This window comes from Gambusia affinis, linkage group LG06, assembly GCF_019740435.1.
Source record: "Gambusia affinis linkage group LG06, SWU_Gaff_1.0, whole genome shotgun sequence".
NCBI classification, from domain to species: Eukaryota; Metazoa; Chordata; class Actinopteri; order Cyprinodontiformes; family Poeciliidae; genus Gambusia; species Gambusia affinis.
The window spans coordinates 4,009,486-4,142,103 of record NC_057873.1 but is presented as its reverse complement, the minus strand read 5'-3'; the positions used below and the strand labels follow the sequence as shown (position 1 = coordinate 4,142,103).

At 39.0% G+C, this 132,618-nt stretch overlaps 3 protein-coding genes and 2 long non-coding RNA genes across 5 annotated transcripts; 2 read left to right on the top strand and 3 right to left on the bottom strand.

The window, feature by feature from the left end:
- Nucleotides 1-14,579: 14,579 nt before the first annotated feature.
- LOC122832899 (oocyte zinc finger protein XlCOF19-like) lies at nt 14,580-18,899 on the bottom strand. Its single transcript, XM_044120126.1, has 3 exons — nt 18,806-18,899; nt 16,965-17,054; nt 14,580-15,551 (listed from the first exon to the last, which is right to left on the bottom strand). The coding sequence occupies exons 2-3, from the start codon at nt 17,043-17,045 to the stop codon at nt 14,682-14,684; spliced, it is 951 nt and encodes a 316-aa protein (XP_043976061.1). The 5' UTR covers nt 17,046-17,054; nt 18,806-18,899; the 3' UTR covers nt 14,580-14,681.
- A 5,851-nt stretch (nt 18,900-24,750) lies between these two features.
- Nucleotides 24,751-87,980, top strand: caln1 (calneuron 1). Its single transcript, XM_044120128.1, has 6 exons — nt 24,751-25,345; nt 36,561-36,682; nt 52,153-52,296; nt 55,821-55,933; nt 77,714-77,870; nt 84,340-87,980. Exons 1-6 carry the CDS (start codon nt 25,158-25,160, stop codon nt 84,465-84,467), a joined length of 852 nt encoding a protein of 283 aa, XP_043976063.1. The 5' UTR covers nt 24,751-25,157; the 3' UTR covers nt 84,468-87,980.
- LOC122832922 lies at nt 70,367-72,588 on the top strand. Its single transcript, XR_006370891.1, has 3 exons — nt 70,367-70,649; nt 71,726-72,368; nt 72,476-72,588. It is a non-coding gene; the product is annotated as an uncharacterized LOC122832922 (long non-coding RNA).
- Nucleotides 81,176-84,443, bottom strand: LOC122832928. Its single transcript, XR_006370897.1, has 3 exons — nt 84,308-84,443; nt 82,895-83,016; nt 81,176-81,510 (listed from the first exon to the last, which is right to left on the bottom strand). It is a non-coding gene; the product is annotated as an uncharacterized LOC122832928 (long non-coding RNA).
- A 19,297-nt stretch (nt 87,981-107,277) lies between the features above and the next one.
- Nucleotides 107,278-131,984, bottom strand: LOC122832886 (scavenger receptor cysteine-rich type 1 protein M130-like). The gene is made up of 7 exons (XM_044120096.1): nt 131,925-131,984; nt 128,700-128,996; nt 109,580-109,888; nt 109,204-109,497; nt 108,531-108,899; nt 108,282-108,367; nt 107,278-108,205 (listed from the first exon to the last, which is right to left on the bottom strand). The coding sequence occupies exons 2-7, from the start codon at nt 128,941-128,943 to the stop codon at nt 108,110-108,112; spliced, it is 1,398 nt and encodes a 465-aa protein (XP_043976031.1). The 5' UTR covers nt 128,944-128,996; nt 131,925-131,984; the 3' UTR covers nt 107,278-108,109.
- Between the last annotated feature and the right edge of the window lie 634 nt (nt 131,985-132,618).

The following is a 132,618-nucleotide window of genomic DNA, read 5'->3' as shown; positions in this document are numbered from 1 at the left end:
TTTGCTGGAAATCTGCGGAGCTGTGGGGGAAATGACCTCGATCCGCTCATTTGCAAACCCTTTCTTCAAGCAAAGTGACTTCATTAACCAAATGACCGTGAAATGGAGACGTCGCCTCGCAGGCTGATGCTTTGTTTCTGCTCTCCCTCGCTGGAAACCTGACAGCTGACTGCTAAACCACAAAGCGATGCGATGAATCTTAAAAAATTCAGCCTCTGAAATGAGTGTTAAACTGCAGGCATTCTGCAGAGACATTAGATGAGATATGTGCTAATTACCTGCTGTGTGTCCTGGATCACTCTGCGTCTCCTCAGGCTCACGTCATGCGGTCTGTTTCACAGATTCCTGGCTCCGTTTCCACCCATTAAAAACAGTTTGAAGGTTCGGATTTCCAGTTTAATCCGTAATGATTTAAATGACCCCGTTTCATCAGTCTATGCATTTTTGTCGATATCAACCTGCGGACATCTTGCATTTGTTCCTCGACTAAAAAGAACTAAAAAAACCAAACCCTTTTTAAAAGCTTTTCTTAGAGTTTTATTCCTCTGCTCTGCAAGGGAACCTGTTTTTAAAAACAATCCACCTGACAAATCACTTCACTGTTTTTAATTAGCTTCTGTGTTTACAGTAAATGTTGCATTTTTAACTTGTGATTCCCATTAGCACTAAGCAGAAATAAAAATGCAGACTGTAATGTCCGCATCCCCTGCAGAGGGCGGGAATTACTGCGGGAGCGTCTGCATTAAAAAGCAGCTGCTGCTGTTTTTGTCCCGCATGCCCCGCCGTACTTACACAGGCTATTAAATCCACTTGCAATATTTCTTCTGCTTTTAAAGTCACGTTTAGCTTTTTGGTTATTGGCTAGAAATGAATTCAGGAAAGATTTAATTCATACGCAGTTATTAAGAATGTCTTAATGTAATTTCTGATACACTTTCCAATATCAATAATTATATCTGCTCGTTTGTTTTATGACTTTAAGATGTCTGGACCTTATAGAGTCACTTATTTTACACAATCATAGTGAAAAACTAAAAGTAAAGAAAAGTCTTCCTGTTTTGAGCCTTGTGTGTTCAGAAGTGTGATTGAAGATTTATTATTTAAGATGTGACCTTTAACCCTTGTCTCCTCTTTTAATAAAGCCAGGCATACAATCAGTCGGCTGCACAAAGTCCTTTTGGTTTAGTTTCCAGTGTAAATATCTACGTTTTGTCTTTTTTAGAGTACACTAACTTATGAGTAATTATCCAGATGAATATAGAAGTTTGTTTTAAGTCAATAAATCCTAAATGTTCCTGAAAAATTACGAGTTCCACTGGCAGATTATTTCTCTTATGACAAGACATTTTTTTCCTTCTTTTAGTGAAATAATCTGCAGTTCTTCATCAATATTAAGAAATTATGTACTGAAATCAAGCTCCTATGTCTTGCACAGAAGTTACTTGTTAGTTTCGTCTTGTTTCAGTTGTACTAAGATATTTGCCGTAGAAACTGAACCAAAAACACTTGGTAATATTTTGTGTTTTTGCAGTGACGAGTCTCTGTAACAGGACAGTCTCGTTACTCTCATGTTGAAAGTTTGGAAAATGTATTTAAAATTGGTTGTGAGATTTGAAATAAATTTATTTCTAACTAATATATTTCCAACATTATCAGGAAACTCCTCATTCAGAGTCTGATCACCTCAAATGTAGAAATGTTCTCTGGTTTCAAATCTTTGGCTGAAGCCGTGTTCATAATCCCAGTTTTCAGAGTGGCAGCAGAGTTCAGATTTATTCCCCAGATTCAAAACCCTGAGAAATTTAACTACTCTAAAACAGCGATGCGTTCAGGTCCAGGCGGACCAGGAGGAAGTTGTGAGACGGTGCATTCAGGCAGTTTAATCTTGTCATCTGCTTGATGTGCGATGGCGCAATGTGGAATCTCTTAATGAAGCCGATTGAAAATACAGTTTTGTTGAAAATATCATTATGATTTTGAAATTGATGGCTGAAAAAAAAAAAAAAAAAAAAAAAAATATATATATATATATATATATATATATATATATATATATATATATATATATATATATATATATATATATATATATATATATATATATATATACATATATATATATATGTATATATATATGTAGGGCAGTAGCTTAAATATATCAGTGGATGTCACCAAAATGTTAGATTGTTCTTTGAGTTGTGGAAATTGGTAAAGTGTGTCCGTTAAAGAACGCCGTACTTGGCGTCCGTTACGGTGCGCTGGCAGTACAACGGTCAGTATTTGCTGTGAATTCTGAAGGTAAGCAATACTGACCGCCAGCTCCTCAATGTAGCCAAATGTTACTTTTAATGTCCAAATAGTTAGTTTTGTATCGTTTTGTCTTTTTCTTCTTTTTATGTTGACACGGCAGTATTTGCTGTGAATTCTGAAGTATTTGCTGTGAATTCTGAAGGCGAAGCCGCTGCGCTGTCGGGTGGCCGAATAAACGATCTGAACCACGATCGCAACCCGTGTGTGCCCGATTCCTGCCTCAAGTTTCCTTCCGACAACAACAATTAAAGAAAAACACAACGCAGAGTCTAAGGAACAGCGAGGTCTCATCCCACACTTAAAGGGTTACATCTTTGGTGCCGTGACCCGGATCGTGGTGCTTCAAGATCACCTAGGCAACAACGCCAGCAGCCCGGTTACCCAACGGTTTCGTTCGGGCAGTTAGTTGAGTATACAATTTGAGTTAGTGTGTGAAGCTGAAGCTGCAACATATTATTTTAGTGTCATTTTTATTGCACTGTTAAGGTAAAAAAAAAAAAAAAAAAAAAAAAAAATTGTTTGTGAACTACATTTTGTTTGAAATATTTCTTATATTGTGACGATATCCTGTTTCTTTTTTTTGTCTAATTAGAATTTGTGTGAGTGCGTTAAGATAATCTAATTATTTATTTATCTTTGACTTATAAAAAAAAAAAAAAAAAAAGTTAATTACATGTTGTTTGAAATATTTATTATATTGTGATTATATTCTGATAATTTATATAAGTTTAACTGTAATTTTGGGAGTGATTCAAAATAACTGTGCCACAAAGTTATTTATGTATTTATTTATTCATTTATTTATTCACAATTAAACGCTAAAAAAGGAACATACACATACAAACATACATTTTGGCTGTCTACATTAATTTAAAAAAAAAAAAGAGAGATCTTTGAAAATAATGAATAACTACGCAGTTACCCCAATGAGGCAGATGCCCTCTATAGTAGCATCCAGCCACCTACTTACCCCTGAACCAGTACTGAGCCACAAATTCGACTCCCCAGGGGTGCCACACACCTACCTACCTGGAGGAGGAGCAACAGCTGATGCCAGCAACCAACCACCAGCAGTGAGGCCAGAGCCAACTAACCAACCCACAGGACTTAATGGCCAGCAGCTACAGTACCACACCCCAGCTCCCCAGCCCCATGATGGAGTGAACACACAGCCCACCCCTGCAACCCCAATTCTGTCACCTTATGTGGATCAATATACTTCTACCCCTTGGACTGGCATGCATATGACTGCAGCAATAAGCCCCTCCCTACCACCTCCGGTTATGACAGGGGGCCAGATTATGCAGCAGCCTGCTGCTCCAGCCCTCCATCCACACCCAGTAGACTTTTATCAGCCAGTGAGTCAGCATCCCACAGGTTATGCTGGATATCCCACTGTGCCTCAAGCTCCACTGTATTCATCGGCCAGTGGTCCATGGGGTGTACATCCAAACAGGCCCAACCCTCAAATTATGAATCACGCAGCTCACAACCATACAGATCCGTTCTACGGACACGGCCGGGCTGCGTACGGCGGATTTCTGCAGACCCACCAGGTGAGAAGTGTTCCTATATTCACCGGTAATGCTGATAGTAGGATGCTGGTGGAGGATTGGATTCGGGACATGCAATATCTCCTGGAAGCGATTGAGCTCCGCCACACCTGCGGTTTTCCACTGTGGTGCGTCATCTGAGTGGCGAGGCCAGGAAATTAGTCCTGAACCTACCTCTACATAACCAAACCCCTGAGATGGCTTTTGAAGAACTGAGGGCTGAGTACGGGGACACACAGAGCTCCCTAGATCCACTGGCTGACTTCTACGAGCGGAGCCAAAGACCAGGGGAGTCTGCCTGCTCATATGCCATATCGCTGGAAGCTACTCTGAGAGCGGTAGAGGACAGTCAAAGAGGTGGCAAGCCATTTCCAGACAGGGACTGCAAACTCACCCGGCAGTTTTTAAGGGGTCTTAATGATGAGGAGGTATAAGGATCGCCACTTAAGCCCAGGCTCTTAAGCTTCCGAGAGCTGCAGGCTGAGCTCAGAGACATGACCAAAGAAACTAAACAGTTCCAGTCATTCCACAAATCAAAGCGAGCTCACACCCAGATCCAGACTGCATCTGGCAGCAGCCCAACTGTGAATGTGGAAGAGACCACCCATGTATCAGAGTTGTCAGAGCTTACCGAACTGGTTAAAAAGTTAGCTCTTTGCCAAGCAGAGCAAATGACTAAATTGACCTACCTTGAATCAAGAGTTACTGCTCCATTTCCTGCCCCACCACCACAAGTCCAGGCACCCATAGGGCCTCCAATCCGAGCCCAAATCTCAACTGTGACATGCCACAGGTGTGGTAAACAAGGGCACATAGCTAGAGTCTGCAGAGCAGTGTTACCAGATCCCAGTAAAATGAATGGGAACAATCCCCACCCAGCTCAGCCTTTAAACGAGTAGAGCCTGTGGTCACCGGGGCAACCATGGGCGAGCAGGCAGACCCCCAGCCACAAGACATAAAGATGACTGATGGAGGAGAGAGCACTCCACTAGTGGGACCTAGAAATGAAGGTGAGGTGGAAATCAGTGGAATGAAGTGCAGAGCGCTCATTGACTCTGGCTCTCAGGTAACCAGTATTACCCACAGCTACTGGTCCAACCACCCAATCCTTCAAAAACAGAAGTTACAGCCCTCTCAGATACCTATAGAAGGTGCAGCTGGTCAGAGTGTAACCCACCATGGTGTTCTACGCATTAACTTGAAAGTGTTGGAAAAAGAGTTTAAAAATGTGCCAGCTTTTGTAGTTGAGGACTCAGAATATCGCCTGTCTGTCCCTCTGCTGATAGGAACTAATGTTCTCCGTGCTTCCAGAACTCATCTGCAAGCAACTTATGGCCAACAATTTCTCCAGCATGTCAGAGAGAGCCATCCAGAATGGTACACCTCCCTCTTGGAGGTTGGTGACACAGGACATTATAATGTGGAGGACAGAGTGGGTCCGGCTGTGTATACAGGTCACAAAATACACATCCCTGGGGGAAAAGAAATGGACTTAATGTGCAAGGTGACAGCCGGCCCACAGAGAAGGACTTATACAGCACTGATTGAGGGCCATCATTCCTTGAAGCTTCCTCAAGACCTTCTGGTTGCCAAGATCCTTACTAATGTGAAACGAGGACGCACCCCTGTCAGAGTGATGAACCTGTCTCAATATCCAGTCACCATTAAGCCACACACACAACTAGCCAATGTTTCCCTAGTGGATGGTGTTGTGGATTTCTCAGACAAAAAGCAGGGCCAAAGCTGTGGAAGCAGGTCCAAAGACACATGTCTGAATCTGACCCAAGTAATATCGAGTTGTTGTGTTGACCTGAGTAAAGCGGCAGTCGAGGATGAGAACCAGCGCGCCACTCTTAAAAAGCTGGTAGAGAGGAATGCTGATGTATTCTCCCAACATCCTCTAGATTATGGTCACACAAAGACAGTGCAACATGAAATTCCACTAGTGGACTCCAAACCATTCAGGCTCCCCTATCGCAAGATTCCCCCATCACAGTGGCAAGATGTCAGAAAGATGTTGATTGAGATGGAGGTGGCAGGGGTAATAAGGCCCAGTAAGAGTCCATATGCTTCACCTGTAGTGGTGGTGACAAAAAAAGATGGCTCACTACGGTTGTGTATCGATTACATAAACTAAACTCCTGCAGCACAAGAGATGCATTTCTGCCAAGAATAGAAGAGGCTCTGGAAGCATTGGGGCAGGCCAAGTTTTTCTCCACGCTTGACCTCACTTCAGGCTATTGGCAGGTGGAGGTGGCGGAGCAGGACAAGCACAAAACAGCATTCAGTACACCAATGGGTCTGTTTGAGGCCAACCGGATGCCTTTTGGGTTACAGAATGCTCCATCAACCTTCCAGAGGCTCATGACTTGCTGTTTTGGAGACCTGAACTTCACCCATCTTCTAATATATCTGGATGACCTTATCATCTTTTCTAAAACCTTTGATGAGCATCTAAACAGACTGCAGTTGGTGTTCGATCGGCTCCGGGAACACGGTCTAAAACTGAAACCCTCTAAATGCCAGTTGATGAGAAAAGAAGTGCAGTACCTAGGCCACCTGGTATCTGCTGAGGGAATCCGGACTGACCCAGAGAAGATTCATAGAGTCAAAGACTGGACCAGGCCAACAAACCGCAGAGAGGTTCTGCAATTTCTAGGGTTTGCTGGCTACTACAGGCGCTATGTCAGTGGTTACTCTGTCCTGGCAGCTCCCTTATACCGGCTCACTAGTGGTGACCCAAGAATGAAGAAAAAAAGGGGAAAAAAGGTCTGGCTTCTGACCCACCATTCTTATGGACAGAGGAATGTGAGGAGGCATTCCTGGCCCTAAAGCACAGACTTACAACTGCGCCAGTGTTGGGATACCCGAACTACAACCTACCGTTTGTGCTTCAGACAGATGCATCAGGGGAAGGACTAGGTGCTGTCCTGGTCCAGGTTCAAGATGGTATAGAGAGAGTCATAGCCTTCGCGAGCCGAGGGTTGAGTCCAGCAGAGGCAAGGTATCCCGCCCACAAGCTAGAGTTCCTGGCCTTGAAGTGGGCGGTAACAGACAAATTCTATGACCACCTCTATGGGCGCAAGTTCTCTGTCCAGACAGACAATAACCCCCTCAAGTACATCATGAGCTCTGCAAAGTTAGATGCCACGGGGCAACGGTGGGTCTCCCGTTTGGCTGCTTTTGACTTTGATATCCAGTACCGGAGAGGACAAAGCAATGTGAATGCTGATGCCCTCTCCCGTATGTCCAACCAAGAGGTCACAGAGACTCTGCACTCATGCCCTCTGCGGGTGTGCAGCAAAAAGCCTGAACAGGATGCAAGTCAGTCCATACAAGATCCAGACAACTCCTCAAAGCAGAACACAACGACCTCAGCCAACTTGGACTCAGAATCACCAGGGTCTAATGAGCCATACAGAGACATGGGTATGGAGTCACTTCCGCCATGACAAAGCAAGAGATCCGCGCAGGACAGAAGGAGGATCCTGTTATTGGCCCTGTCTGGCACTACAAAAGTCGGAATGTGAAACCCAGTCGGAGTGAGAGGGTCAGTAGTGGCCGACAGATCTGTCTTCTCCTAAAAGAGTGGAAGAGGCTAGTGATCAGAGACGGTATCATGTACCGTCGCAGCCGTGATCGTCAAAGAGGAGTGGTGGAACAGCTAGTGCTACCAGAGAAGCTGCGCGAGGAAGCTATGAAGGCTCTTCACAATGACTCTGGACACTTGGGTTTTGAGAGAACAGTTCAGATGTTAAAAGAGAGATTTCATTGGCCTCAGATGTTCCAAGAGATAAAGACCTGGTGTGAGCAGTGTGAGAGATGCTGCCTCAGGAAAACGCCAACATCAGGAGTCAAAGCTCCATTGGTCAGTATTCACAGTAATGCCCCCATGGAACTAGTATGCATTGACTTTTGACTTTAGAAAAGTCAAAGGGTGGAATGGAGAATGTCCTTGTGGTCACGGATCATTTCTCACGCTACGCACAGGCATATCCCACTAAAGATCAAAAGGCCAACACAGTGGCCAGGGTGCTGTGGAGAAACTTTTTCTGCCGTTTTGGACTTCCTGCTAAGTTGCACACTGACCAGGGGCAACTTTGAAAGTGCTGTAGTGAAGGAGCTGTGCAAATGTATGGGCATCACTAAAACCCACACAACCCCTACCACCCACAAGGCAATGGCATCACTGAGCGGTTCAACCGGACACTCATGAATATGCTCGACATTAGAGCCACATCTAAAACCTCGGTGGCACGAGTACTTAGATGCAATGACACACGCATATAATTGTTCACTCCATGACTCCACTGGGTATACACCATATTTTCTGATGTTCGGCAGACATCCTAGACTCCCAGTTGACCTCATCTTTGGGCTCCAGACTGCTAATGAACCAGGAGAATACAGTGCATATGTTCAGAGACTCCATGACTGTCTGTCACGGGCATACGCCCAAGCAAACCAGACTTCTCATCAGGCCAAAAGTCAACAGAAAAAGTATTATGACCAGAAGGCAAAGGGTCAGATTTTCAACCAAGGGGACAGAGTCTTAGTCAAAGTCTGCCATGTAGAGGGAAGGCAAAAACTAGGGGACAAGTGGGAGTCTCAACCTTACATTGTGATGAAAAAGCAACCCAACATACCTGTGTATGTGGTGCGACCAGAAAACAGCAATACTGAGAGGGTGGTCCACCAGAACCTTCTTACACAATGTATGTTCCTCCCAGTAGAGCAGGCAGAGGCGGGCACAGCAGAAGAGATAATGGAGAACGAGAGGCTATGACAAGACAAGCCTCTGAATGCAGGGGATGGGGCACTCAGAGCCCGAAAAGTTGGAGGAAATTGTGGAGGAAGTCGAAGGCGAGACAACAAATAAACAGGTTGAGCAGCCTGAAATGGATGGAGTGAATATACCAGACAGAAAATTTAAAGGGTGGACGGAACATGTAACAGATGGGAGTATCACTGCAGCCCCTGGACCCAGTGCTCTTAGAAGGAACATGCAGAGGAATCGACAACCCCCAAAGAGATTTTCCTGTGAGTCACAAGTAGTGGGAACTGAAGACCCTGAACAAAAGATAATAAGAGGACGGAAGCTGTGGGAGAAAGCTAAAGCCAGAAAAGCAGTAAAACACTTAGAAAATTCCACTTAATGGAGTACATGCTAGCCATTTCACTGACACATCACACAGTTTTATTTTTTTTATTTTTTTTTTATTCATTTATTTGTATGTTCATTGTTGTTTTGTGTCTAGCCTGATGACTGGGGCGCCATCAAAGAAACAACGGGTGAATGTAGGGCAGTAGCTTAAATATATCAGTGGATGTCACCAAAATGTTAGATTTGTTCTTTGAGTTATGGAAATTGGTAAAGTGTGTCCGTTAAAGAACGCCGTACTTGGCGTCTGTTACGGTGCGCTGGCAGTACAACGGTCAGTATTTGCTGTGAATTCTGAAGGTAAGCAATACTGACCGCCAGCTCCTCAATGTAGCCAAATGTTACTTTTAATGTCCAAATAGTTAGTTTTGTATCGTTTTGTCTTTTTCTTCTTTTTATGTTGACACGGCAGTATTTGCTATGAATTCTGAAGTATTTGCTGTGAATTCTGAAGGCGGTTGCCGCGCGCTGTCGGGTGGCCGAATAAACTATCTGAACCACGGTCGCAACCCGTGTGTGTCCGATTCCTGCCTCAAGTTTCCTTCCGACAACAACAATTAAAGAAAAACACAACGCAGAGTCTAAGGAACAGCGAGGTCTCATCCCACACTTAAAGGGTTACATATACATATATATATACATATACATATACATATATATATATACATATATATATATATATATATATATATATATATATATATATATGTTTTTTTGACTCCATCAGTCGAAATGACCCGGATCCAGATGCCCACTGCGTCTTGATCCCACTCAAAAAGTCCAGACGTGTTTGTTTGAATGCGACTGACGTCGGGTTGGCTGCAACAAAATACAAATTAATTAGTTAAAAATTATGCAATCTGATTTTCTGGGTGTTTTTTTTATTTAGGTTCTCTCACGAGGAAAATGACCAATCTGTCCTTTTCTTTTAAGTTGGAAAAAAGTTGTCGGCTTATTAAATGTTTATTTATCTAACTACATATGACACTATTTTTTTATTTTTCCCACCAGGGGGTCTTTTTGTGGGCTCTAGTGTCCCTTATATGACAGCAGGCTGACAGGAAAGGGGGGAAGACATGCAGCAAATGTCACTCTGCTCTGGGAATCGAACCCGCGACGGCCGCGTCGAGGACTCAAGGCCTCCAAACGTGGGTTGCGCTGTCCCCTACGCCACCACAGCACGCCCCATATGACACTATTAACAAAATAACAACAACATTCGAGTGTGAATTACTGAGCCAGTAACAATTATTTTATTTTGCTGTTGGAGACACAAAGTCAAAGAAAAAATCAGTGAATTTAAACGTCATTGGACAGAAACGCTGCTGCAGTTATGATAAATGTAATCAAAGATGTATAATGTGGAGAGTCACTAAATATGGAAATCCAGGAGTGACTGTTGTAAATAATAAATTCCTCTGCGAGCTTTTGGGAGAGTGTTTTTTTCTTTTTTTTCTCGCTGTCCAGAAATGTGTCACTCCGATCTTTTGCTCGCGGTCAAAACCCAACACATTAGCAGTCAGAGAACACAGATGCCTCACATTTGGTGGTTCAGAGGAAACTGAGCGTACTGTAAGAGGAGAGCGTGGCGGAGAAATGGACGTCCAAATATAGGTGCAACATCATGAGCATCATCAGAGGAAGAGGACATCATAATGGAGGAGTTACTGCGCAAAAATGGATCAGATAATAAATTTTTATAGAGGAAAAACTAATGATTCAGCTTCACGTTTAAGTCCTTTTGCTCCAATGATAGAGGCAGATAAATAGTTTTCCTGTAACGATAATTTGATTCTCCACCACTAGCACATTTAGCAGTGAGTGAATGAGCTTGATTGACAGCGCTAAGACCGTCATCCTGGTTCTGATTGGCTGTTTATGGTCAGAATGGTGCATTACTTTAGGCAGCATCAGTATCTCAGGGAGACGGTGGAGGAGATCTTATCACAGATTATCTGTTGCACAACAAACTGTCATGACATTGAATATCTATATATATTATTAAAGTTATATACTGCAGCTAGAACAAAATGTAACAATATGGCATTTTTGGAGAAAAAATAATAGTTCAGATTCACACCAACTAAAAAGTAGTAAATTTTGATTTAAGAAATTTTATGGTTTATTTGGAAAATGTATTTTACTTGCAACTAAATATCTAGTTAATAAAATAAGTATTTAGGTTCCTGACTAAACATTTAATTTGCAAGCCAATACTTTAGTTTACAAATTAAATATTTAGCTTGTGAGTTAAATATCTAACTTGGAACTGTTACATTTGTAAATATCTGAATAACATGGTGAAACACTCATATTTTTATTATCTCCCAGACAAGCTAAAGAAACATTTATTAATTTTTTTGATGTGTACCTTTACAAATTGCACCCCTCATGATTGTGCAATCTTTAATTTTAAATAAAACTGAAACATTTCCACAATTTATGAATCAACTGCGACATAAATCTGTCACGTTTCTGTGCGGACTCAGATGTTTTCCTGTGGATAATAACAGTGAAATGGGGAAAAAATGCAGCAAAAAACCCCCCAAAACGGACATATTTTGGACTTAAGTTGGGAAGCGACTCTTTGTGTCGCTGCCTCAGGCTGCTGACTCAGCAGGAGGAAGAAAACGAATGCCCTGAGTGCCTGAGGAGACGCTTTCTGCTCGTGTCAGAGGCTTCAGGCTCCTGGATTGAGAGCAGAACGGGGAGAACGTGTTACCTTCGCCCCCTCACAGTGAGAAGGTGATTAAGGTCAGGTTATTTATGTGTGAAGGTTTGCTGGTTTCCCTGTCATCCTCCCAGAATGGAAAGGTAATCTAGATTTTATTACTGGTGCAGAAATATGCAGACAGTTTCGTCTCAGAGTTGGTTTCAGGAAATGACTGTTACCAACAGCAGAATAAAGTTCCTGCTGAAAATCAAGGGGTGGATGATTCTTCTTGAACTATTTTTAAAAATTACTTAACTATAGACAAATGGCTGTTTGGGTTAATTTTGCTTAATTAATTGTTCTCTTTTATTTGTTTGTTGGTTACTGAAACCGGCTGCAAACATTTGTAATTGTTTATTTGTATATAAAACCACCAATTTTTCTGTCTTAAAGCTGCAGATTAACTTTTGTAGCCATTAAAGAAGTAGCTGCTTTTCGGTTAACTTCTTTGCAGAATTGCTAAGATTTTTTACTTATCGGCTGATTGTCAAAACCTGAGAGACCCCACAGAATAAATAAAATAACTGTTGATATAACAGGCTTTGTCGTACCAGTTTCCTTCCCCAACATTCAGATTTCAGACGGAAAACTCGGAAAACCTCCCAAGACCAAACGCAAGTTCAGTGTAAACAAACATGGCCGACTGGGAAGAAGCAACGGCCGTGGTTCGTAGGCTATGTTTATTTTAGATTCCCATATAAGTTTTTCATCACCTCGCTTTCTGATTTGCTACGCGTCACATTTAGCAGGCTGCATTTATGTTTGTTCTTGGAGGAAAAAGATTTGACATGGCCTCTCTTTCGTGCAGTTATACCGATGGAGTATGAAATGTCCTTTCTGAGTAAAACTGTTCCCACACTGGCCACAGCTGTATGGCCTCTCTCCAGTGTGGATGCGCTGATGGACTATGAACTGTGTTTTCTTAAGGAAATTATTCCCACACCTGTCACAGACATAAGTCTTCTTTCCAGTTTCGGTAACCAGATTAGGAAAAGTTGAAAGGCTCCCAATTTGCTGTCTGTCCACTTCAGAATGGGATGGTTCGTCACTTTTTCTCTCATCAGCTCTGCTCATACAGTCATCATTAATTTTGTTCCTGCTGATGCTGCTTTGATTCTGTGGAACCAAATCGGGAGAAACAGGGAAAGAAATATCGTATAATTTTACATCATGATTGTACAAGACAGAATGAAAGATTTGTCATAACATCTTGTAGATCAGTGCTCCCCACCCTTTTTATCACCGCGGACTGGTCAAGGCTTGGCAATTTTCCTGCGCCCCAGGAGATCAAAGGGGGTCACATGACACAATTACATTTATTTTGCCCCGATTTTCCCCTTATGACAATCTTAGAACGTTCTGAGCTCCAAGATTGACGCTTGCGATAATCGTAACAGTCATCCTGCATGGTATTCTGTGTTAAGCAGAACGTTGGGACGTCTCCGATCTAGAATCGGGCATATTAAACATGTTGGATTGTCTTGGGCCTTTTATCACAGCGTGCGGGGTTTTTCCCTGACTGGGAGTGAGAACGCCACCTGTTGAACGTGACAGGTAGCCAATCAGACAGTGCCGTGACGTAAGAACGGATCAAACCTGTTGTACTTTTATCGGCCGACAATTCTTAAATCATGCCGTGTAAACCAGACTTAAAACTAACAAGCTATACTCCTCTCTTGACCCTGACACTGTCTGACTCTGGTCGCTATGGTAACGTACGCATCCCTTCAAAATAAGATGCAGATGCAAAGAAACTTTCTAAAGACATCTGATCTGTTTCTTACTCGTTTTTCTGCTTGTGGGCTCAATGTTGGTGTGCAAAACGTAACTGAGAGAATCCGGTTAAAGGATTTTCAAAATGAAAAATTCCTTCAGACTCAGATAATATATAAAACGGAAATATTTTATTTTTTCTTCTGCAGCCCGGTACCAATTGGTCGGGGTTAGGGACGACTGTTGTAGAGGGAAAAACCAAAAACATATTTTATATTTTTATATTTGCAGCTAAAAGGACACGGCCAATCTGGTTTTGGTTTGGGGTAATTTAGTCCAGATTTAATAACTTTAAATATATTTCACTTGATCCAATGTTGTGCAGATTTACAGTCATAAAGTAGAATATCAGTATTAATAAAAAAAATATATGTATTTCAGCAATTCAGCTCAAAAGTAAAACTGATTATGTAGCTTAATTACACACAAACTGTTTTGAAGCTCTTATTTCTGTTTACAAAGATTTTTTATTTTTGTTGTTGTTTCTGTTTTGTTTATTTATTTTGAATATTTAAAATGTTGTCCAGTTCTAGTGTTAAATATTCATTAGAATTTCAACTTTATTGACTTTTGAGAATGTGCAGAATGGCCTCAAATCAGCAATATTGTTGTTTATTGCAGTAACTTGGACAACATATCGACCTCCAAAAGTTATTGTGGCTGATCTTAGTAGCTAGGCTACCATTTTAATAAACACCAGCTGATAAGGCAGGTTAAATATCTTGCCCAAGTGCACTACGACAGAGGTAGGCAGCAGGAATTGAACTGGTGACCCAACAATTGAAGGGAAAACTCTTACCACTATCGCCACCATTACCCATGTTTATGAGTATATGTACACCATTTCTACAACAACTGAAGCTAACATGGTTACTTGACTGTGCTATAAAATGGTACTATGTAATAGTGATTACTCTTTCCACCATGATAATAACAGTTTATGTTAGGAAATACCACAGCTAAAGTCCCCACAGCAACAGTAAATGACACTCTGTCAGGGCTTTAAAGTGTTACTCGCTAACTCATAAATTAGTGTGTTGTGTGATTTCTTGTAAAATAAAACACACAATTAAAGTGCTTTCACATAGTTTGTATTGAAATGCCTTAACTCAGGTCAGACATATCTTTTGTTGACCTCTCTGAGATCTTTGTATGTCAACCAAATGAAATCTTAGACCTGAGGTGAATATATTTCATGTTGGTGAGACTTCTTATGCTGTATAAGAGACCGCATGTGAATATAACACTTCCCACACTGATGACAGGTGAAAGACTTTTCCATGGTGTGGCTGTGCTGATGGTTCTTCAGATTCCCTTTCTGAGCGAATCTCTTCCCACACTGGTCACACTTATGTGGTTTTACTCCAGTGTGGATGCGCTGGTGAACTGTCAAGTTAACTTTTTTGGTAAAACTTTTCCCACACTTATCACAGCTGTATGACTTTAATTCAGTGTGGATGTGCTGATGGACCTTGAGATTGCTTTTCTGGGCGAATTTTTTCCCACACTGGTTACAGCTGTACGGCTTCTCTCCAGTGTGGGTGCGCTGATGGACTGTTAAGTTGACTTTTTTAGTGAAATGTTTCTCACATTGGTCACAGCTGTATGGTCTTTCCCCGGTGTGAGTGCGCTGATGGACTGTCAAATCCGCATTGTGGGTGAATGTCTTCTCACACTGGTCACAGCGGTAAGGTCTTTCTCCCGTATGAATAAGCTGATGGCCAGTCAGATGCCTTTTCTGAGTGAAGCTCTTCCCACACTGGTCACAGCTGTATGGCCTCTCTCCAGTGTGGATGCGCTGGTGAAATTTAAGCCTTCTAGATTTGCTGAAACTCTTCCCACACTGGTCACAGACATGAACCATTTTGCTAGTGTTGACCGGCTGAGTGGAAACACTCTCTGAATTCTCTCTGCAGTTGTCATGGCCGTTGTTTTCCTCAGAGTCGACTGGATCATTTGGCTTGCTTTCACTGAAGCAAGCCAAATCCTCACCCTCACCCTCATCCTCATAAAGTATATTCTGGAAGATGCAGGTCTCATCCTGTGAATGGAAAACAGATGAAGGTTGTTGAACTGAAATTACAAAAATTGAGGTAAGAGCTTGAAAAAGAAGAAGAAAAACGAATACTTTAAAATAAAAACCTGAAAGTGTGTGTAAATGTTTACCTATTAGCTGAAATAGGCTTACTATATTGATTTGCAGTGTCGCTCATATATGCTATGCAGATATAAGCTGCTTCAGAGCAAAGTTAGCACATAATTATGCATATTTCATGACAGTGGAGTTCCTATTTTATTGGTTGTTCATTTTGTTCTATGCAAAACAAGAAAAGAAGTCAAAATTCAAATAACTATATTCATAATTGTTCAGGTTTTGTTCGTCTTTAGGGACCTTGACGTATTTAAAACAGGGCTTGATGAGATTAGTTGTATATAAAAGATTCACCTGAAAAATAGGAAGAAAATATGAATAATTTCTCTGTTCACACTAACATATTCTGATGATAGGAAAACTGAGGGTTTGTAGATTAAAAGAAATTGCTGGAAAAAACTCTTAAGCTAAGAAATTTACTAAAAATAACATGTGCATGTCTGACTTTCAGAAGTTGAATATTTAACACTTTTGAAATTAACTTTTTCCTGGAACATTTCTGAGATTAATCTCAAAATTTAATAAAAACAATTCCAGTAAATTTTTAATCTCTGGAGGTCCGAAATTTCAATGTTTTTTTTTTCTAGAAAATTTCTGAGTTTATGGTGGAAATGTACTCCTTTTTAACCTAAATGGAGATTCTCAAACCACTAATTATTTTTGAGCTTTTGTTGTTTTTGTCCGCAAAAAAAAAAAAGAAAAGGTTTCTGAGTTTCCAAAGTTCAACATTTTCAACTTTTTGAACTCCAAAATCGTCATATTTTTCTCTAAAAAATTTCTGAGATTAATCAAAAAATTTCTGAGATTAATCAAAAAATTTCTGAGATCTTCCCGGAAAATCTTTGACTTTTGCAAAATATGAATAATAGAAAAACAGCAGAGATGAACAAAGTTTACACGTTCCTGTGGGAGGAATCTTGGAAACAATATGGGTTAAGTTTTATTTATTTAAACTAGCAAAATGTACTGATTCCTTTTGAGTTGACATATTTTGTCATTTTAAGAAATGTAACTAGTTTGTGTTTTATTTTTAAATTAATAAATAAATGTTATCTTCTGATTCAGCTAAATCCCCAACCAGCTGTGGTTGTGCCTTGTCATGCTTCATCTTGTCACCATAAAAATGTTGAGTTGGATTGTAATTCATAAATAAATCTGGTTTGAAATACTGACAGACATTAAATTAGCTTCACTTGCAATGAATAAATATATTTATTTTTTACCTCCACACCTCTAGGGGGCATGCCTCACATTTTGACAATCGCTACAATTCTACATAGTGACCATTTTGAAACAACACACCTCTGCTGAAGGCACTACTGGATTATTTATGTTGATGTAATCTTCCTCCAGGAAATCCAGAAGTTTCAGAAATTCCTCCATTTTGTGATCCTGTTGACGAAAATGAAGAGTAAAAATTGACAGCAGAAGTCACAATACGCTGCCAACAAACGGGCTTATGGCAGTTTTAAGAAGCTAGCATGTTTACTATTAGCAAAAAAATACAAAAGATTTGTTTTATAATATCAAAAAGTGCTAAAATACTCCTTAATCGCAGATGAAGCAAAGTTTTAGTCCCAGGAGAAACAGGCAGCAGTTTTGGAGGAATCACAACAGAAACTGTTAAAGAAAGAAATAGTACTAAGTTAGCTTAATTTGGAAAAAGCTTGGCTCTCTATTTCTTCCTATTTCCCGGGTTCTTCCAGCGAGGAGTGTGTGCCAATCAGGAGCAACATGCGTGATGACGTCACAGAGTTACAGCGTTTAATCTCACAACAAGCAACGTATGAGTTAACAAGAAAACTGCAGAGTTACAGAGACATACATTCATTACCTGAGACAAAAGAATTAAAACAAAGACAGAGACAGAGAAAGAAAAAGCAAAGACATGTCTTTGGAGAAGGCTGAATGCCAAAACGGCAAGAAATAACAGCGATCTAAATTATTATTATCGTGTTCAATCTTTTTATAGTGGAGGCGTTTCTCTCCTTGTTAATGTATTCATTAAGGCGTACCCCTGGTTCGACCAACCAGGAGCTCCCCTGGACACTCAGAGGAACTTAGACCTTCCCTTAATTTCACGCCAGAGATCAAAGGCCATTTGCTCTCTGGAAGAACAATGGAGCAAGCAGCTGGTCTTCTGGCTCTAAGGCCATTTGGGCAAATAAAAGCATACAACAAGACTTCACAGATACCTGTGAAATTCGGAGTGCCTCCCGGCCAAATCAAGTAATTTAGTTTAAGGAAAGATTATCTTCACAAACCTAATTCTGGTCTACTGCATTCAGCATTTTCCAAAGATTTAAGTCCTTGCTTTATCACATAAAATCCTGAACAGTTTTCTTATACTAAACAACACATTTTCATTGAAACAATTTCCATTTGGTTCAGATATTATCATAGACAGTACAATTTTCAAATACATTCAGCATTCACCCTTCTAAACTTAGATAATGCACTTTGGTTAAAAACTTGCTATTAATACTTAGAAAACTGTTAGTGATCTCAACATTCTATGTTGCATTTTAGTTTAAACCCTGCCAGATGTGGTTCTAAAAAACCTTTGATGTTCTGTGAACCATACAGGCTTCTGCCCTGCAATAGATGCTAATTTCGTGGCTTCCTGAGCCCTGATAACAATACTAAAAGATCTCCTTTGATCTGCATCTAGTTCCTGACCTTTGACATTTACCCTGCTGGGTAATTTAACTGTAAATTCTTCACACAATATCTGTTTAAAACAAATAAATTCATACAACATAGAATGTTCAAGATACCTTTTACACATGACATAAAATTAACTGTTTAAAGCATTAGAAATAATCATTTTTCTTAACAAAACATATTCACTAAAATTCCAGTTTAACTAAAGCAAATTGTCAATAAATCAGAATTAAAAACAAATTGATCATGCTTATCAATGTAAAAAAATAAATAAAACAAAAACAAACCAACAACAACAACAAAACAAACATTTACTGATAAAAGGAAAACTGAAGGAGTTTATGAAAACGTTTCTGGATTGTAAAATCTACCAGAAACGTCGAATAAAATGCAAAATGAAAATAAAACAGTTCAAAGGTTTTGTGGGGAACCAGGCCAGATCAGGGGTGTCCAAACTTTGTATCAAGTGATAAAGTTACCGTTTATCAGTGAGAGATGACCAGTCAGTCTCTGCACGTCTGCCTGTTTTGATATGACCCGTCTCCGTGGTTTCCACGGCAACAGAAGCCTAGTACAGCTTCTAGATTTCTAAAAGTCTTGAGAAATTTGAAACAAATCAGTTAAAGTTCTTAAATTTTTTTTTACTTCGACAATTTCTAAATAAGTGGACATGAACTGAATTCACTAAAATATTTTTTTTCAAATTTGAATCCAAAAGATAAAAGAATATATAGATATATAAACTCAGAAATGTTGTATGAGAAACAAAATTTTCTTAAAATATAGATGCATCTTATACATCTTTTAACTATTTAACTAACCATCATTAACTAACCGTTAACTAATCACTAACCATTCTTCATCCTCGTTACAGACGAAACAGATTCCAGAGTATTTGAAATCCATCGTCTGCAACGAGAAATATCATATTTTCTGTATCAAGACAGCTGCCAGTCAGTCTTAGATGTCACAACAAATTCACCCCAAGGTCAAACCATGCACTGGTTAGAAATAGAAATGAATAAATAAAAATCTGAGATGTGATTTCTGTGAGCTTCAGTTTGTTATTTAAACCGTCACAGAACAATAAAAACACAGTTTTTCTTAAAGGTTTACCAGAAAAAAGCCTTTTAGAGACAAAACTTGTAGCTTTTCAGTTTCACAAACTGAAAACCAACCAGGAAGTGATGGACTCGTCCTCTTTGATTGGCCTTCCAGGCCATGACTGTAAATTACTGGTTTTATTGCGTTTAAAGGCGCTTTTTATAGACAGACACTTTTTATTTATTCATGTTTTCTATATTTTCTGTTTCTTACTGTTGAAATTTATTGAGTCAGACAATGACTTTTTTTAAAATTGTAAATCCTGGTGTGCATTTAATTTTTACACATACATCTTTATTTCACTCATTATTAAATAAAATGTCTTTTCATGAAAAAATAATTTAAAAGAAAAACATAGAAGTTTTTCTATGTTTTTCATCGTCCCACTTTAGTGCATTTCCTTTTTTTTTTTTTTTTTGTTCAGGAAATGCCTGCCATTAACTTTATTATCTGCCAACATTGAGTAACAACCAGACGCAGGAAAACTCACCAGACTCTAAATCACTGGATGTCCTCTCAGATGAAAACGTCTCCCGTGTCCCTCGTCTCTTATTGAGACACCAAATGCATCCTGATTCCTTTTCCTCTGCTTTTATTCAGATATTTGCTTCTACGATCACATCAAGTCTTCCCTTTTATTCACTGAAGTAAACTGATGATAGGAAATATTCTAGGAAATATTAAAGTTCACCAAGTTCTCCTCTAAAAGTACCAGATAACTTTTTGTGTCACTTTATTTACTGGACTTTTGTCTGAACCAACACACTGATTTATGTTGTAATTCATCACAAAGCGGTTCTTCTTCTCTGCTCCGTCGTGGAGATAAGAGCCAGAGAAACATTTGCTTTGTGCAGAGAACTGATTCAGGGTCACCTGGTGGTTTTATGCTGCGTTCAAGTTTTACTCGGAATTCTGAAATTCTGACGTCCGGGTCTGAAAAGTCGACTGGGTTTTTATTCTAGTTTTGTCTTATTTCATTGTGACTTCCTGTTAGTTAGTTTTAATTATTTTTTAAAGTGGATTTGCTGGTTTTTATTAGTCTGTATTAGCTAAATATTGATTCATTTTAATTTTGTTTTTGTTAGCTATATTAGTAGTTTTAGTTATTTCATATTTTGGTTAATTTTTAGGTTCAGATTTGAAAAAGGTCAATGAATTGCATTGTGATTATGTATGCACTAATTGGATAATGAATACTCAGCAGAAAATTTTTTTATGTATTCAATTGATCAACCAAATTGTCTCTGGTGTTTTTTCCCGCCATTTTGTGGACTGGCATAGCGTAGCCACTAGGGGGCGCATGGAGCGCTGTAATTTACCGACAGCTGAAGTAAACTGCTTATGTGGGGGGAACAAAATCTATTTCACATCCGTTTGAAAGGCTAATGAATATATTTATAAACACGAAAACGATATTACATCTATAACTTTGGTGTGTTTTAGTTAGTTTTATAAATCCACCACATCGTTCCAGTTAGTTGCACTTTCCCCCCCATCAGTTACCGTTTTTATTTATTTCAGTTAACAAAAATGTTTTCTCAGTTTCAGATTCCGTTATTTCGTTGGTTTTAGTTAACTGGAATAATCTTCACCGGAACGCCGTCCGAGGCGGATTTCCCAGCGGAAAACTGGAGGGAACGTTTCAAAATGGCCGCTCCTCACAACAACAGTAGTAAGATGAAGTGTAAACATGTTTATTTTATGAGACACACATAAAATAAATAGTGCGTCTACAATCAATGTTACATCTGCAACTCTCAACTGAATCAATTAAAAGTTATGATAAATTAAAGTTACGTTTTGTAAACAATGTTTATGGCCGTTCCCATTTATTGTTGAAAATAAATACTTCGCACAAAAATATGCATAATTAATTTTAACTTTCTGAAAGGACAATACATTTTAAGTGCTACCATTTACTGTTTTATACTTAGAAAAATATGAAATAAAAAAAGTTTAGCCTTTTCAGTGATTTTGTAGGAGTAGCTATTTTGGAAGTAAAAATGTTTTTAGATTTATTTTGTAAGGTTTTATGAAAGTATATTAAATATATATAACATGTTCTAGACATTTTGATGATCACCCAACATATTTGGAAGACATTTTACTCATTTAGTTTTGGATTAATGTTATAGTTTGTCAAGTTGTATTTTGTGACTTGTGTGAATTTATATGTAAATTTATCCAAAATGAAGAAATTATTTACTTTATTCAAGCTGCTATTTCTTGCTGAAAACTTACTTGTGACTTAATTTTGTCTTATTTCTAGTGTACTTAAATATTTGCACTAAAAACAGGATCAACAGTAATATGTTGTGTTTTTGATAATCATCTCAATTCACCAACTTTTTCTCCTGTCTTTGCGTTATTGTTTTATTGGCCAAATTTCGAATCATTAAATATCCCGGACAAACACATTGAACATTGATTTTAACCAAGTTTTTTTGTTGTTTTTTTTAACCAAAAATCAACAGTTGGACGCGTCACCGCTGCTCCTCCGCTGAACTTAAGACGCTTTTGAACCTTGAACGCATCATGAGTCAAAGTTGGAGACGCACGCGGGACCAATCAGGACCTTTTCCTCCCCTCCTGTCCGGGTTTTCTCTCCGGGCTGAATGAGAGGATGAACGGGTGAACAGAGGGAGTGAGCGCAGCCAATCCGCTGCTTCCTGCCTGGTTGCGTGTTGGAGCCTCTTCAGCGCCGCCGCGCTCTCATCAATCTCCGCTCTGCACCTGTTTGCGTGGATCCGTCCCGCATGGACTGCCACTCAGAGGAAATGCTCAGTGACTCATTTTATGTTTTGTAATTTATTTATCTACTGGATTTCAAAACAAATTTTTTTGAAAGCTGATGAGAGTTTGGGCTGAAGGTCCAACTCGTATAAAAGCTTCCTGGACCCACAGACACACCAAGCAGCTTACGTGACATTTTCCTTTTTCTATCTTTAGCCTGGGAGGAAATGACCGCGGCGCGCTGTCATAATAAAGGAATAATCCAACATTTGCTCTGCCGTCAGGAGGATCGATCCGCGCCGCCGACTCGGAGCGCTTGAAGCCGATAAACTGGATTCTTCCGCGGACATTGATCCGAGGATTTGATTGTTAACCTTCAGACATTTAACACTCCCAACGGTAAGGAAGTTCAGGAAATTAGGCAATAAATCTACTACTGATGGGAAATAACTGGTGTGTGTGTGTGTGTGTGTGTGTGTGTGTGTGTGTGTGTGTGCGCGCGCGCGCGCGTGTGCTGCACAGAAGGCATTAGATCACACAGTTGTCCACCTGTTGTGTCAGTGATGGTTTTTTCTATATGGATCGAAATACTTATGCTATCTTATTTAAAATTTATTTTACAAGATTTTCTCATGGTGAAGTTTATCATTAAATTATTAGTTTTAATTAAATTATTCTCCTAATTTAATCTCACATCGCCCTTCTTTCACTTTAGTTTGAATGAATGAATGACTAAATGAACCGTGTGGTACATCTACAAGTGTATATAAACTCTCAAGCTTTGTTTGGTCCTTTTAATTATTTATTTTTATATATTATTTTTTTTGTGGAAGTAATCCAAATTATTCATGGATAATTTTCATAGATATTGTTTGTAGAGATTATGTTCAATATTGGAAATGAAATATGAATATGAAATTCCGTTTGTGACGCTGAGATACCTGGACACGTCCCTGTTGACTTGCTATTGGCCGGCATTTTTAAAGCAGCCAATCCGGAAGCGGTGTTTATGTTCCTTGATGCTGATTGGCTGAACCCTTAAGAAGCCCGTCCGTTTGATCAGAGAATCTTGTCACCAAACCTTAAAAGTCCGATTTAAATACATATTTGTCTCATGGCACGAGTTGATGCATGATGTTGGAGGTTGGAAATGGGGAAAAAATATTTATCACTTTAAAAACAACAAAACGTTAAGTAACACTTCAATTACAAATTAGAGGAGAGGTTCCCAAACTTTTTCATACCGCCGTTACCGAAACATGATTAGCTTCTGGCAGGGCAAACACACAACTTTTAAAAATATGTAAAGAAATATTAACTTATTCTCAGTTTTATTGACGATAATTATTAAGAGTCCATATGAGTTTTTGCAGCAGTTTTATCCACAGCGGTTGCTGGAGCTTCCTTTTCTCTTTTTCTTGTCAAAAACATTTCCGTTAACGCTAGCTTCAGGAGCAAAGCTAGCATAGCAATCAGAAATATGGACATGATAACATATCAATAAATTATTTTACGTATATGTTTGGAAGTAGACATATACTTCCAAACATACTTCCAAACATGGAAGTATGTTTGGAAGTATATGCCTACTTCCAAACATATACTTCCAAACAATCTGAATTGTTTTGTCACCAAACAATTCAGATTTGGTGACAAAAATATAATAATATATTTCTGATGAAAAAAACACCCCTCCAAAAAAAAAAAAAAAAAAAAGCAGCGTAGCACAATAATATATTTCATGTGTGCAAATAAAAGACAAAATGAGTTTAAATTTTTTTTTGAGAATAATAGAAAAATAACTTAAAAAATGAATTAAAAAATAGAATAAATTATGGTGGTGTACACAGAAAAAATGCACATATATTTACACCAAATATACCTTTGAAACTGTAAAGTTTTTTTCTCAGAAATGTCGGATTTTTTTCTAAAAATTATTTCACTTTTGAAAGTCAGGAAATTTCCAAAAATTGAAAAAAAGTGAATTTTGAAACTCAGAAATATCCAATATTTTACTGAAATTTTTTTTAGATGAATCTCAACATTTCTGAATTTTTTCTAACAATTTCTATTTTTACACAAGCTCATAAATCTTATGTAAAACTGCCCAGTTAACATTCTTCCTGTCCAATTATTTTAGATCAAATGCATTTTAGATTCAATCAAAAATTGTGAAATATCCTTTTACCTCGGCTCCTCCTTCTGATGAACAATAGAAAACTCATTCAGCTGACGTAGCTTTTCATTTTGGAATGAGCTGCTGCCCCTGGATGGATGACACCCCGGGGAGAGAGCCGCACTCATAAGCTGTATTTGAATAACATAAATCCTGAGCTGTAATCAGAATATTATAATCAGCTGTTGTGATGGAGAATGCAGCATGGATGTGATTACAGTGTGTGTGTGTGTGTGTGTGTGTGTGTGTGTGTGTGTGTGTGTGTGTGTGTGTGTGTGTGTGTGTGTGTCGGAGGGTCTGAGTGGAACAGCGGACCCCCTGCTGAGCGCCGCCGCCCCCCACACGGTGGCGCTCTGTGTGATTCTCTGCCTCCCTGCACTGACCTGCAGAGCGCACTGTAAGAGCGCCAAACCCCGACTGAACGCAAAACACTCTTCACTTCTCTCTCTCTCTTTTTTATAGTTTCATCTGCGTTTGTTTTGTCATTTTTTGGGATTTGTCTGAGTTTCTTTCTCATTTCCCTCAACAACTCCTCAGCCGCGGGCGGAGCTGCCACCGGGGTTCATTAATGAGCCCTCCGCTGTTTCCCCATGTGGAGGAATGTTTGCGAGTGGGAGAGCAGAAAGAGGTGGGGGCGGGGGGCTGGTGAGAGAGACACAGCAGAGGAGGAGTGGAGTGTGAGATTATCCGCCGTACCTGCTGCTTCTGCCGCCGCCGCTGCTCCGATATTAACAGCTTCTTTCCGGGATCTGATGCTGCCCGGAGCGCGGAGGCAGCGCCGCTGGAGGCAACCCTGCTTCTGAGCCTCAGGTGGACAGATGGAGACGGAGGAGGAGGTCAGCGAGCCCGGCGAGCCCCAGACAGGCGCGCCGCACTCCGAGGTGAACGGGGACCTGCCGGGGAACCCGTACCTGAGGGACGGGGCGCTGGACGGGGCGGGGAGTCCGGCCAGGGAGCCGGCGGCGCCGCAGTGTCCCCCAGAGTTCAGCCCCAGCCACCAGTGTGGGTAAGGATGCAAAACAAAGAGGGTGCTGCTGCGGGAAACAGCTGCTGCCTCCTTCATCCGGCTGGAGAGACACCTGGAGGGATTGTTTGATCGTTTGTTGGTTTTTTAATAAGGCAGTTTGTCAATAATCCTGGACTCATTTAGAGTAACGGGCTGCTGTCAGAGAAAACTCGTTTGATTTAATTAGAAGGAAAAACTTTGACAACAAATTTCTGGTGGATTGAAAGACTTGGTTTGCTGAGCTGCAGAGGTTTTTAATTTGGATAATTTTAGGCATCTTAAGGGAAACTTTACTGATAGCAAATCAATATGATGGAAAAGATTTACGTCACGTTGCCAGATTATTGTCAGTCTGCGTGTTTTGGGGTCTAAACCTGCTGCTTTTGCTCTTTGACTTGTACGGAAGAGGATTAGTGCCACTTCCTGTCATCTTCTTTGTCGTTTCTGCCAGTAGTAACATACAGTTGTTGATCATGTGACTTTCTGTGATGGCGCAGAAACTTTTTTTAGATAAAAAAAAAACGTAATCGCAATTCTCACAAAAAGTTTAAAGTCAGAATTATTAACGTTATGATTAAAACTGTCGACATTCCGATAACTTTGAAAAAACACAATGTTGCAATCGTGTTTTTGTTTTGTGTCATGTTAGCGCAGAAACATTTCTATCTAAAAATGTGATTTTTTTTTTTTTTTTTTATAATTTTTTTTTCAAATCGCAGGTTTCCGTTAAGCAATCTTATTTTCGTAAGTTGGATGAGAACGCAGCTCGTGTTTAAAACGCAGTGGATGCTCACTGAGTTTCCTTTGTGACCGGAGCAGGAATGAGTTCAGAGTGGTGCGGGCTGAAACCGTTTCTTTGGGCCTGTCCAGAGTTGGTTTCTGCGACCTGAGGCCCGGCGGCCGGTACACCGTGTCCCGGTGCCGTCCCCATCTGTGCCGGCCCGTCGCTGCTGGCTGCGGCGCTGCGGAGTCTGACGGAGGGAACTGCCATCTGGCCTCCCTGTCATGCAGAAAGCAGCTCTTCCATCAGGCTGCTCTCTCCTCGGTGTGCCTCCTTCTGCTCTGGTCTGTTCTGGAGACGACTGGAACTTAAATGACCGGATGAGACTTTGTGTGCATGAAAATGTCGTCTGTGGCGAAGGGAGCTTTTTACACTCTTGGCCGTTTGCCAAGTGGGCGAAGCATCAGAGCGATCGATAAATTGCGACTTGGATCGAGAGCTTGGTGTTGTTCTCACTTGGTTTTGTCCTGGAGACAGAGAGGATGTATGTAATTCAGTCTGTTACGTCATCAAAGCTGGGGCCAAAGCAAAGAAATGTGGTTGTTTCATTTTATTTTTAAAGAGAAATATCCTAAATAAATCCAGTCTGAAGGGGAAACTCATATTTGGTCACTTTTTTGAGAATATTTGAATAAAGCAATTATTCTCAGTCTGATGCTTTATTTTAAGTTCATGTGAAATTCCAAACAGGGATAGAAAAACAGTTTGAGCTTTTCTGCCCAGACTTTACTTCTCGTCAGATTCATGTAAAATCAAACCAGTTGGGTTCATTGCTGTTTTATTTAACACTTTGAATTTACAGAAATATTAAGAGTTGAGTAGTTACTACATACATTTACTCAACTACACTTAAGTGTTTTGAAAGGAAAAAGCAGTTTTAGGGAGTATTTTTACTACATTGTATGTTGAGTAACTTTATTAAGAAATATTTCTGCTTTTACTTGAGTAAAACTCTGGATTTTCTCTGGACACACCTGCAGTTTATGTTAAAGTTTCATAGGTTTTCTATTGAAAGAAACTGATTTGGAAAAAGTTTTTCTTAATTTTTTGCTACTTATATAAATTATTGTCATTTTTAGTCCTTAAAATACCAAAATTTCCACTTAACTTTACATTTTGGTCCATCCCATGATATAATTCTTAAATATTAAATGATTGATAAGCTGATCAGTTACTCAGTACTCGAGTAGACTTTTTACCAAATACTTTTTGCTTTTACTTGAGTAGAAATATGTTGAAGTTGTGCTGCTCATACCTGAATGTTGGAGCAACAAAATGGAAAAGTTGCACACATGCAAAGGTTTTAGCAACTTTCCACTTCCTGTCACGTCCCTTTAAGGAACCAGACTTTCTTGTACTCTTGAGTGTTTACAATCAATAGTTTTGGGTTGTTTATCTAAGAAGGACAGCAAATTGATTGTTTTTTCCCCCATAAATTCAGAAAACAGACAAGTGGGGGACAGAGGAAGGTGTTTAAAATCAATATGTGCCAGCAGAATGCTGAATTTGAAAACCAAAAACCTGAGAGAGGCATCATCCTTAAGGTGATCCTCTACTGAATGCTAAGCGTCCAGCTAACGGCTCTTTGCTAACAATCTTGTTTTTATGTGTTAGTAATTTAGAACACCATCAAAATGTTTCAATAATACTGAAATACATATAAAGGCTTGTTATACACAGAGTGATATGTGTTCGAGTGTTCAATCCTCTTAATTTTGATGATTATTGGTTAAGGAGAAATATACCTAAAACATCAGTTTGTCAAGAAGTTACAATGTTTCATAACTACATGTAATTATTAAAAAAAAAGTTAAATTATCACCTAATCATTTGGAAATCTGCTGACTCCTTCCACAAGCAACTGCAGGTCTTTGAGTCCTGTATCCAAGTATGTTAATGGAAAATTGTGTGGAAGGAAAAATGTGACAGATAAAAATGCTCCAGGAACAATGGATTCCTCATTTCATGTGAGAAACAAAAAACCAAACAAATCAAATGTAAAGTGCAATTTAGTGATCAAAAGATCTGATTTTAAATTGAAGTAAATTTATTGCATCTTATTTGAAAACATTTTTTTTTGCCTGTGGGTCAAATTTGGCTTTTTGTGAAATGGACAGTCCCCCAGATGTCCAGTTGCTTCCACATCAATGGTCTCTACAATTCTTTGTGATTCTGCGATCAGGTTAAATTCACACTACATCAAATCAGGTCCCAGCAGGTTTTGTTCTAATGCATAACTGTGAGTTTTTTTTTTGTGCAAACTTTCTGCAAAAACTATAAAAAAATAATTGAGTTTAAACAATACTAACTCCCACCTGCAGGTGGCAGTATTGCTTACTGTTACTCAATTGTGGCTTCAACTGGAACCATATTTTACTATAGTTAATTAGGTGATTAACCTAAAATTACCCTGGAATAATGTTATTATTACATTGTTCTGCCATCTTGACTTCCACATTAATTTCTTTTGTTGTTGTTTTTATTTAATTTTTGAAAATTGTTTTAGTGATGTAATAAGTAATGTTTGGAAAATAGTGGAAGCTAACGTAACTAGACTGGTCTAGTCCTTAAAGGAATCAGACTTTCTTTTAGTCTTAAGTTTTTGTTTTGTTTTTATCGATAGTTTTGGGTTGTTACCATAATAAATAAATGTAAACAGAAAGTATCACAAATATTTCAAAATTAGCGTAATAAAAACTGTGGTTTTGATTGGAAAAAAATCCCAAAAAAACAATCGTGGAACCCTGTAACAGGTCAGGTAAAAAAAATTTCAACATAGGAGATCATAAAAGCAACATCAAGTTTGTAGATTTGAGTTAAATGGTTCCAGTCACAGGCAGCAGAAGAATCGTGTCTTGTGAAGTCGGACCTTTGCCTGGAGATTCACGCCGACTCCTGACTGAACAGTTCCTCTGAATAACGGCCGGCGCTGACGCCTCCCTCCGATTAAATAAGGTACTGAGCTGCAGCCCATAAAACCAGGACAGGTTTCATCTGCCTGTTCAATCCCTTTATGATAATAAACCTGCCGCTTTAAGATTGATGACAAAATAAATAATTATTCTAAAAAGGTAACTGTCAGGAATCCTTTAAGCAGTCAGTTCTGCGTAACGCTGAGATAACGTCCTGGTTTAACGGCGTTATTATTATTCTGAAGGGCAAACTGCTTCCCTTCAACTGGGAAACTTTGATCCGTTCAATCAGCATAATGACAGGCTCTGTTCTTTACAAACCGCTTCATGTTTTCACCCCATTAGCTCATATTTCATCTCCTGAATTAATAAAGATTTTATAATGAGATGTTGGAGTAAATTATGGCTGTAAAATCCAACAGCCTGGTAAGGTGCCATATCCAGTTTGTGCTTCTGTCTACACTCTTTGGTTTTTGCTTTATTTGGATTCCTCATTTCATGTGAGAAACAAAAAACCAAACAAATCAAATCAAAGTATTGAGGATTTAGAGGCTTTATACAAGTCCTGCTGTAAACTTGAAATACATTTGTTAGAGCAGGGAAGAGATTTCTGTTGCATTTATAGTCAGACGTTGTTAAACAAATCTAGATTACAGAGAGGGAAAGTTTCATGGCCTGGTTCAGAGAAGTTTCACGTATTTTATTATTCTTTTATTATAACAATACGTTTTGGCCATGTTATAAGTGAAATACTCTGCCTATATTATCAATATTAAGGAATTATTGACTTAAAACAAGCTTCTACATCTCGCTGAAAAGTTATAAATTAGCTTAATCTGATTTCAAATAAACAAAGATATTTTCAGTAGAAAAAAATAAAATACTTTAAGATTTTATGCTTTTGTAACCCTTCAGTCAAGTTTTATTTGTGTAGCACCTTTCAGCAACAAGGTATTTCAAAGTGCCTTACATCATAAAAATACAAAGTCATAGAGCTCACAGTCAACAAACGAGGCATTACATTTTGTCCATTCTAATCATGTGGGTTTTCAGTTTGGATTTAAAGGCACTCGGTGTTTCACTCAGGGTTTGATCGTCTCAGCAGGTTGATTTCACCACAGAAACTCTCAGGTTCACCGGATTCGTTATAAGAAGAGATTGAAATCAAGATGGTGGTTAACATTCGCCCAACAGCTTCTGTAGCTTAAATAAAATACAATAAACAACCCCAAACAAACTACAAAGCAATAGCTCCCAATGAGTAGTTAGCAGCAGTTAGCTGCTAGCTAACAGCAGTTAGCAGTTGTAAATTTAAGCATAGCTAAAATGCTCAACTTTAAGAATGTTAAAAACGTATGTAAAACGCAACAGAACTACTCATGAAACACTGAATATTATTAAATTTGTCTAAAATATATTATGTGACAGGAAAAAAAGGGGGCGGAGCTGTCAGTTACTGGTTGCTATGATAACCGTCAAGAGCCACGCAACAAAACTTAATATAAATGTCTGGAGAATCAACTCAACTATACAAAATAAACTCAAGAATAAATAAATTAAATGTTGTCTAACTTCTCTTTTACAATATTGTTAATATAAAACATAAAACAGAAACATGTTTTCAGATCTACTTTTTCTTATTAGATTGGAAACAATGTGCTTTTATTTTGGAATGTAAAAATAGAAATAACATTGTGGTTCCTTAAGTATATACATATATAATGGCTACTGTTGATTTTTTTTTTTTTTTTTTTAATATGTAACATTTGCACATCTAAGAATGTTTTATTAGTTGTATAAGAACAATATAATCTTAACAAACATTGTAAAGATTGCTATATTTAAATATTTTGCTCATAAACTGGAAAAAAAATATTTTTGCAGCGTCTTAAAATGAATCTGGATGTGAAGAGCTGATGTGTGAGGCTGAGCAACATCTACACAGTGGAGTTATTTATTTTATCATCCGCCACAATCTTTTATTTTCTTCAAACCTGGAGTAAAAGCTGGAGACGGAGAAACGGTGGACCTGCTGAGTCAGCACCAACCTGTAAGCAAGCTGGCATGTGTGAATAAATATGATGTGATGAATGCATTAGTGACTCAAACAGCTGGTAAATCTTTCAGCCAAGGATGAAAAAAAGATGATTATTTAATCTTTTTGTTTACTTCCAGGCACAGAGCAGTTGCCGCCTCTGTTGCTAGGAAGGTCGACCAATTCTTGACTGGAACGATGTCAAGTGTTTCCCTTAGAAATTGGACTAAATATGAAGACTTTTCCCCACAGTTCAATTAAAAAATGGGAAAAAGATAAGTTTTGAATTAAAAACGTGAAAGAATTCACTGTTATTTTCAGACATATGGAACTGGCCACCCATTTGAAACATTTTCAGAGATGGACAGAGTACTGAAAAACTGCACTCAGGTAAAAGTATCACTACTACAACAATGTATTTTTACTCAACTAAAAGTAAAATGTATTTGGTAAAAAGTCTACTCTAGTATAACTGATCAAATTATCAGTCATTTATTTAAAAATTACATCATTAGGTGGAGGAAAATATAAAGTTAAGAGAAAATTTTGGTATTTTAAGGACCAAAATGACAAAAATTCACATAAATAACTAAAGAAAATGTTTCCAAATCAGTTTCTTTCAATGAAAAAGTGATGAAACTTTAACAAAAACTGCAGGTCTGTGTTTCTGCCTGGTAAATTTTTGGTAAAAACATGTTTGTTTTTCAATCAGTGGGTAGAAAATCCAGAAATTTAACTCAAGTAAGAGTAAAAATACTTCATAATTAAATTACTCAAGTAAAAGTAACAGTAAAAATATTCCTAAAAGTATATTTTTACAAAAATGTTACTGAGTAAATGTTAGTATTAGCCAAACCAAGCTGCTGCGTTACACTGAAACTGCTGCTTGTGTATAATTTCTCCATTTCTCTCATTTATTTTAATTTGTGAGACTTTCTAATAAATGCAAGTAAATAAATATAAATTACCTTCTCAAAATTCCAAGTAGTGCTTAAAAAATATCATTTTGAAGGGATAGTTACTCATAAGATGCTGGTGCTTGTTATTGAAATGATGTGGAAAATTCAAACCAATAAGCCGATCGCTGAAAACTTTAGAATATTTCGGGAAGAAATCAGGACGAATCCAACAGTTACCGTCTTACAACATCTTCTGGTTTTTATACGTTTCTTCCTCTGTGCTCAGTTTGGTGAACTTTAAGAGCAATTCCTCTGCAAGCTGCACGGAACCAGGGTTGAATATAAAACGCGATGGATTGCTTTGCTGTAAAGCAGAAAGACGTGAGCTGGGACACCAGCGAATTATTGATGAATCAGGAAATGAAAAAGCTTCACATTATGCACAAAATAAATCTGCGTGAAATAGGTGGCGGTGCAGACATCTGGATTTGCTCATTAAACTGACGAGTTGGAAAAATGAAAAAGAAGAGAGACTGGGAAAAACCCTCTGACTCAAAGACGATGGTTGGACTAATATTAAAACAAAATGTCCTTTTTTCCTGAAAACTATGAATTTGTGTTTGCTTCAGTTTGAACACATCATTAATTTATATTTTAAATAAAATTATTTACAGCTGTATCAGAGTTAAAAGAATTACAGAAATCAAACCACTAAGTTGAGTGTTTTTATCCAGCAAGAAACAAAAACTTTGTGCTTTTCATGTCTAATTTGGTGCAGAGGCATTTAATATGCTTTTTTAAAAATAATTAAAAAAACGTCTGAGCAGCCTGAAGATCCCGTACTTTGAATTAAAGACGGTTTAAAGTGTTGAAAACACATAAAACAGAAAAATAGCCCAAAACTCTGAGTCATAAACTTCAACTTCAGCAACTCCTGCTGGAAAATCTACAGTGAATATGATGAGAAAGCAACAGACGGACTGGACTTCCCAGAAAACTTGTTTAGACTGAATGTTTTCTGTCCTGTCTTGTGGTAATCCCCTGGCTCTGCCGCCCTGGGCAGAAAGTCATAATACCCCCAGAAGAATCTGCTGCAGCCAAATGTGTTGGAAGAGCCTTCAGAAGCGGCTCTTCATTTATTATTTAAATGGCCGTTCTGCTGACGGATTTGCATCCAGCCTTTAATGGTTTAATCTTTTTTATTACAGTTTACCAGCAAACTTTTTTTATTTCCCTCCCGGTTAATGCAAATGAGAAGCAGCGTTTCTAAGCAGGCCGGAGGGATCTGTCGCTGATAAACAGCTCAAGGCTTTTTAAACGCTGAAGTTTTCCGTTTTCTGTCCTCTTTAATGCTGTTCAGGGTCATGCAGGGCTGCCGCTAATCTGCTGCTGTCACAAAGCGAAAGGGGGAAACAACCTCCCAACACACACACACACTGTTTCTGATGGGTAGCTAAGGTAGCAAGAATGCATCTGAGCTGCACAGGGAGCCAAAGTACCTGGAGAAAACTGTTAAATCTTCTTCCAGGGAAGTCTTAAAGGAGCAGTATTCTGTATTTTCATGGCATGTGCGATCATGTTATGGCAAAATCAAGGAACTATGCTGTATATATCAAAGAAATTTTACCTTGTGATTTAATGCCTTCAAATTGGGTATCTGTCACTTTAAGAAGCTCCTGCTCTTCTGAACCTCTGCCTTCAGAAAGTCATCACAACATGGCTCCTCTATTAACCCTTTAACAATGTTTTTACCAGTGTTAAACGAAGAAGCAACTCCTTTAATGAGCTGCCAGATGTTTGCTAACTGCTGCTGGCTAGTCTGAAGGAGACAGAAGCTTGGAAACTGAGGAGGAGCTGCGTCTTGAAGGCGGAGCTATGTCCACCCAGGCGTTTTGCACGGCTGAATGGTTGCCATGGAGATTTTCTGAGGCATATTTGAGAGGTAGGTTTTTGATTATAACGGGATGTACATCTCAAAAAAGTCAGTTTTACGTAATACTGCACCTTTAAAAATCTCCATTTGATCATTAGATGCTCACAGAAAGACGTTCATCTCCTCGGTTATAAACGTTCAGCAGAATTTGATCGTTTGTCTCCTGAATCCAGCCAGAAGAAAAACAGAATCTCTCCAATCTCTCTGCCCTCCTTGCTCTTACTTTCCCCTCGGTGTCCTTCAGCTTCAATTTAGTGAATAATTAATTGCCAGTTCAGACTCATTTGCACATACAGAGCATGCATGCATGCGCTCACACACTCACACACACACTCTCACACACACACACTAAGCTTTTGCCTGAGTTTCCCTCACCAGAGGCTTCTCGTTTAGTGAAAGGGTTCTGCTTCATTTATGGCTCTCCTAGCGCCCTTTAGATGCTAATTTACTTTAGCTTCACCTTTGTCCTTACTGTGGCGTAATATGTGCAGCTTGGCTTGAAAAATAATTTTGTACACAAGGCAGCATGAGAGTGATTAAACCAGGGATGGGCAATCCTGGTCCTCGAGGGCCGGTGTCCTGCAACTCTTAGATGTCTCCCTGGTCCAACACACCTGAATCCAACAGCTGAATCACCTCCCAAGTGCAGTCAGGTTCTCCAGAGTCCTGCTAATGACCTCATTATTTGACTCAGGTGTGTTGAAGTAGAGATACATCTAAAAGTTGCAGGAGACCGGCCCTCGAGGACCAGGATTGCCCACCCCTGGATTAAACTGTAGTTTCACATGAGGGTCTGATAGTGGTATCCAAGGCTGACAACCGTTAAAGTTACTGCTAAAAGTGCTAAATGTGCAGAAACAACTTTTGGTGCCTTTAGAGCAGTGTTTCCCAACCCCGGTCCTCAAGGCACACTGTCCTACATGTTTTAGAGGTTTCCCTGCTTTAATGTGCCTGATTCAACTGATTGCAGTTCAACAAACGCCTGTTAATCAGTCATCAATTGAAATCAGCTGCACTGAAGCAAGGAAATACCTAAAACATGCAGGGCAGTGTGCCTTGAGGACCAGGGTTGGGAAACACTGGTTTAGAGCATCGGGAGCATCTGGTTTCCATTCAACGTCTCTGTGGACGCATGTCGAAGGCGCGTCATGGCTCTGCGATGGAAGCATTTCGAGTGTTCGACACTGGAGTTGGAAAATTTTAACTTTTTCCACTGGAAGCGCAGCGTCGACCAGTCAGAGAGACTCTACTATGTGACATAATGACCGGCAGTTGGTGTCCTGGGTTGAGAATAAAAAAAAAGCTGGCTGCTAAGCTAAAGCTAAAGAAAATGATATGTTAGAAAATGCAAATGAAAGCTAGGATTAAAGGATATGACACACTAGGTAAGTTCTTCTTTTGGGCGTAGCTGAGACAGAGGCTAACAAAGGACGTTACCAAGTGTTGCTTCTTGCCATTTTGTCCTGCTAGCTCCTGAATGAGAAATGGACCAGCTGTATTTTGGTGTTAATAAATGGAATTTATGAATTCAACTCGCCGACTCTTCTTCAACCTCATACATCAAGAACTCAGCATGGAGAAGGATAAATTCTCCACACCGGCCAGGAAATGCAGGCAGCGACGCGGGTCGTCAATCGATGAAAACAGCGCTGATAGAAACTCACAACACCTCTGAATTATCTGTTGAATTCAAACACACGTCTTAATGAGATGTTCTCTTGCTTCCAGTATATAAAAACAGGACAACATTTCATCAAACATTGTTCAAAGTAACCGGGAGAGGAAAGAAGGCGCGAGGTTCCAACGTGTCGTGCCTTTAACAAAATGTTCAGCAGCGAGTTTGATGCGATCAAAGCAGAATGTCAAGCCTCTGACTTCACAGTTCAAACGTGTCCAACTGGCAGCGTCGGACACATTTTTGATGCGAAACACTTCTGGTGTGAACGCAGCTCAAAGCAGCAAAGAGAAAGGGTGTGAGCAGCGGGTACTCAAGCATGATTGACAGCGCTTAGACCCTCCTTCTGGCTCTGTTTGGTTGTTTCTGACCTGGAGTGGCGTATTTCTGCAGATGGATGTGAGACCACAAGGAGTTTTGTTTTTGCAGATCATCTGTCTCATAACATACTGATGATGTAATTCTTAAATATTAAATGATTGACGTTTTGATCAGTTACTCAGTACTTGAGTAAACTTTTTTCCAAATACTTTTTTACTCTTGAGTAATTTCTTGGATGGCCTCTTTTTACTTTTAAATGAATAAAAGTATGTTGAAGTAGCGCTACTCGTTCTTCAGTTCAGTTACCTGTTCTTGTTTGGGTTCAGACTCACCTGGTGACGTCACAAACTAGAGCTAACCTCTTTTGGATCAGTGGGAAGAAGAAAGCCAAAAGAAATTAGCCTGTTAGAGAAACGACAAACCTGGAAGGAAGAAGTTGCTCTGGTCACGAAACCTTCTGGCCTAAATGCAAAATAAACTAAATAAAACCCAACTCTGGAAGAAAACCAGTGGAAGGTCACATTTGTAAGATTTCTGAGTAGCTATGAAACCTGGAAACATAAATGCTGTGTAAGTGATTAGCAGAGGAACTGGATGTGCAGCTTGTTGGTGTGTGCAGCCATCTTAATGCGTGTTTGTGTCTCTGTGTCGCCTGCCAGAGAAAAGATGCCGTTCCACCATGTGACGGCAGGTCTGCTCTACAAGGGGAACTACTTGAGCCGCTCGCTGTCCGACAGCGACAGCGACGTTCTGGCCAGCATCTCTGAGGAGGAGCTCCACGGTAAGGTTTTTCACACATCTGCCTCAGCTTTTAACACTTCCCCTCAAAATAATCATGTGTGTTTGGTGCCTTTGCATTTATTGTGAGAATATTTGTATTTTTGGGGCGATCTAGTTTTGCGAGCTTTAGTCACTGTTTTACCAATTTGAAACCAATTTATTGTCCCAAGGTAACTCAAGCACGTCCTTTCTGTGAAAAACACTTTGAGGAAAACGGCTGGACCTGAAACACATTCTGCATACTAATCACACTGAACAAACCTTTGCTCTGTTCTTTGTTGCACTTCATGCCAGCTTACGGTCGAACTCCAGCAAACCGCTGCCTGAGATGGAAAAGCAGCAGAAATGTTGAGTTAAAATGGAAAACCCTTTGGAAATAAACATGGCCAAACTTATTTAGGAAGAAGATGTAAGCTCCAGTGCATACAAGTTAATGCTCTGTTAAAGAAACTTTATGTTTTTAAAACTACTAAACTTGCAGCACTGCAAAAACACAAAAGTATTTTTGTCTAGTTTCCAGTGCAAATACCTTTGTGTTCTTGAAATAAGACAAATCAATCTTACAAGTAACATTTCAGCAAGATAAAGCAGCTTGTTTTAAATGTAAAATGTCTTATTATATTCTCCCGAAAGATCTAGTGCTTTTATATCAAAATGAAGGAATTTTTGACTGAAAACAAGCTCAGATATCTTGCTGAAAAATTCCTTCTAAGTTAGTTTTGTCTCATTTCAAGTAAACAAAGATATTTGCACTAGAAGTTAGATCAAAATAATAGGTAATATTTGTGTTTTTGCAGTGTTCACTTTAAAATTGTATTCATTTTTGGTCATTTTTAATCATTTTAGTCCAAGTTTATTTGTATAAAGCAGTTCAAAGTGCTTCACATCATAAAAAAACAAAAACAAAAAGTCATAAAAACAGCATAAAGTCGACAGTTTAGAAACCAAGCATTAAGTTTTGATGAGTGTCGTCATCAGAAATAATCAATACACCTCAAATGTATTGGTCAAATGTGTTGATCAGCGTTCCAGTGACTATTAATCAAAACAACTCTAAACTGGTGGGTTTTAACTTTGATTTAAAGGAACTCTGTGTTTCGGCTGTTTTTGAGTTTTCTGGAAGTTTGTTCCAGATTTCTGTTGCATAGAAGCTGAAAGTCACTTTGTGTTATTTCTAGTAAACAAAGATATTTGCAGTAGAAACTAGATAAAAAAAAATAATTGGTAAGGTTTTGCTGTGTAAAAAGCAGAAAAGTTGTTACTGACCCAGATTCTGTTTTTTAAAGGTCAAAAACAGAAAAATAAAACTCTGGTTTGTTTTAAGCTTTAAAATGGTGCAGCATGAACTCATCTGGTCTGTTTTTTTTACTCTCACAGAACGATCTGTCTTCCAGTATAATTTCTGCTGTGCTTCCTCTCGCTCTTTATGAACCTTTTGTTTTCCAGCCTGTCTGAGAGTAATCACTCGGCTCTGTACAACATAAAGCTGATCAATAACAGTCAGCAGCCGCAGCCTCACAGGCAAACTATTACAAAAATATTAATCCACTGATGCGGCATTAAGCTGCTGCCGCCTGGAAAATTGGCAGCGCGGCGCGCGGTAATGGCCAGGTACTCTGTCAGGGTCGAGCTTTAATATGCATGAAGGAACCAGCGAAGTATGAATTCCTCACTCCTTGTTTCAACGGGCCGGTGTTGTTTGGCAGGTAGGAAATTGTCGGGAGCGAAGACGATTCATACGGGTTCCGTTTGAAAACCCTCCGACTGGCTAACTGCTGCCTGTCAACAGAATAATTACTGTTAAAGGATTTACTGTGGGCTCCATGCTGGATTGATGGCATCACAAAACACCTGGAGCTGAGAGGTTATTAGTTTGTTTTTGGTAGCGGCTGAATGGAGAACCGAGTCTTTAGTCCCTCAAACAATTACTCAACTTTGTTTTAATAGAATGGAAAGGATCAAATTTAACAGATGCGTTCTGTTTGTTTATGCATGAAACGCCCAGCAGTGCGAATAGATTTAATTATGGGGAGAGTATCCAAAGGTTGTACTCAAGCAAAAAGATTTAAAAAGTATTTGATAAAAAGTCTACTCAAGTTCTGAGTAACTGATCAAATTATCTGTGGAACAAGCTGAAGAAAACAGAACAACAAAATCTTTTCCAACACGACAAAAAAAGAACCGAATACACGAGGTGACCGTCAAACAACTGCAGGTTTCCTGAGACAGAAACTCCAGGACCAAAAATGTTGAGGCCAGGGGCCCGTCAACACCGACGGTGAGGCCAGGGGCCCATCAACACCGCCGGTGAGGCCAGGGGCCCATCAACACCGCCGGTGAGGCCAGGGGCCCATCAACACCGCCGGTGAGGCCAGGGGCCCATCAACACTGCCGGTGAGGCCAGGGGCCCATCAACACTGACGGTGAGGCCAGGGGCCCATCAACACTGACGTTGAGGCCAGGGGCCCATCAACAATGCCGGTGAGGCCAGGGGCCCATCAACAATGCCGGTGAGGCCAGGGGCCCATCAACACTGACGTTGAGGCCAGGGGCCCATCAACAATGCCGGTGAGGCCAGGGGCCCATCAACACTGACGTTGAGGCCAGGGGCCCATCAACACTGCCGGTGAGGCCAGGGGCCCATCAACACTGCCGGTGAGGCCAGGGGCCCATCAACACTGACGTTGAGGCCAGGGGCCCATCAACACCGCCGGTGAGGCCAGGGGCCCATCAACACTGACGGTGAGGCCAGGGGCCCATCAACATGTTTGCTCTGAACTCAGATGATTTCCAGCCTCCATTGGGTCAGCGATCCGATTCTCTCACAGACTCTTCCGGTTTGCTGGACTCTCACTGGTTTTATTACCCGACTGGCTCCACTGTGTTCATGCTGACAGGAACGGAAAACATTCCTCCCAGAGTTCCTGTGAAACAAAAATAATTTAATTCCAGCCGCAGATATCAGCATTTCCACGCATGTCAGACTGATTAATCCTGATAATTCGTTCTATGAGAATCAGAATAAACTAGATCCATCTATAAAGAAATTCCAGCATCTGCAGATTTGTTTGTTTTTTTCAATATCTGCTAATTTTATAGTTTTTAAGCCGTTGCTTCCTCTCCATTAATTGCCCTGCAGCTGATTTGTTTCTTAGTTCATAATTACTTGTTTTAAAAGCAACATATTGACTCATTTTGTAATTATGATAATTCCTTAAAATGAACAGAATAATATTATTTCTTGAATGTCAAGTAAAATATTGTACATGTTTAATAACTCTAACCCATAGACCCATTTTCTTTTATGTACCATGGTGAACTGTTGTGATATGTCTTTTATTTCTTTAAATATTATTTATCTATGAACTAAAACTATCTTTTTAGATAAAAAAGGCTTTTATTTATATATTGGAAGAAGCTTGTTAACTTGCCATATTGCAGTATTTTTATCCAGCAGTTTTTTTGGCAGTAAGTTCATGTTTTTTGGTGTCTGGAAAATTAGTAGTTTCAAAAACTTCTGGACTGCGCCGTTACCTAGCAACCCAAGCTGAGCTCCAGAACATTTGGTCAGCTGGTTTTACCGCTACATGCACTGCACAATGGCTACTGTTGCTGTTAACTTAACGTACAGAAACAAACTTGCTGCATTCTTGAGTTTCCATCACAAAAGTATGCAAAACTCTGAAAATACATAATTTCACGGTTGTGCTGTTCCCATTAAAAAAGAAAAACAATTAAAATCACATGTAAATAAGTTTGTTGACATGATAAATGGAAACGCAGATGTTGCACTGCTTCTCACCTGAGCCGAAATGTTGGATGATAAAAAAAATGCAGGAAGATAAAATCCAGGCTTCCAAGCCAGAAAGATGAAAAGTAGAAGTTGGGAGTTTGAAGACATGTCTGACAGTCAGAGGCAGGCCGAGCAGATGAAACATGTGACTCATCTTACACACTCCCACCAACGTGGAATGTCAAAGCGCTGAATAATGGTCCACCCAGACGTCCAGACTGCATTAGAAAAGTTTAAATGCGTACTGATACCACTGACGAGAAGAGCAAACTGAGAGGCGGGTTCCTCTCTACAACTTAAATAAAAGAAATGTTCTTCAAAGTAAACATTTACTAAAGTTTAATTGGGAAACTTATAACTAACTTCTACATTTTTGCTGAAGCACCAGGAAACAAACTGACTTTAAACTCAAAGTTTACCATTTTAAAACACCAGAAAAGGTTTTGTTATTCTGCAGGGGGGGAAATGATTCATTTTATGACACTAAAAAAGAAAAAAAAAATATATAAGCATAACATAATTATTTTTACAGCTACTACACTGTATACATGCTGAACTTTTTTAAACAGTTTTTTTTAAGTCAGCATCAGTGATGTTTGGTGAGGTTCATAGCTGGTGAGGCATTGACTTAATCGGAATCATATTTACAAACATAGACCTCCTGCATGTTATTGTTCACATGAGGAAACTCCACGCATGCGGACAAAGCTGGAGGGCAAAAAGTCTGTTCCTTCACTTACCATCCATAGCCGCGCTGCCGCCGTAGAATAATTCCGTTAACTCAATCAAACTTGGACATATTAATTTCGTGCAGCAAAGGGGAAAACCGTTGAAGTACAACTCAAAACCACGTCTTTCTCGCTCTCTGTATCAGCGCAGCTGCACGCAGACTCGTTGCCGTAGCAACTGACAACGCCCCTAAAAAAACCCCACTGAAATATTTACCACACAAACAGCAGAACATTCAGTCTGCTGCATTATTGATTTTTTATGTTACAACATAATTGATAAACACCTACAAATGTTTGGTTATTTATTTGGATTTTGACATAAATTGACAGAAGTTTTTATTTTGGCCCTTATCCTCTTCCGTACTATTTTCATGTAAATGCAACTGTTAATTTAGTCAGTAGCAGCTTTTTCGATAAAGTAACAACAGGAATGAATGAAAAGTCGGGTTGAAGATGGGAATTTATGTCAAACTTGAATAAATCTCACGATTAAAATGTTGAGCAGCTGTTTGCCATCCAGCCGTGTTTGGAGTTATTTTGATTCCCCCCCCCCCCCCTCTGATTTCCTGTTTCAGTTCAAACAAACGTCACAGTTTGTGTGTTTACCGCTTACTGCTTACTGCAATAGTTAAAAAGCCGATTTACAGTGTTTGTTCAGGTCATTAAAAGCCTTGCGCCGGCTCCCTTTTGGCTGAAAGTGAAAGTGTAAAATCATTCATCTGGTTAATTTCCCATCTGAGAGCAGAAGCTGCTGCTCCCCTCGGGGAGAGCCTGCGGTCTTCTTACCGTCTGGATAATGACTTTAAAAGTTGACATCCATGTCAGTCATACAGAGGCAGGTTGCGCTGGTGTCAGCTATTATTTATAACAACCAATTACAGAGCAGCAAGAGACAGGGAAAGGAGAACTTTACGTACAAATCCTGGAAGGATAACCAGTCTGTAACCTGACTACGTTAGTGCTGCAGGATGAAGACGTAAATGTGCTTCCACAACGTTTTTAGTTCGTGATCGAAATGTAACGTTTTCCCCGGGAAAGTTGAAACTAATGTACTGTTTCTTCGTTAGCTCTCTGTATCTGCATCCCATTTTCTCACACGACGTAATGAAGCGTATTTCTAATCATTTTCTGTCTAAATTTGTAACGTCGTTAATGCTAAGCATTGCAGAATCCTTAAAAGTTTTGGCTTTTAGTCACGGAGTAAACCACAATGGAAAAGACGAAGCAGGAGAAGATCCGGTCGCCTTTGTCTTCTGGATCTGTTGTTACAGTTTAACTGAAATCTACTTCAGTTTTTAACGTATTTAAGAAACCTTTAGGATTTTTTTGAACCTTGGAATAGTAGTACCACACCTTCAACTTTTAAACATTTTGCAACCACAGACGTCATTTGGTTTTGAGAATTTGAGAAAGCAGTGTATGTCTAGTTTTGACAGCTAGAGTTTTTTTTTTTTTAAGTCTGCTCCTTTCACTCTCTCTTTTAGTTATGACTAATTACCTTCAGAAGTCACCTATTTAGTAAATCCATCCATCCATCCATTATCTGAACACCCTTCTTCCCTAATGGGGTCGGAAGAGTTGCTGGTGCCTATATCTAGCTGCGTCCCGAGCCAGAGGCGGGGTACACCCTGGACAGGTCGCCAGTCTGTCGCAGGGCACTATTTAGTAAATATAAACTTTTAATCTTATCATAACTCCAGGTTTTCAAAGAGAAGTTTAGAAAACAAACAGTCATGAAGACCAGAAAGCGTGTAAGACAGCATTCACTTGTGTTTAGTTCGCTTTAGTTCAGCTTTAGTTCAGCTTTAGTTCATTTACCTAAATAGTCCGGTTCGTTTGGGGAGGTGTGAATGCGATGCGGACCAAAACGGTGAACTCTGTCTCAGTTCGGTTGATGTGAACTCTGGTTCGGTTGGAATGTATATGTGAACGCCAAGCAGACCGGACAGTGCTCCAAAAACAAGAAATGGACAACAGCGCAGGGCATTCTGGGTAAATATATACAGAACAAAAGCGTTAGCTTAGCGCTAGTGGGAGAAATGGTTTGGTGTCTTTAATCAAAGGCAAAAGAGAAATTCTACAACTGCTAAAATCTGACGCTACTTTGTGTTTGTTGACATTTTGTGAAACAGGAAGTTGCACTCAGCGTCTCCTTCAGAGGTAATCATGTAGCGCCCCCACAGGTGAAAAGGGGAAACAGGTTTTTCAAATGGTTTGGGTGGTCTGAGTGTAGTGTGAACGAGAACTGCAGCCGCTAAAAGTGGAAGAAATGTTGCAACTTTGATCCCGGATCAAACCGAATCAGCCGGACTATGAAGTGTGAAAACAGAGCAATCTTGGAAGTAAACCTGCTGGAGTCACCAGAGCTAAAACTGGAGAAAACTAAAACTAAAACTCTGAATCGACACCCAGAATAGTTTAAATCGGGGTCGAAAACTTTTAGATCTAAATTAAACAACAGCTCATCAGCAGGACTCCAAGCTGAAGAGTTCATTCATGTATTTCATTTAGATGTGTTAATGCAACGTAAATACGTGTTACAAGGGCCTAGTCAAAGTACAGACCTTAAATAAATGGATAGTCTTACAGATAGATTTGAAACTGACGTCTACAGAAGCTCTCTGTCTATGAAGAACAGTCAGAAATCTAAAACTAGATTCAAACTCATTCCACACTTTTATTTTCAGTAAAAATAAAATACATTAAAGTTTGACGTTTGAGTTTTAACTGTATTATTTCTCCTGCCAGCCACTATTACTCATTTCTGACATTTTCTTTCTGCCCAGAAACCTTTGAGAAAGGCCAGTGTGGGCTCAACTCCGCCGGTTCTGTTGACAGACGTTAAACCTTCTGATTTGTTTTCTTATTTGTTTCATTCGCAGCAGGGTGCAACCCTTTTCAGCAAGGCTGCTGCATTAAACATGACATTTATAAAACATCAAGGGAAGCTTTCGTCTTCATGTTTTATGCAGATCAAATATCAGCTGCATGTTTGACCTCAGGATGGTGTGAAGGGATATTAACCTCATTTAAATTATTTTATTCAAATTTTTCCCAACGTGAAGTCACTTTCACAGAGTTATGGTTACAAAGAATATGCTAATCAAAGTCAAACTGTGGCGGAAAAGCAGCTGGTGGATTTATTTAATCAGAATCTGCTTCATTATGTACAAAAACTATAAATTTACTTCAGTTTTCTCCGTTTGCAGCAGCAGCAGACAGGGCAGACATGCGAGGTGGTATTTGTTTTTCAGATGGAAGTAGCATCACACTGGATTTTACTCTTAATGATTTTGTTTGTGTTTTAAGTGCCAGGACAGCCGTGTCAGTCTGGATCAATGTTGGGATCAATTTTTGTTTCTTTTTGTGTCTCTCTTGGGTTTCTAATTTGAGAGAATCACATTTCAAGGTTTCGTGTGGAGACCAAACAAATCTTTATGTCCTTGAATCATCTGGACTCATCAGACTGAGGCGCCTCATTTCACTGGCAGATTTATTTCAAGATTTCTTTTGTTGTTTTGTAAGCTGTGCATGGATTGATTGTTATTGCTGCAGCAGGGATTCGTTTCTACGGAATACTTAATGTGCCAAAAAATTGGAAAAATTTACTCTGACTAAATCTATTAAAGAAATAAAAAAATATATAACCTGATTCAGATCCAAATAAATAAATAAATAAATAAATAAATAAATAAATAAATAAATAAATAAATAAATAAATAAATAAATAAATAAATAAATAAATAAATAAATAAATAAATAAATAAATGTGTTTTTGTAAGTGATGTTTAGCCAATCAGAAAGCAGGGCATTCATGCTGAAGGTGCGTTTTGCCTTCAGGGCTAAATAATTTCTTAATACTGATGAAAAAGTGGCAGATTATTTAACTTATAACAAGACTTTTTCCAATACTGTAAGCTGATTTTTTTGGTGCCAGTGAAACTAAAACTTTTTCATCAATACTAAAAAAGGCTCAATTTCTTGCTAAAAAGTTTCTCATAAGTTAGTTTCGACTTATTTCTAGTGAGCTGCGATGTTTGTACTAGGAACTAGACGAAACGTACTTGGTAAGATTTTGTGTTTTTGCAGTGTAGCTAAGATTTATTTTCTTATTGTCATGTTCAAAGTTTCTCAGGCATTTTTCCTTCAATGTCCGTAAAGGGACATTGAAGGAAAAAGTAGCAAAATAAACTTTCAGAAGCTGCTTATCCATTACAAATACTCTTAAAAAATATTCTTCAAGTGTAAAAAAACCCCAAAATATTTTCGCAATTGTGGTCTTTCCATTAAATAAGAATTGTATTTAAATTCACATATGAATAAGTTTGTTCACAAGTCAATAAAACATCATCCTCCCACTACTTCCTGTTGTCTTCTTCGTGGTTTGCATCAGTGGCAACATCCGTTTGTTGATAATGTGACTGGTGTGATGTGAAAAGAGTGTTTCCATTGCAGTTTTTCAAAATAAACCAATTTTGATATGCCAAAAAAAAAAAAAAAAAAAAAAAAAAAATCATCTTAGCATTTTTTTCTAACCAAATTTACTTTAAAATGTCAAATTGCGCAATTTTATACTCAATGCTAGATACTCTAGAAAGTTTACTTTTTACATTTTTAGGGTAAAATTTTTAAACCTGGCTGTGGATTAGGCATGCATGACGAAAAGAAAGACACACAGTCATAAAAGTCTAAGAAAGATGTAAATCTTTCCATCCGATGGCCGTTTTATCAGCACCTCTGAGCAGAAGAGCCTCTGAACGGATCGACGGCCGACATCGATCAGCTGTTTGATAGAAAATGATGAGGCCTGATTTATCTGATGCACGTCTGACCGCAGTGAGGCGCGTCGCCCTTTAGTCTTTACTGGACCCCTGCTGGGAAGTCAAACCTGTCTGCACAGATCCGTGTTTCCTCCAGGTGTGTTTACAAGATTGCGATATAAGCGTTGCATCAGAAAGGTTAAACGTCACGTCATGGTGAGGAGATCCCAGCGCTCTCCAGAGAGACGTGATGTTAGGCATTTATACCCCATAATGTGTTTTATTTGGCACAACAAAGGAGGAAACTTGAAACAGGAAATTTAATCGTAAACTTTCAGATTTTTCTACCAGACATGTGGAAACATTTCTGTACCAAATGTCAGATTTCAGCTGGAGAGTCGCTGGAGGTTTCAGCTGCTGAGTGTTGATGGATAGCATTTGTTCATGAAGCAGACCGAGTTATTAGAATATCCAAGCCGAGCCGGTGCTGTTCTGTTCCAGCGCGTTCCAGAGAGGAAAGTGCTCAACAAAAGCCTGAGTCACGGCTAGATTTATGCACCAAACACTCATTTCAGCGCAGGGGGAAATTATCTGCATGCTCTGTATGTGGCTGTTGGTTAGTTTTTATGTGTTTGCATGCGGAGAAACGTTGGCTGTGAAGGAGAGCGATGTGTTGCTGCAGAATGCTGATGATGGTGGTTAGAGAGCCTCGTGAACAGCTGTCTGAAAAGGTAAAAACGATGCCATATTTGTGCAGCTCGTCACAGACTGCGGCCTCTAATTATCTCTATAAACGCAACCGAAACATTGTCTGTAACCTCATGACACGATTCATAATTCACGCTCCATTTAAGCTGCGCCGTTCCAACTCATTTACCAGCAGACGGGACCGGCATGATGATGATAATAAGCTGATTGATTGGATTATTTTCAGAACGGAGATTGTTTGGCTCAGGCAGACAGTAAATAAGAAGTTAATTATGAGAATATCTGAGACTTTTCTTATTTAAAAGAAACACAGGTTACAAATTATCCGCTGGATACTGTCATGTTTTCTTTAAAAGTTCAAAGGTTGAACATTTTTTTACTTTTCATTTCAAAGGATTTTCTTAGACTAATCAAAAATTTAGATTTTTTAAACTCAGAAAGTTTAGTGTTTTTTCTAGAAAAATTCTGATTTCTCAAAATTTCAGATTAATTTTTTTCTTGCAAATTTTGACATTTCAAACTTTTTTCCTAGACATTTTCTGAGATTAAGCCCAAAGCCTGAGTTTTTTGGACATATTTTTAGCTGATTTTTGTTTTTTCAAAGTCATAAATTTCCAAGTTGTTTTTCTAAAAAAAATTCTGATATTAATCTGAACATTTCTAAAGTTTTTTATTAAAAAAATAGACTTTTCAAGTTGATAAATTTCAGTGTTTTTTGCTGAACATTTCTAAGATTAATCTTAAAGTTCCTGAGTTTTGTCTAGCAGATGTTTAACTTTACAAACTTGTCGACTTTAAAGTGTTTTCCAGAAAATTTCTGATATCAATCAGAAACTTTGTGAGATTTTTTTCTAGCATAATTTTGGCTTTTAAAATTCATAAATTTCCAAGTCTTTCTAGAAAATTTAATTGTTCTGAATTTAAAGAACAATTCTAGAAACTTTTTGATTTTACAAACTCATTAACTTCTAAGTTTTTTTTTGGTAGAACATTTCTGGTATTAATATAAAAAATTCTGAGTTTCTTTTTTTCATCTCAAATATTTGACTTTTCAAACTGATGAATTTTCATGTTTTTTTTTTTTTCATTCATAAATTTCTGAACCAAATGAACCAAAATTTTTTTATGTTAATCTAAAATTTTTTCTTTCAAATTTTGACTTTTTGTACTCATAAGATTCCAAGTTTTTCTACAAAATTTCTGAGATAAAACTTTTTGAGGAAAGGTTTTTGTTTCGATGTTCAGTGGCCCCAATGGAGGGACTGTGAAATGTTTGTGACATAATTTCATTTTTTTGTGACTTTTTGCCACTCTTCTCTATTAAGTGCAGTTTTTGGACATTTTCACTGAAATGTGAGTTGCTGCAGCCTGTGAGAGATGAAAGGATGGCCAAGTTTTCCAGCATCATTCAGGATGACGGATGAAAGGAAACTTCCAATATTTTCTTGGTGACAGAATGAAATCTGTAAAAGTTGTTTCTGAGAAAACGTAGGAACCAAACACCATTTAATCAAAAACAGCAGTACATAGATTTGTTTTTAAGATGGAGTATTTGACTCTCCTGTCATGAAGTGGTGGTGAATGGTGGTGAGGGAAAACGCAGCAGGATCAGGATGAGAGGAGAAATGATGGTTTTAATGATGACAATGATGTACAAACAAATCCGAGACAGAGGCTCAGCACTGGCAGCAACAGGACACACGAAGGACCAACGACAGAATGACGCGACGAGGAACAAAGGACACAGGTGGAGTTAAATTCACAGAACGAGATATGTGATTACCTCAAGGGGAGACGGGACAACACAGAGACTCAGAGACACAGGAAACTCAAAATAAATACACAGATCAACACAGAAAAACCCAAATCCTCACATCTCCCACTTCAAAAGCAGCTGAAGGTAGTTTTAAAAACATTTCTGTTTCTGTCAGATATTCGGTTTTTAAACTAATGTGATTTTATATCTCTATGTTGAGACATATTACGTTCAGATTCAACGTCAATGATTTAAAAACTCAATTCAAAAGTTCAATGTTCAGAGGTTTAAGAACATTGACAAAAACTGATTTTAAGCTCTTGTGCCGTTTTTAGAAGCAGTAGGAAACCAAATGGAAGCACAAAAAATGTGAATTTTGCATAACATTTCCCCCTTGAAGTCAAATTTTTCTTTCTCATCTAGAGTTTCAGGGATTTCTGAGCCGCCATTTCAACCACAACTCCTGATTTTAAAGTCCGGTAAAAAACATTTTGATCCCTGTTGGTGTTTTTATCTAAACTTGTAGCGTCGATGAGAAAAGCCTTGAACGTTTCTGCTGCCTGTGAGGTTTGCAGGAAAGGCGTGAGGTAATCATCTATTCCAGTCTGCAATCTGATGTTATTCAGTGTTCAGCAGTGTGTTCGTGCACGGCACACAGTCACAGTGTTCTGCAGAGAAGTGACATTCCACCCCATTTAAAAAACACCAGATGCCTGTCAGCCTTTTCTTGCCATCCTCCCTCTCTGATCTGCAGGCTCACTTGTGAAATATGCATTTATTAAAGCGCAGTGAAGTCTGCTGACTCCTCTACTGATGACATTATTATGACTCGGTGAGCAGCGATTGAAGCAGCTGATTCAACTGTGTACCAGTGAGATGTTTCAGAGAATCGGCTCATCTTCACACCGAGGTTCCTTCCTCACAGTTCAGTTCCTTTAAATGCACGGCAACGTTTGTTTTCTCAATCAATCAATCAATCAAACTTTATTTGTATAGCACATTTCAGCAGCAAGGCATTTCAAAGTGCTTTACATCAAATCAAACACAAAAACACAATGCAACATAGAATCAACAATCAAAACACAACATCAAGTCAGATTCCGTCAATAAATTTGCAATTGATTACGTTTCGAATACAACTCTAAACAAGTGGGTTTTTAGTTGAGATTTAAAGGAAGTCAGTGTTTCAGCTGTTTTACAGTTTTCTGGAAGTTTGTTCCAGATTTTTGGTGCATAGATGCTAAATGCTGCTTCTCCTCGTTTGGTTCTGGTTCTGGGGACGCAGAGCAGAATCAGAACCAGAAGACCTGAGAGGTCTGGAAGGTTGATACAACAGCAGCAAATCTTTAATGTATTGTGGTGAAAAACCATTCAGTGATTTATAAACTAGCAACAGTATTTTAAAGTCTATTCTTTGAGCGACAGGGAGCCAGTGGAGAGACTTTAAAACTGGTGTTATGTGCTCTATCTTCCTGGTTTTAGTGAGAACACGAGCATCAGCATTCTGGATCAGCTGCCGCTGTTTGATTGATTTGTTGCACAGACCTGTGAAGACGCCGTTAGAATAATCAATACGACTGAAGATAAACGCATGGATGAGTTTCTCTAGATCTGGCTGAGACATTAGTCCTTTAATCCTGGAAATGTTCTTCAGGTGATAGAAGGCCGTCTTTGTGACTGTCTTTACATGGCTATGAATGTCCTGGTCAGAGTCCATTACTACTCCCAGGTTTCTGGCCTGATCGCTGGTTTTTAGTTGTAATAACTGAAGCTGTGCACTGACTCTAGATCGTTCCTCTTTAGGTCCAAAAATAATAACTTCAGTTTTGATTTTGTTCAGCTGGAGGAAGTTTTGGCACATCCACACATTTATCTGTTCTAAGCATCTGTTCAGTGATTGGATGGGTTCTGAGTCTCCTGGTGACGTCGTAATGTAGAGCTGTGTGTCATCTGCATAGTTATGGTAGCTAATATTATTTCCTGTTATAACCTGAGCTAGTGGGAGCATATAGATATTGAATAAGAGGGGTCCTAGGATTGTACCTTGGGGTACCCCACATGTGACCTTTGACCTCTTTGATGTGAAGTTTCCAATTGAAACAAAGAAAGACTGACTCAAGAAAACCATCTAGAAAACGTGCATGCGGGAAAACGGGGATTGAACTCGTTATCTTGAGAAAACAGGAAATTAACTCATCATCTCAAGAAAATGCTAAATTCTCGAGGAAACGTGAAGGTTACTTATCTTATAAAAAAGATGTTTATATGCGGAAAATGGGAAATTAATTCAAGAAATTAAGTTATCTCAAGAAAACTATCGGGAAAAAGAATATGTGGAAAACTGAAAATTTACTCATTGTCTCAAGAAAACAGTCAGGAAATCTCATCTCAAGAAAATGTTAAATTTACTCGCTGTTGCTAAAAGAACATCTGGGAAAAAATATATGTGGAAAACGGGACATTAACTCAAGAAACTCTGAAATAAATTTGTCGCTAAAAATAACCATCTAGGAAAAGTATATTTGGAAAACAGGAAATTATTTTATCTCGAGAAAACAATCACAAAATTAACTCGTTATCTTGAGAAACCTGGAAATGAACTCGTCACGAGAAAAATGTGAAAGTAACAACTGAAGGCAACATAATTACTATATGCCTGGGAAATATTTCAGCACCGGCCCTTTAAGGAATATCAGCTTATTGGACTCTAAGATGGCGGCAGCACGTTGGAGTCGCTCTGTTACCTTCATCCACATTTTCCTTTCTGAGTTTTTCATTCCTTTGTGGAGTAAAAATAGTTTCTTCTTGGGGGGGAGCAGCCGTTTCCTCTGGTTTTAGATTTGCACCTTTTAAGCTTTAATCATTTGTTGTGATGTGTAACCATAGCAACAAGGTGTTACTCAGTGGGGAGTGGCTGATTAACGCAGGGAAAGCTGAAATCTTTATTTAATTTGCCTCTGGGATCAATAAAAAAATTTTGTAATTTGACAACATTTAAGGTTTAGAAAATGTGGTTAATTTATCTGAGGTCACGTTTTTTTTGTGTGTTTCATGAAACATACAATAATTTTCATATTTGCACAGTTTGATACTATACAGGTGAGTAAATAACTCCAACATTATCAACACAGTTAGGTTCATTTCTTTACTATTCCTGGTGGAAATCATGTATATTTTACTCTCTAGATGCTTTTAGAGAAAGAAAATCCAGTTTTTTCTGAAGGTCGGATGTTTATCTCAGGCTGTAACAGACTGGATGCCCAGAGAAAAAACCCCTCCTCTATCTGTTCATTGTAGCGTTGGATGATTAGGTACCTGAAAGGTAAGAAAATGTTCTGTAAATGTGACTCAATGGGTGGAACAGGAAAAGCAGCTCAGCGAGGGCCAACTGTGAAATCCTGAGCAGAGGAGACGGCGGCTATGGAAGCAGGTGTAGATAATAAATCAATGGCTGGAATTGATTTTGTTAACTTGAGGCAGTGGTGCAAGACCAATTGCATAACAGCGCGCCGAGGAGGCTGGGTCAGACAGGATGGAGAGGGAGCAGAGAGGGAGCAAAGGGCGAGAGGAGAGGAGCAGAAGAGAAATCCCAAAATGCAGAGCACAAAATATGAAATTCATAAATAAATAAATTTAAAAAACACTTTTCCCCCCTGCAACCTTGAAGCAGGAAGATGAGGGTTGCTGTCTGATTGTGAGTGGATTTGTTGTTTGTCTTGGCAGAGATCCGGGAAGCGTTTAAGGTGCTGGATCGTGATGGGAACGGGTTCATTTCCAAGCAGGAGCTGGGAATGGCCATGCGGTCTCTGGGGTACATGCCCAGTGAGGTGGAGCTGGCCATCATCATGCAGAGACTCGACATGGACGGTGAGTCACGGCCGCACTCGGCTGCAGAAACGTGTTCCCTCTGCATCCAACGGAAAACAGCTCATTGTTGTACAAACAGTCACAAAAAAACACCAAATCCTACCAAGGACAGCTTTTAATGCAAATGTCTTAGTGCACTTGAAGTAAAATAACAGTAACTTAGAAGCAACTTTAGCTTGTTCTCATGTATGTAAAAATTTTAATGTTTTAAGTCGATAATTATTTAATATTGATGAAAAAAAATACTTGTTCCATTGACAGATTATTTCATTTGTTGTAAGTGAAATAATTTGCCAATGGAACTTACTAGAACTTGGTTGCTAGGTAACAGCCTGAGCTAGGCTGGGGTTGCTAGGTAACGGGACAGTGGAATATTCTACCAGAGGAACTACAACTTTGTAATCAATATTTCAGACTTATCTACTTCAAATAAGCTCCTATTTCTTGATGAAAAGTTATGTGCGACTTAGTTTTGTCTTAATTTCAAGTTCTCTAAGATATTTTAACTAAAAAGTAGATCAAAATTACTTGGCATGAATTGGTGTTTTCACACTCAAAGCATAATTTTTTTGTGAATATCTTAAAAACTTAAACATAAATGTAGAAATATATAATTTACTGGCTTTAATGTTGTGCCTGTTTTACTACTACAGAAATTTCTAATGTTACCACGTTTCAAAACAGTTTCCTATGTTTCCTATGTTTGGGTTTTGAAACAGTACCAGTTTCAAAACCCAAAGCATTTTTTGTTCAAATTTAAAAAATCTGAATCCAATTATTTTCTGCACAACCAGCTCACCTTTGACCTTGTAATCAAAACACATGAAGAAACTTTTCTGAAAATATTATTTGCATCAAGCAAAGTCTGAGAGAAACACCAGTTAGAATAAAAGTTCCTGACAGCTTATAGAGGATATTCAGAGCACTGCAAAAACACAAAATACAACAAAGTATTTTGATTAGTTTCTAGTGTAAATATCTCAGTACACTTGAAATAAAACAAACTAACTTACAAGTAACTTTTTAGCAACATATCAGGAGCTTGTTTTAAGTAAATAATTTCTTCGTATTGATGCCAATCTCCCATTGACAAGTTATTTTTTTCCCAACTTTTTCATCAATATTAAGGAAATATTAACTTAAAACAAACTCCTGTATGTTGCTGACAAATTACTTATGTTAGTTTTGTGTTATTTAAAGTGTACTAACATATTTGCAATAGAAATTAGACCAAAATTACTTGGTAAGATTTGGTGTTTTTACAGTGTGGTATAGACATTCTTTTTTATTCCTGACAACCTTTTTACCTTCTGAACCGTGTACCGGTACTTTCTTCCAGACATTATTGTACTGCATTATTTATCACTTCAATAAGGAGCTGCCGTACATTGTTTTAAATCCATGAAGCCAATTTTAAGCTGCAGCCCTGATTCATCACCAGAGTTTGGAAAAAGTTTTTAAATTTAAGTCTGGGCGTTTCCATGATAATTAGTAGGAAGAGAGACGGCATTAAAGAGAGGGATGGCATTAGCAGACGGCTGGGATTGGATTTTGGTGATTAGATTTTGGCCAGATGAGATGTAGTGAACATTTCATCATCACCAACCTGCTGATTTTCAGCCTTGCAGCAAACTTCAGCTAATCACAAAATCGACGGCTATCTGTTCTGCTAACTCACATTAGCTCTGAGAAACTATGTCTGCTTTTTGTTTCCTCTCATTTGATTTTCCTCCAGTTTAGCTCTCAGTTTCTGCTGTCTTTCAAGTGAACTTGAGTGTCTTTGCTCATGCGTGCACAAATTCACTTCTGTAATAATTCATTTGTTCAGTTTCCAGCTGCTGAGTTGTAAAAAATGTAAGGGAGAGAAGACATGAAAAGCAGGTGGCTTTGACTGTGACGGACACAGAAAGTGAATCAGTGACTTTGTGCCGAATGTTGAGCTGCCAAACTGTCCCTGCAAAATGAGATCCAGCATCCATGATGTGTTTGGTGGAAAAAAGGTTCACGTTTGCTCCACAGCATCAGGCTGCGCTGTAAAGAGAACACAGTCTACGTTTAGTAGCTTTCATGCAAGGTCATAACAAACATTACTGTTTAAGTTTCCAAAATTAGTACAAAACACACTCCATGTAATTTTATTACAATGTTAACTTGTGAATTTATATGTATTTCTACCATTTTCAAACACACTGACTGGTTAGCATTGGCAGCTTACAGATAAATGCACAAAGTTTACGCAGATTAGACCAAAACAAACAAACTCTGATACAAAAACTTGACAGAATATTAAAATTTTTCATGTTTTTAATTTGTAGCTTCAATATTTTTCCTTTTTAGTTAAAATTCTGTTGTTCTTAGTGAATATTAATGAATAGTTAGCTGAAGTGGCTGAATCTGCATGCAGTGTGGGTACTGGAGCATGCACACGGCTAAGCAGAGAGCTATTTTAGTCATTTCTGTATTATTCATATTAAACAAGCTCACACACTAATGCCGTACACTGATGGTGTGAGTAGTGCAATCATATCAGAAAGATTTAACCCATGTGGCAGATTCATATTCAGATCCAAATTTTATCTATAAATGCAATAAAGACAAAACCCAAAACATTAAGACCAGTTAAAAATGGTAGAAATTCACATTTTTGCACTGCTGGAACTTCAGAAGTTTCTAAGCAAAGCTTCAAAATCCCCCCAAAAAGCAAAAATACCAAATGAGCTGCTCATAAAATGATTCTGACTGCAAAAATACACAATCTTACCAAGTAATTTTGTTCTAGTTTTTACTGCAAATATCTTAATGTGCTTGATAAAAGAAAACTAACTTACTTTTCAGCAGGATAATGGAGCTTGTTTTAAATCAACAATTTCTTAATATTGAAGAAAAAGTTCTAGTTTCATTGGCAGATTATTTAACTTTTAGCAAGACATTTTCCTATTTTATAAGTGATAATCTTTCATTGGAACAAAAACTTTTTCATCAGCATAATGGAATCATTTACATAAAACAAGTTTCTAAATCTTGTTTAAAATTCACTTGTAAGTTTGTTTTGTTTTTTTCAAGTGAACTAAGATATTTGAACTAGACGCCAGACCAAAAATACTTAGTAAGATTTTGTGTTTTTGCAGTGTGCACTTTCAAATTGTACTTATTTTTGGTCATTTTTAATCAGTCAATCAGTCTGCATAGCATAGCAGTTCATAAAAACACAAAAATAAAAAGCAGCAAAAACAACATAAAGTCAACAGTTGAGAAACCAAATGTTATATGTTAATGTCAATTATGTTGGTCAGTGTTCCATGTATTATTAATCAGAAGCAATTCTAAACAGGTGTGTGATTTAAATGAACTCTGTGTTTCGGCTGTTTCGCGGTTTTCTGGAAGTTTGTTCCAGATTTTTGTTGCGTAGAAGCTGAATGCTGCTTCTCCTTTCAACCTTTCAATTCACAGGAAAAGAAAACAACATAATACTGAAAGAACAAAACTGGTTCATAAATAAACGAGCCCCACTGGTCCTCTTTCAGGTGACGGACAGGTTGATTTTGAGGAGTTCATGACGATTCTCGGCCCCAAGCTGCTGTCGTCTGAAACGAGAGAAGGCTTTCTGGGCAGCACGATAGACACCATCTTCTGGCAGGTAAACCTGGATCCTTTTCAGCTGCTGCTGTGGCTTTTATTGGAATTTAACCCAACTGTTCACCTGATGGCGAACAGCCGGATGCTGACACGTCAGATCTGAAACGTTAGAAAAAATGGAACTGAAGACGATGAACGTTAAGGCTGTCGGATGTAAATTCAGGATTAGAGGAGAAAAAATTTGTAAAACTGACTTTGATAAAATAGAATTAGTCCAATAAAAAAAGAAGTGTGTGTGTGTGTGTGTGTGTGTGTGTGTGTATGCGCGCATGCTTGTTTCCAATACCTTGTGGGATTCTCTTTCCTGACACATAATATATTGTGGGGACCACTGCTCCTTGTGGGGACTGAAGCCTCGTTTTGGGTCAAGGGTCAGATTTAGGATTAAGGTGTGAAATGAGTTTTGGTTAGGGTTAGGTATGTAAGGATTAGGGTTAGGATAAGGTTAAGGGTAAGGTTTAGGCTGTAGAAATGAATGGAAGTCAATGAAAAGTCCCCACAAAGATAGCTGCTCAAACGTGTGTGTGTGTGTGTGTGTGCGTGTGTGCGTGTGTGTGTGTTGGATGCTGACACACACACACTCGGAAAGGGCAGGATATCCGGCACCTGTAAAGCTTTTACCAAAATCTTCATCTTGACCAGCGTTACCTCCGGGTCACGACCTTGTGGTTTGCACTGTAAAACTACAGGCTGGGTGAACGTACTGCCAACAACATTGACTTATTAAAATACAGTGCTGGCTTCCACATTTTGTTTTCTGTAATTAAAGTTTGCCCTGGAGCGATGGGCCTCCTCTGGATTGTAAAGGAAGCGTAGAGAGGAGGGAATAAACGCCAACTCTTGATTTATGATGACTGCAAGTCGACGTAGCTCATAAATGATGTGGTGAAGATTCAGTTTGTTTGTTTTTTATAGTCTGTGATATTTTGGGAATGTGAATGTAAAGAGCTCGGTCATTGCTTTAGAAGGTCTTGTTTGAAGTGAAAGTTAAATGTTGAAAGATTTTTGTTTCTAGAGTTGCGTCGCTCACGGTGGCAGCATGTTGGATTCCTTGTTTTCTAGACTTTTGTTGTTATGATGAACAATTATTTCATCTGGTTTTCGATTCTGTGCAGCTGGAAGAATTAACTTTTTTTTACTTTCAGACAATTGCTATGAATCATTACTGTAGCAACATGTTATTATATAATAGGGAACAGCTGATTAGTATCTTAAAAGCTCAAATAGCACCTGAACTTTGACCCCCAAATCTCAGACAAAAAGGTGAAAATGTGACTTCTTGGATACATAGCAGAGAGAGAAGGAAGTTCATAGCGTTTTTCCCATCAGTCATAATGGACAAGGATCTACCTGCCCCTACTCTAACATTAATCGTAATGGGCAATTTTCCTTTAAGACCCAGTTTAAGCAGTAAACTCAGGTGAAACAGAAACAAATTCAAATTCAGTTCAGAAAAACTTTATTAATCCCAAAGGGAAATTAAATAAATCTGTAAACTGAAAATCTGCAACCCCCATTTCTTAATATTTTTTTTTCATTTCAAGTGAAACAAATCAGAGATTTGATTAAAAAAAATCATTTTAACAGCTGGAAAAATTAAGACATTGTTAAAAATAATGTTAAAATCCAGAACAATACCAAATAAAATGTTAGTAAATCACATGGTAATTCAAATTTTTGAACTAATTTCTCTATATTTCTTATGTCTTACTTGCTAAAAGGACTTGGATGTAAAATATGCTGGTGCTCACATAACAATACATACTACTGTGAAGAGACTAAATTATGATTTCAAACATGGCAAACTTGAGTAAAATAAATATTTCATTTAATCCAAGTGTTACAAACCCAGCAGGGTTGGCTGCACATTCCCAACTCAGAGATTTTGAGCCAAGGATGTCATTTAATTTTTCACATTTAACAGATTTAAGGTTTTGCATTTTTAGGTTAAGATTATTTTGAACTGCAGTGACCTCAGGCTTCATAAAGCAGAACTAAGGTTTCTGGAAGTAGCTTTAGTAGTCGATAAGTTTTTGGGAATGAAAACTTTTATAAAGAGGAACTCTGTGTAACCCTTTGGAGAATCACCCGTTATCAACGGTTTTCAGGATGCCACATCTGTCTTTTTCTGGTGTTTTGCTGAGATTTGTCTGGATAGAGGCCGAGGACTGGGATATTTAAAGTGTTGCATAAACAAGCAGAGTGTTTCTGAACCTCAGATCAAGACCCGCTTTCATTGGCTTTAACCTTGGAGGACAGAAACTCGCATCTTGTCCTGGCTGGGAGATTTTCTCATCCCAATGAAATCAGTCAAAGTGTCACATCCTCACCAGCTGGGGTGACGGGATAGTGAATCACTGGTGTCACACACACACACACACACACACACACACACGCGCACACACACACACACACACACAGACACACGCCCACCCACGCACAAACACACACACATGCGCACACCTTCCTACTCACTCGGATCAGCTCTGAAAGACTTGGGGATTGTATCTAATCATCCCCTTAGATAATTACGTCTCTGTAATTGAGAAGCTGTAAACGTTTCTCTGTTCTTTGTTTTGCTAATAGTCAGTTGGGTAATTAGCAAAGTGTTTACTGAATTTTGAGGAGTAAACAGATGGAGTCTCCTGACTATTTGTTTAGATTCACAATAAACAATGCATACAAAGCTGCTTGTTGTTTGGTTTCTTTAACCATTAAGAATATATAATCTTGTAGGTTTGACTGCCACTAATTGTGTCTGATTTGTTTTTTGTGTGTTTTGACACCTGACAGTTTGTTCGACTTGCATTTGTTAAATTTTCATCTGCTTTGGTTCTCTTTCACGCTGCATTGTGTCAAACAAAACAAGCTTTTGAAAAACCTATTCCCCTCCTCACCTGTGGGGGCGCTACTCAAGCAAACAACGCAAAAACCTCAGAGGAAGGAACGGAGCGCAACTTCCTCCTTCATGAAATGTAAATAAAAACAGAGTTTAACACAACTTACTGCTATAAGTTTAATTTTAACAAACACAAATTTAGGTTCAAAATTGCGTCTCAACTGTTTTACAGTGCAGTGGCATGCCTCCTCATTCTGCATGTCAGTAACATCATCAGCTTGATGCAAACTTTCAATGGATGAAATATTTCAAACTGAGTAGAAAAAAAAGCATCTCAAAATGTGAGTAAATAGTTACTGATGTTGTAATTATCACAATATTTGGTAATAATGATGAACTAAAGTGTCTTTCTGTCCCATTTTATAAAAGTGTTTATGATGGATGCAACTGTGGAGTTGGAAATGTAAAGTATATTTCACAAAGTAGAACAAACCGAACCAATCACTGCAGGAAGTGTTTTAGAGTGAATGGTTTCCTTTATGTTTGTTAAACTGTAGCTCTGCTGGTCATCTGATTTCCTGTAACTTCCTGACAGAACAGCTGGAAGTAGCTTATTTTAGAGCTTCGCTCTGTAATCATTCTGGGAGCTCAACTCCCACCATCTATATGAAAAAAAAAACAACAACATTGACTATTAAAGTCTCTCTATTTTATGAGATCCAGTTGGCCTTTCTCTTTGTCTCCCAACAGAATGTAGCTCAAATGTAAAACCTTTTACTTTTAGTCCTGCTCTTTAAGTCAAATAAATGTAGCCAGTATTATATTTTTAACCTCAATGTGAGTTTGTGAGGGATAAACGTACAGTAGTGAGTTGTGTTAACTTTCTATTAATTTTGTCAAACCTCCAGTTGTTGAATAAACTTGAGTTTTAAGGTAAGACTTAAAAAAACAGAATATAAAATAGACAGGAGTGGGAACCATTTCCCAGAATGCTTGGCGGTATGTTTATTGTGTGTTTTCTTGATGTAAATGTTCATTTTAATGCAAATGACAGTTTGCAAAGCTTGAGGATAATGTCCTCTTCCCACTAAATGTTTCTGAGCTGAATTCGTTGAAATGTTTAATAAAATTCATTATCAGATCGGATAATAAACCATCAAGATAAACCACCTTCAAATGTTTTACAGTGTAAAAATCCCTAGAATATTTTCTTCTAATCTCTTCACATTATAAATTTAAACATTCGTAAAAACATACCTGGCGTCAGACGTTAGCATCACTTATAGCATCCTGTAAGAGCGCCACATTGACAATGTGGTGTAAGACACAAACCCTGTTTTTCTTACTCTGACGAGTCGGCTGGATTTTGACGTTCCCATCTTTCTTAAAGTTATTTAGCAGAATTTAACTCTGTACTCTAATGTTGAACCTTCATTTTTTGTTTTTCTTCCGATGCCGAATGCTTTGTAGGACGTTATTGGAGATCATCAGGATGTTAAATGATCCACTTCAAAATTTATTTTATTCCATTAGTTGTGGAAATGACACAGAAGTCCTTCTGAACCAATGACTGCTGTCGAGGCAAAAAACAAAACACATTTTCTGGGAAGGAAATGAGTGAGATGGAAAAGCCAAATGGTAGTTTGTGTATTTATTGCTGAGGGTGAAGAATCAGCCTGGCTGCAAAAAGGCTAAAGAGGAAATAAAGAGATGAATTTGTTTTACAGAAGATGATCAAATCTCTGATTTAAACCAAAACAACCTCTTATTTGTTTAAATAAGATAAAACAATGGAGATGTTTGGACTTTTAGAATAATGCCTGTTTCTGTTTTGATACACTGCAAAAACAAACTCTTACCAAGTATTTTTAGTCTGGTCTGTAGTGCAAATGTCTTGGTGCACTTTAAATAAGACAAAACTAACTTACAAGTAACTTTTTAGCAAGAAATGAAGGCTTGTTTTAAGTAAATAATTCCTTAATATTGATGAAAGTTTCCTATAGCATGGAAAAAAACATCTTGTTATAAGTGAAATAATCTGCCGATGGAACTAGAACGTTTTCATATATATTCAGGAGTTAAAATAACGCTCTAAAATAAAATGTGACTTATAAGTTAGTTTTGTCTGATTTCAGGTGTACTAAGATATTTGCACTAAACTAGAACAAAAATACTTGCCCTGCGACAAACTGTCGACCTGTCCAGGGAGACCCGGCCTTTCGCCCGAAACCTTCGCTGGAGAGGCACCAGCAGCCGACCGCACTGGGGACAAAAATACTTGCTAAGATTTTGTGTTTCTGCAGTGTAATTCTTTATTGTCTATTTCCTCTTATCATAATACACTGCAAAAACACAAAATGTTGCCAAGTGTTTTTGGTATAGTTTCTAGTGCAAATATCCTGCTAACTTACATACAAGTAACTTTTAGCAAGAAATGGAGGCTATACATATATATATATATCTATATATATATATATATATATATATATATATATATATACATATATATATAATCTATAAAATAATCTGCAGATGGAACTAGAACTATTCCTAAATATTCACAAGCTATTTATTTAAAACAAGCTCCTGTTTCTTGCTGAAAAGTTACTTGTAAGTCATTTTTTATCTTGTTTCAAATGTACTAATGTAAGAAAATACTTGGTAGGATTTTGTGTTTTTGCAGTGTACCACAACAGAAACACGGTTGATACTAAAAGTCCAAACATCTGCACATAATAATAGTATTTTTTTTATCCTATTAAGATGAATATGATTACTGAGGACTTACTTTATATCTAATGTACTTTTTCTAAATATTATGTTGGAATAACATTCTTAATTTTGAAATCAGAAAAAAACAAAGTTACTCGTTTTTCTAACTTTGGTTAAATTGTTTTTAAGACAATTTTTTTTTTTCTTGAACATTGGGATTTAAAACAAAACCTTAATTAAACTGAATCTGTAAATATCTGGATAATACTCTTGTTTCAGTAAAATCCTCCATTTTTCCATTTCCTAGCAGTCACACCGTAGACACTCCCGTCGTAAATCGTTGCCATTAATCTTCTTTTTATCAGTCCTTTGTGCCGGGGGAACAGTTTGAATTCATATCGACTTTGGAACAACTCATCTGTGATGAATAATACATGCAGCGCAATGATTTTTATTTTCTACGGAGACAGGTGAAGGAATAACTCCATATGGAGCCGCAGCCTCCGGAGGAAAGACGTGACTCCTTCATCCTGGCTCCTTCTCGGACACACACAGTTTATAAAGGCAAACATGAGCTTTATCTGTGTTTCTGCTGCTGCTTTCACACTTCAGGTTGGGATTTTACTGGATTATTGTTTCAATCTGGTAAATAAGAATTTGATTTTTGAAGTTTCTCTATTTACAAGGTGAGTTTTTTTTATTTTATAGCACAATTTTAGCAACAGGGGAATTCAAAGTGATTTAAGAGATTAAAAGGAAAATAAAACAAACGAGCAAAAACATCACAACTCAAAATAAAGGAAAACTATGAAAACCAGATTACAGTTTATGAACTTCCTGTTCGTATTTAAGACTGGATTTAAAGGAAGTCAGTGTTTCAGCAGTTTTTTAGTTTTCTGGAAGTTTGTTCCAGATTCGTGGTGCATAGAAGCTGGATGCTGGATCTGCCTGTTTGGTTCTGGTTCTGGTTCTGCACAGTAGGATGGACCTGAAGGCTGGTACAATAACAGCAGATGTTTGATGTATTTTGCTTCTAAGCTGATTTATAAACTAAGAGAAATATTTTAAAGTTTATTCTCTGAGTATTAGGGCCACGCTAAGAAAATAAAACAAAGTAAAATTACGAGAATAAATTCATAATAACATGATTTTATAATATCATAGTCATATTATGAATTTTATTATGACTTTATAATGTTATAAAGTGATACATTTTCATAATATTAAAAATAATTTATATATATTATGTTATATATCTTAAGACTTTATTATATATTATGATAAAATCCTATTATGAGAATAAAGAATGAGTTTATTTTAACAAAATAAAGTCATTCTTTATGACTTTATTTATTCTCATATTATTATGGCTTTTTTTTTAAAAACATCCCAGGTCTGTAATTGTACATAAATATTAAAGTGCAGTCTTCTGTTTTATTAATTACTAATTTCATGCAATAAAATGAAAAAAAAAATATAGTGATACTAATTAAAGAGTCATACATTGCAATTTCCTAGACTTTTCTTTTTAGATTCAGTTCAGGTGAAACGATGAAAATTGCCGACCTTGTAAGTCATTCTTTGTGTTAAAATGTGAAAACTGAGCCGCATATATAAATATGTTTAGACCTGAATAAATCTGGTTTGTTTTTAGTTTTGTATTTTTTTACTACATCTCTTCCCTGTTTGCTGTTCTTCACAGATAGTTAAAAACAAACGCTGACCATCTGCTTCTAAATTAGTTATGAAATTTAAAGTTTGCTAAGAAGAGTTGAACTGAATCAGCTGCGCAATTGAAGCAGTTTCCCAAACTCCAGGGCAGAAGTGCTGAAAGTGAAACAGGAAGTCACCTATAGAGGTGCTGACTGGCAAGAGTTTCTGGCCCCTGCAGGAACTGAGAGGAGAGCCAGCGCCTCTCTGACTGGCTGCTGGCTGCTGGCTGTTGGAGGGATTCAGCGCAGCCAGGAGGACGAAGCACGCCTGGTTCTGCGCTAACCTGCCTGCTGAGGAGGCTGGGAGGGAGAAACAAACCGCCTTCTCTTCTGCAGACGAGACCCTGATTAGCAATGAAGGTGGCGCGGAGACGTGATGTCAGCAGCAACAAATCAATGTTAACACACGCGCTTGCGTCTTCCCCTTCCCTCCAGAATCAGCCTCCTCTAACTGTCCGAGCGCCTCTCTAACGCTGCGCTCTTCAGAATCCAACTCAGAGGTTTGGAGGTGAATTATGGAGAATTATCGAAGTGCAGATGACTCCATTTGTCTCAATCTTGCCAGGCTTTCTCAGCACGGCTGCGCCTGGGCGAGAAGGAGAGGAGCAGGATTTGGATCGCCTGCCAGATTCCTGCTCTCCTGGGGTGTCAGGTTCACATTAAATGTGGGGAACCTCCATTAACCAGGCATGAAAATGAAATGTTCTGGTTCAATTTGGAAGGAATAAAAACAGAGTCAACCAAGTTCTTACAACTACACCTCTGCACTTTTTATGTGCAGAGGTGGGCAGAGTAGCCAAAAACGGTACTCGAGTAAAACTACTTCAACATATTTTTACTCTAGTAAATTAAAAAGTAACAGTCCAAGAAAAAGTATTTGGTAAAAAGTCTACTCAAGTACAGAGTAACTGATCAAATTATCAATCATTTAATATTAAAAAATCATCAGACAGAGCAAAATATAAAGTTAAGTGGAAATTTTGGTATTTTAAGGACTTAAATGATTCATATGAAAAGCATAATCATGAAATAACAAAATGAGGCAAAAGAAAATGTTTCCAAATCAGTTTCTTTCAATAAAAACTGATGAAACTTTAACAGAAACTGCAGGTTTGTGTCTGTGTCTGGTTAACTTTTGGTTTGAACATTTTCATTCAGCTGGTAGAAAATCCAGAAGTTTTAATCAAGTAAGAGTAGAAATACTTCATAATAAGAGTACTCAAAGTACAACGTAATAAAAATACTCACAAAAGTACATTTTAAAAAATGACTCAACTAAGATTTGACTTGCAGCTTTATTTTCTAAATTCAAACCATAAAAACCAAAGTTAGTTGTTGCTCTGATTGGAAATGTTTTTCTTTTTAAAAAAGCAAGATTAGGATTTTGGAATTAGAAAACAGAACCTACATTAAACTTTAGCTTTAAATATCTGGATCACCAATACAACTCAACAATATGAGGAAAAACTTGCCAAAAGAAACCAACGATTTGAGTGTCTTCCCGCCCGATAGTCCGGTAGATTCGGTTCGATTTGGGACAAAAGTTGCAACGTTTGTTACATTTTCAGCTGCTGCAGTTTGATTAAACACTGGATCTGTCAAACAAACCAAAACCTTTAAAAACCAAAACGCCCCCACAGCTGTTCCCCTCCTCGCCTGTGGGGGCGTTGCACCAAGAACCAATAAAGGAAACAATATAAAAACATCTGAAGAAGTTATTTTTTTTAAATTAGTTTTTAGTTGGACAAATAAAAATAAAATAAAAAAATACTGTGGTATTTAAAACTTGACATTCCTGCCATTCCTGTCTCTGAAAACATGAAATGTAAAAATTTAGATCCGAAACAAAGCAGCTGGAAGAAAAGAAGGACCTTTGTTCAGTCCCTGCAGAGTTTGCTGCACCGTTTGGACGAACGCAGTGAGTCAGATTGACAACTGACTGTTCTTACCCTGAAAAAACATGAACTGCTTTCAGTATTCTTGTGAAAAAGCTGCATTACCGATCAGAAAGCATCGTAAGTGCAGCCTGAAACCTTCTGACATTTCTCTCTCTGCTGTCGTCTGCTGCTACAGGAGACCTCGGTGACGGTTTGCGTCTTCCTCCTCATCCAGACCCAATCTCCTTATGTTTCATACTGCTTTAATTGCATGTGAGTCAGCTCGACTGCCTTGGTGAGTCACATCATTACAGAGCTTTCTCAACCCTGCAAAGTGTCAGCAGCACATTACTGCATTTTCTGCACAGTCGCTTAAGCTTTCGGTGCGGACTCCCACGCGCTGGAGAGGCATTTGTGTCACCGAGGGGCCACAATTTTAATTACGAGTCTGCCAATCAAAACAAAACGACTACATCATAGAGTAAAATCACATTCAGAATATTCAGCGGCTCAGTGTGAGAAAGAAACAGAGCCGCTTCTCATTGTTAATCATTTCACAGTGTTTGTTGGTGTTCCTCCAGACAAAAGGAATTTAGATGCGTTAAATAATCATTGGAGGATTAGTTACATAAGTCTTATATATTTGTAAATTTTTTCAAGTCATTCTAAATTCAAACGTACAAGCTAAGCTAGTTTTTACCCACAAGTGTAAAAGTGTAAGCATGCCTGCCATAAATCAATACCAATATACAAAAGGTAAAATATTCAACATTCAATATATAGAATCCACGCTGAACTCGGGTCCAGAACCGCATGGCATTCTGGGAGATGTAGGCAGAGAAAAGACTTTAGCTGTTTATGGCTAGCTAAGCGAGGCTGGTGGAATCAATTCACTCGCTTACTCTTTGGTTGCTTAGAAACAACTTGCTGGGTAAGAAGCAGTTTCAAATTCCCCCACTCCCTCTCCCAACCTCGGTTACCTAGCAACAACCTGCTGAGTCATTTAAAGCTTTTCCACAATTACTGCTTAAAAATAAATAAATAAATAAATAAATAAATAAATAATAATAACAATAATAATAATAATAATAATAATAATAATAATAATAATAATGCAATGAAATGAAAAATGGTAATATTTAAGATATTTAAAACCAAAAATTATCAAAATTGATAATCAAGACCCAATTTCAAGGTGTTAAGGCATTTTTTTTATAACAACTGAATTTAACATATTTACTGTATTATGCTAGAAAATAGCACTATGTGCCTGGAAAATATATAATCTGTATATGTATATATTTATGGAATATTTATATATAACTTCTACATTCATTTTAGTGAGAAATTGCCATTTTTCAGGTTTTTTTTGTAATCATCATTAATAAACCTTTGAGGTCTGGACAGTATGACATGGAGATTTCTGGAGTTCATTGAAAAAACACAAAATACTACCAAGTATTTCAGGTCTGGTTTCCAGTGCAGATACAACTTGAAATGAGATAAACTAACACGTAACGTTTTAGCAAGAAATATGAGCTTATTTTAAGTAACTGCTTAACATTGATGACAAATGATTTTACTTATAACAAGACATTTTCCCCTTGTTTTAAGTTCATTTAACTACCAATGGGACAAGTGCTTTTTCATCAATATTAAGGAGTTATTTACTAAAAATAAGCCTGTTTATCTTGTTGACAATTCGATTATCTTATTTCAAGTGTATGAAGATATTTGCACTTTAAATTAGACCAAAATTGCTTGGTAAGTTTTTGTGTCTTTGCAGTGTTTTCTAGTTTCTCTGAGCCTCAGTTGGATGGGACATGATCGGCAGCTGTCTGGAAGGTTTTTCCCCTCTTGTGAATTTTCCTCCTCGCTGTAGATTGATGGACTTCAAATTGTTTGGAAATGGCCTTATAACCCATGGTAGATTGATGAGTTGCAACGTTTGCTTCTCTAAGGTCGTTGCTGATGCAACACAAGCAAATGCTTCCCATCAAAGCATCAGTAGATGAGATCACACTGATGGGAATCTGTCTTGTCCTCTAAAACCATGCAGCAGCTGAGACACTTGGGAGTAAAGAATACATTTTAGGATTTTATTTTGAAAGGCTTTCTTTCTGTTAAATTATTGACTAAATACATTTTATTTATTGTTTTTAATTTACTATTCAGGTTAATCAACCATCAGATTGGTGCAAAGTTCAGCTTTCCAGAGATTCACAAAGTCCTGGTCATTCATGGAGATTCTTTAGAAAAGTGGATGCTAACATTAGCGTTAGCATGTTTAGCATTGAGATGCTATTTTAGGCTTGAACAGCTAAAGGGAAGGCCTCCTGTGTGAGCTGGAAGCTTGGAAATTAGGAAACTGGAGCTCCAATGAGGAGCTGTGTCCTCGAAGGCGGGGCTAGGTCCACCCAGGCGTTTTCACAGCTGAGTGGTTGCCATGGAGATTAAAGGATTTCTCAAACATGCGTTCAAGAATCAAGGCAACACTCCAGGTATGTTATAACATGATGTAAAGCTAAAAAAAAAGTTGATTCTACCGAATATTGCCCTTTGAACATATTTAAATTAATTAATCTAAATTAACTGCAGAGCCCCAGCCCTCCTGTGAAGACTTTTTTTTACAGGGCTACTGTCACTTTAAGAATGAGAAACACTATTTTGCTCATGTAAGACTTTTGCGTTGATCTGTTTTGCTTTGGGTTAAAGTAAAACCCTGGTGAATGTTTCCTGTTTCATTTAGAAAATGTAAACTTTAAGGAAAACTTTCCATTTCTTCTGTTTTTTTTGTTTTGTTTGTTTGTTTTCTTTTGCTGTGAGCGTTTCTCTTGTCTGGATTCCTCCTGTTATCTTCCTCGTTGATCGTCAGTGATGATAAGGAATCACAGAGGATGTAGATCTGCCGGTGGCGCCCAGGGAGCTCTCAGTGTCCGCTCTGGTCCAGGTTAATCTGACCTTTCCTCCCTCATTAATCAAAGTGGCTGTAATAGAGTATTGATGAGCGGTTTAAGCAGATTCCACGTCTTTGCCTTTTTGACGCCGCTGTTTTTTTGATCCATTGCTCATAGTGGAGCCCAAAAGGAGCAAAAGTCTGGAGGAACTTTCAGTTAATATATTAATGTTTTCCGTTTGAGCAGAAAAGGAGCTGAGGTTTGACAGATATGTTCATCGATCCGTCTTTAGAGCCGATGAGATTCTCAGTGAAGGTTTATTTCATTGTAGTTTCTCCCGTCACTTCCAACGCCTCACTGGCTCATCCAAACCACGCCTGAGCGCTGATCCTGTTTCCTGTTAGTTGTTACTCCCCGGGTGCCTGTTAAGTTTTCTCTTTGCCTAAATTAATCTCCTGCCTTTTGACTGCAGCGGTAATGGAGACATAAATTTCTCCTGAGCGCTCTGGGCCTCTGAACCGAAAGGTTGCTTAAAAGCGCAGCTCCATGTCGATTCCTTCGCGTTCCCTTTTAACCAGGAGGAAAACGTGTGCAAGTGGAACCTTCTGCATTTAGAAAGCAGATTAATTCAAAACCGTTTTTATCATTTAATGTGTTGTTTTTGTTTTCTGTCCTTCATTGATAAAACTTTGAGCCAGTTTGTGATAACGGCCAGAAATAACTGTTACACTGTAAAATCTAACTAGTTAAATATTGCCTCAAAAGAAGTCAGCAAAGTAAGTGCAAGATTAGTGAGGAAGAAAGCATATTTTATTTTACGTAAGCAGAACAATTAATGAAAAAAATTCAGTTGAAATTTAACAACCCAATTTTCCTGAATGAGTCTTTCCTCTTTCTCTCATTTATTTCTTTTTAATTAAGGTTTTATTGGCTCTAGTGGCCCTCGCTCCCCCTTCACAGAAATATTAATTACATCAAATATTTGAAATGAATAATGTATAAAAATATTCTGTCTGATAAGATACACAGTAAAGATGAATTCACTCTCACTCTAGACCGTCTCTGTAGATTATCTCTTTAAACATCAGTCAGATTGGATCAATATTTGGGTTCAGGACAGAAATAAAAACTCAGGTAAAGTATTTGTACTTGGGAACATTAAGTACACAGTTATTTTCCAACATTAAAAGCACAATTATTAAGAACTGTCTTTTTCTAAATGAATCCAGCTCAAGTAAAGTTGGAAGAACTTCAAAATAAGGCCCTAAAAATGAGTCTTTATAGCAATTTGATGACAACGTGCTATTTAAAGTTAAATATCATGTCTGCTTTTACAGTGTAGACAGTCAGTCATCACTACATCACACAAACGCCCGACAGTTCAGGTGAATAAAAATATGTCTGGCAATATTTCAAACGGGATTATCGCTGTTTTTTTTTTTTTTTTTTTTAAATTCGATATCTTCTGTTTTGGGTTTTCACTGAATGAGCCATGAGAAGAATGAGACGCAGCAAACCTTCAGATTCACAGATGTTTTGATTTAGTTGATTTATTTAAAAAGACCTAAAAAAAAACAACTTAGATAACCAAATTTGTAGTTGCTCATCCTTTTTTATATTTCTAGTGGATTTAAATATATTTTAAAAGCTGAAAATATTAAACCCTGTTGCTTTAAATGCAGTGCATGCGCAGCGCTATCTGTTGGCCGAACCGCAACAGGCTGAACTCAACAGATGGACGGACGCAGGCTCTTGGCACCTCGTGTGTGTGTGCGTGTGTGTGTGTGTGCGTGTGTGCGGGTGTGTGTGTGTGAGAACCTCATTTATGACTGTGCAAATGTACAGAGCTTTCTCTTCAGGGTGACTTCCTTCGATTATCTGTCTCCCCCCTTCAGCCTAAAGATAGAAATGAATCATTTCATTCTGATAAAATCTAGTAGATTTTAACAGATTCTGAGAAATCTCACTGGAGACAAAATGTTGAAGTTAGTATTTAACATGACTATTAGTGGGTTGTGAAAGTGTTTGAATCCCTTAAATCGTATTCATTTTGTCATTTTGAAACAAAGCGTCAACATGTTTTATTAGTTTTAATGTCACACAGCAACACAATGTGGTTCATATCGATGAAGGGAAAATGTGATCCTAATAATTGGTGTGTGACACATTCATATTCAGTTCCACTCAATTAATTGTTTATAAAGAAACTTTTTCTAAAGAATAAATAAATAAAAAATGAAAATGAAAAAGTACTTGTTCTATTGGCAGATAAATTCAATAATCTGCCAAAGGAACTGGAACATTTTCATAAATATATAGGAATTATTTACTTAAATCTAGTGTCCATATCTTGCTAAAAAGTTGCTTTTGAGATAGTTTGTCTTATTTCCAGTGTACACTGAAAAAAGTGATTTTGGAGAGTGGTAAATATGATCTATACAAATCATATGAAATTTAATTTATTTTTTCAGTTAGCCAAGGAATTACAAAATAATGGGTAAATTCTACATATGCTACCCATTCGTTAACATTAAAAACCACTACATAGGAAAATACAGTAAAATATACCCCCGAATCTTAAGTCCGGTGCTCCAACGTTGCGCATGCGTCAAACCGCGTTTTTGAATGAGCGGGACAGGAAACTCTGCATCCTTTACCAACGAACCGTCGTGAGCTGAAGGTAAGCTATTTGTGAATAATACCGCGAAGGCAAATTGTAATATTTGAAATGATGAGATATTACACTTCACTTATATTTGATGTGCATCTGTGTAACATGCCATTACTTGAAATCAAAGTTTGAATCTGTCCCTGGCGCCACCATGGCTGTTAACTGTCTGGACAACTGCAGGTACGTTGCAATGAAATGTGTTCGCGGTGTGCTTTTTACAAGATTAGCCAGCATGCATGACTGTGTCTGACCGCTGGTTTTAAGGTTATAGTCAACGCCAGTTTTTTGTAATATATTGAATGGGCTGATGTTTAGGCAACACATAGACTGTAGAGGGGATAGTTCAGCTTTTGCCGAGTGTGGTTAAGGTATAATGGTCATTAAGTATCTGCAGGTCATCACGCTGCACCGAGACACAGGCAGTTGTTTACCCGTTAGCTTCGTTAGCTCCCTCAACATGGCTGCTAGAGTCGGTCTCCGCCATGTCTGTTTAAAACATAATGATTCGCTCTCCAGATTACCTGCATGCATGTGTACTTGTGTCTCTGTTGTTAAAGTTTAGCGTTTCTCGGAGTTTTATTTTTACAATCGGGACTCTAAAGACTCATGTAAATATGACGTGTCGCACGTCTTTTCCGGTCAGTCGTCATGGAAACAGGACGCTCATCCAGCGTGCTGGATGTGGACCAGAGTGGAAACAAACATGTTGTAAACTGAAAACAAAGTACCACTGTATCCCGCCTTTATGTGTGTAAACACCCACTGTTGCTGCACCAAAAATTTTTTAAGGAATTGTGTGTTCAAGTAAAACATTTTAGAATTGATTTTATATTATCTTGGGTATTGTTAAAACGTCAGTGCTTAATAAATGTGTTCAGAATCTTGTAATATTGTTTATGAGGCATATTACATCTATAAATATGACATCTATAATAATGACAATCAAAGATTACTTATTCAAATCTCTACTGAACTAAATCTCCTTTTATTTCTTTGGCAGAAGAATATTGAAGCAAACCTATTCAAATAATCTGATAAACTATTAACAACCTGTCTCAACTTATTTTCTTTCTCTGTCTCTACAGCTGAGGAAGCACACACCAAACAGCAATGGCAGTCCAGTTAAGAGTCATTTTACAAGAACACAGCATTAAGAAGTTGACACTTCCAACAGGAATTCCCAATACAGTAGATGATCTTGTTTCCATAATTACTAAAACTTTCCAATTGCATGGGGAATATGGACTACTATACCAAGACAAAGACTTTGACAATCAGTTTTTCAGTGTCACCTCAACTGCTGACTTGTATGACAAGGCCACTGTTAAAATGATCCTAAAAGAGCCTAACATCACCCTTGACCTACACCCAATATTTGAATCAGGACCATCATCTACATTGAGCTCTTTGAGTTCTGTGAGCACCCATCCTGCAAGTACTCCTGAAACAAACATCTGCCCTGAAGATCATGATGCATCCTCACAGGTGTCCGACTCCACATCGTCAGATTCCAGCGACATAATTATTCTGCCTGATTCATGTCGCCTTGCTGCATGGCCAGTGCCATTTCAAGTACCTGAGTTTTCCAGAGACATACAACTAATCCTTGCAGAGGCAAACAACTCATATCATGCCACTGGAAGACACTTCATGGATGCCAGCGTTAAATCAGCAATAATGCAAGAAATGTTTAAAGAAAGGTGGCCAGCATTATTCATTGAAGCTCAGGTGAGAATGTATTTATAATTTTTCCTTCCCATCAAGAAAAATGTATGTGATTACTATGAGATCTGGTCTGTCATTTAAAATTTTATTTTTGTCCTTTTATTTCCTAGATCAAGGAAGAGTTCAGACGTATCACGACAGTTTCTTTGGAGGAGACATTCATGCTAAAGCTTGATGAGTACACACCAGGTCTTATGCAGCTTATGTGTGCTAAAGGAGGGGCTGCTGGTTCCAAGATGCACCTCTGTTGGACACTTTAAATGACGATGTTATTTTACTTTTTTTCACAAATATGTCATTATTGATATACGTGAATTAAAAGTGAATTAATTTGTAAAGAATTGCTTTGTTGTGCACAAAGTTGAGCTCCTTACCAACTTAAACTACCCTTTGGTTTTAAGCAATTCGGTCTTAGTGTATGCAATTCTCTCCCACTCCACTAACTCTTTTGCTACATTGTATCTCCCTACAGACACAGAGCATTGAGGAAAAAAAGGGATGCAGTTGTCTGCTGCCTCATTAACTACCTTGGTGAAAAACAAGAAGATCTTTTCCATGACTGCCAGGTATGTCATTGATAACAGATGATTGATTAACTCAAGGGATCCTCTCCTCCTTTCCTCTTTCTCCTTTTCCTTTTATCTTCTGATCACTCCCTCTGCTCTCCTTTAGATAAGTTGAAATGTATTGAAACAGCATCTTCAATAAAATTAAAATGTGTATTTTTTTTTGTTTTCTTTTTAACATGTAGGAATGTGAGGACTACACAGACAAAACAATGAAGGTGATCGTGATGCACAACATCATGGCTGAGGAGGATCCATCAGATGTGTCGATTGAGGGAAACCAAGTGATGGAAGGATGTGGAAGGCGAACAAAGGCATGTGTACTGCTGATGGGACTGATATATGCCCTCAACCTTGACTATCCAAAGCAGCTCAAGAACACATTTGAAGCTTTTCAAAAACTCTTTTTGGAACTTGATGGGGAAAAACTACTGAAGAAGGTCCACAGCCTCAAAAACAAGCTCATGCAATAGACATACATTTCCCTCTTGTTCCAAGAGGAACTTTTGTCTGGACAGAGAGTTTTAATGGAGTATAGTTTTATATTTTTGTTCTCTTCCCTCCTCTGCTCCACACACAGACACAGAAATATATGTACAGATGGATACACAAGTATGTTGCAGCCTCTCTCAGCCCACTCCATTGTTCTCTGATTTCTCCACATTGACAGAAATGGAAAAGCAATAGAAACTGGCCAGTCTGGTCAATACCACTGACTGAATCCTGAAGAATTTTGAACTCACCCTCTTTCCCTCCCCATTTGTTTGTTTCTTTTATTCTCATCCTGTCTCTGAGAGTGAGAGCAAACACAGAAACTAAAGGATGTTGATTTTCTGATCTGTCTTTATCCAGATGTTTGATACTGTACACACAGAAACAATCTTGTAGAGTTTGTGTGGGTTTTATGGCTTTTAAAATAGAGTAAGGGGCCTCTGAAAGTGTTGTTTGCATTGACCAATTATCCAGAAAGAACATTTGAAGCCTTTAGCTTAGTGAGTTATAAAACGGGTTTATTCATTGAAATGTGTGAAGGTGTGTACTGCACTTTATTCATTTTTGGATAATTTAGTGTATTATTGCTGCATATAAACAAGGCAGTTCAGTTATTTGTTGTGTATAAATACACCTGCAGATTGCAGATTTGCTCAGTCACTGTTGTGTGAAGCTGAAGAAACACAAGTAAGAGTTTAGATACAAGAAAATCTTCATGTGATTGGACATCCCTTGCACCTCTGCTCTGATCACCTCACTTCTCCTTTTCTCTGATCTACTCCTTTATTATTGAGCAGTCTGTATGTCCTAAAACAAGAATATGTTTTATTGCCCAACATTACTGAAACAGCATTTGAAGTTGTTAGGTTATAACACAGGTTCATTATTTGAAATGTTGTGTGACACTGTTGTGCTGCAGTTTATTCTGTGTGTTTGTTTTTGATGACTTTATGTATTAAAAACATTGAGAAGGTGTATGATCTGGATGTCTTTTTTGGGGGTACATCTTACCTTCTCTGAATAAGTAATGGTTATTAACTGATTTTAATTAACTTTGATTTGTAATTATCAGGTATTACCTACTAGCAAACAAGAAAAAGTTTTACCTAATTTAACTGAGTAAGTAGCTGTTGAATATATACATAAATATGAGGTAAATTTTACCCAATTTCTTTAAGTATTTCATATATTTTTTGTTCAGTTAATTTATACTCAATATATGGAATTGAATCTACCCCAACAGAGTAGATGCAAATTGTTACCTCACATTTATTAGGTAAATTCTATAGGTTACTTTTTTCAGTGTACTAAGATATTTACACCAGAGACTAGACCAAAAATACTTGGTAAGATGTTGTGTTTTTGCAGTGTATAAAGTCAGATGTTGTGTTTTTGCAGTGTATAAAGTCAGATGTTGTGTTTTTGCAGTGTATAAAATCAGATGTGTTTTTGCAGTGTATAAAATTAGATGTTGTGTTTTTGCAGTGTATAAAGTCAGATATTGTGTTTTTGCAGTTGTTGTGTTTTTGCAGTGTATAAAGTCAGATGTTGTGTTTTTGCAGTGTATAAAGTCAGATGTTGTGTTTTTGCAGTGTATAAAGTCAGATGTTGTGTTTTTGCAGTTGTTGTGTTTTTGCAGTGTATAAAGTCAGTTGTGTTTTTGCAGTGTATAAAGTCAGATGTTGTGTTTTTGCAGTGTATAAAGTCTGATGTTGTGTTTTTGCAGTTGTTGTGTTTTTGCAGTGTATAAAGTCAGTTGTGTTTTTGCAGTGTATAAAGTCAGATGTTGTGTTTTTGCAGTGTATAAAGTCAGATGTTGTGTTTTTGCAGTGTATAAAGTCAGATGTTGTGTTTTTGCAGTGTATAAAGTCAGATGTTGTGTTTTTGCAGTGTATAAAGTCAGATGTTGTGTTTTTGCAGTGTATAAAGTCAGATGTTGTGTTTTTGCAGAGGTTATTTCTAGTTAAATGGACTCTGCGTGTTTGTTAGATGAGGTAAGTGATCCTCGCTGCTACAGAACAAGCAGAAGAAGAAAGAGAAAGAAACAAATATTCGCTTTCAGCAGCAGCAGGTCTTCACAGGTTGTGACATTTCCCACTTTTCCAACGCCTCCATCAGCATTGTGATGGCTCTGCAGCCTGAACTTCAGGGGAGAAGGCGGCACAAAGAGGAGCCAAAGGTTTCAGCGTGAATCTGAATGTCATGCAGCAGTGGGAGTCATTTCAGGTCGAGGTGTGTTATTCTTTTCGCTACTCTCTCCTGAAAGGTCAATCGGCGGTGAATATAGACTCAGAAAGTCTCAGGAGGCAGAAAATAAACAGATTTTTTAATGTGTCCCTGAAGTAATCATGCTTGTTCCTGTTCTCCTTGGCAGACTCTTAATGCTTGCCATCGGCGTCAGGCAGCAGAGAAGGTTTAGAAAACACAATCAGGGAGGAGCGGCTGCTGCTGCAGCACCGAGCAGCGGCAGCGGCAGCGGCTGCAGCTGCAGCTTCGCTTCAGCTACATCGGGAGAGGTTTCTCATTTCAGAATGCTTTTATTTGGAGGAAAACTGTAGCGCTCTGTTAGAGATCTGAGTCAGAAAAAACAATTAACACTGTGGCTGATAAAAACCTAAAGAAAAAAGCTTAAATCAGGGAGGTAAAGATGGAATTTCTTAGTTAGTCTCAGAGTTGGGCAGTAACTACTTTCATTTACCGTATTTTCTGACTATAAGCCTCTTCTTTTGCCCCCATGCTTTCAACCACGCCGCTTATAGCGCGGTGCGGCTTTTCTGTGGGTTTTTCTTCAACCACCAGGGGGCTCTTTAGCAGGGAGTGAATCATTCGAAGTCAAAATTGGAAATCAAAGAAGAAAGTGCTGATTTTCATTTAGAGCAAACACAAGCTAGCGGCAGGCACGACAGAGAAATGTTTTCAAACTCATACCTGCTCATCATGGAAACAACACGGAGAAGTTCTTATGATGCATCTTTTAAGTTGAAGGCCGTCGATTTGGCAGGACAGATTGATGGCTGCTGCACGGAAGCTCGGCGGGAACGAATCCACGATTCGGCGTTGGAGACGCAGAGCTGCGACCTGAATTGTTTTTATGGAAGAAATGTCTCATAAGAGTCAAACTTTTTTTAAGACATTGAATTTATAAAACTGAATTTTTACCCGGTGCGAATATAAACATGACTTAGTTAGTTTTGTCTTATTTTTAGTGTTCTCATATTTTTGCACTTGAAACTATAAAATACTTGGTAGAATTTTGTGTTTTTGCAGTGTAACAATACAAATCCAGACAAATTAGTCTCTTTAAAAGTTTTTCCACAATAAACAAAACCATAAAAGCTTTCTCATCTGAAACTCATTTTCTAACCTTTATATTAATAAACCCTCCAATCTCTCATTAATTAGTTTTCAGTGTTTCATTAACTTTGCATCTGATCATCAGATCAACACCCTTTTAAATTCTAGGTGTTTTTTTATTTCAAACAGAAAAAGTAAAAACAATAAAAAAGTTAAATAATAAATAATAATACCCACTGACGTGATTTTACATAATTTGTTTGAAAAGGAAGAAGGTAGAAGATACAGGATCTTTTTATATTCATCAACCAGATAGACTATTAAATTATTTAAATTATTCCCACATCATGAGATTTGAACCTGTGTGCACAAAGATTCAGCCAAAACATGGAATGACTAGTGCATTTGATATTTTTCTTTAGGCTTAATGCAATAAGCAATAAATCGATCAGTCAATTAATCGCATGATAATTTGTATGATTTATTGTTTCTCTCTTTCTACCAAAAACTGGAGGATAAAAGTCTTCAGTCTGGTTCTTTGGTCTGAATTAGCTCTTCTTTTTTAACTTAATTTTGTCTACAGAGACTTTATAATTTGTTGTTTTGTTTGTTCATTTTGGATGTTTAAAATGTCTTCCATTTCCGCAGTTTGAAGTTTATAAAATTTTGAGAATGTGTTCTTGTTATGTTACTTGAAAATGGTCTCAAAACATCATTGTTATTGTTTATCGCGATAACTTCTGGGATGATTTATCGTCCAGAAAAATGTGTTATCGTGACAGTCCTTTGTTTCACATGTGAGTTATGAACAGGAGAACGAATGTTTTGATCTGAGAAGGTTTGTAAAATGTTTCTCTGGTTGAGTTGCTGCTTCAGTTGATTGTTCTACCAGCTGCCCAGCAAAAAAACAAAACAATTTTTTTTTTAAATATGTAAGAGGATTTGTCCTTTATTTTTAACTTTCCTGCTCATCTCTCTCTCTCTCTTGTGTTGCAGTTTGACATGCAGCAGATCACCCTGGAGGAGCTGAAACACATCCTCTTCTACGCTTTCCGCGATCACCTGACCATGAAGGACATTGAGAACATCATCATCAACGAGGAAGAAAGCCTGAAGGAAAACTCCGGGAACTGTCAGACGGAGTTTGAGGGAGGTGAGTGAAAGTCCCTGGGCTAATTTCACACGCAAGCACTTTGGGCACATGGATGTGTCACAGACAGGCGCTGGGCGCTGCGTGGGCAGAGAGAGGGAGGAACTTATTCCGGCTGTCAGAAAGGATTTAAGCTTTTTCATCAACAACTCCAGCCAACAGAGTCCCAGCACACCTGCTGATTTATTGATCTGGGGCGTTTGTGAGGACGAGTGTCAGCTGGTCAGCTGTTCAACTGTGGCTCGCATGAAATATGCATGACTCCTCTCTGCACCAACAGCCATCCAAAATTTATGGATGTGAGCGCAGCAGAGGGTATTCTAGGACTCTCTCTCTCTCTTTTCTCTCCATTAAAACAGCGAGTGTCATTGTTTCTTCCAAGCTAATTATCATTCAGCTTTTTGAAATGCCAGCTTTCGATTCAGATCCAGTGACTCAGCCTCCACAGTCATTTCTGTTCAGGATCTTCATACATTAATAAAAAACCCAAAACAAAACAACTTATAAATATTAGCTGCAGAAGAAGAGATATTTCAGGAAATATGTTTTAATGTGCCACCTTTTAATTTCAAAGGGTGAACTGCAGCAGTTTATTTCCTTATGGTTCAAAAACGATGAAATGTTTCAAAATCAGTTTCTTTCAATGAAAAAACTTCAGAAACATTGACAGGAACTGCCGGTGTGTCTCTGTTTGGTGGATTTCTGGTTTGTTTTTCATTCAGTGGGGAGAAAATCCAGAAATTTTACTCAAATGAGAGTAGAAATACTTCCTAATAAAATTACTCAGTACAGTGTAGTAAAAATAAGTACTTTTCCCCCCAAAAAAGTTACTCCAGTAAATGTAATTGAGTAAATGTAAGTAGTTACTACCCGACTCGGACCAGCACTGGTTTTATTAAGAGAGGTCCAGATTTCACCAGCGCTGCAGGATGATAGCATGAAGCTTCATGATGACGGACGACCGCTGCAGACAGAACTGTCCATCGGGTCCATCAGAACCACCTGGCGCTCACAAACACCAAAATGTGCTCAGTCATGCAGAAATCAATGCATTCTGTCACAACGCGGTTCTTCCTCAACCCAATCCATCATGCTCCTCCAGCGCTTATTACATCAGCCGGCTGATATATGAAGAAGCATGAAAGGAAGTTTGATTTCCCCGTGGCTTCTCCTCGTTCAACAATCAATACGCCGTTGCTCTGAAAAACGCCGGCATAAAGAACTTAACTGGTCCACAGAAACCCACCAGCCACTGATTCATAGCCGAACAAATTGTTCTGATGGCATAAAGCAGAGGAAACATGCCGGGCAGCAGATGTCCAGTCAAAGTCTGCCACTTCCAATCGGCCCCGTTGCCTCTAGCTGTGTGTATTTAATGATTTATAGATTTAGTTTCTGTCTTATAGCGAAGGACATGCTAATACCAACACCGTACCTCTTCAACCAGCTAAACACCTGCACCTGTTTTAAGAAGGCCAGAAACCAGTAACAGGTCATTACTGGTGACCTATTAGTCTTCCTTGAAGATGGATCTATGGTCTTACAGCAGGTGTCAAACTCAAGGCCCGTGGGCCAAATCCGGCCCGCTGAAGCTTTTTATGTGGCCCTCTAGATGCTAGACTAAACACTAATGCTTGAATGTTATGTTATCAATCAAATTGTTGCAGTTTTCATTTGTTTACTGCCAATTCATATCAGTCAGTCCCTCCAGTTTCTTGAGAATTATAGTGGAAATTCACACAAAATCAACAAATTCCTGCACTTTTCTTTATCCTAATTATTTGGAGTTTTTTGTAGATTTTTCTCAAAAAATGTCAAAAACTTTCTTACTTGTACTAAACAGCTGCTTCAGTCTGACCTGGTGTCAGATTATAGTCCTTGTACAGCGAGTAATAAAATACTGCATTTACCGTCATAAATAAACTAAAATATTTTCAAATAAGTTCCTCAAACACCTTGATTTTTGTTACTATAGAATCACAAAAAGAATCACGGAATCCTGGAGGAACTGAAAAGATGTCCAGTAATAATTCTAAGGATTCATTAATATGATAGCAGTTTGTCAACAGGTTTTATCAATACATTTGGCCCTATAAGAGGATTCATGATTTTGATTTGGCCCAAAATGAAAATGAGTTTGACACCCCTGGTTTATACAAAACAAAATAATTCTTAGATAAGAAGATTTTAGCCGGCTCACTTCTGCTTATTCCCATCAAACAAGCAGAACTGAGCTGTTTTAGAGCCTCCTGTCACTTTAAATCCAAATAAGCTGCGGCTGGCCACGCCCCTCAACTCAAGTTTACACCCACATGTGAAAATGGCTGCAACTGACACGCAATTTTAGAACCAACACCTTTGAAAAGCAGAAGTAGAGCCTCCTGCACAACCAACAAGCATGCAGCAAGTGGTGTCTGGACAGTAAGTCCTCTACAAAACACTTGTCTTTTCCAGCAGCCATTGTGCAGCTGAGATGTGCTGGAACTCTGGTCGGGTTGCTAGGTGACGAAAAGAGTTCCATTGGGGTTGCTAGGTAACAGTGCAGTGCCCATCGAATGAGACTTAACAACTGAGAGATATTTGAAACAGCTCGTTTTCCAGACACCAAAAAACATTAACTCGTTGCCAAAAGCGTTTTTTTTTTTTATGCTTGGGTTGTTTTTGGAAGCAGCAGAAACAAAAACATGCAAAATGTGAATTTTGCGTAACACGTCCCGTTTAATTTTGGCTGCTTGTAGGAAGTCCGCCGGCCGACAGAAGGTCCAGGTAATTGGACTGAGAGCTAACGTCCAGAAGAGAAATCTCCCTCCGTCATTAATGTCCAGCAGCTCAACATCTGTTCATTCCAGGAGCAACATGTTGAGCTCAGTTTGCCTTCCTGCTAAAAGCAGCTAGATTACCAGTTCTGTTGTAGAGCGCAGTTTTTGTCTCTTCAATGAAACGTTTTATCAAGAGCTTGTCTTATGCAGTCAAAGGTAACATAAAGCAGTTTGCAGAGGTGAAAACAGAAGAACTGATGTAAAACTGCTGAAATCATAAGATACACCTCAGAAACCCTTTTGCATTTTGAAAGCTGGTGGTTTGCAGTGTTGAAAACATATTTATGCCACTTAAATGTTTTGTAATTTTTGACAAGTTACAAACGCAAACTTAAGTAACTTCACGTTGGTAAGAGCTCATGGAAAATGCAGAAAAATGGAGGAAAACCCAGAAATGCTACAAAAAAAGATTTTTATTGGAAAATTTACAAACACAGTTTATTATTGTCAGATTTTAAACAATAAATACAATGTAAGATGGGTGCAACGTATAACAATATGACATTTTGTAAAATTGTAGGAAAATGGTAAAAAAAAAAATAACTGGGAATTATAATGAGCGATTAAGCATTTTAAGGCTCAATCTCCACTAGCTTGGATATCTAGCAGAGCATTTTAAAATAGGTTGTTCTAAAGTTATTTTGTATAAATCTCAGATATTCGCCGGCAGTTGTAGTCCCTAAAAGTCTCAAATGGAAGCTGAAAAGTTTAGTAAAAGCTTGTTGAACCGACAAAGAAAACATGAATCCTTATTTTGCCTGGGCCATGCTCAGGATCTTCTTCGTTTGGGTTTTCATGTGGATGTTGCTCTTTATCGCCACCTGCTGGAGAAGCACAGGCATTACAAGTATTTTTCTGTTGCTCATGTTTCAAATCAAGAAGAAAAAAATCCCAGTCTTTTATAGCAACCTGTCACATTATTTCCTATGTCGTGTGAACGTGTTGAGTGATGTCACTCAGGCCAAACCAGCCGACTAAAGAACCTCAAATATCCGGTTCCTCTCTGGGTCAGACGTTGGTATCTTCAGCAGCCAGGAAGCATTTTGCTCTTGGTTTAAGATGTAAAAATAACCTGAGTTAGAGCTGAGCGACCGCGGGTCACTGGCCCAGCTCGCGTGATTACTGTTGGCTGGTGAAATCATTTCACTTCAGTCGTCTGAGAAGAAGAGCTGAACTACATGCTGGTGCCAGGGGAGGAGAGAAACGGAAAACATGGAGGAAAACAATGAATGGAGATTCAGAAAGACATTAGTGTGAATTCAACCAATAAATGTTGATTATTTACTCAGTGTGTTATTATTATTATCATTATTATTATTATTATTATTATTATTATTATTATTATTATTATTATTATTATTATTATTAGTAGTAGTAGTAGTAGTAGTAGTAGTAGTAATATGCTTTTTGTAATCACTTTTTAAAAATGTTTTAGTAGTAGTAAGTATGAGATTATTTATTATTATCAATAAAAACTGTAGCATTTGTAATGATAAATAATAATAATATTAATAATAATACATTTAAAATTGTAATAATATTTTAGCTGTACAAATAATTTATTGCTTGAATAATGTTTTAGCAATAATAAAATATTATTTTCTACTATATAGTCCAATCGTTTCCATTTTAAATGTATTATTAATAGTCGTAGTTCTATGCTTTTTTAATGTAACATTTTTAAAATGTATCAGTAGTTATATTAGTATCTGTACTAGTGATAGTAGTTGTACTAGTAATACTGAGTGCGGCATTTTTTATATATTTTTAATACAAACATTACCAATGGTATTATAATCATTGATATTATTACTATTTTGAATATTTTTATTTTTATTTCAACTTTAAGTCTATCATCACTATTATTATTAGTAGTAAGTCTGGGATTTTTTCTATATTAAATAATAACACAAACATTATGAATGGTATAATATAATAATAAATTATGTTATTTTTGCATTTTTATTGCTCTGTTGCAAACATTTCTATTTCATACAGTTGTAATATTTAACTTTTTTCCATTTATGATTGTGGACATCATAATATTTTAAAACTGAAGATGAAAGAATTAGTTTCTGCCGCTTTAAGTTTCCCGTTCTACTGCGCCGGTTCCGGCCTCTTCGGGTTTTTTATGAACGTTTGGATCTTTATGGCCGTATTTGGCTTCTGAGGAGAAGCCAGTCTGTTCCCAGGAACTGAGCCACTTACCTTACGGTCCGTCTCTGCTGGTCACCTTCCAGCATCCCGCCGTTCATTCAGATGAGACGTTAAATCTGCCCGGCAACAACGACAACAAGCTCACACTTCAGGCTGAGTTCTGTTGCTCCAAACTGCAGTGGAAAATTAGACGCGGAACCGACATGCAGTTCAAACCTAAAGGATTTTACTGTCAAAGTTTCTTAGTGTTTTCTCAGACTGGTCATAACTGGAACATCGATTAAATTTAGTCTTCATTCCAGTGTAATCCTATGACTATGATAAAATTTGAGTGCAATGTTTTTGGCTGTTTTAGGTTGTTGCCATAAATACACTGCAAAAATACTAAATCTTACCAAGTATTTTTGTCAGTGTTTCTAGAACAAATATCCTGGACAAAACTAATTTACAAAGTAACTTTTCAGCAAGACATTAGAGCTTGTTTTATGTCAATAATCCTTAATATTGATAAGAAAATACTAGTTCCACTAGATTATTTCACTTATAACATGGGAAAAATGTCTTGTTAAAAGTGAAATAATCTAAACTTTATCATCATTGTTAAGGCATTGTTTACTTAAAACAAGCTCCACTATCTTACTGACAAGTTACTTGAGAGTTTGGTTTGTCTTATTTCATGTGCACTAACATGTTTACTTTAGAAACTAGACCATTTGCGTTGTTGAAGAGGGAGGTCCAGCACATTTGGTCAGCTGGTTGTGCCACTGTACAATGGCTGCTAGAAAACGCAAGTGTTTTGTCGTTGACTTTCTATCCTGAAAGTGGTTAATCCATCCTTGTTGGTTGCGCAGGAGGCTCCACTTCTGCTTCTCCAAGATGTACAGTTGTAAAATTGAGCATCAGATTTTTACTAGAGTGTAAACGTTGAGTTGGGGGCGTGGCCAGCTCCTTTAAATTGCTGAAAAGTTACTTTTAAATTAGTTTTGCCTTATTTCAGGTATACTAAGATATTTGTACTTCAAACTAGACCAAAAATACTTGGTAAGATTTTCTGTTTTTGCAGTGCATGTAGACAGGAAAACCTTTTTACTGCATTTTGATTTAGAAAGTGTGTATACTCTGCGACAGACTGGCGACCTGTCCAGGGTGTACCCTGCCTCTCGCCCGGGACGCAGCTGGAGATGGGCACCAGCAACCCTCCCGACCCCATTTAGGGAAGAAGGGTGTAAAGAAAATGGATGGATGGATGGATGGAAGTGTGTGTACTTTCATGCATAGGAACACCGGATTGGGAATAAATTCTTACAGACTTGTTTTGTTCTTTGTTTGCCTACATTGTTACTGTCAAATAAACAAATAAATCAAATTAAATGTGAAGCAACCTGAGTTGCCGGTTGCCGTACGAATTTGATTGAATCCTTCTCTATGCAGACGATCACGTGTTTTTGTGGACTCTTATTTTACCGTCTCTTTTCTTCGTCTTCTTCTCGTTCCAGTCCACCCGTCGAAGAAGAACCGTCAGACGTGCGTGAGGAAGAGTCTCATCTGCGCTTTCGCCATGGCCTTCATCATCAGCGTCATGCTCATCGCAGCCAATCAGATGCTGAGAAACGGCATGGAGTAGCCGGGTGGAGCCAGACTGCATGTGCATGCCTGGTGGGCGAACCCGTGCCGCTGTAGACAGAACTACCAGGCGCAGCGATCCAAACCGTCAACCAGGAAAAAAAACACACTTTGTTTTTCATTTCAACGGCTCCAGTTGGCCCAAACAAACCCGCCATGAAGCCAGCATGAGGAGGCACCCGGGACTCCTCCCCCTTTACTCCGACCGGCACTTTAAGGGCTGACATCACATCCACTGTCGTCTCTGTTTCCCTGATGCAATAATTCAAACAGAACATTTAGAAACGAGTGCAGGAGTTGAGATCCGCTCCAGACGGGAGGCGGGCCCGGCGCCCAGCAGGAGGCTGATGAAGCACGAAGGGAGCAGCGCCACCGAAGCACACCAACATGGCCGCCTGGTTCCTGCTGGGCCGCCATACTTCAGCTCTCTGATTAACTGCTGACTCTGTGGGCCGGCGTTAGGAAACGGTGAGAGATGTTTCTGAATGAGAGGGGATCATTTCCCCCTGCTGGATGCCGGTCCGCTGAAAACTGACCAGAACCCGACCGCTAACGCTTCAGAGAACTGAAACCATCCCTTCACCTGAATTAGATGCAAAATGTTTGTATCTAAACACGTAAATCATCGATTCAACCGAGACAAATCCATTTTGTTTCGACTTGTTTTCTTCAGAATCAGTAGCAAATAAACAGAATCAGAGATTTGAATTGTTATAAAGCTGGATTTAGTTACATCTTAACACAACTAATTAATCTGGAGGTCTTTGATTTCATCCTTCATCTAATTTAAAAATGTCACTCTTCTTAAATTAGTTATTTATTTCACCTTTCTATTTATAGTCTGTTTTGGCTTTTGAGTTTTCATCCTTTTTTCACTTCAAAAACACAAAATCTTACCAAAGTATTTTTGATTTAGTTTCTACTACAAACATCTTAGTTCACTTAAAATAAGACAAACTAACTTACAAGCAGCTTTTTAGTCAGAAATGAAGGTTTATTTTAAGCAAGTAATTCCTCAATATTGATGAAAATTTACTAGTTTCATTGGCTCAAGTTTTTCTAATCTGTGATTTCACTTGAACGTCGACTCCTGGGAAAATTAGCGGTTGTCGTAAATATTTTCCACTTGTGAATAATTTTTCTCTATATAGAGTTATGACTTTAATTTTTTCTTGTTCACTCCAGAGCAGCAAAACGTCTCCTTTCCTCTGCTTTTGGTGTAAAGCTTGTGAAACAACAGGGGTTTTTCTCATAACTGTTTAGATTCAATTCAAACTGTTTTTACCTGCAGATACTTCATATCGGACTATTCAATCTGTATTTTCTGTTTTTGCAGCATAAAAATATTTCAAAGATGTTTTAGGGGCGTCGTAGAAAAAAAGAGGGAGGAATTTCCACACAAAAAAAACTTTTGAGAATTTTTTTTTTTTCTGAGTTTGAAAAGTTAAAAATCTTCTAGAAAAAAAACTTTGAAATTTTTTATTTTAATCTCAGAAAATTTATAGAGAAAACATGAAAATTTCCAAGTTTTAAAAGTCAAACGTTTTCTAGAAAAATTACAGAAATTTTGAGATTAGTCTGAGAAATTCTCTGGACAGAACTTAGAAATTTCAGAGTTTGAAAAGTCAAAAATGTGCTTGAAAAAAAGTTGAAATCAGGCCCAGAAATTATCTAGAAAAATATAAAGTTTCTGAGTTTCAAAAGTTGAACGTTAGACTTTTCAAGTGTCAAATTTTTGAAACTTTTTTATTTATCTGTATAATTTTTCTAGTTTCTCTAGGAAATGTTTGACTTTTCAAACTCAGAGAATTAATTTCTGATTTTTTTCAAGCAAATTTCCAACTTGTCAAACTAAAAAAAAAAAAATTTGTGATTTCTAGAAGATTTCTGATAAAAAATATCATTTTTTTCTTCCAAAATGTTGACTTTTCAAACTCATGAACTTTCAAGTTTTCTTCTGCAAACATTTCTGACACTAATATAAAGATTAGATTAGTGCCTAAACTGATTTTTTTCCTACCGTTTTTTCCTAGAAAATTTCTGATTTGTCAACCTAAGAAAATTCTTTGTTTTCTAGAATAATTCTGAGAATAATCTAAAAATATATGAGTTTATTCTTGCAAAGTTTCAACATTTCAAACTCAGAAATCTAGTTTTTCCTGAACATTCTTTGAGTTTTTTGCCCTTTCTTCTACCTAAAATGGTAAAACACGTGTGAACTCGCCGTAGCTTCCGGTGACTCGCTGGTCACTGATTCGGGTCTGAACTCCTGCATTGCTTCTCATTTACACTCTTAAAGGGCCAGCAGCCCCTCACTAACTGCATGTGATCGAGTCTGTGTCTTGTGTAAATATTGCAACCTCTGTGTGTCCCGTGTGTGTTTCGATGTTTCTGTCTGTGCGTGTGTGTGTGTGTGTGTGTGTGCGTGTGTGTGAGACTGTCGGTGTTCTCTGCTCTCCGGGGGTTCAGAGTCCTGAAACATCCGGGTCACTGACGTCCTTCCGGTTCCCTCTGAACCCTCCATCCAAAGCCATAAACTCTGCGGAGATGAACCGGACATCTAAATGTCGTCTGTTCCTGTTTTCACATGGAAACACGAGATGTAACAGGCCTTTTTAGACAGAAATTTGATCTAATTTGTTTATTTTTTCACTTGTTATCCACTCCGATGGAAGGAGAAGTTGGTTTGTCAGTTTGTGTTATAGTGCCATCTAGCGGCGACGTCTCTCCACAGTGACTTCTGTATTTTTCACGTTTCAAGCAGATCTGTCTGGAAAACTGATGCTAGATGTTAAAATGTCTTGTAAAATGTACAGGCTGACCGCATCTCTACCAGCAGCGCTGGAAGAGAAGCTCTTATTTAAACTTGATATTTATTGGGATACATTTCTTGCCTGTGGCAGAAAAATAGATTTTGAACCTGTAAAAGGTTTAATTTATCTACTTTTGGGACTCATTGAGCTCCAATGTAGTCTCAAAAACCTCCCAACGTGTTTTATAAATATTTTATTTGGTTTTTATTTCATTTGGTTTGAAGAATTAAATCTGCAGAATGGTTGCATGTCTCCATCACTGAGTTACTCTGCAGCAGCATGATGGATAATTCCCTTCTTAATTCTCACATGTAATTTTGTAAATATTTACCTGGACAGAATATCTCGACAAGCACATACTGTACTTAATGCACGTGCAATATTTACCTAGGCTAGACTTTCAGTCGTACTATTTATCAGGGGCATAATAATTATAATCTAGTAAATATGGAAATCTGGATAAACGCAAAACAAATAATTGTTGCAATAAAAACTTTTTTTTAAAGTGTGGTTTTTTTCGTCTTATTGTTATAGCAGGTTTTTAATACAGACATTGTGAAACCTGATTCATTGTTTAGTTATAAAACTATAAAGAAATGAAAGTTTTGAAGGATGACTTCTTGGAAAAATATTTTACATTTTAAAAAAATTTAATTGTAATCACAGTAATTTCTCAGGGTTTTCCTGTAGCATTTTGACTCCACTAAGTTAAATTAAACAAATAAAATGTATATATGCATATATATTCCTTCAGTGTTTCATTCAGATTTGCAGTTTTCTCTCTGTCCTCGTGGGGGCGACATTGCAGTATGTAAACTGTTTACTGACGAGAAGAAAAGGAAGAAAAGACTGAAAAAGTTTTTTGTACGAATAACAGAAATTAATACGTCAATTGAACAAGAAAGGGTTTTTTTTCAAACCAGGTAAATTAATTAAATTATATAAATGAAAGTATAATTCTTGTGTTCAAAAAGGTTTTATGTTTTAATTTGTATTTAGTTGAAGGAAAAAATGGTTTAAATTAGATTTAGATTAGAGCAATGAAATTAATTTTTATTCATGTGTCACCAATAACTACAAATAAAAAAATATATATATTAAAATGTTAATATTAAAAATGGGAATTTTAAAAATTACACTGTAAAAATGGCACTCTAGATAAAAATTTTCGAATTAATGAGTTACACTTTTAATTTTTTTTAACACTTTCCATGTAATAAATCAATAATTTTCCATCCATGAATTTCAAGATTTTTTTTGTTGGTTTCTGCAGCATCTTTAAAGTATAACTACAAAGGATTGTTGTCAAGTAAACTTTAAATCTTCAACTGGAAAAAGTTTTTTATTTCAAAGAGCTGAGATATTTTAGACCCATTTAACTCAAAACATATTTTATTTAGAATATTAAACACTACCAGCCCCTTTATGTTGCTGCAGCAAAATGCATTTATATCATAAAACAATGAATGAAGAGACATGAAAATCAAAAATATTAGCTGAATTTCTGAGGTTCTGACCCAAAATTCAAGCCCGGTTGGGTCAAAGTTACCTGTTTGACAGTCGGGTCGGCTTTTTGGTGCATTTTTAATAAGCCAGCAGGTTTTCTGGCATTACTAATTGCTCTGTTGGATTAATTAAATCTTTTACCTTCATAATTTTAGTTATAATCTATTAGTCTATTACTCTAATCTATTAGTCTAGCAAATTTTTAGTTTAGCACTAAAGCAAAGTTAAACAAAAAGAAAAGGCATCTTTCTCATTTTAGTGGAAATATTTCCAGTCAACCTGGAAAACTTTATGACAGTCAGCTGACTTGCAGCATTAGGTGGGGGAGGGGCATTGACTCTCTGCACACTGTAAAATGTAAAAGTAAAGTGTACTCAAAAAGAAAAGTGACCTGAACTCATTCCAGCTTACTCTGTTGACTATACTAACTTAAACTTAGCAAAGACAACTTTCTACTGAGGCAAGTAATCAAACTCATCAGCAGCAAGTAACCCGAACTTGGAGTTATGAGTGAGCAAAACGCATCTGCATAACCAGCAAAAAACTCGGCATCATTCGGCAGCTCTCGTTGAACGCACATGCGCATTGGACACTGACGAGTGACGACGTGTTTGAAAGAAACGCCAAACTGTCAACAATACGGCGGTTGCTGCAGCTACGTTTGGTCACGGTAAGTCCCACTGTTTTTTAGCAAACTTATATTCGTTATCTCGGCCGTATAATTCATCCGTAAGTCCAGGTTTTGAGGTTAACTTTATGTGTAATGATTTAGCGATGCCTGGGACTAACGTTAGTCGAAAATATCATGTTTATTTAGTGGCAACAAGATGGAGCGGCAGAGCAAAAAAGCTGTCCGGGGCGCAAAACAAAAAAAGGAAAAGGGATAAGGATAAAGATGTTGGCGGGTTAAAAAGCCGCTGTACTGTTATAGAAGGCTTATGATGAGTAGACTGCCATAGGTGGGACAGCTGTAAACTGTAGGAGAAGCAGCCGTGATGAAGAAGTGTAGGGTCACCAGATTTGGGTTTCTGAAAAGGAGGACACTTCTTTTTTTTGTTGGCGGGGGGGGTAGAATCGGCGGACACACATGCGCCAACGGGGGTGGGGGTAGAACTAGCGGTAGCACAAAATCGGTAGCACATGTGTGTACATGGCCGATTTCTTTGCCATACAAAGAAACCTGGAATGGAGTAGTGGAGCAGGTGGCAATGTAATCACAATGCACTGTAAGCTATGTAATGTGTTTTGAGGCAGTTGACCAAAATCCTAACGATTTTAAATTCCCCGGACATTTTTTAGGTCTGAAAAGTAGGACATGTCCGGGAAAAGAGGATGTCTGGTCACCCTAAAGAAGTGTTATGTTGATATGTAATTGTGGTGTTGCTTCTATTGTTGTTAGGACTGCAGAGACCCAGATGTGTCTCACACCCCCATTGGGATCCTGACCATCATTCCTGAGGACAGGCAGGCCTCCACTGACTCACTGCACCTCCAGTCTTCAAGTACTGCCATCATTTTGGAAGGAAGTCTTGTCATGAATGATCTTGGGAATCTTCCACATGCCATGTGCTTGCTCTTTGGACTTATTTATTCTCTGAATTTGGAGTACCCTCAACAACTGAAGTACACCTTTGACTTCATCCAAAGGGTGCTTCTCTCACTTGGACATAAATCCCTAAAACCAAAAATACAATCACTCAAAAATCTTCTGATGCAATGAGTGAATGTGATGTGACATTATGGATCAACGTTGATACCTTTACCCTTATTGGAAAAGTGATTTTTATTTCTTGTTTGATTCTTTTTTTGTTGGAGAGAGCATCATTGCATTTGCAGACTACTAAATGGTTTTATGTTAATGAGGAGAAACATTACTTCACTTCACTACTTCACTATTTACTTTATCAATGTTATGATAAATGTTGGGCTCTAGTATTGAGAATTGAGTTTTGTTTCACACCAGTCAACAAAGACATTTAAGCAGGGATTCTCAAAGTTTTAAAGACTGAGGGCCATTTGAAGGATTCAATATTAGATTGAAGGCTACCCTAGAAAAAAGTCATGTCATTTTTTTCCCTAAAGTCTATGGAAAACTTTGTTTCCAGGTTAGTGTGTATGTAACCACACTTGAGAACCTTGTATTTAAGGTAAACTTGTTTAATTATTAAACATTTTTTTTCCATTCAAACTGTTGTCTGTTGGCTCTTCGTTCCAATAACTTAACACTTTTGGTTCATCTTACTTGAACATATCAAGGCAATTGGTTTCCTGATATTTTGCAAGTAATGTGAACTCTTAAACGTGTAAGCATAACTTATTTTTATGAGTACTGCTTAATTGACATAACTCACAATTTGAAGTAGTTATAATTGACATTTTATAGTCAACTTTACTAATGATTTTGAGTTAACGGCACTCAAGTTTACTGCCATAGCATGAGTTGTCTGAATGAATATTTTACAGTTAACCCAATTAATGATTTTGAGTTAACGGTACTCAGGTTTACTGCCTTTATCTGAGTGGTCTAAACATAGTTATTTTTAGCTACTTTACTTGAAGATTTTGAGGCAATCGGTTTCCTAACTTTTTTTAAGTAAAGTGAACTTATTACTTTTTACAGTGCAGAAGAAAAACAACAACATAAAGCAAAAATGTTTGCTTTTGAAGCTGATTTTTAAAATTACATCATACGTAAACAGAAAATAAACCAAAAAACTTCATGTCATGATTTAAATTCTCTTCAATCCTATTGAACTTTTTACAAAGCTGCAGATATAAAATACAAACATTCCTCTAAACCAGTTAACTTCTTCAGTTGTTTTTTTTCCCAGTTTTTTTCTCAGAGCTTTTGCGGCGTTAGTGGCTCGTATTTTTGTGACAGTAGGCAGACAGGAAAGAGGGCGAGGAGAGGGGAGAAGACATGCGGCAAAGGTCGTTGGGACAGGGAGTCGAACCTGCTTGCATCTGCTTAACCAATGAGTATGCTTCTTCTTCGATACTCATTTCGCTCTTTGTCTTTGAGTTGCCTGTCCCCAAAGCTTCTTTTAACATTCTTGAGTAGGAATGGGTTCAGGCTGCTTGGCTACTGGCTTCACTGTCTGAATTTGGTCAGTAATCTGCAGTAAAAGCTTTCCCTCACCTGTACGCCATACAGTTACTGCAAGGGTTGTGACTGACGGCCTTATCAGTCACCACTAACTCTACTTCCCTAGAGTTTTCACACTAAGTGAGCTATTCAGAACCAAACTTCTGTTTTTACACACTTAGAACATAGGGCCCTTCTTCTTTTATTTGGAACCACCCCATGTTGGGCGCCACAGATGTTATTGTGCAATAGCCAGCCCGCCCTAAACCTCACAACTCCCAAAGACTGACCAGCTCACCAGCTCTCCATCTAACGGGTCCGGAGAATTTCCAAACCGTAGAGTCTTACTCTGAAACATGTCTAGGAAAGATAATCTGTCCAAGCTATTGATGAGAGACATTCATCTAGCCTTTATCTGCCTACAATCCAAGAGCTATGACCTTTTTCAGTTAAGAAGCAATCAGTAGCTCTTGCAACTGCATAACTTCAATAACCGCTCTTGTCAATGGTAGCTCTCTCTCTATTAATAATGTGCACTTGTTACCGACTCAGTAATTTTTAGTGGCTCAACATAAGCCCAGGATCATTATTTTACCAACACTAAAGGCATTTCTGAAGCCACCACATTTCTAGAATCATGTTCATGGGTTTTACACTATTTAGAAGAACCATAAAATAATAGATGACTGAATTAATTTCTCTGTCCACACATCTTAATAGATTTTTAATGCAACTTTATTAAGCAAGCTTTTAGCAGGAATAAGTGACAAATAAATTATCAATGCTTACAAATTAAGAATGAACATTAAAATTAATAAGACTTTCCTAAATTATTTCCCTAACTGTGTCACTAATTTACTGAGCGAGGCTTTGGAGAGCAGTTCAACTCTTACCCAGATGATGGATGATCTTGGCAACAGAAAACTTCAACGTCCTTGGTCAGTCTTTGTCTTTTGCAAAAATCTTCTTCTGTTCAGAAGCCAAGCAGATCTGGTTGCTGTCTGTCTAACACTCAGATCTACATCACATAGACCTTTGTCCATTCTCCAAGTCCGTTGCAGCATTTAAATCTTTGGGTTGAGCCCAGAGCAGCAGTCGAATCAGGAACCAAGGTTAAGGGTTGATGGCTCTTGTCCCTTTTAGCAGTGCAAAGTCTTCTCTTCCCCATGGCTCCAGAGTGCGTTCCTCTTTTTGGCTTGACTTCAGCACCTCGGACTAAGAAAAACTTCTTCCTCTTTTCATGGGTTTTATACTCTCTCATCCCATGGTTGTGTATGGGGTGATTGCCTACGTGACTTGTCAAACGTTCGATGGTTCTGTGGAAAGCACCAACCCTTCTCACAGCAGACAACTGTCGATATGGATTATTAATGACTATTATTTCATAAAGGGTTTTGAATATTTTTATTGATTTATTTAAATACTTTTGTTGATTTACTTTTGTTTTTATATATCCAATGCATTAAAAGGTCACAGTTTGCAGTTTTTCTATGTCACAAGCTGGCTGCTTGTTGACTCTGCTTCAACAGGAAATTTCTTACCACAATTGAGCTCACTGAAGAGACCAACAGTTATACTGGGGGCTCTGACCTATGCAGGTGCTTATACTTGTAAGTTTAAGCAGATGGCAACAGGTTTTTCCACTCAACTGCCTTTTACAATAAACTGTTGGCTTTGCTGTAACATAGGTACACCAGAGGTCAGGTGAGATATGTTCACTAAGGCAGAGACGTTTGTGGTAAAGGTGGCGGCACCTCAAGACTGCAGGTGTCCCAACGGTGACCTATGTGTCAGTAACTGCCTGTACCTTTTGTTTTTTACTTTCTTGTATGTTCAAATGGACTCAACCACAGACTGTGTGGTCAAAGCTGTATAAAGGAAGCCCTGAGCAACAGAGGACTCAGAGAGAGACTCCTTTAGTGCGTGTGTGTGCGTTAATTTGTGACGCTTATCTTGTGCTGATGTGATTTCTCTCTCCAATTGCAATTGTGAATAATAAACTTGTGTTTTTTCTTTAATAGCTGCCACTTAATTACAGTTGCTTTGACACATGGCGACGAGGATGGGATCCATCTGTTGACAGCTTTGAACAGTGGATAGTGGGAAAGCGGACGGACCACCCACGCCACTGTGGTTTTCCTCACATCTCAACACAGGCCTGTCTAAGAGAGAGGGCTTCCTGTTTCCCACTGAGCAGAGCAGCCAGCGACTGGATCAACTTTTTAAGAATCCACAGAGCAACGGAGGCATCAGAGCAAAAACTAAGAGGTAAATAGGATTTTTCTACTCGGGTATTAAAAATGTAGATTGAAAGACATCTGACCTATTAAGATGTAGATTGAAAGATATCTAGCCTAAAATAAAAATTTAGAGGCAGATTGAAAGACATCTGGCCTGAAGATAGCACTTGGCGTAGTAGCTGGTGCGCAGTCTAACTCTTGGCGAACGAATAGACTGTTTAATTAGCAATTTTTGAGTAAATACCTAGGCTTAGAGTGTTTTACAAGATAAAATGGGAGGAATTTTTGGTAAAGATCAGAATCCAGAGGAGACTTACATCCCACATGGGCCAGATGTTGACTTCATGGCCAGAGTGTATACTGCTACAAGCTGCATTCACCTTCCAGTACGGCATGCACAGTTTGGGTTCCCAAAACATGGATCATTTGATCCGGTAGAGATCAAAAAATTAGAAGAAAGACTTTTAGAACAAAAACTAAAATTATTTAAAATGAATAAAATGACAGGCTGCACAGTGGCGCAGTTGGTAGAGCTGTTGCCTTGCAGCAAGAAGGTCCTGGGTTCGATTCCCGGCCGGGGATCTTTCTGCATGGAGTTTGCATGTTCTCCCTGTGCATGCGTGGGTTCTCTCCGGGTTCTCCGGCTTCCTCCCACAGTCCAAAAACATGACTGTCAGGTTAATTGGTCTCTCTAAATTCTCCCTAGGTGTGTGTGAGTGTGTGTGTGTGTGTGCGCATGGTTGCTTGTCTTGTATGTCTTTGTGTTGCCCTGCGACAGACTGGTGACCTGTCCAGGGTGTACCCCGCCTCTCGCCCGGGACGCAGCTGGAGATAGGCACCAGCAACCCTCCCGACCCCATTTAGGGAAGAAGGGTGTAAAGAAAATGGATGGATGGATGGATGGATGAATAAAATGACACACCCTCAAAGAGAAGCTGTGGAACAACATCAAAATGCATTTACTCTATGGAAAAGAGAGTCAGAAAAAAGACAACAACAACAGACGTCTAAGCTGCAGATGGTACAAAAATTAGAAATAAAACAAGAAAAAGAACAATCTGCTGAAAATGTTGAGTCCAACTATTTCTTTTTACTCTGTTTCTCGTGCTATGACTGCTCATGTATCTTCGGCACCACAACTGGTCACAATGCCCTCTGCCCCAGCTCCATACCCCTCTCTCTCTTCCCCGTTCTACCGGCGAGCCCACCACCCTACCAGCCTGCGGATGCGTCAAAAGCTCTGAAACTCCAACCACGACTCTCAGATGCTGTCTGGGCCGACCCAATCCTAGACACGTCAACCAGCTCCAGTTGCAGATCTGCCACTGCCTGCAGCCGCAGCCACTCAGCCTGAATCAGCTGCTGCAGGACCAGTATCCCGGACACTGGACAAACAGCTGGTGGTGGCTTCTGTTCATGCTCTCTGCCTGTTTCTGTTTCTTTTTCTTCCCCCTTGTTCACCCCTCAAACTTCAACCACATGTTCAGGTCAGCCTTTTAAACCCTACGCACCTCAATGGGATGACTGGAAACCACAGGACTCCCCTTCGCACGCTCAGAATGAAATGCAAGGCAATTTCCCTATGGTTGAGACCCCGAATCCTTCAGAAGAAAGAGATCTGTTCTACAGACCCTCACTGAAATAGTGAGGGCTCATCTTCCCCCCATCGAAAAATTAGAAAAAGCTGTGGTTGACGCTTTGGATGAAATTATTCACACAGTAAGACCCACAATCTTTGAAATAAGACAATGCATGTTGCGAATTTATGGTGTCTCTACTGTCAGAAAATTAGGGAATGTGTTCCAACATGACTACCACATGGTTAAGCCTGATGACTGGACTGGAACTGATACCGCTGGTGGAGCAACAGAGAATACCCCTTATTTTGATGCGCTGAAAAAAATCAAAGATGCCCTTTCAGAACAGTTCCCACTCAAACCTACTTACAGATCGATCACTGCCTGCGTTCAAAGTTCAACTGAGAACGTGAATGGCTACTTCAATCGCTTGATAGAGGTGAAGAGTGTGAATTCTGGCCTTTCCCCAGAAGAAGGATGGCTGACTGAAGCAGGACAGCAAGACACCCCTTCAGTGTGGGAAAATTTGTTCTGCGAGAAATTCCTGAATGGACTCAATCCCGACATGAAAGCAGGTGTGTCCCAATCTTGCATAGGTCTTATATTCCAGCCCCGAGCAGTGAAGCTCCTTCAACATGCAACACACCATGAGAACATTCAGAATGAAAAAAATAAAGTTACGAAAGCAAAGAAAGACAAGCAACAAGAGGAATCTGAGCTCATTCTGAATCAAAAGATCAAAACACCCCTGCAGCAAAACCAGCAGGCCCAGTCGGAACCAAAAGATGTGTGTTATCATTGTGGATAAACTGGACATTGTTCCAAAGAGTGCCCTGTCAAAAAGAACCAACAACAGCGAGGACTCCAGAGGGCACCAAAGAGTTGACCATGGCAGGTTCCAGAACTCCTCCCATGGTTCCAGAGGAGGCCGTCCTCATCATAACCAAGGACAACCAAGGAGAGGTTTCAACGACCATAGAGGAGGGTATTCAACCTGACTAGGCGTGGTGCCGGAGGATCATCAGCGACCTCAGCAGTCATTTCAGCCAACCGCAAGTACTGACACAGACACACACAACTGGATGAAAAACATGTTTATTTTGTGTACATGACAAATGCATACAGAAATATGCCTATGTTGACTGTTAAAATAGAATGTGCAAATATTAATTTTTTGGTAGACTCTGGAGCTACACAGTCATTGATTGGAGAAAAAGATTTGCCCAATGCTCCACTGTCTGGGAAGTTTTTACATTCCAAAGGTGCCTCAGGTCAAACTGTTAAAGAATTGTTGATATTTTCACTATCTGTTGTGCACCCATTTACCTCTGAGTGTAACATAGTTAATGTTGTATAGAATTCCACTTGTCATTACTTCCAAGTTTGGGTTCATGTGTAACAGGTGAAACAGCACCCCCTTCTGGTGGTTAGCAGTGTTATGTATAGTGAATACAGACATCTCATTGCCAGTTGATGAGAAATGGGCGTGAGGTAGGATCACTGAGTTTAACGCTCTGGTAAAATGTTATGTTAGCTTGATGCTAACATGTATTGCTATCCCTCGTATGGTGCTGTACCTGCTGTGATGAACCTGATTCCTGATCAGTCCTTATCTTGTTCCGCACAGGTACATATTGTTTTATTTCTTTGTATTTCTGTCTAATATTAATGTATTAAGTACGGCTGTTGGCCAGTTGGTGAAAAATGGGTGTGGGGTTCTGAACCCGCTGTGATGAACCTGATTCCTAATCAGTCCTTATCTTGTTCTGTACATAAACAGCATTTCATTTCATCCTGTCTCCTGGCCCTTATAAACACAACGCAGAACTGATTTGAAATACCCGATCACGATTATTGAGGTTACATGAGCAGTTAACTCATCCTTTTTTGCTGTCTACTTGCTGTCCTGTGAATTTGTTGGTTAAAGATTTGATTTTGAAACTAGGCCTACTGATTAAATGTACTCCCACTGGTTTAGCTGTTTGTCAACAACCAGAGGAACTAGCATTCCCTTTGCTTTCAGAACTGGTGTATGTGTTTTCTTGGCATGTGCAAGGTGTGGGTCTGGGTGATGTCCTGGCATGGGCTAGAGATAGGGTTCCCCCTACTGCTACAGTAATGACACAGCAGACACTGCATTGGGTCACGTATGTCACCACGGATCCAGCTGACCCCATTGGTGATCAGTTTCTGTGCTCTCCGGTTTAGTGGTTAGATCTGACTCATCTGTGCTGGAGTGGACAGACCTGTTTTTTACTGGTCTCTCTGAAGGTCACTCAGGAGCCGTACTTTCAGGTTCCAGACTCATACCCTCACATCTCTCTCACAAAGGCCCCTGCTGATAAATGGCAGTCTCAGGTCCTAGAGGCGGCTCTTAGTGTTCACAAAGCACGTGACTGGGTTAGAAACAGAGAGAATGTGTTCTACTCCCCATCCACAGGATTTTTCAGGGAGACTTTCCCCTTTCGTGAAGTCCCTGGAGAACCCACAAAGGATGTGATTGATCAAACCTCCTGACAGAATGTTTTAACTTACTCACAGCTAATCACACATCCTGAGCTTGACGAATTGCCATAAATATCATGCTCATAAATATGATGTAGGACTAATTAAAGGTCAGCAGCCTACTCATATTACTCCTAGAGATAATTACAGACCACACGAACACCAATATACTCTTAAACCTGAAGCAGTTGATAGTATCAGACCAGTTTTTCAGTCTCTGCTTGAGGCAGGTGTTATCATTCCATGCAATGACTCTCCTGTTTGCACCCCAATTTTTCCTGTAAAGAAAATTAGAGACAAAGGTCAACCAGATGAATGGAGATTTGTCCAAGATCTGAGAAAAGTGAATGAAGCTGTTATTCCCAGAGCTCCTATTGTTCCAAATCCATATACCATTCTTTCTCAGATTCCATCTGGTTCCACCTATTTCACTGTTATTGATCTTGCTAATGCATTTTTCAGTGTTTCAGTTCATAAAGATAGTCAGTTTTGGTTTGCATTTGCATTTGATGGTAAAACTTGTACTTTTACAAGATTGTGTCGAGGGTATTGTGAATCTCCTACCATTTTCCATCAAGCCTTAAATGAAAGTCTACAGGCTTTACGGTTACACCCACAGTGTTGCTACAGTACGTTGATGATTTATTTCTAGCAGCTCCTAATGCAGATTTGTGCAAAGCAGAGTCACGGAAATTACTAAATTTTCTGGATGAGAAAGGTCATAAGGTTAGCAAACCTAAAATGCAGTTTGTGCTCCCATGTGTGACATTTTTGGGACATGTAATTTCCCGGGAAGGCAGAAAAATATCTCAGAAATGGGTTGAAGCTATTGTTTCCCTTCCACTCCCTCTGACTAAAACAACTAATGTCCTTCTTAGGTCTGTGTGGCTACTGTAGACATTTCATACCTAGCTACTCAGAACTGTCTTCGTGCTGTGGCCGCGGCAGAAAGAGCTGTCCTGGCATCTCGGTACATCGTGGGTTATTCTGATCTGACTTTACTCGTTCCCCACGCTGTCACATTGATTCTCAACGAACAGAGAACAGCTCACCTGTCCTCTGCTCGCTGATTAAGGTACCATTCTGTACTTCTGGAAATGCCAAACATAACTATTAAATGGTGCATCATTTTAAATCCAGCAACGTTGCTTCCTACGTCTGATGACGGTGAGGAGCATGACTGTGTGGCTGATCTGAAAATTGTGTGCTTGCCCCGACCTGATTTGTCCCAGGAACCCATTCTTAATCCTGATTGAACGCTCTTTGTGGATGGTAGTTCCTCCAGAGATACAAACCATGGTGCTATTCTGAGCGGTTATGCTGCTGTTACATCAACTGAGGTGGTTGAAGCTAAAACTGCTCCATCCTGTTCAGCACAGGCCTGTGAACTCATTGCTCTAACACGTGCATGCATTCTCTCCAAAAATAAGTCTGTTAATCTGTACACCGATTTCCGCTACACATACGGCATGATGTTCGACTTTGGGTCCTTATGGAAACATAGGAATTTCATTTAATCCGATGGAAAACCTATGCTGTTAGGATTCATGTTGGTGTGAGTGCTCCTCAGATAGACAATCTTCGTGGGAGAGTTCTGGCAGGCTGGCGCACTTGCAGCGGATTCCCGCAATTGGCTGCAGGATTATTAAGAAGGGGTGGAGCAGCTATTCATTGCTCGATGGTCCCACTTGTTGGTCAGAGTCAACACCAAGATCTTGTCATTGTCATATCTATGAGTGATCAAGTTAAACTTGTTTTTGCTACCTCTCAGATTTTGAAAAGCTGTCTGGATCAAGCCAGGAACCACGCCCATCCCAGCTCGCATCAGTGACTGCTCTCTGTCACCCTGACTCTACCGCCTGCCGCTCGTGTCCCTGCCACTCTCTCAGAGCCTCTTTGCCTCCTGGATCCTTTTCCCTTCCTCAGCAACCCTCCAACAGATGAACTGTAAGCCATTCTCTCCATTCCCGTCATGATTCCCTCGACCCGGTTCTCACTAACCTCTCCCCTCTCCACGCAGAACCTGAGCCGCGCAGCCGCTTCCAATTCCAGAGGGTCAATCTAGATAACATTACATTCAATATTTATTGTGACTACATCATTGAATCAAGACTTTCCGGCTTAATGTTTGAACCTGCTTGTGTGTGTAAAATGTCTGCATACCACAAGACATTTGTATTGGTCCCAATGGTAATCCGTGTTGTTATTGCGCCACATCCCCCCCCTCCTTCTCTCTCTACTTCCTCACTCTCTACTTCCTCTTCTGAGAGGGGAGATGTGGTACCAGCTCTCCATCTAACGGGTTAATCGAGTTTCCTAAATCTGCTGAGATTTACCCTGTCCAGAACTGAAGTAAACTCTGTTTAAGCTGGCATCGAGAAACGATTCGCCTGGTTTCTAACGACCTCCATCCAGGTGTCCCACCCTTCTTCCCCCTGTGAATTAGCCAGACTGAGCAGCCTGCAGCCAACTAGTTTCACAGAGCACACCTGTTAACGGTCGCTCGTTCTCTTTTATTACAATTTGCTCTTGTTACTGAACCAGGTAGGTTTTAGTGACTCGGGCGAGTCCCAAGGATGATGTTTTAAATTTGGGCTATCAGGAACCAATAAACATTTTCCACCTCTTCCTCTCCAGAATCGAACATCATAGCTATTTTACAACCATCAAAGAACTTTAAGGTGACTCATTAATTGAATGTCCACAACATCTTTTAGATTTTCTTTATGCTAAATATTTTATTAGTAAGGCAATTTTGCAAGGGTCAGTACAGCTTAATTCAGTAGCAGAAATAATCAAATAAGAAAAATCAATCATCTAGTCTATCTTTCCCTAATGCTGACACTGAGAACTAAAAAGGGAACCTTTGAGAGAGACGGACGGAGTTTGGCTTTTCGAACCCCAGACCTGGCCTGATGATGAAGGAGGTGTTGCAGCAGTAGGAGGATGTTGGTCGACGAAGGCAGGGATCTCTGTAGGTCTGATGAGCTTTCTTCTCCTCATGGATGGTGAGGTCACACAGGACTTGGGTGCTGGCAGAAAGGAAGGCATCAGTTCTTCTTCTTTGTCTTGCCTTTGTCTTTGCCTTTGCCTTTACCTTGGTCTTCATCTTCGTCTTTGGGGTCTGAACCCAGCTGATGAGAGAAGTGCAATTTGAAGCCACATGTTGCGGGGCAGACGGGTTGGTCCCCATGATCAGGACAGTCTTCGGCTCTGTGGCCCCGGCTCTTCTTCAGCTGCAGAGTTCTTTGTCCATCTCGATCTTGACTCGAAGCTGCCTGGAGGATCCAACCAAAGTTTCCTCTTTTGCACCCACCTTTTATAGGGTTCATCCACCCTTTTGGTTCATTTGCATTGACTAGCACTGTTGCTGTGCTTATTTCATTGGCTACCTGCTTGGACAGATGATCTCATCTCCATCACTGTCTTAGAGACATTGTGTCCTGATGTCTGTGCTAATATCTCAGGTTGCTTAACAACCTGTTTCCAAATAAGGCGTTGACCATCTCTGCTCTCCTGTTAGTTCCCCTTTTTCCCTTAACCTTTCACCTACTATCTACCTCCAACACATCAGTGATCTTTAATTGCAGTTACACCTTTTACACCATTTCAAGTTCAGAGTAAAAATCACATTTATAACATTTCAAGTTCAGAGTAAAAATCACATTTATAACTTCTTTTACTTCTCTGATTTATCATTCTTTTATAATGTTATGATAACCATAATTTATCAGTTACTCTTAGTATAATCTTAATGTGAGTTATTACAAATGTTTTCTGTAAAGAAACCAAGAATAATCCATGATTCTTATTATTTGATATCAAAGTTACAGTTACTTGTTTTACTTGTAAGAGTACCCACTAATGCAAGTGTAAGTGTAAGTATTATTACAAGCAAACCAATATTAATATAAGTATTTTACTTTGAATCTTATCCAATTACTCACAATGTTTAGATTTCTTTCTTTAAAACTTTTATGCTTTGAGATAGGGAATAGTCTGAACTATTTTTATAAATCTGCAGGCTGGAAACTTACTTCCTCTTTTTCCAGGAAACCTGCTCTTCCTGTTTCATGACTCTCTCTCTGTCTTGACTATGATTTCTTATGATTAAATAGAAAAAAGTAGAATTAAAGCAAAGTTTGCAGGAGACAAAAACAACACACACAACCAAATTGATTTTATTGACATTTAAGTCTAATGTTGGGTCTAGATTTTACTTGTGTAATTAATTTTAAAGATAACTTTTATTTATTGTTACTGTTAAACTAAAATCTCCAGCATGGGGAAGTGGGATGATCTCGGATTTTCTTGACAGTGTCTACCTGTTCATTTTTGTCATCCATTTTCTGTTATGACACATTCTATAGATCATGTGTCAAAGGGAGGAATGCTGAGAGAAATAGACAGAAATTGGTACACCCATAATTTTTCAAAATATGCGGCTGAATACTGTAATAACTGTCTCATATGTGCACAAAATAATGTAGCAAAAGGCCAAAGATTTCCAGGAAAAGGAGCACACCAACCCATTAAAGCCACTGAAGCCTCATTTCAACATCTGATGATTGACTACATTGAATTAACACCGGCAGAAGGAAAGAAATGTTGTTTAGTCATGGTTGACATGTTCTCTAAATGGGTTGAAGCATTCCCTGCCAAACATGTTGATGCATCCACAGTGGCAAAGTGTCTCCTAAGGGAGGTGTTACCACGATGAGGTATTCCCAGGAAAATATCTAGTGACAATGGTCCACAGTTTACAGCAAAAATCTCAGAACAAATTTCACAATATTACAACTGGACTTGACGAAACACTACAGTAACCATCCGCAGAGTGGTGGCACTGTTGAGCGCGAGAACGGATCACTCAAGAACAAACTGATAAAAAAATGTGAAGAAACAAAGTTAAACTGGGTACAAGCATTACCATTAGCCTTGCTTTTGATGCGCATGCAATGCTGTCAGAAACATAATCTCAGTCCTTCTGAAATTCTTTTTGCAGGAACACCTAACTTGGAAATGGGACCACCCGTGACCCCTTCTGCTGATACAGTGTCATGTGATGAAAACATGCTTAACTACTGCCTTTCTCTAACAGATCAGATGAGAAAACTCTGGTCGCAAGCCCAAGATGGCCTACCTGCCCCAGCTACAAAAATGTTGCATGACATACAGATTTTGTGTTTGTAAAAAATTCCAGATGGAAAAACTGGCATTCCCCCCGGTGGACAGGACCGTTCCATGTGTTGCTGGCGACCCACACCATGGTGAAGGTTGCTGAACGGACCACGTGGATTCATGCCAGCCACTGCAAGAAGTTCCTGGGCACCCCACCCACACCTGACCAGACCAGGACAGAGGGTTCTACCTACACTGTAAAATGTAAAAGTAAAGTGTACTCAAAAAGAAAAGTGACCTGAACTCATTCCAGCTTACTCTGTTGACTATACTAACTTAAACTTAGCAAAGACAACTTTCTACTGAGGCAAGTAATCAAACTCATCAGCAGCAAGTAACCCGAACTTGGAGTTATGAGTGAGCAAAACGCATCTGCATAACCAGCAAAAAACTCGGCATCAGTCAGCAGCTCTCGTTGAACGCACATGCGCATTGGACACTGACGAGTGACGACGTGTTTGAAAGACACGCCAAACTGTCAACAATACGGCGGTTGCTGCAGCTAAGTTTTGTCACGGTAAGTCCCACTGTTTTTTTAGCAAACTTATATTCGTTATCTCGGCCATATAATTCATCCGTAAGTCCAGGTTTTGAGGTTAACTTTATGTGTTATGATTTAGCGATGCCTGGGACTAACGTTAGTCGAAAATATCATGTTTATTTAGTGGCAACAAGATGGAGCGGCAGAGCAAAAAAGCTGTCCGGGGCGCAAAACAAAAAAAGGAAAAGGGATAAGGATAAAGATGTTGGCGGGTTAAAAAAGCCGCTGTACTGTTATAGAAGGCTTATGAGGAGTAGACTGCCATAGGTGGGACAGCTGTAAACTGTAGGAGAAGCAGCCGTGATGAAGAAGTGTAGGGTCACCAGATTTGGGTTTCTGAAAAGGAGGACACTTCTTTTTTTGTTGGCGGGGGGGTAGAATCGGCGGACACACATGCGCCAACGGGGGGGTGGGGGGGTAGAACCAGCGGTAGCACAAGAAATCGGTAGCACATGTGTGTACATGTGCTGCCGATTTCTTTGCCATACAAAGAAACCTGGAATGGAGTAGTGGAACGGAGTGGCAATGTAATCACAATGCACTGTAAGCTATGTAATGTGTTTTGAGGCAGTTGACCAAAATCCCGGACGATTTTTAAATTCCCCCCGGACATTTTTTTAGGTCTGAAAAGTAGGACATGTCCGGGAAAAAGAGGACGTCTGGTCACCCTAAAGAAGTGTTATGTTGATATGTAATTGTGGTGTTGCTTCTATTGTTGTTAGGACTGCGAAGACCCAGAGGTGTCTCACACCCCATTGGGATCCTGACCATCATTCCTGAGGACAGGCAGGCCTCCACTGACTCACTGCACCTCCAGTCTTCAAGTACTGCCATCATTTTGGAAGGAAGTCTTGTCATGAATGATCAAAAGGCAAAAAGGCAAAAGGCCAAAGATTTCCAGGAAAAGGAGCACACCAACCCATTAAAGCCACTGAAGCCTCATTTCAACATCTGATGATTGACTACATTGAATTAACACCGGCAGAAGGAAAGAAATGTTGTTTAGTCATGGTAGACATGTTCTCTAAATGGGTTGAAGCATTCCCTGCCAAACATGCTGATGCATCCACAGTGGCAAAGTGTCTCCTAAGGGAGGTGTTACCACGATGAGGTATTCCCAGGAAAATATCTAGTGACGATGGTCCACATTTTACAGCAAAAATCTCAGAACAAATTTCAGAAGTATTACAACTGGACTTTACGAAACACTGCAGTAACCATCCGCAGAGTGGTGGCACTGTTGAGCGCGAGAACGGATTGCTCAAGAACAAACTGATAAAAAAATGTGAGGAAACAAAGTTAAACTGGGTACAAGCATTACCATTAGCTTAGCTTTTTATGCGCATGCAATGCTGTCAGAAACATAATCTCATTCCTTCTGAAATAATTTTTGCAGGAACACCTAACTTGGAAATGGGACCACCCGTGACCCCTTCTGCTGATACAGTGTCATGTGATGAAAACATGCTTAACTACTGCCTTTCTCTAACAGATCAGATGAGAAAGCTCCGGTCGCAAGCCCAAGACAGCCTACCTGCCCCGGCTACAAAAATGTTGCATGACACACAACCTGGAGATTTTGTGTTTGTAAAAAATATCAGAAGGAAAAACTAGCGTTCCCCCCGGTGGACAGGACAGTTCCAGGTGTTGCTGGCCACCCACACCGCGGTGAAGGTTGCTGAACGGACCACGTGGATTCACGCCAGCCGCCAGCCACTGCAAGAAGTTCCTGGGCAACCCACCCACACCTGACCAGACCAGGACAGAGGGATCCACCAGTGTTGACCTGAAATAATAGGCAACACCACCGATCAGTCCACTCAGTAGATAAGGATCTAGCTGAGGCAGCATGACTGACTTGGACTTCACACCAGACATCATCGTGAGGCCCCTGACGCCCGACCCAGGGGCAGATGACAGCGACCCTGAGGACGAGGAAGAAGATGTTCAAAGACATTGGTTTCCTGAAAGAATAGACACTGTTGTCCAAAGGCTCAGTGGGTTTAACCCCAGACCTGGACAACAACCTGTTCCTCCATCATGGCCTGACCGCCCACTCACTGAACTAGTAGATAACACACTGCTGTGTCTAATCTTCACCTGTGCTATTATTCTTCTGATCCTGTAAGCTGCCCTCATTAGAATCAAACTAAGAGAAACCGGAACTGTCAGCCTCATCCCAACTGTCAACCCAGTCTTCACTAAGATAGGATCACCTCTAACGACCGACCCACCTGTACCTGCTAAGAGTAAGAACACCACAGCCACACCCTCTCATGACACGTCTCAGGCACAACCCAACATCTCAGTTAAACTTAGAAAACCAAGGTCAGTACAAAAGGTTTCCCTGAAATCAATCCCTGAGGAGATGACAGCTCTCTGTGGTGCCTTAACCTAAAATAACTCAAATGGCTACACCATAGGTCCTAAACAACCTAACTGCACGGTTCCTAGAATTAAAGATCCAAGCTTTTGTATTTTGATATGTTCTGCTCTCAATGACTTGTATGGATCTTCCCATCCAGAACTAGGGTCCGTACTGAAAAAAGTCAGATGGAATGAAATAATTCACAAAAATAGAGCTGATGACCACCCTGTTGGTGTTAATGCCATACCAATAAATCCTCCAGGTTCCCCAGATGAACTGATAACCCCCTGTTTCCCTAACGTAGCTGAAGAAGGGCCCAAACAAAGATACATGGTTATTTCTTATTCTGAAAGCACTCAGATTACGGTTAGACTTACCACCTGTGAAGTTCTAGACTGCGGAAACCATAAAAATTCTGAATTTCACAGAGGACAAGCAGCCTATCTCTGTCCGTATAATAAGTGTGCTACATGGAGATGGGTGTTTGGATACTCTGACAAGACATATAAATATATTGTCAGAGTATGCAGACACGTCTGGCTTACTCACAGTAGTCAACGCCTTTACGTCTTACTTCTCCTTTTCTGCTGCCTGCAGACTGACCATCTGGCTTACTTCCCCAATCTAGTTATGAAGAAATCATCTTAGTTTCTTTGTGGAACTTTCCTGCCTCCTCGCTCAGCTTTGACATCTGCTCTAGTTACAACACAGTCTGAGAAAAACATTCCACTTCACTTCACAATGTATCATTACTTCAGTTACACTTCGATAGATTATAATAAATCATTCAAAATAATCAACTTTCTGTTTTAATTCAAACATAATGTCTTATAATAATCATCTGAGGTTAATTCTGTTCACCATTCATTCATTATGTTTTTCATTTCTTAATCTGCTCTTTATTACATCAACTCTTTGTATAATCATCAGTAAATCAAAGTACAAAAATACTTATTTTATAATCAATAAATGAAAACATAAAAATATTTTTTTATAATCAATCAGTAATTAAAATACAAGAATATATATGTTTTTAATCAACAGTAAATCAAAATGCAAGATTATTTATGCCTCTCAGGCCTTTATGATCCATTTTCTGCATATACCTGGAAAGATCTCACCACTCTGTACCAGTTTTCACAATATTGGTCAAGAGTGTCTGTATGTTTTCTTTTTGTTTGTTGCTGCATGTTTGTTGCTACATGTACTTGGTCTGCGAGTCACCAGAACCTCATTATTCACACAGAGTTTGTATCTCCTTTACAAAGCCATGATCTCGAAGCCATGGGTCCACTATGCATTGTACATGCACTTCACTACTAAGATGGATCGCATCTGGTTCAGACTTGTGGGAACTGGATGTATTGGATGGGTTATTATGGCAGTGATGACAAACACCACCTACAGGCAGGACATTGTATTACAAGCCAGGATGAACTGTATTGCATTTGTCACACAATTCATAACCCCAACTAAGACAAGGACACAAGCTGAGTTCAGGGCCTGAATGGAAGTGGCTACCTGACCTTTGACCCCAAATATCCTATAATATGCTATCCTTGCAAGGTTGATGAAGATCGGATTTTGATGAAGTGGGTTTTCTGTTATTTGTTGTTTGTTGGATGTTTTGTGTTCCCTTCTTATATAAGTTTTACTTAAGTAGTTTTAGTCCAGATACAAATTTCTGAATGTTGAACTTCTTTCGTGCTGCAGGAGCACAGAGACATTTTATCATAGATGGATAGACGGATAGAATTCCAGGAGTCTGAAACATCTCTCTGCTCCTTCCTGTGGATGTGAAATGAAGATCCTTTTCTCCTGGTTCCTTCAGACTGCAGTCTCCTCTTCTAAGCTGCCTTCAGCTCTGGATCCTTCATCATGGAGGAGGTTGTTTTCTGGTCCAGACATCTGGTTTCTCCTGGCCTGGAAACAGAGGATGGTTCAGCTTCAATGCAAGAACTTTCCCAACTGAACACATCATGCATGATACATGCAGTACCTTAAAGTAGAGGACCAGGACTGATCCCAGCAAACCCAGTAGGACAAAAACCAGACTGATGATCAAAGCAGGTAGAGAGACTGAAACTGAATGAAACAGATTCAGGATCAGCTTTCATCAGATGAGTCCAGTTAGAAATTAATCATATAGACCCTTGTTTTCATGCTGCCTGTAGATCTGATCATGAACATTAATATCATCAATCCTCCTCTCTGACCTCATGAATGAGGCAGACAGCTGCTGGTTCACCTGAAGCAGAACTTTTCCTGATGGACTCCATGACTTTGCCTGAGACAGTGAGGTTGAGAGGCTGGCTCATAGAGGAGAAGTTATAGAAGAAAACGTAGACGTGGTAAACGCAGCGGTAGGTTCCTTGGTGGGCGTGGCCAGCAGCAGAGAACAGGAAGAGGGCGGAGTGATTAACAGCTGGCAGGGTGTGGTTCTGAGTGTAGTTAGAGGTGCTGAAGATGAGCTGGAAGGAGCCGCCTTCATACTGAGGTCTGATGGAGCACATGATGCTGAAACTTGAGCCAATGAGGAGCTCAGACCCCTGCTTTCTGCCTGTGGAAACCCCGTCAGTGGAGGAAGAGAGGAAGATGAGCGGCTCAACCAGCAGACCTGGGAACGCAGAGGAAACACAGAGACAACTGGATCTAATCTGAGGTGAAAAACAAGATGGCATGCATGAGAAAGAGACAGGAGCTCATCACAGACTGGTTGCTATGGTTACTAGCATGTTTATACATGATTACTAGCACCTTTATGATAGATTTATAGTTTGTCAGTAATATTTAAACCAGTTTTAGTTTCTCTCCCCTCAAGGTTTCAGGTTCTTAGTTAAAGGTGACGGTTTCTCTGCAGACATCTGGAACCTGATGGAAGAAACATTTTAAAAGAAATAAATATGAGAGTTCAGAGTTACCTGAGCAGATGAACTCATGGCTCTGATCACTGTTTCCATCTTCAGGTAAACAGTTCTTTAATGCAGATCCTGAAAGCAAACAGTTATAAATGATCCTCCAAACTGGTCTGTATGAAGCTTCCTTGGAATTTCTTGCTGAAACAGCAGAACCACAGTCCAGTTCAGCACAAACTACAGCAACTGAGTTCATGTTCCAGTAATGAGACGAAACATGCACTGGTCTCCACTCTTCTTGATGTAACATCTCCAGTCTCCCAGCACATCGGCTGGCCTCTCCCACCAACCTGATGGGCGCTTGATGTGAGCAGAGACAGAGAGTTCATTAATGAAGGAAGTGAAGCAGTGAACAGCAGCAGGTCTGCAGATCCTCCTCTACCTGAACAGGTGAGTCCAACAGCTTGACCAGGTGAGCAGCTGTTTCTACCTGAACTCTTCCTGCTGCTGCAGTTCAGCAGAGCAGACTCACTGCCTTCACACAGGAACTCTCTGCTCCCCACTGGAGCCTCTGCTTCTCCATAGAGCGCCCCCTGGAGGACTGAAGGAGACCCGCAGTCAATCTCCCTGCAGACCACCTTTGCATCCTGCAGGTCAAAGTCTTTTTCACACACTGAGGACCACGACTGGTTGGTCTTCACCTCCAGTCTGCCTGAGCACCGGTTGGTCCCTTGAACCAGCCTGACTGAGTCTGTGGATGCAGAAAGAAAAAAGGTTTAAAATATTTCAGAACTTTATTTTTCTAGATTCACATGGAAACATCTGTGAGTTTGATAAAAATAAAGGCCAAGAAAACCAAACTAGAAAATCTCAGAGCATCAAAGGTGAAGTGAAACCGACTGAACCTGGAATTTTTTTTACATAATTTATTTTTGAGGTTTTGAGAAGATTACAAAAGCACAATTTCAGTCTGTGATCAGATTCAAAATTTATTTTAGTTACATTTCAATTTACAAAAACAAAACAAAAAGATGAAACATGGGGGTATTATTTTGGAGAGACATTACTTTTATGTGTATAACTCAGTAAATTATATAGTAAATAGACACTTCCTGAAGGATTTCTGTTGATGACACTAAATGAAAAAGGCTCAACTCCGTTGCTCTCCACTGACTCCTCCCTTCCTCATTTCCTTAGTGTAATGTCCAGCGCACACGACACAATCTTAGTGCTGTCGGTTGATTGTCGGCCCATTTTCAAAATCTGAGATCACACATTATTCGACAGAAATCCTAGGTATAACGGGTCGATCGGGTTCGGTCGTGCCGTGTGATGTCCAACAGTGGGCACAACATAATGGCTAGAAGTCCAGTGAACTCATTTTAAAACCAGGCATTAATCAATGCTTTACTACAATCTACCTGCAATTCATGTGGCTCTAGTGTCAGCGAAACGTCCTGACTGAATGAAAATCATTATAACCTATTTATGTGACGTACCGGGTTCATCAACGTGGCGATTTCGCTCCAACTCCTCCCCTCGTCATTTCTATTTTCTTTGCACGAAATGTTTTATAAACATTAATGTTGTTTCCACATATCATCTCCAATGTCCGCTGGACTTCGGGTTGCTCGTGTCAGCTGTTTGGGATTCCCCTCGGTAATTTCCCCTCAGAAACAGGAGGAGAATCTGTGCTTTCTGATTGGCTACCTGTCACATTCAACAGGCTGTGTTAACGCTTCCAGTCGGGGAAAACCCCTGATTTAGATCAGAGCGCCACAACGATCTACCGTAACACACCACACTCTACAGGATGATCACAAGCGACGATCTTAGTACGATCAAAGTTCTAAGATTGTCTTAAGGGGAAAATGTAGGTGTGAACTAACGTGTAGTGTGAACTATTGCATCAGGTAGTCGATGTGCCCATCTTCTCTATTTAAATCTAATGATTACTGAAGGGCAATATGGTAAACAGACTTTATAATCTGCACTGTTTTGGTTGAATGCAGTATTTATTTACACTTTGGCTTTATGTTATTTCGTTTTTATTCAAGTACATTTTTGTTAATGGAGACTGAGAATCAATTTTATTTTTATTTTTGTCATGATTTGCGGTGTATGAGGTGGTGAGGTAGACGCTAGAGACCCAGGTACGGTTAAATGATGGTTTAATGGTATTGCATGCATTATTATGTAATTTCCATTAAATCAGTGTAAAAAGGTCTTCAAACAATATTATCGTCTATCGTAATAGTTTTTTGAGACAATTAATCGTTCAGGAAAATTTTCTATAGTGACAGCCCTAGACTGATAGATTTCATTAACCCACTCTATCCATTCTTCTATAGTGGGAGGTTCAGGGAGGAGCCAGCGTCTGGTAACAGTTTGTTTACAGGCTGTGATTAATATTTGAAACAGATAGTTTACCTTGTCAGGTAGGCATTCTGTGTCACCTCGTATAAAAATAGTACATTTAAAAGGTATTTTTATTTTCAATATTTTTGAGTATTTCTATCCAATAATGTCTTATAATTGTACGCTCCCAAAATATATTCCAGTGGTTGAGTTCTGTGTTTCCACATTGCCTCCAGTACTCAGGCTCCCCCCTGGTATGAGAGATTTTCTGTTTCGGTGTTATAAAAAACTCTATGTAAGCATTTCCAGTTAAATTCTCTCCATGAGTATGAATTGGTACATCTCCAAACTGCTATGCAGTAACAAGGCCTTTTTTCTTCTGGGATTTTCATTTTACTTTCCTTTTCCCATTTTGTTTTCACATATAAAGTTGAATGTGTTTTTGTTAGAATATGTTCTCATCTTAACTTGTCTTTGAGTTATTTTGTGTTATATGTTCATGCATTCTAATTTACGTTGAAAGGTACAGTTGTAAGTTCTGCATCCTGTCACTTTCTGTTTATGTGCATGTTGTACTGCTGTTGACCACTGGGGGCAGTGAGAGCAAGTTCGTGTGTGTAGGCTGCATTGTTCTAATAAACAAAGAAGTGAAGACGTTGATAACTGGAACGCTGACAATAAAGTGAACACAGCTATCTAACAAAACAAGTGTGGTTCATTGTCAAACATGAGTACTGAACAAGAAAACCCAACAGGTTATGGGCCCAGGCACCGCACGGGAGGACGATGGGACAGACTAGTTTTCAACGGAGACGAAAACAACTACGAACTTTGGGAGGTAAAGTTCCTCGCTTACTTAAGAACGCTAGGCCTAAAAGACACCATCCTATCTACCGCGGACCCAGACGAAGAGAAAAATGCGGAATGCTTCGCGGAACTAATCCAGGTCCTCCATGATAAGAGGCTGTCGTTGGTGATGAGAGATGCCGCCGACGATGGGAAGAAAGCTCTGCAGATACTACGCGGACATTACGCCAGCCAGGGTAAGCCCAGGATCATCGTCCTTTATACAGAGCTCACGTCCCTACTAAAGGAACCCGGCGAAACAGTGACAGATTATGTTTTCCGTGCTGAAAAAGCGATAACGTCTCTGAGAAATGCAAAAGAGGTTATTAGTGACGAACTAATAATAGCAATGATTCTGAAGGGACTCCCAGAATCATACAAACCTTTTGCTATTCACACAACACAGAGCAGTGAAGATTTGACGTTTGTTAAGGAAAAATTATTATTTTTAGTGCTTAATACAGCTAATATTACGGCAGGTGTAAAAGGTATATTGAACATGCTTATTTTGAACAAATTTCTTAATTTTGAACAGGTTTATATTAAGGATTTAAAACTAAACTATTCGATGGGTAAGTATTTAGAAGACAGGAACCAAAAGCAGATAAAAGGGGATCTCTCATGAGGCTCCTGTGGGGCACAGGAGGCCATAAAATCAGTATCTCCGGGAAGAGAAAGTCTGTTTGGTCCACAGAACATCAAAGAGTCAAACAGAACCAACATTTGGCATGATCTAAACTAAATGCATCACAAAAACTTGAAATTATTAACATTTAATTTCTAAGACATTTTTCTAAGTATTAATAGCATGTTTTTGACCAAACTGTATTATCTAAGTTTAGGACTATTAATCTAGTGAATGATGAATGTATCTGAAAATTGTACTATCTGTGACAAGTATCAGAATGAAATGGAAATTGTTTGAATGTTATGTTTTGCAGGTTAGAAAAAGGAATTGTACTTTAATTTGTTCTGTTGATTTTATGTGACAAAGCAGGGATTTAAAACTTTTGAGAATGCTGAGTGCAGATGGAAAAACTGGATTTAAATTTAGCTCTGAGATAAGGGGAGGCACTCTGAGTTCACAGGTATTTGTGAACTTTTATTTTATGGTTTTATTGACCCAAATGGCCCGAGAGCACGGAAGACCAGGACACAGCTGCCCCTGCTCCTTTGTCCTCTCGGAGACCAAATGGCCTTTGGTCTTTTGCGTAAATTAGGGAGGCTCCAAGTTTTTATGAGTCTCCAAGGTAGCTTCTGGTTGGTCAACCAGAGGTACGCCCTAATTGAATACATTAAAAAGTAAAGAAACGCCTTCACTATAAAAGTTAGTGCACGATAATAATAATTCAGATTGCTGCTCCTATTTTCATCAGCTTTCTCCAAAGACATGTCTTTGCCTTCTTTTCTTTGTCTTTCCTCTTTTTCTATCTTTTTCTCTCAGGTGAAGAATGTATGTCTCTGTAACTCTGTGGTTTTCTTGTTTATGCCTACGCTGTTTTGAGTGTGGAATTAAACATTGTAATTCTGTGACGTCATCACGCGCTGTTGTTTTCCTTGTCGCCACGCGCTGCTCGCTGGAAGGACCCGGGGCCAGGAGAAAGAGTGAGCCAAGCTTGTTCCGAAAACTAGCTTAATAATTACTTTTTCCTAACACGTTCACTCAGTTTAAGAGCAGACTTCGAAGCTATGAAGAGACAGAAAAGTTTGAAAGCAAACCGAAGTCAGATAATGTAATGAAAGTGGACATGACAACAATAAACTGCTACAACTGTGGACAGCGCGGGCACATGGCAAGAGACTGCCGCCAAAAGACCGCGCCAAAATGGTGCAGCTACCACAGAAGTACAACCCACAGTGACGAGACATGCAGAAGAAGATCGAAAAGGAAAGATGATGCCAAGCAGACTTCAGACATGCAGGACAACCATGAGGAGGACCAGACCATGGTATTCAAAGTCAGCCGGAATCTTCTGTCTGACAACATCAGACTTAATGGAATAATGGTGGACTGTGGAGCCACATCACACATTATCACTGATGAAGAGCTGTTCACAAGAATTGACAAGACTTTTGACCCAAGTAGACATTACATGGAACTGGCAGATGGAAAGAAGATGAACAATGTTGCACTGAAGCGTGGTGATGCACAGATTGAACTGTTGAACTCAAAGGGGAGGTATGTTAAAGTTACTCTGAAAAATGCTTTATTCATCCCATCCTACCCACAGAGCATATTTTCTGTGATATCAGCTACAGCCAATGGAGCCAATGTAACATTCACAGATGGGCAGAATGAACTGCTGAGTAAAGATGGTACTGTGTTCCCTATTGAGGCACACGAGAAATTGTATTACCTCAGGATGAAAAGCAATAATGAAGGATGCATTGAGGAAAACTTAAATGACATGATGAGCAGAGATAAAGTGAAGCTAGCTTGTGATCTGAAAACATGGCATGAAATATTAGGACATTGTAACATGGCTGATGTTATGAAATTACAAAATGTGGTGGAGGGAATGAAAGTCACTGACAACAGTAAAATGGAGTGTAACATCTGTACAGAAGGGAAATTTATCAACAGCAGAAACAAAGAGTCAGATGTTAAAACGAGCAAGCCACTAGAGTTGGTTCATACTGACCTATCAGGACCTATTGACCCTACAGGCTTAGAAGGACACAGATATGCGATTTTCTTTACTGATGACTTCTCAGGATCTATTGCAGTCTATTTTCTGAAAAACAAAAGTGACGTGACTATGGCAACAAAGCAGTTTCTGGCAGACTGTGCACCCTATGGTAATATTAAGTGTCTTAGGTCAGACTATGGTACCGAGTACACATGTAATAATTTTCAAACACTACTCAGAGATAAAGGCATTAGACATAAAACGTCCTCACCATACTTCCCACACCAAAATGGAAAAGCAGAGAGACAGTGGAGAATGCTCTTTGAAATGGGAAGGTGTATGTTATCAGAAAAGGGCTTACCTAAAGAACTGTGGCCATATGCTGTTCAGTGTGCTGCCCACATTCGCAACAGATGTTATAATAACAGAACCAAAAACACCCCATATTTCTTGATGACAGGAAGAAAGCCCAATCTTTCAAACATGTGGGTATTTGGATCAGAGTGTTACTCATACAACAACCACCACAAGAAATTAGACTCAATAGGGGAAAAGGGACTGTTTTTAGGGTACAGCAAGAACAGCCCAGCTTATTTGGTGTACCACCCACAGGCGAGAAAAGTTTCCAGACACAGGCTAGTAAGGTTCATCAAAGAAAGTGGTGTTGACCAACAGACACAGACAGATATTTGGGATGAAGGGATCCAGGATCATAGATACCCGATGCAGGCAGACAGACATGATGTAACACCCTTAACCCAGGATGTTACCCAAAATGTCACCCCAAGTGACAAAGAGGAACTTACTCTTCAAGGAACTCAAAATGCAGAATTTTCAGATGATCTCACTGGGAGTGAAATTGATGGTGATCAAACTCAAACGAAGCAAAGAGATCGTTATCCAAAAAGAGAGAAAAGACCCCCAAAATACCTTGAAGATTACCAATTAGATCCTAAGACTAAAGATGCAACACAAATAACTGTTGATCATTGTTACAGGGCTGTGCTTGGTATCCCTCAAACATTCAGTGAGGCTCAGAAGTCACCACAGGCAGACAGATGGAGACAGGCAATGAGGGACGAAATTGACTCTCTTAAAGAAAACAAAACATTTGAACTGAGCGTTCTACCAGAGGGTAGGAACACAGTTGGAGGGAAGTGGGTATATACACTCAAAGAAAAGTGTATATACCCTTTTCTATATACCTAGCTTTGAAAATAGATTTTCAAAGCTAGGTATGTAGCAAAAGGTGTCAAGAAAATCCGAGATCATCCCACTTCCCCATGCTGGAGATTTTAGTTTAACAGTAACAATAAATAAAGTTATCTTTAAAATTAATTATTCAAGTAAAATCTAGACCCAACATTAGACTTAAATGTCAATAAAATCAATTTGGTTGTGTGTGTTGTTTCTGTCTCCTGCAAACTTTGCTTTAATTCTACTTTTTTCTATTTAATCATAAGAAATCATAGTCAAGACAGAGAGAGTCATGAAACAGGAAAAGCAGTTTCCTGGAAAAAGAGGAAGTAAGTTTCCAGCCTGCAGATTTATAAAAATAGTTCAGACTATTACTTAGCATGAAAGTTTTAAAGAAAGAAATCTAAATATTGTGAGTAATTGGATAAGATTCAAAGTAAAATACTTATATTAATATTGGTTTACTTGTAATAATACTTACACTTACACTTACATTAGTGGGAACTCTTACAAGTAAAACAAGTAACTGTAACTTTGATATCAAATAATAAGAATCATGAATTATTCTTGGTTTCTTTACAGAAAACATTTGTAATAACTCACATTAAGATTATACTAAGAGTAACTGATAAATTATGGTTATCATAACATTATAAAAGAATGATAAATCAGAGAAGTAAAAGAAGTTATAAATGTGATTTTTACTCTGAACTTGAAATGTTATAAATGTGATTTTTACTCTGAACTTGAAATGGTGTCAAAGGTGTAACTGCAATTAAAGATCACTGACATGTTAGGAGGTAGATTGTAGGTGAAAGGTTAAGGGAGAAAGAGGAACTAACAGGAGAGCAGAGATGGTCAACGCCTTATTTGGAAACAGGTTGTTGAGCAAAAGTGGGGTGTGGGTGCGACTTTAGCAACTCTCGGTGCGAAGATGTGAGTTTGGAGGATGCAGTTGCTCCTTTTCTCGGAAAAGGAGTCGTGTCCTACGTGCCTGGGTCAAAGTGACCCAGGTCACAAGTGTCACAGGTGCATTATTTCGCAACCTTCAGCAGTAACCAGGGCGAAGGCCTGAGCTAAGAGTTGGGGCCTGGTTGCGCAGTCATGAGGATGTGCTTACAGATGTTCTTTTTCTATAAAAATGCCTAGGAGACTGCTACAGCTTTGTGTGTTGATTAATAGTGATTGCTTAATGTGTAATCTCTGTATTTTAGTATGTTTTCTGTAACGATGAACCAAAATCAAATAATCTAATGTAATGAATTGATGTTTTATATAAAACAAACTTTATTGATTAAAGTTAATTATATGGATAAAAGTATAGAATCAAAGAAAGAGAAGGAAGGCTGAGGTGGGTGCAAACTGCAAATGTCAGAACATGAGAGTGGGTTTAGTTGTGCAACTGCCAGGTCACAAGTATGCCTGCCACTTGAGAAAGTTTCCAATAGTCGCAGGTGTCAAAAGCACGTTATCTCGCAACAGGGTCAATATGACCCAAGTCACGAATGTCACCAGAGTGGTGTGCAATCTCCCACAACGGTTGGGGCCTGAGTGTAGAGGCGGGCAAACACAAGCAGCACCCCTGCTCTCTCTCTCTCTATCTGGGGTACATGCCCACAAGTGCAGAAACGTATAAAAATGTGAGACCGAGGTGATACGATGTTCTTCGTCCTCGGCGCTGAGACTCGACACAAGAGCGGCAAGAAGACCAGCAGAGGACTACACCCTGGAACCAAGAAAAGCGCCTCACAAGGAGGACAACGGAGCTCCTCACGCCGGACCAAAGGACAAGTTCCACTGACCCAATCTCTTGGTTCCTCATTGGACTTCCACACTCTGCACTCAACTCCACGATCTCAAAATACATCGCAACGGACTTGGGGAACTGAACAAAAGTCACAGGATTGATAGCGAGCTGTTCGGCTGGATGGCAGACAGTTCATTTTGTTTCGGTTCCGAAGAGGATTTTATGATTCCAAGACAAAGATTCTGACCAAGGACTACAAGGATTTCTGTTGCCCTGATCCAATCCCACCGATGAGTATGAGATTTTGCCGCACCCCAAAGCCTTATCTGATAGAAAGATGACAGTGTAGGGAAGTTTTTAGAGAAAGGTTGAATTAATCAAAATTTTATTAATGTCTTTTGTATGGTAATCCTAGAGCAAATTCTGTATACCTGTCTTTTCCCCTGCTAAAGCTTGCTTAATAAATACATACATTCTAAAATTCTGATTAGATTGTGGACATTGAAATTAATTGAGTCAATTGATTCAAAGTTCTTCTGTTTATAGTAAAATTAGTATACATGATTCTAGTAAAGTGGTGGCTTCGGACTTTCCTTTGGTGAGTGTAAATAATGACCCTGGGGCTTAAATCTTAGCCACTAAAAATTATCTAGCCGTTACCAAGTGCACGTTACGACAGGAAGAGAACTACCGTTAACAGAAGTGGTTATTGGAATTATGCAGCTGTGAAGGCTACTCGGTTGATTGTTCCTTAACTGGAAAGGGTCATAACTTCTGGATAGGAGGTAGTTAGGGCTAGGCAATCTCTTCCGCCACCAGTTTAAATAGATTATCTCTTATAGATCTTGTTCAGGGTAAGACCCGGGTCTTAGAGATTTTCCGGACCTGTTAGACAGAGAACTGGTTCAGTAGTCAGCCCGAGGAGTTGTGAGGAGAGGGCGGGGCTGGCTATTGCGCAGTAACAAACATGGCGTCCCTGGGTGGGCCCAAGTCCAACGGAGTAGGAGGGCCTCAGGTACTAAGTCAGTAAAAACAGATGTGTGATTCTGAATAGCTCACTTAGTGGCTAGCTCTTAGGGAGAAGAGCTAGTGGTGACTGATAAGGCCGTCAGTCACAACCCTTGCAGTAACTGTATAGCATACAGGTGAGGGAAAGCTTCTGCTGAGGATAAAGGACCAGATCCAGACAGTGAAGCCAGTAGCCAACCCGGCCTAGACCCATCCCTGCTCGATAACGTTAAGAGAGGCTTTGGGGATAGGCAACTCGAAGACAAAGAACAAGAATGGATAATAAAGAAGATTGATACGGCCACGAAGAAGAGGAACAAAGTGGAGGAGGGGAGCAGTCGGAGCTCTCCAAGTCCCAACTACAGAGAACTCCAATGAAGTTGCTGCTGCTCAGTGATGGATTCGGCACCTGGACAGAGCCAAAGCAGCGCATGTTCTTCAATCATCACTACTTCTACAAGAAGGAGAAGAAGGAGCGGGAACCAGCATCAGCCCCAGCTGCGAGAGAGGAGGATTCTGACGTCGCTGAGGCTCCATCCCGTTTCCCGAGCAGGACAGGGACCCCCGGCGGAGAGCTGGGATCGGCGGACATGGACCTCATCGACTTGACTGCGGATGAGGACGAACGACCATCTCGACCGGATCCGTCATCGGCCCAAGGAAGTCCTCGACCGACACGTCTGGAGGAAGCGGGTGCAGCACTCCAGCAGATGCTTGAGGAGGGAGAGCTGGAAAAGGCTGCGATCGACTGGTCGTTGCGGAGAGCCCAGCGGTCCGAGTTTCGCCCGACGCTTCACAGCACGGAGAGGAAACCATCAGCGCCGACACGACATCAGGATGAGAGCAGCTCAGACGACGCGGGGGACAACACGGATGAGGAGCATCAAAGAGCGCACACGCATGAGGGAGCTCATTGGCGTGGGAATGAAGAAGTGGGACAGAACTCCCAAAGGTCGGGAGGTCCCAGAAGAGTGGACTGTTATGTCCACCAGCGGAAGATTGTCTTTGTCGATGCGAGAAGTGGGACAGTACTCCCAAAGGTTGGGAGGTCCCAGAAGAATGCGTGGGCGAGGTTGTGCGCAGTGTGCATGAGGCCCTAGGACATGCAGGCGTGCGATCTACCCGTGGGGAGCTGGAGGAGCAAGAGCTTTGGATCCCAGTGAAAAAAGGTCCAACGCGTGCTGAGGGACTGCGGTGTGTGGTCAATACAACGCGAGGGCAGCGGTTGGAGGATTGACCATCAAGAGCACAGTCCCCTGGGGCTCAGTCTGCATGGATGTTGCGGGCCCCATGGGGAAAACAGGAAAAAGAGGTGAGAAATACCTCTTGGTTCTGATGGACTCAGTAACAGTGACAGCTGCTAGAAGAGCAGGTCTTCCCCTGCAGAGGAACTCCGTTCACGTCACAGAAAGCAGGAGGCGAAGACACTTCTCCTTTTGCCCAGAGAAGGAAAAGGGAAGTTGCAGCTCAAAGTGTCATTGGAAACAGGGCAGAGAGTCAAGATCGGCCTACAGCCACGGTGATGAAGCTGAGGTTCAACGCCCAAGATTTTGTAAAGTAAGTACTGAACTGCAACACAGTACTACAGATGAAGAAAGGGATCCAAGGAGTCGAGCAGCTCACTCCAGTTCCTAACTAAAGAGAAACAGAAGCCGGTGAAATGGCCAGTGAATCATGTAATACTCCACCCTATCTCGGACTGGCCACCGTGGGGGGGGTGGTTGTAATTAGAAGAACAACTTCAAGGCTTTGGACTGGGAGGGCCGTGAAGAAATTGGACTATGCTAAAGAAGAACTCCTGTCACAAACTGATGGATTAAACTGGAAAAGGGGCTGAAGTCGTGAGGAAGAAGTGGCGTCATAGAAAATCACTAAGATCAACCCTGTAACAAAGCATTGAAGTCAGACCCAACACCTGGAAGGATCTGGCAACTGTTTCATCCTGATAGCCAGAGCACCTGTCCTGGATATTCAGCACTGTAAGTTTAGCAGTTTTGTTTTTTTTTTTTTTTTTAATTGGACAATTCCTGATGCCTCCGACAACTCCAGTACCCCTTAAAGACCACAGCTACGGAAAAGGATCACGATTACGAGGAAAGCGTCATGCTGCTTATTTTTTTGCTTTGCTCTGCTGAATGTTCGAGATTTTTTTTTTTTTGAGGCCTTCTTCCTTCCCACATCCTGAAGAAACGACAGTTCATCCAGCGAAGGTTCCTGTGGAAGAATCAGAGCGATCAAAGTTCTCTTCGACATTCATCACCTAATGGGGGAAATTAAAACTCCAAGGAGGGGGTGTCAAGAGAGGTGGAGTTTTGATGACTACACTGAGCCCTTTGTGACAACTGAGGATGAAGAATCTGCAACTTCACATCCCAGAAGAACCTCTTCTCTTTCCAGACGATGACGACGCAGAACTGCAGGAGGGTGATGGATTCCCAGCATGGGAAAGGTCTGACCTCGTGGAGGGGGTGTCAAGAAAATCCGAGATCATCCCACTTCCCCATGCTGGAGATTTTAGTTTAACAGTAAAAATAAATAAAGTTATCTTTAAAATTAATTACTCAAGTAAAATCTAGACCCAACATTAGACTTAAATGTCAATAAAATCAATTTGGTTGTGTGTGTTGTTTCTGTCTCCTGCAAACTTTGCTTTAATTCTACTATTTTCTATTTAATCATAAGAAATCATAGTCAAGACAGAGAGAGTCATGAAACAGGAAAAGCAGTTTCCTGGAAAAAGAGGAAGTAAGTTTCCAGCCTGCAGATTTATAAAAATAGTTCAGACTATTACTTAGCATGAAAGTTTTAAAGAAAGAAATCTAAATATTGTGAGTAATTGGATAAGATTCAAAGTAAAATACTTATATTAATATTGGTTTACTTGTAATAATACTTACACTTACATTAGTGGGAACTCTTACAAGTAAAACAAGTAACTGTAACTTTGATATCAAATAATAAGAATCATGAATTATTCTTGGTTTCTTTACAGAAAACATTTGTAATAACTCACATTAAGATTATACTAAGAGTAACTGATAAATTATGGTTATCATAACATTATAAAAGAATGATAAATCAGAGAAGTAAAAGAAGTTATAAATGTGATTTTTACTCTGAACTTGAAATGTTATAAATGTGATTTTTACTCTGAACTTGAAATGGTGTCAAAGGTGTAACTGCAATTAAAGATCACTGACATGTTAGGAGGTAGATCGTAGGTGAAAGGTTAAGGGAGAAAGAGGAACTAACAGGAGAGCAGAGATGGTCAACACCTTATTTGGAAACAGGTTGTTGAGCAAAAGTGGGGTGTGGGTGCGACTTTAGCAACTCTCGGTGCGAAGATGTGAGTTTGGAGGATGCAGTTGCTCCTTTTCTCGGAAAAGGAGTCGTGTCCTACGTGCCTGGGTCAAAGTGACCCAGGTCACAAGTGTCTGAGGTGCATTATTTGCAACCTTCAGCAGTAACCAGGGCGAAGGCCTGAGCTAAGAGTTGGGGCCTGGTTGCGCAGTCATGAGGATGTGCTTACAGATGTTCTTTTTCTATAAAAATGCCTAGGAGACTGCTACAGCTTTGTGTGTTGATTAATAGTGATTGCTTAATGTGTAATCTCTGTATTTTAGTATGTTTTCTGTAACGATGAACCAAAATCAAATAATCTAATGTAATGAATTGATGTTTTATATAAAACAAACTTTATTGATTAAAGTTAATTATATGGATAAAAGTATAGAATCAAAGAAAGAGAAGGAAGGCTGAGGTGGGTGCAAACTGCAAATGTCAGAACATGAGAGTGGGTTTAGTTGTGCAACTGCCAGGTCACAAGTATGCCTGCCACTTGAGAAAGTTTCCAATAGTCGCAGGTGTCAAAAGCACGTTATCTCGCAACAGGGTCAATATGACCCAAGTCACGAATGTCACCAGAGTGGTGTGCAATCTCCCACAATGGTTGGGGCCTGAGTGTAGAGGCGAACAAGCAAGCAGCACCCTGCTCTCTCTCTCTCTATCTGGGGTACATGCCCACAAGTGCAGAAACGTATAAAAATGTGAGACCGAGGTGATACGATGTTCTTAAATGCTTGGTATCTGAGACTCTACACAAGTGTGGTAAGAAGACCAGCAGAGGACTACACCCTGGAACCAAGAAAAGCGCCTCACAAGGAGGACAACGGAGCTCCTCACGCCGGACCAAAGGACAAGTTCCACTGACCCAATCTCTTGGTTCCTCATTGGACTTCCACACTCTGCACTCAACTCCACGATCTCAAAATACATCGCAACGGACTTGGGGAACTGAACAAAAGTCACAGGATTGATCGCGAGCTGTTCGGCTGGATGGCAGACAGTTCATTTTGTTTCGGTTCCGAAGAGGATTTTATGATTCGAAGACAAAGATTCTGACCAAGGACTACAAGGATTTCTGTTGCCCTGATCCAATTCCACCGATGAGTATGAGATTCTGCCGCACCCCAAAGCCTTATTTGATAGAAAGATGACAGTGTAGGGAGGTTTTTAGAGAAAGGTTGAATTAATCTAAATTTTATTAATTTCTGTTGTATGGTAATCCTAGAGCAAATTCTGTATACCTGTCTTTTTCCCTGCTAAAGCTTGCTTAATAAATTCATATATTTTAAAAATTCTGATTAGATTGTGGACATTGAAATTAATTGAGTCAATTGATTCAAAGTTCTTCTGTTTATAGTAAAATTAGTATACATGATTCTAGTAAAGTGGTGGCTTCGGACTTTCCTTTGGTGAGTGTAAATAATGACCCTGGGGCTTAAATCTTAGCCACTAAAAATTATCTAGCCGTTACCAAGTGCACGTTACGACAGGAAGAGAACTACCGTTAACAGAAGTGGTTATTGGAATTATGCAGCTGTGAAGGCTACTCGGTTGATTGTTCCTTAACTGGAAAGGGTCATAACTTCTGGATAGGAGGTAGTTAGGGCTAGACGAATCTCTTCCGCCACCAGTTTAAACAGATTATCTCCTATAGACTTTGTTCAGGGTAAGACCCGGGTCTTAGAGATTTTCCGGACCTGTTAGACAGAGAACTGGTTCAGTAGTCAGCCCGAGGAGTTGTGAGGAGAGGGCGGGGCTGGCTATTGCGCAGTAACAAACAAAGGCTACAGCCAAACAGAAGGTATAGACTACCATGAAACCTTTGCTCCAACAGCTAACATAACATCAGTGCGAGCATTAATGCAGATAGCAGTTCAGAACAACCTTAAAGTACATCAGATGGATGTCAAAACAGCTTATTTGCATGCCCCAATTGACGAGGAAATTTACTTGGAACAGCCTGAGGGGTTTGAACAACAAACAAAAACAGGACAGAAATGTGTGCATAAATTAAAGAAATCTCTGTATGGATTAAAACAATCTGGAAGAAATTGGTACAAACTCCTGAATAATCATCTTGAACAAAACAACTTTGAAAGGAACCTAGTTGATCATTGTGTGTATAGAAAACAAACAGAAAATGACACGGTTATTGTGCTCATTTGGGTGGATGACTTGATCATTGCTGCTAACAGCATTGATGTTTTGGACAGTTTCAAAGAAACAATGAAATCAAAGTTCAACATGAAGGACTTAGGCAAAATATCGCATTTTTTAGGCATACATTTTGAACAAAAAGATGAAATAAAAATGAGCCAAAAGAAGTACATCCTAAAAATGTTGGAAAAATATGGAATGTTGGACTGCAAACCAAGATCCACCCCATGCGAACTAAAACTTGATCACAAAGAAAATCGTGAGTGCGATGAAACAAAAATAATGAATCCTACAGACTATCGTGAAATAGTAGGTAGTCTGATTTATGCCATGACCTGCACCAGACCAGACATCAGTTGGATAGTGAGCAAACTTTCCCAGACTTTAGCTAAACCTATGACAGAGGATTTAGTGAATGCTAAACATGTTTTGAGGTATCTGAAAGGTACTTGTGACTATGAACTAAGTTTCAAGAAAAACAATGAAGACTTGAACCTCATAGCCTACAGTGACTCTGACTGGGCATCCTCAGTAGAGGACAGACGCAGCACCACAGGTTATTGTTTTAGTTTAACGTCACAAGGTCCAGCCATTTCCTGGAAATCCAAGAAACAACCAACTGTGGCTCTTTCCACCTGTGAGGCTGAATACATTGGGTTAACAGCTGCTACACAAGAAAGTCTACATTTAAGTCAACTCTTAAATGGTATTGATAGCAAAAAGTACAGCTGTACAACGCTTCATGGTGATAACCAAGGGGCCATTGCATTGTGTAAGAACCCTGTGAACAGACAGAGATCCAAACACATTGATGTGAAGTATCATTTTATACGTGATGCATTGAGAGAAGGGAAAATAAATGTGGTGTACTGCCCATCTGAAAATATGGTTGCTGATATCTTAACCAAACCTGCACCAAAAGCAAAATTCCTGAAATTTAAAGGATGGTTTTTTGGACATTAAGTATTTGAAGGTAAAGAAGATGAGAACAAGGGAGGGTGTTAGAATATGTTCTCATCTTAACTTGTCTTTGAGTTATTTTGTGTTATATGTTCATGCATTCTAATTTATGTTGAAAGGTACAGTTGTAAGTTCTGCATCCTGTCACTTTCTGTTTATGTGCATGTTGTACTGCTGTTGTCCACTGGGGGCAGTGAGAGCAAGTTCGTGTGTGTAGGCTGCATTGTTCTAATAAACAAAGAAGTGAAGACGTTGATAACTGGAACACTGGCAATAAAGTGAACACAGCTATCTAACAAAACAAGTGTGGTTCATTGTCAAACATGAGTACTGAACAAGAAAACCCAACAGTTTTTTTACTCATAAGTCCCTTACATAACCGTGATATAATACCTTTCTTGGATTTGGCCTAATATGCTGCTAGTATTTCTTTAAGCTCTGGTTCCTGTTCATCTATATGTCTGATAATTTCCCGATTATGATAATGGCGTACTTGTAGGTATTTATAAAAATTCTGTCTTCCCACGTTATAACCAATTTTAAGTGTTTGAAAGTCTTTTATTTGTCATTTATCCATTATTGAGAAATGTGCTGTTATGCCTTTAGATGTCCAGCTACAGCATCCTGTATCTGTTTGATTTGGTTTAAAATCAGGATCATAAGCACACCATCTTATAATTGTTAGTGTGTCATGTAGTTTATATTCCTGTTCAACATCTGTCCAGATCTTTAATTGGGATCTTATCCAAGGATTTTCATTTTTGAGTTTAATCTGATCTAAATCTTTATTCCCATAAATTACCTATAAGGGGATGTTTGGAGATAGAGCCAATTCAATATCCTTCCATTGGGCGTTGTAGTTTTTATTAAAAAGGTTCATCAGTGGCCTGATTTGTGCAGAATAGAAGTAGTTCTTTAAATGTGGTACATTCATGCCCCCTTTTTCTTTTGAAAGTTGTAGTGTTTTAAATCTAATTATCTGCTTTTTTCCAGAGTCATATAAATCTGGAAAGCATTGTGTCCCACTCTATGAAATGCTTTTTATAATTTCTCCCTGTAGGACTTGAAACAAGAAAATGAATCTTGATAGTAGGTTCATTTTGACTGATTCAATTCTTTGGGTTAAACTCGTGAAGGGTGTGACAGTGCATCGTTGTATATCCAGTCTAATTTTGGTCAGAAGATCTTCATAATTACACTTAACTATAGTGGTTGTATCTTTGGGGATCAGAACCCCAAGGTATTTCAATACAGTTTGGTACCATTTAAGTTTTAGTTCAGTGCACAAAGAATTTGGTGGATTCTAAGTAAATGTGAATATCTGCATTTTTTCACATTCAATTTCTATCCTGCAAATTCACCAAAGCTGCTCAAGCTCTGAAATAATGTAGGCAGTGATGTGTTTCGTTCGCTTATGTAAAGCAACACATCATCCACATATAGGACGCCACCTTGAAGCCACCAGAAATGTTTATACTCTTGATATTGTCAGTTTGCCTTATTAGTTGGGCAAATGATTCAATGTAAAGGGCAAATAGTATCACTGATCACTGCAGCTGGTGTTTGGTATTTGGAACGTGGTTCAGAATATGCAATGTGTGACCGATATAATCATGGGTTTGTCTCTGTGGGATAAAACCAGTCTGATCGGTATGAATAAGTTCTGGGAGTATCTCCTGTTTTCTCCTTGAGAGAATTGATGTGAATAATTTATAATCAATATTAAGAACAGAGATAGGTCTGTAGGAACTGCAGCTCAGATGGTCCTTTCCTTCTTTTGTAATAACAGATACTGTAGCTTGTTTCCATGTTGGTGGCATTTCACCCTCTTTCAGAGCCATGTTAAAACTTAGAAGGAGGAATGGTGATAACTCCGACTTCAATTGCTTTTGGAAGGAAATCCGTCCGGACCAGGAGATTTGTTTGTTTTAAGCTTTGTAATGGTGCAAGAGAGATCCCGCTCTGTGATATTCGATATTAATCTTTGATTTTGATCATACAACAGAACAGGCAGGTTAAGTTGTTCAAGGAATTGTTTAATTTGGTGCGATCTTATATGCTTGGTTGTGTGTATAATTGTTTATAGTAAGTTTGGAAAACTTGTTGGATTTCATTTTATTTATAAACACCTCTCAGAATTTGGGTCCCTAATTTTATATATTGTATTTTCTGCTTGTTGATTTTTAAAATTTTCTCCCAAAGAGTTTTGTTAATTTGGCTCTCGATTCATAAAATCTTTGTTTAGTATAAAAAAATCTTTTTTCTTATTTCTTGTAAATTCATTGTATTAAGTTTATTTCTTAATACTTTAAGCTTTATATGATGTTCTGGTTTTAGTTCTTATGTTTTGTCTCAACCTTTTTAATTTTGTTGTTTAATTCTGATAGTTTTAATTAGTTTGCTCTCTTTCTTTGGACACAGAAAGATATAATTTTTACCTCTAATAACTGCTTTTAGTGCATCCCAAACTATTTCTGGACTAACCTCTCCATTATTGTTTTCTTTTAGAAATGTTTTCATGTCAGATTTGATTAGTTTTGTAAATTGGAAGTCATTCAGTAATATAGTATACTCGTATTTAATCTCCATTGTGTACTTTTAGGGTCCTCGTCTAATTTTAAAGTTAATAATAGGGTTTATGATCAGAGAGGTCAATGTTGCCTCTCTCTCAGTTACTAATCTTATGACAATCTCTTTTAAAAGTAAAATAATCTGTTCTAGAGTATACAGACATGGATTAAGTATTCTACTCCAAACTCCTCTATAAATAAGTATACCAGTTTATTGTCCCATTAAATTAGTAATTTATAAAATGAAAAGTCACTGCCAGGTGGAAGGTTTATATTACATAATGTTATACTGACTCCATCTGTTCTACCGGTTATCAATGAATATCTCCCTTCTTTGTTGTTGGTTTCAGAAAGAAAATCAAATGGAAATCTGTGTGACATTAATGTAGCTACGCCCTGTCTGTGATCAGATTTATACGACGAATAATGTAATTTATAGAAACTCGTCAATTTTAATTTTCCATATTCCCCAGATATTTTGAAAATGTCTGATTTCCTTGAACTCCTCCTGGGATTTTGATGCATCGACTTCAAAGCAGCAGAGATTAAAAGTTATTAAAATGATGAGTTTTTGTTCATCTATGTGGGCTAAATTGAGAACTTTATCTGGATATTTAAATTACTTTAGTTTCTCTCTCCTCAAGGTTTCAGGTTCTTAGTTAAAGGTGACGGTTTCTCTGCAGACATCTGGAACCTGATGGAAGAAACATTTTAAAAGAAATAAATATGAGAGTTCAGAGTTACCTGAGCAGATGAGCTCATGGCTCTGATCACTGTTCATATCATGAGGTACACAGTTCTTTAATCCAGATCCTGACTGCCAACAGCCAGAGCTGATCCACCAAACTGGTCTCTCTGAAGTTTCCTTTGAATTTCTTGCTGAAACAGCAGAACCACAGTCCAGTTCAGCACAAACTGCAGCAGCTGATTTCATGTCCAAGTAAAGATACCAAACATCCATTGGTCTCCACTCTTTTTCATGTAACATCTCCAGTCTCCCAGCACATCGGCTGGCCTCTCCCACCAACCTGATGTCTTGATCTGAGCAGAGACAGAGAGTTCATTAATGAAGGAAGTGAAGCAGTGAACAGCAGCAGGTCTGCAGATCCTCCTCTACCTGAACAGGTGAGTCCAACAGCTTGACCAGGTGAGCAGCTGTTTCTACCTGAACTCTTCCTGCTGCTGCAGTTCAGCAGAGCAGACTCACTGCCTTCACACAGGAACTCTCTGCTCCCCACTGGAGCCTCTGCTTCTCCATAGAGCGCCCCCTGGAGGACTGAAGGAGGCCCACAGCCAATCTCCCTGCAGACCACCTTTGCATCCTGCAGGTCAAAGTCTTTTTCACACACTGAGGACCACGACTGGTTGGTCTTCACCTCCAGTCTGCCTGAGCACCGGTTGGTCCCTTGAACCAGCCTGACTGAGTCTGTGGATGCAGAAAGAAAAACGTTTAAAATATTTCAGAACTTTATTTTTCTAGATACACATGAAATATCTCTGAGTTTGATAAAATAAAGGCCAAAACCAAACTAGAAAATCTCAGAGCATCAAAGGTGAAGTGAAACCGACTGTATCTGGAATTTTATCATTCATTTTATTTCTGTGAATAGATCATATTTGCTGGAGATTTTAGTTTAACAGTAAAAATAAATAAAGTTATCTTTAAAATGAATCAGTTAGGTAAAATCTAGAGTAGACTTAAATGTCAATAAAATCAATTTGGTGGTGTGTGTTGTTTTTGTCTCCTGCAAACTTTGCTTTAATTTTACCTTTTTTCTATCTGATCATAAAACAGTCACAGAGGAATCATAAACAAAGAGCAGTTAAGCAGGTTTTGTGCATTTTGCTGAATGTCAGCAGATTGCTGCTGATTTGGAGAGTTTCAAAGTCACAGGTCATAAGTGTCAAGTGATTAGTTCATTGTAGGGTCACAAGTGTCTTCAAACTGGAAAAGGAGACCAAGTTCTAAATGTCACAGAGTTATTAAATTCAATCAAGACAGAGATCTGAGTTGGGGTTCTGTAGGCTGCAAAGCAGTTCTCTCTCTCTATCCGTGAAAAATATAAAGCCACGAGACCGAAGTGATACGATGTTCTTCGTCCCCGGTGCTGAGAGTCGACACAAGTGCAGCAAGAAGACCAGCAGATGACCACACCCTGGAACCAAGAAAATCGAGGAGCACGACGGAACACCTCACGCCGGACAAGAGGGCGAGATCCACCGACCCACTGCCTTGGTTCCTCATTAGTTTTCAACACTCTGCGCTCAACCCAACGATCTCAACCTGCATCGCAACGGACTTGGGGAACTGATCAAAAGTCACAGGATCGACCAAGAGCTGTTCAGTTGGATATAACAGACAGTTCATTTTGTTTCAATTCCAAGGAGGATTTACTTTTTCAAGGATAAAGACTCTGACCAAGGACTACAAGGACTGTTTAGATCCAATTCCACCCCGATGGGTATGAGTTGTGCTGCACCCCAAAGCCTTATTTGATAGATAGATGACAGTGTAGAGGTTATTAGGTAAGTTAAATTGATCTAAATATTGATTTGATTTGTATGTAGTCTCAAGTGAATTCTGTATGCCTGTCATCTACCTGCTAAAGCTTGCTTAATAAATGCATATATAAAAATTATAATCAGGTTGTGGACCTTGAAATTAATTGAGTCATTTGAATCACAGTTCTTCTATTTATAGTAACCAGTATCATGATTCTAGTAATGTGGTGGTTTCAGACTTTCCTTTGGTGAGTGAAATAATGACCCTGGGACTTAAATCTAGTCACTAAATATTATCTAGCTGCAAGCAATTTTAGAAAGCTACTGTTAACAGAAGTGGTTATTGAACTATGCACTGTGAGGCTACTCAGTTGATTGTTCAACTGAAAAGGGTCATAACTTCTGGATAGGAGGTAGTTAGAGCTGATGAGTTTTCGCCACCAGTTTAAACAGATTATCTCAGAGATCTTGTTCAGGGTAAGACCCAGGTTTAAAATTTTCAGAACTGTTAGAAGAACTGGTCAGTAGTCAGCCCTGAGGAGTTGAAAATGTGGCTGGTTTTATAATAACAAACACTGCTGAATTTATCATATTTTGGGACATAAACATGTTAATAAATCCACTAAATGTAAAGTAAACTTTACAATCTGAAATTTCTTGTATTTCAGAATAATTAAAAATAAATTTGGCAAAATGCCTCAACAGCGGCCCCTAGTTCATCCAGGCCAACAACCATAACAAACAAAAGTTTTTCCTGCTATTTTCGTTAAAAACAGGAAATCCACCATTTTGGATCAAAAGTCATTTTCTGTTAATTTTCAGGTTTTGAAAATGTCTGATTTCCTTGAACTCCTCCTGGGATTTTGATGCATCGACTTCAAAGCAGCAGAGATTAAAAGTTATCAAAATGTTGAGTTTTTGTTCATCTATGTGGGCTAAACTGAAAACTTTATCTGGATATTTAAATTACTTTAGTTTCTCACTCCTAAAGGTTTCAGGTTCTTAGTTAAAGGTGACGGTTTCTCTGCAGACATCTGGAACCTGATGGAAGAAACATTTTAAAAGAAATAAATATGAGAGTTCAGAGTTACCTGAGCAGATGAACTCAAAGCTCTGAGCGTTGTATCCATTATGAGGTACACAGTTCTTAAATCCAGATCCTGACTGCCAACACTCAGAGCTGATCCTCCAAACTCGACTAGATGAAGCCTCCATTGACTTTCTTACTGAAACTACAGAACCACAGTCCACTTCAGCACAAACTGCAGCAGCTGATTTCATGTCCCAGTTACGATACCAAACATCCACTGGTCTCCACTCTTCTTGATGTAACATCTCCAGTCTCCCAGCACATCGGCTGGCCTCTCCCACCAACCTGATGTTGTCTTGATCTGAGCAGAGACAGAGAGTTCATTAATGAAGGAAGTGAAGCAGTGAACAGCAGCAGGTCTGCAGATCCTCCTCTACCTGAACAGGTGAGTCCAACAGCTTGACCAGGTGAGCAGCTGTTTCTACCTGAACTCTTCCTGCTGCTGCAGTTCAGCAGAGCAGACTCACTGCCTTCACACAGGAACTCTCTGCTCCCCACTGGAGCCTCTGCTTCTCCATAGAGCGCCCCCTGGAGGACTGAAGGAGGCCCACAGCCAATCTCCCTGCAGACCACCTTTGCATCCTGCAGGTCAAAGTCTTTTTCACACACTGAGGACCATGACTGGTTGGTCTTCACCTCCAGTCTGCCTGAGCACCGGCTGGTCCCTTGAACCAGCCTGACTGAGTCTGTGGATGCAGGAAGAAAAAAGGTTTAAAATATTTCAGAACTTTATTTTTCTAGATACACATGGAAACATCTCTGAGTTTGATAAAAATAAAGGCCAAGAAAACCAAACTAGAAAATCTCAGAGCATCAAAGGTGAAGTGAAACCGACTGTATCTGGAATTTTATCATTCATTTTTATTTCTGCTGAATTTATCATATTTTTGGGTCATAAACATGTTAATAAATCCACTAAATGTAAAGCAAACTTTACAATCTGAAATTTCTTGTATTTCAGAATAATTAAAAATAAATTTGGCAAAATGCCTCAACAGCGCCCCCTAGTTCATCCTAGGGGTTGAACAACTACATATTTTTTAAGGTCGACTACATCATGATAATAGTCGA

Excerpts from the sequence above, each read along its gene's own strand:
- LOC122832899 (XM_044120126.1), bottom strand. The coding sequence starts at position 17,045 with ATGGAGGAATTTCTGAAACTTCTGGATTTCCTGGAGGAAGATTACATC. Across the intron at positions 15,552-16,964 it reads CAGTAGTGCCTTCAGCAGAG|GATGAGACCTGCATCTTCCA; the intron begins GTGTGTTGTTTC and ends TTCCATTCACAG.
- LOC122832886 (XM_044120096.1), bottom strand. The coding sequence starts at position 128,943 with ATGTTACATGAAAAAGAGTGGAGACCAATGGATGTTTGGTATCTTTAC. Across the intron at positions 108,900-109,203 it reads CCATGAGTTCATCTGCTCAG|GTCTGCTGGTTGAGCCGCTC; the intron begins GTAACTCTGAAC and ends CTGCGTTCCCAG. Across the intron at positions 108,368-108,530 it reads CAGGAAAAGTTCTGCTTCAG|TTTCAGTCTCTCTACCTGCT; the intron begins GTGAACCAGCAG and ends TGTTTCATTCAG.
- caln1 (XM_044120128.1), top strand. The coding sequence starts at position 25,158 with ATGGAGACGGAGGAGGAGGTCAGCGAGCCCGGCGAGCCCCAGACAGGC. Across the intron at positions 25,346-36,560 it reads AGCCCCAGCCACCAGTGTGG|AGAAAAGATGCCGTTCCACC; the intron begins GTAAGGATGCAA and ends GTCGCCTGCCAG. Across the intron at positions 77,871-84,339 it reads TCAGACGGAGTTTGAGGGAG|TCCACCCGTCGAAGAAGAAC; the intron begins GTGAGTGAAAGT and ends TTCTCGTTCCAG.